The 144,179-nt window shown below is 48.5% G+C and overlaps 2 protein-coding genes and 1 pseudogene across 4 annotated transcripts; 2 read left to right on the top strand and 1 right to left on the bottom strand.

Annotated features, from left to right (window-relative positions):
- The first annotated feature begins 30,896 nt into the window (after positions 1 to 30,896).
- On the top strand, positions 30,897 to 122,846 carry egl (Egl_like_exo domain-containing protein). 3 transcript variants are annotated; one of them, XM_089553580.1, is made up of 9 exons: positions 30,897 to 31,494; positions 50,925 to 51,042; positions 53,904 to 54,113; positions 71,303 to 71,545; positions 77,673 to 77,891; positions 101,504 to 101,584; positions 106,349 to 106,468; positions 114,468 to 114,796; positions 120,507 to 122,846. In XM_089553580.1, exons 1-9 carry the CDS (start codon positions 31,073 to 31,075, stop codon positions 120,973 to 120,975), a joined length of 2,211 nt encoding a protein of 736 aa, XP_089409706.1. In that variant the 5' UTR covers positions 30,897 to 31,072; the 3' UTR covers positions 120,976 to 122,846. The 3 variants fall into 3 exon arrangements, with proteins under 3 accessions (XP_089409706.1, XP_089409708.1, XP_089409707.1); XM_089553582.1 differs by lacking the exon at positions 77,673 to 77,891; XM_089553581.1 differs by lacking the exon at positions 106,349 to 106,468.
- On the top strand, positions 32,790 to 34,504 carry LOC149337863 (uncharacterized; annotated as a pseudogene).
- On the bottom strand, positions 79,447 to 91,636 carry LOC149337862 (uncharacterized). The gene is made up of 5 exons (XM_089553655.1): positions 91,633 to 91,636; positions 82,399 to 83,333; positions 81,966 to 82,116; positions 81,239 to 81,439; positions 79,447 to 79,586 (listed from the first exon to the last, which is right to left on the bottom strand). Exons 1-5 carry the CDS (start codon positions 91,634 to 91,636, stop codon positions 79,447 to 79,449), a joined length of 1,431 nt encoding a protein of 476 aa, XP_089409781.1.
- Positions 122,847 to 144,179: the final 21,333 nt, after the last annotated feature.

Here is a 144,179-nt window from a genome sequence, read left to right as displayed (position 1 = left end):
GCCCGATTCCTGCAAGTCAAACAGCCGAAGAACTAAACCGTGCATTCACTTCTGTTTTCACGCAAGAACCTGCTAACAATTTACCAGATTTTCCCCATTACGATCACACTGTTATGCCTGAGATCACTTTTAATCCTCCCGGTATTGTGAAAATCATTGACTCATTAAGGCTTTCATCTTCTGCAGGTGTCGATGGCATTAACACCAAGGTACTAAAACATACGAAAAACACTGTCAGTGTGATTTTATGCCATATTTTCCAGCAATCATTGTCATCAGGAGTGGTGCCGGAAGACTGGAAAGTAGGCAAGGTTGTTCCAGTCCCGAAAAAAGGTCCTCCATCTTTATGTTCTAGTTATCGTCCCATTTCACTAACTAGCGTTTGTTCGAAACTAATGGAGCATGTGCTTTACTCTCACATAGTAAAATTCCTGATATCTGTCACTTTTTTTCATCCTAATCAGCATGGGTTTCGCAAAGGGCTATCATGTGATACTCAACTAGCTTTATTCATTAACGACATAAGCTTTAATCTCGATTTAAACATTCCGGTGGACGCTCTCTTTTTGGATTTTGAAAAGGCATTCGATAAGGTTCCCCATCAAAGACTTCTACTTAAACTTTCAAGCTTACACATTAACCCTCTTGTATTAGATTGGATACGCAATTTTCTCACTAACCGGAAACAATTTGTGTATGCTAATAAACTTTCGTCATCTTGCTCCCCGGTCCTTTCCGGTGTCCCCCAAGGCACTGTGCTTGGGCCTTTGCTTTTTCTAATCTATATTAACGACCTGCCTAATAATATCACTTCTCATATCCGCCTATTTGCAGACGACTGTGTAATCTACCGCCCCATCCATAACACCTCTGACTCTCGCTTACTTCAAGACGACCTTAAACGTGTTGAAGCCTGGTGCAACACTTGGTTAATGTCCTTAAACACTAATAAAACGTCATTGCTTTCTTTCCATCGGCGCCAAAACTATCAACCGTTCAAGTATGAAATAAGTGCATCTGAAATAGCATCTGCTCAATCGTATAAATATCTCGGCATCACATTTTCTAACAAACTTAATTGGTCAGCGCACATAACAAACATAACAAACGAAGCCAATCGCACTCTTGGCTTCCTCCGTAGGAACTTGCGACTCGCTTCTGCTTCAATTAAAACATTAACATACCTCACATTTGTCCGGCCGAAGTTAGAGTACGCATGCTCAGTCTGGGACCCTCATCAATCTAACCTTTCAAACACCCTCGAATCAGTTCATAATCGCGCAGCTAGATTTATTTTTTCGGACTACTCGTATCACACCAGCGTCACTGCACTTAAATCTGAGGCTAATCTTACTAATCTCGAGTCCAGACGTTGCATCTTTCGGCTCTGCCTCTTTCATAAATTTTATCACAGCCAACTTGATGTTTCAGCTATCCTGCCAGCTCATCGCTTATCAAGCCGTACCAACCATCCCAAAACAGTCTACCCTCCCCCAGCACAGACTACAGCTCATCTTCGCTCATTCTTCGTGCAAACTGCTCGAGACTGGAACGGCCTGCCATTCGACTCCGTGCACCACTCCGATCCACTGCACTTCAAGGCTGCCATCCAATCTTCCATTAGTGACACATTCAGCCCATCCCTCATGTAATACCCCATTCCTGGGGCATTTGAGGTATTGATAATAAATAAATAAATAAACAAATGTAGAAGTTTCTTTCTTTTGTTTTATTTTTGTCACGAATTTTCTATTTCTTTAGTCATTCTTTAGTTTTTATTGCAGTCATTCTCTTGTTGACATTTCATGCAATATTCTATGCTATTCAGAACTGCCTTCATAGTAGATTTGTTTCATACATGCCTGTATTTATATTCCTAATAACTGTACTAAGTCGCTTACCTTCGGTGATCTTTCATTAGTCTTCCTTTTTCTTTTTCTCTTTTTTTCTGACAGCTGTGTACAACTAACTTAGAACAATTTTCTCTTGCTGTATGCCATGCTGCCATGTAGAAAAGGGCCGTGGGCATAGTCAAGCCCATAAAGAGGCTTTTTGTTCACGACCCTCTGCATTTTTGCGATGCTGAAATAAAGATTTGATTTGATTTGATTTGATTTGAAATGCTAAGTCTGGCAATACTCAAGGAGAGAAGGCAATGCACTCACCAAAACCGGAGCCAGGACACCACGCAGACGATCTCACCGCTGCCAACCAGTTGCTGCGACCCGGGTAGCATGGCCGGACCAGAGATGGGACGAGGAGGGTGGGAGACTGGGTTAAGAGGGAGGCAACGAAAACTTTATACACTTATTTACATTATTTAGAATGAGCGACTGAGAATGACTCTCAGTTGAAGGGAACTTCTTCGTCGACCGGTGTCGACTGGAGCTAGCAGGCTTTTTTCGGCCCCACTCACAGCCGAGTTAAATAGGGTCCGGATTCCCCAGATCCCTGGCTGGGGAATAAAGTTCGAAGAGCACTGTCCACTCGGGGGAGCCGAAGTGGACGCCGGTGTTACCACCCACGGCAGGGGCGGTGCGGGCTGTTCCGCTCTCTCGCAGCTCGGTCAATGGGAAGGAGAGATGCTGACTAATCCAACTCGGCTGGAAAGGAATCTCCCGCAGTCTGCCAGCAGGTGAATGAACGTGCTTCCCCGCCGGATGTCCAGAACACGAGTCGGGGACACAGCCGCCTTCAATTAACAGCCAGCGTGACTGTGCGTAGCACCCCTCGGTCCTTCGACTGGCACCGCCACGTCGCCTCCGCTTCCGCTGTGGTTGCCGCTGTCAAATTTGCGCCCTTAAGCCCCCTTCGTTTCTTCGGCCTTCGCTACTGCTGCCGTGGTCACCTCCGCTCAAGGTAGTCCGCTGCACTAATCCACTTAGGCTCGGAGGGGGGACATCACAAGCACCCCACTGCACCACTGCCGTCGCGAGGTTGTCGGCCTCGTCGACTGTTCACGGTTGCTGCTGGATCGGGCCCACGTGGCCAGAAGTACGGTCATGACAGCGGGAAAAAGCATACCAAGCCCCGTGTACAGCGCCAGTCAAGAGTGGTGTATGAAATTCCACTGTCATGTGAAAAAGCCTGTCAGCCATTCTGGCAGATGTGTGAATGATCGATTGAGGGAGCATGGAAGAAATTTTGAGAATGATGAAGATGTTAACCTGGTAAAACACTGCAGGTCTTACCAGGATTGTTCGCCGCATTTTGACGGTGCAAGGATTGTAGGCAAAAGCAAAAATGCGCACGTGAACTACTGGAAGCTTACCATATAAAGAAAAAGGGCGACTTTTGCGTAAGCGATACTTCTATTCATTAGTACAAAGCAGAATGTGACCTTTTCTCTGCCACACGATAAGATGTGTCTGACGGGTGATAATGTTTTTTGTTGATGATGGCACGTGTACTTCCTGCGCGCCCATTCGCGGCGGAACCTTTATATTTCCCATTGCCGGCGAAATAAAATCAGTTGTGAGTTTAAGAGCGTACGTTGTTGGGCTAGTCGGTCAATCATGGTGAATACAAGGGGGGGTACTGCGCACAAAAAGACAAGGACAAGAAGATAACACAACAAGCGCAGACTCGCGACTAACTTTATTTGAAAACACGATACTCCTTTTATAGTTTCAAACTGTCACATCACACACATGCGGAAACCAAAAACCTTTCTTCATTCTGATACAGTTTGATAGACGGGTCACTTACGCAATCTTTATCCTTCAGTTTGATACAGAACGCCTCCGCCAACTCACGCGCCACCTGATCACGGCTCCTCCTCAAAACTTTTGTATCTGTCAGCAAAGGCAGGCAAGGGTTATTGCGCGTAGCATCCGGGCATGCGCCACAATGCAGGGGTAAATTCGACCCTGTCCCTGATTTCATGGAAAGCTGGTGCTCTCTTAAGCGCTCATTCAGACATCGGCCTGTCTGGCCGATGTATACCCTGCCACAGGTGAGGGGAATCTGGTATACCACACCCGTCTGGCACCTGACAAATCGAGTGGCATGACGCTTCTCGCAGTCCGCTTTCCTCTTCCCTCCGGACATGACCTGAGGGCACAATGAGGCCAACTTGCATGGGGCGGTAAAAACTACCGGCACGCCGTAGCTTTTCGCCACGTTCTTCAAGTTGTGGGAAATTCTGTGAATATACGGTAGAACCGCTGGCCTCATTTCCTTAGAACGGCCACTATCCCGGCACGTCCTATCTTTCAGTTTGCGCAGAAGCTTCTCTGCCACTGCAACAATGATTGAAGCAGGAAAACCAGCCTTCGTCATCCTAATTACCTGATTATTGAGGCTCTCGTGCACCAGGTGAGCGCAAGACTTAGACAAGGCGCCCTGCAGGCAATACGTTCCGATAGCCCGTTTGACTGTCTTGGAATGTGCTGACCTGAACGGCAACAGGTCTTTCCGTGCACGTGGTAAGTACATCCAGCAAACGTGATCTGGTGTTAAAGTCAGGTTAATATCTAAAAACTGTAGCTTGTCATGTTCCGGTAACTCGTGAGTAAAGGTTAGACCCTTCCCATGTCGTCTAAAAATCGATAAAAATTCTTCCACAATCACAGTGTGCGTCGCGCCAGGTCGATCTTTAAGAAACACTAAATAGTCATCAACGTACCTAAATATTTTCAGAGTTGTCTCATCGTCAAAATAGCGCACCAGATCACAGTCAATGCTGGACAAGAAGATGTCAGCCAGTACAGGTGCCACACAGGAACCAATGCAAATTCCTTTGCGCTGAACAAGGACCTGATCGTTAAAAGATACAAAGGTAGAACCAAGATAAAACTCAAGTAAGGACATAAAATTGTTTAGCGTTATACCGCAGGCATTCTGAAACGCTATTACACCCCTATTTTCAATACAAGACCTGACGGCGCAAAACAGGGCATCGTGGGGTATCGAAAAGAACAGGTTTTCAACGTCAATTGAAAAGGCGTAGCCTACAGGCGGAGCATCCTGTAGGTAGGCGACTATATCATCCGAGTTCCTAGTCAAGAATGGGTCTTCCACTACCACCAATTTCAGACACTTTTGAATAAACACACTTACTTCACGCTGCCAAGTACCTTTTTCACTTACTATGCACCTAAAGGGCTTGTCAACCTTATGTGTTTTTACAGTGAAAAACAGTTCTAAGCTATCGCGCTTGGAGTTAATAACTGCTCTCGACAGTTTATCTAAAGCAAGGTCCTTGCACAGCACAGAAGCTTGGGTCTTTACCTTTGACGGTTTCATCTTCTTCCGAACAAAGTTCTTCTCGACTGCTTGAGCAGCTTTTTCACCAAACATCCCCGAAGTCAGGACGACGAAGCCTCCCTCTTTATCAGCTTGCAGAAGGGCCAAGCCGTTGTCTTTGAAGAAAGAGACAACTTCTTTTACTGATGTCTTGAGGCTTGAAGTGCTCCCACACGCAGACCTCCGAGGCTTAGCAGCAGTCCGTAGAAGGCTGTCAACACCGTCTAGTAGGCACCGCTCCTGGTCCTCATCAGATGCCTTCCGCGCCAGCTGCCGGTTCAATGAAAGCAGCTCGTGCGCAGGAACACTAGGCTCAATGCTAAACTTCGGTCCTTTTTTCAGCACCTCAACAATTCCACTCGGTAACTCGGCATCGGCCAGTACTGACACGGAACCACCGTTATCCTTGGATCTTGGCCTATCTTTGGGAAGACGTAGTAGGAGACATTTCCACCAGAAATCCACTGCCTGGGCTGTCTGACGTCGTAAGGCCCGTAGCCTTACTTCTCCTACCCATTCGGGGTTTGTTTGGAACGCGAGCAGACGCAACCAGTCGTAAAGGAGTCTGATCTGACGCCAAAGTTCAGATCTTAGAATTTTGCACACGCGTCTAACATGTCCCGCAGACGGCACCATGTACCCGAACAGAGCGATGAATTCCGAAGGCACAAGACCTCTCTTCAGACAGAAACCTAAAAACCTTGTGCGGCAGGTCGCAGCTACAATGGCGCTAATCACAGTTGAAACATGACAGTTTGAAGGAGAAACACAAAAGAAAGGGCCCACGGTAGAAGAAACATAGTTTAAGAGCGTACGTTGTTGGGCTAGTCGGTCAATCATGGTGAATACAAGGGGGGGTACTGCGCACAAAAAGACAAGGACAAGAAGATAACACAACAAGCGCAGACTCGCGACTAACTTTATTTGAAAACACGATACTCCTTTTATAGTTTCAAACTGTCACATCACACACATGCGGAAACCAAAAACCTTTCTTCATTCTGATACAGTTTGATAGACGGGTCACTTACGCAATCTTTATCCTTCAGTTTGATACAGAACGCCTCCGCCAACTCACGCGCCACCTGATCACGGCTTTGTTTCTCTCAGGTTTCTGTCTGAAGAGAGGTCTTGTGCCTTCGGAATTCATCGCTCTGTTCGGGTACATGGTGCCGTCTGCGGGACATGTTAGACGCGTGTGCAAAATTCTAAGATCTGAACTTTGGCGTCAGATCAGACTCCTTTACGACTGGTTGCGTCTGCTCGCGTTCCAAACAAACCCCGAATGGGTAGGAGAAGTAAGGCTACGGGCCTTACGACGTCAGACAGCCCAGGCAGTGGATTTCTGGTGGAAATGTCTCCTACTACGTCTTCCCAAAGATAGGCCAAGATCCAAGGATAACGGTGGTTCCGTGTCAGTACTGGCCGATGCCGAGTTACCGAGTGGAATTGTTGAGGTGCTGAAAAAAGGACCGAAGTTTAGCATTGAGCCTAGTGTTCCTGCGCACGAGCTGCTTTCATTGAACCGGCAGCTGGCGCGGAAGGCATCTGATGAGGACCAGGAGCGGTGCCTACTAGACGGTGTTGACAGCCTTCTACGGACTGCTGCTAAGCCTCGGAGGTCTGCGTGTGGGAGCACTTCAAGCCTCAAGACATCAGTAAAAGAAGTTGTCTCTTTCTTCAAAGACAACGGCTTGGCCCTTCTGCAAGCTGATAAAGAGGGAGGCTTCGTCGTCCTGACTTCGGGGATGTTTGGTGAAAAAGCTGCTCAAGCAGTCGAGAAGAACTTTGTTCGGAAGAAGATGAAACCGTCAAAGGTAAAGACCCAAGCTTCTGTGCTGTGCAAGGACCTTGCTTTAGATAAACTGTCGAGAGCAGTTATTAACTCCAAGCGCGATAGCTTAGAACTGTTTTTCACTGTAAAAACACATAAGGTTGACAAGCCCTTTAGGTGCATAGTAAGTGAAAAAGGTACTTGGCAGCGTGAAGTAAGTGTGTTTATTCAAAAGTGTCTGAAATTGGTGGTAGTGGAAGACCCATTCTTGACTAGGAACTCGGATGATATAGTCGCCTACCTACAGGATGCTCCGCCTGTAGGCTACGCCTTTTCAATTGACGTTGAAAACCTGTTCTTTTCGATACCCCACGATGCCCTGTTTTGCGCCGTCAGGTCTTGTATTGAAAATAGGGGTGTAATAGCGTTTCAGAATGCCTGCGGTATAACGCTAAACAATTTTATGTCCTTACTTGAGTTTTATCTTGGTTCTACCTTTGTATCTTTTAACGATCAGGTCCTTGTTCAGCGCAAAGGAATTTGCATTGGTTCCTGTGTGGCACCTGTACTGGCTGACATCTTCTTGTCCAGCATTGACTGTGATCTGGTGCGCTATTTTGACGATGAGACAACTCTGAAAATATTTAGGTACGTTGATGACTATTTAGTGTTTCTTAAAGATCGACCTGGCGCGACGCACACTGTGATTGTGGAAGAATTTTTATCGATTTTTAGACGACATGGGAAGGGTCTAACCTTTACTCACGAGTTACCGGAACATGACAAGCTACAGTTTTTAGATATTAACCTGACTTTAACACCAGATCACGTTTGCTGGATGTACTTACCACGTGCACGGAAAGACCTGTTGCCGTTCAGGTCAGCACATTCCAAGACAGTCAAACGGGCTATCGGAACGTATTGCCTGCAGGGCGCCTTGTCTAAGTCTTGCGCTCACCTGGTGCACGAGAGCCTCAATAATCAGGTAATTAGGATGACGAAGGCTGGTTTTCCTGCTTCAATCATTGTTGCAGTGGCAGAGAAGCTTCTGCGCAAACTGAAAGATAGGACGTGCCGGGATAGTGGCCGTTCTAAGGAAATGAGGCCAGCGGTTCTACCGTATATTCACAGAATTTCCCACAACTTGAAGAACGTGGCGAAAAGCTACGGCGTGCCGGTAGTTTTTACCGCCCCATGCAAGTTGGCCTCATTGTGCCCTCAGGTCATGTCCGGAGGGAAGAGGAAAGCGGACTGCGAGAAGCGTCATGCCACTCGATTTGTCAGGTGCCAGACGGGTGTGGTATACCAGATTCCCCTCACCTGTGGCAGGGTATACATCGGCCAGACAGGCCGATGTCTGAATGAGCGCTTAAGAGAGCACCAGCTTTCCATGAAATCAGGGACAGGGTCGAATTTACCCCTGCATTGTGGCGCATGCCCGGATGCTACGCGCAATAACCCTTGCCTGCCTTTGCTGACAGATACAAAAGTTTTGAGGAGGAGCCGTGATCAGGTGGCGCGTGAGTTGGCGGAGGCGTTCTGTATCAAACTGAAGGATAAAGATTGCGTAAGTGACCCGTCTATCAAACTGTATCAGAATGAAGAAAGGTTTTTGGTTTCCGCATGTGTGTGATGTGACAGTTTGAAACTATAAAAGGAGTATCGTGTTTTCAAATAAAGTTAGTCGCGAGTCTGCGCTTGTTGTGTTATCTTCTTGTCCTTGTCTTTTTGTGCGCAGTACCCCCCCTTGTATTCACCATGATTGACCGACTAGCCCAACAACGTACGCTCTTAAACTATGTTTCTTCTACCGTGGGCCCTTTCTTTTGTGTTTCTCCTTCAAACTGTCATGTTTCAACTGTGATTAGCGCCATTGTAGCTGCGACCTGCCGCACAAGGTTTTTAGGTTTCTGTCTGAAGAGAGGTCTTGTGCCTTCGGAATTCATCGCTCTGTTCGGGTACATGGTGCCGTCTGCGGGACATGTTAGACGCGTGTGCAAAATTCTAAGATCTGAACTTTGGCGTCAGATCAGACTCCTTTACGACTGGTTGCGTCTGCTCGCGTTCCAAACAAACCCCGAATGGGTAGGAGAAGTAAGGCTACGGGCCTTACGACGTCAGACAGCCCAGGCAGTGGATTTCTGGTGGAAATGTCTCCTACTACGTCTTCCCAAAGATAGGCCAAGATCCAAGGATAACGGTGGTTCCGTGTCAGTACTGGCCGATGCCGAGTTACCGAGTGGAATTGTTGAGGTGCTGAAAAAAGGACCGAAGTTTAGCATTGAGCCTAGTGTTCCTGCGCACGAGCTGCTTTCATTGAACCGGCAGCTGGCGCGGAAGGCATCTGATGAGGACCAGGAGCGGTGCCTACTAGACGGTGTTGACAGCCTTCTACGGACTGCTGCTAAGCCTCGGAGGTCTGCGTGTGGGAGCACTTCAAGCCTCAAGACATCAGTAAAAGAAGTTGTCTCTTTCTTCAAAGACAACGGCTTGGCCCTTCTGCAAGCTGATAAAGAGGGAGGCTTCGTCGTCCTGACTTCGGGGATGTTTGGTGAAAAAGCTGCTCAAGCAGTCGAGAAGAACTTTGTTCGGAAGAAGATGAAACCGTCAAAGGTAAAGACCCAAGCTTCTGTGCTGTGCAAGGACCTTGCTTTAGATAAACTGTCGAGAGCAGTTATTAACTCCAAGCGCGATAGCTTAGAACTGTTTTTCACTGTAAAAACACATAAGGTTGACAAGCCCTTTAGGTGCATAGTAAGTGAAAAAGGTACTTGGCAGCGTGAAGTAAGTGTGTTTATTCAAAAGTGTCTGAAATTGGTGGTAGTGGAAGACCCATTCTTGACTAGGAACTCGGATGATATAGTCGCCTACCTACAGGATGCTCCGCCTGTAGGCTACGCCTTTTCAATTGACGTTGAAAACCTGTTCTTTTCGATACCCCACGATGCCCTGTTTTGCGCCGTCAGGTCTTGTATTGAAAATAGGGGTGTAATAGCGTTTCAGAATGCCTGCGGTATAACGCTAAACAATTTTATGTCCTTACTTGAGTTTTATCTTGGTTCTACCTTTGTATCTTTTAACGATCAGGTCCTTGTTCAGCGCAAAGGAATTTGCATTGGTTCCTGTGTGGCACCTGTACTGGCTGACATCTTCTTGTCCAGCATTGACTGTGATCTGGTGCGCTATTTTGACGATGAGACAACTCTGAAAATATTTAGGTACGTTGATGACTATTTAGTGTTTCTTAAAGATCGACCTGGCGCGACGCACACTGTGATTGTGGAAGAATTTTTATCGATTTTTAGACGACATGGGAAGGGTCTAACCTTTACTCACGAGTTACCGGAACATGACAAGCTACAGTTTTTAGATATTAACCTGACTTTAACACCAGATCACGTTTGCTGGATGTACTTACCACGTGCACGGAAAGACCTGTTGCCGTTCAGGTCAGCACATTCCAAGACAGTCAAACGGGCTATCGGAACGTATTGCCTGCAGGGCGCCTTGTCTAAGTCTTGCGCTCACCTGGTGCACGAGAGCCTCAATAATCAGGTAATTAGGATGACGAAGGCTGGTTTTCCTGCTTCAATCATTGTTGCAGTGGCAGAGAAGCTTCTGCGCAAACTGAAAGATAGGACGTGCCGGGATAGTGGCCGTTCTAAGGAAATGAGGCCAGCGGTTCTACCGTATATTCACAGAATTTCCCACAACTTGAAGAACGTGGCGAAAAGCTACGGCGTGCCGGTAGTTTTTACCGCCCCATGCAAGTTGGCCTCATTGTGCCCTCAGGTCATGTCCGGAGGGAAGAGGAAAGCGGACTGCGAGAAGCGTCATGCCACTCGATTTGTCAGGTGCCAGACGGGTGTGGTATACCAGATTCCCCTCACCTGTGGCAGGGTATACATCGGCCAGACAGGCCGATGTCTGAATGAGCGCTTAAGAGAGCACCAGCTTTCCATGAAATCAGGGACAGGGTCGAATTTACCCCTGCATTGTGGCGCATGCCCGGATGCTACGCGCAATAACCCTTGCCTGCCTTTGCTGACAGATACAAAAGTTTTGAGGAGGAGCCGTGATCAGGTGGCGCGTGAGTTGGCGGAGGCGTTCTGTATCAAACTGAAGGATAAAGATTGCGTAAGTGACCCGTCTATCAAACTGTATCAGAATGAAGAAAGGTTTTTGGTTTCCGCATGTGTGTGATGTGACAGTTTGAAACTATAAAAGGAGTATCGTGTTTTCAAATAAAGTTAGTCGCGAGTCTGCGCTTGTTGTGTTATCTTCTTGTCCTTGTCTTTTTGTGCGCAGTACCCCCCCTTGTATTCACCAGTTGTGAGTGCAGCGTTTGTGTGTGTCGTAGGTGTTTTCTTCCATTGTGCTCGTCTTTTTAACGCTGCAGTAGTGTGGTTGCTCAACATACAGCATGGTCGCTGTGTCGCTAGTCACTTACAACATCTCTTCTTCAGGGTGCAACACGTCTTGTATGGCACTGTTTGTGTGATAAGATCACAACACGCTTTGCCTCATGGCATTTGGTTGCCTCTGTGTGCTTGCTTTCGACTGCTTCTTTCACATTCTGCTTGTAGTTTTACAGCAGTGGACTATTTTTCCTGAAAAAAAAAGTCACGTAATTGTTTCATGGTCATTTTCCCAGATGAAAATGCAAGGCCTGGCCAGCATTTTGACATATGTACCAGCTAAACGTGTCCCCTCTACGGCTGCGCCAGTTGAAATCCTCTCTTAAGATCTCATAGAGGGGAATTGCTGTTGAAGATGATTGTTGTAGGATTCTTGACGTCTAGCAGATTAGAATTGCTCAATCACATTGCAAGAGGACACTTCTGGAGAGGTTAACTTTTTATAACAATTAAAAGCACAAAGGAAGATACAAGCAAGGAGAAAAGATATTTACACTTGACTGGCTCGTACTTCTACGTGACGAAACCAGCCCTCGGTCCTGCCGAAGCAGCGGGTTTTAAATCCTATGTCCCCGCCCTCGGTGAGAGAATAACCAATCAGGTACTCATTGTGGGTTTTTTGCGCAAAAGACACGACACAAAGAAACGAGGTAGACAGGACAAGCGCTTACTAACAACTCAGGTGTTTATTGACATAACATTTGCTTAAATACAGCAGCTGCTCTTATCAAACACGAAAAGGGAAAGAAGAGACTTCGCATACATATATCAGATCAGCACAGATCCCACCATCGCACGAGTGAATGCATGTTTCGAGCTCTAATTCTGCGCAAGATAACTGATTTCTTTTTTTGAGAGCAAAATTGAAGGTTTGCTGACACACGAGTTACCCGATTTTCCTATCTCATTGGCCTCAATTATCTCTCTTCCGTCTTCGTGTTTGATAAGAGCAGCTGCTGTATTTAAGCAAATGTTATGTCAATAAACACCTGAGTTGTTAGTAAGCGCTTGTCCTGTCTTTCGTGTTTGATAAGAGCAGCTGCTGTATTTAAGCAAATGTTATGTCAATAAACACCTGAGTTGTTAGTAAGCGCTTGTCCTGTCTACCTCGTTTCTTTGTGTCGTGTCTTTTGCGCAAAAAACCCACAATGCTTAGGCACCAACTAGCCTGCAAAAACATACTCGCAATCAGGTACTGTACAAGCATCCACCCAATAACTTATTGGGGAAAGGAAAATACTACCAATGAATGATTGGGGAAAGAAGGTAGCCCCTCGCGACACCGTACACATATCGTATGTACACTTTCCACCATCACGATTTTGCTTTCCTGCTGCGAGCTTTGCAAGCACTCACTTTCCCAACGTCCGGTCGACCCAAGTTCTAGGAAAGCCACTTCAACTCATCTGTTAAGCATCGTCGCTCCTCATGCCTGCATCTAGCGTGACAATATGTCAAAGCACGCCGCTGCAGACATGGCACAAAAGCCCACGCACTGTGATGCGGCCTAACGACTCCGTCCATGAGGTGACTTTGACGTCTCCTGTGATCCCCCGCCATTCGGCGCCCCCTCTTCTCCCGCCGGGTTGACTGACCCCTTTCTGTGCGGTTGTGCGGAGGGCCCAAGAAAAAGGACGTAATGGGCATTCCCATAAAGCGACCGGATGCAGCAAACAAAATACGGCACCGCGAACTTCACTCCTCCCAACCAAGAACGTCACACGGACACTTGTTGTCAGTGGGGCATTGAAGTTCAGCCATGGTGTCCAACAACAAAAGTACATACGCACGTACGTACACGTACGTCGGCTGTCCGGTCAGTCCACACACATGCACACGTGCGCCGGCTGTCCAGTCAGTACACCAGCACGCACACATGCGCGCACACAGCGGTCATTTCAACCCGCACACACAAAGCCGGAAACCAATCTGCACATTCCAGAATCCACCATGTCAGATCTGGGCCCCAAAATTGGCCAATTGGCTCCCAACCTCCTGCATCCCGAAATGGCTGTCGCAGGGTTTACCAACCCCAGTATTACCTCCAAACAAGTACATGCAACCACTATCGGTTACTCTGTGCTGCGGTCGCTAGCAGAGCAACAAAACAATTGCTCATGCCTGACAATTACAGCTCTTCCTCGCATTCTAGGCGAGAGCGTGCATCGCACATTTGCTTAGGGAAGCCTTGATATGCACAATCTCCAAAGCAAATGACCAGAGCATCAACCGCGCACTCGTGGACGCTGAGCGGATGAGAACGGTGAGTGGGTTGTGGTCTGTTGCGACCCTCACTTTCACCTCGAATAGCAACGTATCTAGTTTTCCCGGGGCCCACACGATTGCATAAGCTTCTCTTTCAATTGCTCACAAAAAAAAAAAAACGATAAGCACAAGTTTCCTCTTTGTGGTCAGGGATTAACATTTCAGCCGCGCCCTTCGGGTCGCGTTCGCCTAACTTTCCCTTCAGCTGCGGAAGCGTGACGAATGCAGTCGCCCCTCGCGTTAGTCACTCCCTGACCCCTGCCTCCGCTTCTGTGCTCCGTCCAGACACTGTGAAGGCCTCGGAAGCGCGTGCAGTGCCGAATCGTACTACACAATGGACTGTGAGCAAGACGATTGCCCGTCCCCCATTCACATTTTGAGCTGCCCCACCGCGGTGGCTCAGTGGCTATGGTGCTCGGCTGCTGGCCCGAAAGACGCGGGTTCGATCCCGGCCGCGGCGGTTGAATTTCTTTGGAGGAGAAATTCTAGGCCCGTGTACTGTACGAATTAAGGCGGAAACTTGGGCTAGTTGGAAAGCATTTGGATTCATATTTGCTAGCGCTTAGTGAACACACGGGACAAGAACACAAATACACAGGACAGACGCTAGTCTTCAACTGCCGTTTATTCGAAAAACAATCAATACATAACATCTCAAAACAGCTGAACTCACACATGCGCAGCAGCCACGCCACGCCTCACGAACATCATTTCTTTTTTGGACAGATTAACAGACGCCGTGCTGACGCATTTGGAACCTTCACTATCAATGCACACAGCTTCAAAAATTTCACGTTCCGCTTGTGTTTTCATTGTACCTAGAATGATTGTTTCTGGAAAGATTGGTGTGCAAGGTGCAGGGTCAGGGTCGCCAGGGTACCGTTCGATAAAACAGCGTTTGCAGTGCGCAGCGAGATTCCCCCCCGCCGATATGGATTCCGTTGCCAAGCGGTGCTCTCTCAGTCATTCATTTATGCATCTTCCTGATTGCCCAATATACGCCTTGCCACAAGTGAGCGGGATTTTGTAGACAACACCGACTTTGCATGGAACGAACTTCTTTTAGTGGTTCGTAGTGCACAGTGGCTTTCTGACCTCGCCGTTCACGAGCGGGCACAAGCGCACAGGTTTCTTCGGGGCAGTCAATACAAGATCGACGCCACACTTCTTCGCCACCTTTTTTAGGCGGTGCGACATATTGTGCACATACGGCATAGCCACAAGTTGAGTGCGTCGTTGGGTTTCCGGATGAAACTCTTACATCTGTTGCAGAAAAGCTGCTGAAGGAAGTGAGATCTGGGAGGCAACAAAACCGTGAAGATCCCCAGACAACCTGTTTACCCTCTACGCCTTTAGTGTGACTGGACCATATCAGTGTAGGTGCTGCCATTCCTCTGTTCAGCAAAGGCGACTGCTGGCTACTTCTATTTGCAAACTAGGCAACACTAATGTGCATGTACACCACTGTCAAACGTTTATGAAAGACAGGTCTGTCCCGAAAAAATTCTTATCTTTGTAGTCGAGCCATATTCGTCATTATGTAATGTTGCACTAGGTAATGATTCGCAGTTAGGCTGCATAATGAATTCTAGGATGCATGAAGGTCAGTGATGAAAATAAATTATTTTGCCAATACTGGCTTCCACAAACTTTTCACTGTGTGTGTAAAAGACACCTCACTCCTTTTAGGCAATTTGCAACACCTAAAGAGGCACAGCAACTTGTCTCGCTCCCCAAAATGTAGGGGCACACTTAAGCTCAGCATTCATGGGTGTGACACGACAGTGTTTATGGCTCCCTGTAGTGGTTTCTCTTCACACACAGTCGCTGTTTGTACCTTTGTACCTCAGCAAAGTCAATGTGCCTACACGGCCTAGTTGGTAGCGTGCCTGGCTGGCTATCGAGGGGTCATGCGTATCAAAGCAGACAGAAATTAACTTTTTGTACGTCAAATCTATTACTTTATAAAGTGAAGTAGTTTCAGACATGTGCTGTCGTTTGATTCAGATTACAAATCCTCTTTTCAGTGGGCCTCTTCGATTATCCGCCTCTGGCAGTCCCCGGACTGCTTGCGGGCTGACCAAGCGCGGCGCCAGGCGTTCGGTTTTCTCGGGCTGCTCCGCGCACTTCCGGTGGCCGCCCGGAACGCGTTCGTTTTTCTCTGGCTGGGCGGTTGGCAGCCCGACTCGCCAGGACGATTTTGTGCTGGCAGCGCTCGGGCAGATAGCAGACGACGGAGAGGTGTATGGTAGCGGGAAGCTCGCGCGGCCATTTTTATGAGGACTAGAAGGACCGCGGTTCTTCATGCGATGTTTTGCGCGACGCAGGCTCTTTGTTTCGACTAGGCCACGGTGCATATCGACTGTGTCGCCTGCAATGGCCCCTTTTGCGGTAGTTCTCGCTGTTTATTGATATGTTTTGCGTGCGTATGCGCGATGATATTTCGATCGTCTCACCACCTCGCAAGCACAATTGCTCGCTTCATATTACGACCGCATACTTCTGATTCACATAATATTTCGGCTCTTAAATTCGTGCGGCCGGCTAATATTGCGATGGTGTTCGAGGCCTTTCACGAGAGCAGCCGCCGATTCCAGTTCCAGCATGAAGCTTGAAGGCCACCGGGATTTTAGACAGCCTTTACACCACTATTTCACATGCTAGCGCGAAAGAACTTGGCATGCTTTACCTTCAGGTGTCATACATTCGACCCCTCTAAGCTCATCGTTTTCTGAAACCTATGCAGTTGCCCTTGAAATGTCAATTTTGGCTATAGTTATGTAACATGTTACATTTGTTCCATTAAAGTGCTGATGCATGCAATCATCTGCTTCCCCGAGCTTCCATTGCCAACGAGTAAAGCTAGCTCAAGGAAGCATGCCTTTTCTAGGCACATAACTTTCATCCTTATAAGCATCTGATGTCACATCGTTCGGCAAACTCCATACATTTCAAGATGAAGTCCTTTCCAATATCCCTCCTATTAACCATGTCCTCCTGCTTTAGATGCGGCCACCTGCATTCTTCCTAATCTCGTCTGCCCACCTGACTCTCTGCAACGCCTGTCTTGCCTCAGAATCCGTTCCTTTAGTATAGTGGATCATCAGTTATCCCTACTCTACATTACTCGCCATGCACATTTCCTTGATTTTAGCTAGCATTCACTTAACTCCTACTTGCTCACTAAGCCATTAGGATCTCTTCAAACCCTTTACTGTTACCCTGTCATTTTACTTTCCGTGCTGCACTGCACTGTCCTTAATTCAAATTCCATCCCCTTTATCACTGCCAGAGTGATAACCAAAAGTTCTTCGGTACTCATCTCAATAAAAGTGCGACTCCCTGTTCCACTTTATTATTCTATACATATCAACACGTCACGAGAGGTACATTTATGAATGTGTCATGTGTCAGAGCATGCTTAAGAAAATTAAACGTTTTCTCTGACTTTCAGCCTCAGTGTATTGTCTTTCTTTTCCTACAGTAAACATGAACAAGAATAAGGTGGATGGTCTCCACCACAGTCCACACAATATTTTAGGTGGAAGGGATCTAGGCTAAAGGGTGCTGTTGATGCACCCTTTACCAAATTGCCAGAACTGCCTCTGTTCACATAAACTGGGCTCTAGGGGTGGATTTATGCCGGGATGCGGAGGAAACTCTTTCGCAAGCAAGAAATTTTAGATAGGCAAACAAAACTGAACCGTATTTTTTAGACAATAAAGGCCCCATAAATACATGGTCCAAATGGGATTCTCCCCCCAAACCACCTCCTCCAAGAGTGACCCATAAGTCTGCCCCTGCTTGGCCCATGCCCATATTCATATCTAATGCCATAGAGGTGCAGAGCGCTTTTCATTTCAGATGCAATTTTTGTTTTAGGAAGAGGTGTGTAACTAAATTCAGAAGTCAGCATTTTATTTTTGTCACATCATATGATTATTTTTTACACAGCGATTACAAAATGGTATTGTGAACTTAGACATTTTCTTTTTTTAGACATCAACACTTTTTCAGCATAAAAATCTGCTCCGTGTTCATCGACTAGTGGGTTGTTGATAATTCCCTAAGGTACTGAGTTTCCACAGATCTGGGCTGAGCCCGACAAGAAAAGATCGCTTCTGCAGCCAAATTGTTCTTGCTTTAAATTTTCCAGTACGCTGTATTGGGCGAGTTGGATGAAGTTCATATTTAAGACCAGTGCAAAACAGACAAAGGACCAACGAAAGAGGAGATGACACGGGCACTGACAAGTGAAGGTATAATGGAAAACTAAGGAAATAAATTAGGTGAAAACGTGCGAAACTTAAACTAAACAATAAACAGGAAAGCATCAAGGATTACACTGGAGAGGAAAGGCACTTATCAAGGAATGCTGTTTTGTTTCTCTGCAAAGCAACAGGCGGTTCTGCCACACACGTCTGAGTTCTTAGCGATGCAATATCCTTTGAAAATTTCCCTGCCTATCTGGTAACTTCCCTTGCATGCTACTGACATATTATGCAAGTCCGGCAGGCAAGGATGATCTTCATGTTCTTTGCATTCGTAGCAGTGCAGCACGAGCCCATAAAAAGAGGGGATTTTTTCTTGTCAAGGGAATTTTCGTGTCCTTTCAATCTGACGTTTATGCCCACCTAGCTGTTCAACCATAGTGTATCTTTCCGCATGACAAAGGAATCCTACACACCCCTTTTTTGAAACTAATAAACGACACAGTGCTCCTTTGAAAGTCCTTTCTGGAAGAGGCCAGTCCCAGCTTCTTATTCATTGCAGCACACACTTTCGAAACTTTATGAGCGGAGAACATCGCCTGTACATTGTGTCACGCTCCGATCTTTTTTGGACGATGAGAGACATATCGTGCAGATACGAGTTGGACACGACCTTCTTTCGTGTCTCTTCCTGGGGCCCCTGAGGAGAAGGTGTGGCCTTTTTCTTCAGCTTTCCCAACAGCCTTTCCGCCAACTGAGCAAGGTTATCTTAAATTTGGCACTGTAGGCATACTTGAGTGACTATAAAAACTGTAAAATAAGTCATTTAAGCATAGTATTTTTGGCTGTGAAAGTGCCTTAGAGCTCAGATGCTTCAGGCGTTTTCTTTGGCCTGCTCTTTCATTTCAAGGGATAATGAAGAGGAGGAAATTAAGTGTTCCCACGTAGTTTTGTGCTCCACCTATGGCAGCGGTCACCTTCGTACATAACAATTAAACGCAAATGTGTGTTAATGTCTCCCTACTCTCCTATGGAGGGATTGTACATTAACTTCTTCAGACACAAGACTAGCTTGAGCTCCCTAGAAATTGGAAAAAAAATTAAACTGTAAATTGTGTCACTTACGTACATCCATCAGATTAGGGATGCCATATCATGGGTCCAGATTAATTTTGACCACCTGGGGCTCCGTAGGGTGCACGTGCCATGCACAGCAAATGAGGATTTCTGAATTTCTCCTCGACTGAAGTCCTACCGGCATGGCCAGGCGCCCCGGTAAGGCCGCTGATCATGACCCACTGCAGCGGTTCAAATCGGAATTGAGAGGATGCAACAGCAGCAGAAGAAACAATTTTGCAGATAGGACTCAAGAAAGAAAAACTTGCAAAGACACAGCTAGGGAAATATAGTACATAGCTTTTCCTACAAAGCTACCTTCACCCAGTCCACGCATTTTACGTCAGCACATGCACCCTCATATGTGCAACCAAGATATGCAATGCACCATTTCCAACTGCAGTACCCACTTTGTCAGACAAGAAATAATGACCTAATGGTTGTGAGCATAGACGAAAAAGGGTAGGGTTTTAACATGGTTAACCGGAACAGACATGCGAAACCATGTGTTTAGCCTGATTGGCTCATGGTTTTGCTTTGCTGGGTCGTCAGCAAGTCTGGCAAGGATATTAGACTAGCTTAGGCTCTGATCGAGGCTAAGGTGATCCGATCCATTTGCGCCTGGAAGCTGATGAAGACGACAATGTGCTGACTCAAGGCATGATCGGCTGTGGCGATAGCATAGTGCTCTAGAGCACTGGCCAGCGAAGCTGACCTGTCCGCGCCGCTGCAGGTTCGAATTCCAGTCACGGCAATATTTATTTTATTATTTATTTCCCACACAACGAACTTAATGTGGTATCGCTGTTGCTAGGCAAAGGCCGAAAGATCGGTTTACAAGATTCATGGTCGGGGTTGGTGAGCGCATGAGGATGTGCAAAGGCTGAGTCAGAGGGTGCGTTCGTTTGAAAAACAAAAGTTGAACATAAAGACATCTTTTCCAGGCCGCACTGCTGGGGAGCTTATTTACAAAAACATGTGCAGATATGCATTTCACTTTATGTGACAGTAACTAATGAAAGCCTGACAAATGGTCTGGCTCCAGAACACTTCAGGTCTTTCATATTTGAAGGCGTCACACAATCTTCACAACCTCCCAAAAAAAAAACAATTTTGAGGGGCGGGCACAGGGAACTTTGCTTTCAATAGCTTGAAGCATCACAGTGGCATCGAGCGCAGTGCGCCATCGAAGCCCTGTATGTAGTTAGAAACTGCACTCCATGAAATTGCTATGCACGCCAAATCTTCTGAGATCCTGCATGAAAATTCTTTCATCCCTGTGGAACAGTGGAGAGCTGAGTTAGTTGAGACATCTTGTCTTTTGAATCAGATGGGCACAGCTGGTGTGGTGCCCAGCCAGAGTACACAAACACATGCACAGTGCACGCACTAGTCACTGCCTACACAGAATGCATGCACATGCATGAACTCGCTTATGTACAACTGGAACAGAAATGACAGCAGCACATCGTAAGCTTGGTGGCCATTTCAGTGACTGCTGCCACATGACACCCCCAACCAGTGTTTTTAGAGGTGCTCCTAGTGTCGTCGGCACACAGCACCCACCACCCAGCAAGGTGCTTCTCGATGGTCTCCACTGGGGCTCGGATATTACGTTTGCTGCTGTGATCGCGATTCTGTTCCTCTAGCTGGGTGGGAAATGGAGACCCAAACGCCTGTACAATTTGTGATCCGTGGTGGACTTCTATAGAAAGGCCTTGGCAGCAGAGAGCCAAGTGTTCCGCAGTTTTGTCTGCTTGCCCACACATTCAGCATAGCGTGCTCTTCACTGGCTGATGAAATCGGAGCCACGGAAGGTAAGGGCAGCCTGTCGGTAGCCTTGTGAAGGCCGTAACGAATTTTCAGCGAACAACTCCACTCCCAGACATGAGAACTATAAACTCTGGGCGAAGGATCTTATTTTTAAAAGGTTAATTCTTAACTGCAAGGTGAAAAACGTAGCGCAAAGAGACGAGGACACAGAAAGACGGACAACACACGGCGCTAACTTCCAACAGTGGTTTATTTCAGAAAGAAAGGTGGTTTTATAACGACATCACGACCAACACGCCGTCAAACCATGAGCTAGCAAAGCGTATCAGCCAGATATGCGAGCTCTTTCGCCATCAATGATACAGAGGGGGTACTAACACAATCATCTTTCAAAAGTGATATCCATTCCGCTTCTATGATTTCTCGTGTCAACCGGTTATTGTGCAGAAGCGGAATGGATATCACTTTTGAAAGATGATTGTGTTAGTACCCCCTCTGTATCATTGATGGCGAAAGAGCTCGCATATCTGGCTGATACGCTTTGCTAGCTCATGGTTTGACGGCGTGTTGGTCGTGATGTCGTTATAAAACCACCTTTCTTTCTGAAATAAACCACTGTTAGAAGTTAGCGCCGTGTGTTGCCCGTCTTTCTGTGTCCTCGTCTCTTTGCGCTACGTTTTTCACCTTGCAGTTATGAACCAACAAGCCCAAGCATATACCCTTCTGTTAATTCTTAATCCGCCGTGTTGGTTCCAGTCAAACAAACAACCACAGTCTTCTAGGAACTGAGCCGCGGGTTCACATTCTCGCAGTTGTTTAGCAGAAATCGCAAATCCTTGGCGGATATTCCACAGGCAGTACTAGATCGTCCGCGGCGGTCGTCATCCATGCCAGCTCAGGCTGAAATTTCCAGTCCGCGACCTGCAGCTCTCGCTCGATGCTCGAGTGGCGGCAACAGACACCCTTGGCGCAGACCTTTCTTCACTGCGATGGGGCCGATCGAGGACCCGAAGTGCACGACGACGCCTCTCAGAGACGTGGCCAGCAGAAGCTCCGGAGGCCCCACGTCCGACAGTGAGGTAAAAACATGGGTAAAAAGCAAGGCATGGGGTACGCTGTCGTACGTTTGCTCGGCACCAAGTATCTCCGTATGGGCGAACTAAATGCCGTTGAACCGACTGTCTGGACGAAATTCATTTTCTACTGTTCATGTAGTCCATGTGTAGGAACTCCGCCTCCAGCTATGGCCGCCGCCTCGCCTCAAAGTCATGCGCTTTAAAACGAGTTCAACTAAATATAAAAACAAAACCTAGCAGTTAATTGTATTGATATTTAAGCTGTAACTCAATGTTCTAAAAGTTTATGTCGATTCTATGCGCCCTTTTCTTTAAATTTGTTGTCACGCGGTTGTGACGTACTTTTGTGCGTGGCATCAGCAATTTAGAACCTAGCCCCCATTACACTCTACCCCCATGGAGGAGAGCCCCCTACCTCGCTGGTATTCTAGTTCACTATACTCGCTGGTGACACGCGTGTGTCAATTTCAATTTAATCTTCGCGCCAAATTTGTAGCCAGATAGAATAGAAGCAATATTTGGAATATTATTGTTATAAAAAAAAGTAACTGTTAGGATTTTAAATCAACTTAATAAACAGAATAAAGAGCACAAAATTATAGAACTTTTTATTTTCTTCAAGGCACAGGTATGCTGCAAATAAATGAAGAGCGTGTAGGTAGTGTGATCTTTGGAGAGTCATTTTGTCACCTTCTATCCAACAACCCAGTAGGACATTGAAGTTGTTTAAGCATGACATTGAAGCTGTTTCAGCCTGAAAGCCGTAGATCGAAATTAATTGGTGTAATCATAATAAGACAGTGTAGCTTCATTTTGTTGTGCACATTTTACTAAGTTATCACAGAAGACAACGCACTCAGAAGCTCAAAGTGACAAACTTTTGTGGCTTAAAGGGGCTGCGAAACACTGCTTGGGGGGATACCGGCTATACTTCAGGTGGGTTCTTTATGTCACACAGATGCTGACTTAAAAAGAATTGCAGGAATCGATGCACAGGAACGGGAGTTATTCAGTGAAGAAATTTCAAAATACAAGCAAACAAAACGCTGCCCTCAACTCGATTTTGGCGGGGCTTCCCACTCCTATTTCGCTCTCCCAATGACGGCACCTGGCGCAACCAATCAAAACAGCCAGCCAGAGCACGTCGCGGAAGTTTGTACTCCATGGTTGCCTGCTCTCTGTAATTCGTTCTCGCTGAGACTGGCAGCGTCGTTTCCATGCCAGAGCGCCCCTGGTGGTGTATTTTTATTTTACTTGCTTTGCAGGGCATTTATCTAAGACAAACAAGTTGTTTTTGTTGATCTAATATAAAACGCAGACAGGTGACAAAATGTGTCTATTTATTCACACAATTTGCAGTATATTTACTGTTTGTCCGATCATCAAGCTAGCGCCAGGTGATGTCATATCCGCTGCTAAAAACCCGCCACTGTGTGGCGACACCATCAGAGCCATGAAGTTGTTTTTGGGAGGACATTAAAATATTAAAAAACGGAATATACGCGGTATTACCGACGCTAATAGCACCATTATAACTCACTGTATGCAATCAACAGGCAAAACAGTTAACTAAGATTGTGTTTATGGGCCCCTTTAAGGCGCCTGGCGTGGAAACGGCCATTCGCTGCGTCTTTGTACGATCCGGCCCTGCGTTCCATAAACTCAAACATGATGTGCGATCGAGTTCACGCTTATTGTATGCATTTGCCACATTTTTCACTCCAGGCCACAAAAATGTACAAAAAAATGCAGCGGCAGCTTCAGTACGCCTTCACGGCTCTTCGTGCTTTCTTTGTCATCAGGATTGATGGCATATGCAGCCTCCGAAGTGCAGCTAGGGCATCTAGAAGGCGCTGCAGGAGTCTTATCGCCATCAATTGCCTCAACAACTGGAAGCAACGCACGGCTCCTTGGCCTAGTGAAATCTTTTCCCTGGAGGTGGCACTTTCTTTGGCGTCGCGCCGCGTGCGCACGTAAAGCTACCCCAGCCGTGCGTAAGGGTACCTCTATGCGAGCCGACGATGCTGGCGAATTAAAAAAATGGCTGATAAATGCGCCAAAATAAAAGTTGAGAGTAGCCAGGAAGAAGCCAGGGAGCCAACCTGAAAATTTCATCGCCAGACAGGTATCAAAAGTACAGGGCGGATTAAGAAAAATCGGAGCCCTGGGCTCATGCGCATGTCGGACCCCTTTCCCTCCACTGACCCCTCTGCCCCTGCTACACTACTGGAAAATATCCCATGTTTCATTGTAATTCCACCAAGTGCGATCAATGGCATTCATGCAACAATAACGCCGTAGCATTAGTTGTACACGCACAAAGCACAACGCGACTCTTGGAACGCGCGACACGTCACTCCCTCTGTGGCCGAGCGCCACGGAAGAGCCACGTGCGCCGATCGACCACTTACGGGTCGCCGTTCGATGACACCGTACACAAGCCGACAGACGGGTTTTTGTTCGCAACACTAACGCATTAAAGAAAAGCAGGCTGCGCTAGCTTCCTACAGTTGAGCTGGGTGCTCCGGCATCGACCAGGAAATAGAAGCACTCGTTAATTAGTGCCCCGAGACGGTATTATTAAAGGTTATTGAAATTAATTTGATTACACGATGAACGTTTACTGGTTGGTTGGTTGGTTTATGGGGTTTAACGTCCCAAAGCGACTAAGGCTATGAGAGACGCCGTAGTGGAGGGCTCCGGAAATTTCGACCACCTGGGGTTCTTTAACGTGCACTGACATCGCACAGTACACGGGCCTCTAGAATTTTCGCCTCCATCGAAAATCTACTGCCATCATGGGGCACATCTGAATAGCAGAATTTAAGACCTGGTTCAGTGGTGAGCATGCCCAGTGCTGAGCCGAGTACCCGGGTTCAAACCCAGCCACACGCCGGCCGCGTTTTTTTTTGGAGGCGGAACGCAAAAGGCGCCTATGTGCTGTGCGATGTCAGTGCACGTTAAAGAACCCCAGGTGGTGGAAATTATTCCTGAGCCCTCCACTACGGCACCGCTTCTTTTTCCGCCGCCGCGGTGGATCAGTGGTTATGGTGGTCGGCTGCAGACCCGAAAGATGCGGGTTCGATCCCGGCCACGGCGGTCGAATTTCTATGGAGGCGAAGCTCTAACGGCCCGTGTACTGTGCGATGTCAATGCACGTTAAAGAACACCAGGTGGTCGAAATTTTCGGAGCCCTTCACTAAGGCGTCTCGCATAGCCTGAGTTGCTTTGGGACGTTAAACCCCCATAAACCAATAAACAAACCGAACCTCTTTCCCTCCTTTCATTCACACCTTCCTCCCTCCTCTCAAGACATTGTTGAGGTGTCCACCTAGAATTGAGGCAGTTACTGGGCCTTTTATTTCCCAAAAATTAAATTTCACCTGGTAAAATGTTTTAGGGGAATCCCCCAAGGTGGAGTAAATTTGTAACAAGGGAGTAATTACTCATTGGCATCCACCCAAGCGCAGCCATACGGCTACAAAGGAAAGCTATACAGCTTTTTCAGATACTTCGTCACGAAGGAAAGCTTTCTCAGAAACTTCGTAGTTTAAGAAAAATTCGTCGTTTCTGAGAAAGCAGTATAGCTTTCCTTTGTAGCCGTATGGCTGTGCTTGGGTGGATGCCAATGAGTAATTACTCCCTTATTACAAATTTACTCCACCTTGGGGGATTCCCCTAAAACATTTGACCAACCCTGTTCCCACTTCGAGTTATTGATCAATTCGCTCTCGCCCTACCATAAGCTTGCCGGCCCGGTTAGCTCAGTTGGTAGAGCGGCTGCTCCGGTGAAGCGGTGGTTCCGGGTTTGAACCCCGGACCAGGACGAATTTTTCTTTAACTACGAAGTTTCTGAGAAAGCTATATAGCATTCCTTTGTAGCCGTATGGCTGCGCTTGGGTGGATGCCAATGAGTAATTGTTATTATAAATTTCACCTGTCCCTACAAAACCAATCCCAAGAAAAGGAATGACCAAAATAAATTGTCACGGCCGCGGCGGTCGCATTTCGCTGAAGGCGAAACGCTAGAGGCCTGTGCACTATGGGATATCAGTGCACTTTAAGCAACTCGAGGTGGTCGGAACTATCCAGAGCCTTCAACTGCGGCGTCCCGCATAGCCAGACTTGATTTGGGACGTTAAAGCCCATAAACCTAAACATAAACCCATAAATAAGTGTTTCACTTTCCTAGTGGCCGACAGAGCACAAAGCGAAACTATGGGACTTCCAAGAAGCTAGCACACCTTGATTTGTTTCTTAATTTGGTAAAGCTAAATAAGAAAAGTGGTGTTCTATAAAATAATTCTGACGACCAAATGTCATATCTGTGCGAAATTCCACCTCGAACAATCCACCCGTGTAGCTGATAGAAGCATTCTGCTGCGCGCGCTTATTTTCTCAACAGTCTGTATATGATACTCGCACAAGTAGACGCGCTTCAAATTCCGCTGCGAATTCTGGTTTCGTTTTTCGCCTACCCTGTTCTAATCATACTTGTGACACTAAAGCGCAAAGCATGTATTTTTTATATCTAGCATCGCACCGCATATTAGCGGATTTATATGTGGATTTAAAAATTAATTAATGGATTTTTAGCGGATTATGAAAGCAGTTCCAGCAGAATGCTTGGCGGGACTCCCGCCTCGCCGCTCTCTAAAAAGGGATGCTATGCCGACGCCAGGATTCTCAAACACACTTCACCTTCAGACGCCACTGGTTCGTGGGAATTGACAGAAAACCTTTCCGCAGTCCGTAAGCAAACGCATATGTCACTTCGTAAGGAAGGGGGGCCCCTCGGGGTGGCGGGGGATTCCTGTTTTTGCAGCTCCACACCCCAACTGATTCGGCTAAACGAAGTTACATCAGGTGGGGGATCATTTCCTCGTTCTGGTTTTCTCGCCCGCGGTTCCATATACTAAGCAACTTAAAATAAATGGGCCTGTGGAGACGAATCGTGGGCACCAGTCATCGTCGGGTCTCCACAAATATATTCGGTTGGACGCGCACAGCCAGGCTGAGACGGAACAGCGCTGCGCCGGCCTTGCAGTTAAGCAGTAAAGAAAATCCAGTCTGCGCGTGCTTGGCAGGCGTACTTGGACAGTCGTCGTCTTCGGCTGCTGGACCACGGTGGCACGCTACAGCCCCCCCCCCCCCCCCCCTCTAGCGATGAAGCCATGAGCGAAGTGTGAATGGCGAAAAGTGGATAGTCTTGGCGCAAATCGTACGCGGCGAGGACTGGCACTGTCGGGAGGGAATGCAGCGGCACAGTTATCGATGACGTCGGTGCCAAGATGAGCAGGTTTAAGGCGGTCAACTGAGATTGTGTCCTGCCGGCCGTTGATGAGCAGGAGAAAGTGCTTAGGAGCACGCCGGAGCACTTGGTACGGACCATCGTATGGTGGCCGTAAGGGCGGGCGTACGGCGTCGTGGCGAACAAAGACGTGAGTGCACCGCTGAAGGTCGGAGGGGACGTGGACACGACGGGAATACTGGCGTTGACGTGGTGGAACGACAGTGCTCATAGCGCTACGTAGGCGGTAGGCGTAATCTGAGACGTCAGCAGGCGTGGGTGGTGAGGGCTCGAAGAATTCGCCAGGGACACGGAGAGTAGGGCCAAACGTGAGCTCTGCTGCACAGGTAGAAGAGTCACTGCGAAGTGCAGTGCGGAGACCAAGCAGGACGAAGGGTAGGCGCTCAATCCATGGCGAAGGAAAAGCGGACGCCATAAGTGAAGCTTTCAGCTGCCGGTGAAAACGCTCAATGACACCGTTGGAAGTCGGGTGGTAAGAGGTCGTCTTGATTTGATTGACGCCGAGATAGGTTAGCAAATAAGGTGGAGTCAAATTGACGACCACGATCAGTCGTAATGGTGCAAGGGACACCGTAGCGGCTTATCCACCGTGTGATGAGTGCTCTTGCGATCGACTCCGCCGTTATGTCCAGAAGGGGCATCGCTTCAGGCCATCTCGTGAACCTGTCAATGCAGGTTAACAGGTAGCGGTGGCTCCCGCAGGGAGGAAGGGGACCGACAATGTCGACGTGCAGATGGCTGAAGCGGGCGTCCGGGGACGGGAACGTGCCAAGCGGCGTCGCAGTGTGTCGATGCACTTTGCTTTTCTGACAGCTCAGGCACGCGCGCGACCAGCGGCGAACGTCGACGTTGATGCGAGGCCAGACATAGCGAGCCGTGACAAGGCGCTGTGTTGCGCGAATGCCAGGATGGGCCAAAGAATGGAGGGCATCAAAGACGGTATGGTAAAGGCACGTAGGGGCGAGGGCGACCGGTTGATGTATCACATAGTGATGGTTCAACAGCGCAAACACACACAGACCAAGAAGGAGACAAGACAAGGTCTGTGTGTGTTTGCGCTGTTGAACCATCACTATGAATCTACACCAACTAGCCCAATCTGCAGTTCTTCTACGATGTATCACAAACGAGGGGAACGCCGCAGTCAGGGAGCAAGACGTCCTCCAACACCAGAGAGGTGCCGCGCGTGCGAAACCGTTGCAACTCGGCATCGGCTCGTTGAGCAGCAGCCATAGCCGTGAAGTCGATGACTGGCCGATGAAGTGTTGCAACGGAGGGAAAGCCGACGTCCATGATCTTATCCGCCAGCGTAGCCAGGGATTCCAGGGTCTGAGACGAAGACGCGCTCAGCATCATGCGCACCTGCGAAGGCAGGCGCTGCAGGAAGAGTTCCCGCAGTAGCGCGCTGTCGTGGGAAGTAGCCAAGTCTCCAGCCAGGGCGGTCATGCGACGCAACAGCCAGGTAGGTTTGCGATCTCCGAGCTCCTCTGAGGTAAGGAGCTGCTGCAGGCGACGCGGCTCCGTTTCAGTAGTTCTCTGGATGAGCATCGCTTTGAGATGATCGTATGGGCGATCGGCAGGCGGAGAGCGCAGAACGTCGCGAACAACCGCAGCAGTAGCAGGCGTGAGCGCACCAGTGACATGATCGAACATGGTCACCTGTGACGTGATGCGGTGCCGGCGGAACAAGGTCGCGATGGTGAGGAACCAAAGTTCCGAGTCCGATGACCAGAAGTCGGGGAGCTTGAGGGCGGAGACCGCGGACTCATGAAGTGGCAGCGTGCGAGGCGACGGAGACGGCACAGGAGTGGAGGGATCCATGGCCAGGGCTTACATGATGGAAGGTAGGCGGGGTCTCGAGCTCCGGGCAGGGGTAGGCCTAGCGAAGCGGCTGATGCAAAGCGCAGGGCAGGAGACGAGAACGCAGACGCGATGTCCGGAGTCACCAAATTTGTGGAGACGAATCGTGGGCACCAGTCATCGTCGGGTCTCCACAAATATATTCGGCTGGACGCGCTCAGCCAAGCTGAGAGGGAACAGCGCTGCGCCGGCCTTGCAGTTAATGATGATGAGCAGCCATGAAAATCCAGTCTGCGCGTGCTTGGCAGGCGTACTGGGACAGTCGTCGTCTTCGGCTGCTGGACCACGGTGGCACGCAACAGGCCCCTTCTCCTGTTGTCGGAGGTGAGGCCCTGGGATGCAGCACCCTTAGACCCCCCCTTAATCCAGCGCTGCAGAAGTAGCCAATTTGGCGCAAAGTAGCCACCAACGGCAACCCTGGCTGCACCAAAAGGAAGCGAAGCGCGATTTCTGGATTTCTACCCTCGACGATTGCGCCCATTTTTTCTCCACGATTGCGTCGGCGTCTGCTGCGGAGCCAAAAAGCGCGCGCTAACACGTGACCACGGCGCCTCAGCCAATGAGAGGCTTGATTGTTCGGCGGCGCGCTAGGAGAGGAGTGGTTGTCGGAAAGTTCAAAGCTTTTTGCTACTGGTTGGTAGCGCCCCCTATATATACACAACAGTTTTGTTGGTCTAATACAAAACCCCAAAACGTGGCAAAACGTATATTCATTTATTAACACAGTTTGCAGCATATTTACTGTTTGTCCAGTCATCAAGCTCCCGCCCGGTGATGTCAAATCCACTCCCGAAAGGTAACTGAGTAATACTTGTTGGGGGCTAGTAGGTGCATGTTTCCAGACAAGGGTTGTAGCGCCGAAACAGACAACACACAGCAAGATAGATGCGCCTGTTCCGTCTGTCTTGCTGTATGTTGTCTGTTTCGGCGCTACAACCCTTGTCTGGAACCACTCTTGAAAACCGCCACTGTGACACCATCAGCACCATGGATTTGTTTTCGCAGAACCGGAATAGACGCTGTACGGCCAATGCTAATGGCATCATTCTGTGCAACCAACAAGGAAAACAATGTACTGCGAATGTGTTTCGCGGCAGTATATAATTGTATATAAATGCATATGTATCTGGCCCGAAAGACGCGGGTTTGATCCCGGCCGCGGCGGCCGAATTTCAATGGAGGCGAAATTCTAGAGGCCCGTGTACTGTGCGATGTCAGGGCACGTTAAAGAACACCAGGTGGTCGAAATTTCCGGAGCCCTTCACTACAGCGTCCCTCCTAGCCTGAGTCGCTTTGGGACGTAAACCCCCATAAACCGTAAACCAAGCATATGTATACAGTCGGATATTTCATGTAAGCGCGGCAGCTTGAGACGTGGTGTGTTTTTTCCTCGTTCATCGATTGGTTTGGTTTTTGGGGAAAGTAAAAGGCGCAGTAAATGTCTCGGATCTCGGTGGACACCCGAACCGCGCCAAAGGGAAGGGAGGAAGGTGGGAGTGATAGTGGAGGGCTCCGGAATAATTTCGACCTGGGGATCTTTAACACGCACAGCCTTCGTAAAGCATACAGGCGCCTTTGCTTTTCGCCTCCATCGGCTGACCTTGTACATCGAAGGAAATCGTAAGCGTCGTCTGCTAGCGCGCGATTCACCGACAAAAAAAAAAAAATCCAGAGGACAAGTTCCCGTATGCAAGTTCTGGTTCTATTTCCCAGTTTTTAATGTAAAGTCAAATTACTTTATCTGCGGAATAAGATAACAAACATTCAATGCGTATATAAAACAATTTCAGGAATGAAAACTCCACCGCCACGCCATCATCATCGCCTGCAAGTGTCACGTGGGCAGGCAGGGCTTTGCAAGATGGCGACGACTTGAGTATGTGGTGCTTCGTCAGCTGATACGGACTCGCCAATTTGGACCGCTAAACGCCGAAGAGCCCCGATTCGGCCCGAAATTGAGCGGCGGCGCCCATGCGAAGGCCCGCCTCGGCGAGCTGTGGTCGCGTGTGCCTTAGCGGAAGATGGACAGCCGCGACTACGACCACACGAAAAACATGACGCTCATGTTCTTCCTGGACCGGCTGATCGACAAGGGCCAGCCGCGGACGCTGCACGACCTGTCGTGCCAGTTCGGCACCAAGGGCTTCACCAAGGAGATGCGCCAGATCGCCGGCGGCAGCCAGTCTGGGCTGCGCAAGTTCCTCCAACAGTACCCCTTCCTCTTCGCCATCGACGGGGACCAGGTGTCGGTGGCGAGCTTCGAGGGCGACGGCAGCGGCGGCGGCGGCAGCTCGCCGCAGCGCGACTACGTCCAGGAGGCCATCGACTACTTCCGCGCCAAGCTGGAGCAGTACGGCAACGCCGAGGTGCCCATCAAGTCGCTGCTCGGACACCGGTCGCAGGCGACGCCCGAGATCAGGCACGTCTCCGGGCAGCACGGCAGGTGAGTGACACACTTTCCCCCATTGTGGTTGTCCGAGGAGGGCCTTTTTTCCGTCACCGGGAGGATGGAGCCACGCGGCTCATTACGACCCGGTGCCTAATACACCCCAGCTGCTGTTGAGGCTGCCTTTGATTTGACGGTAACATCCCCGACAAAACCCTCACGATATTCTCTTGCGACCCGCATTACTATTCTGGAGGAGCCAATTTTAAATGTCACATTTTTCTGAGGGTCATTAGACAGTACAAAATTCCCACCATCCCTAACGATACCAGGCTCCTGTATCTCTGCATCACAACTCAGAATCCCTTTCATGGTCTTAACTATTTGTCGACTCTGTTCTGTAATAAGATAGATAAATTTGATGAAACAGGCAGAGAGGTCGCCCAGAAACTTCTGTGATAAGCTCTTAAATAAACAAATGGGCATGTTTCAAAGACTTGTAAAGTGCTTGCAAAACAAGAAAATGGAAGCGCACTCAGTGGAGCTGTATCAAAGGTACTGCGAGAAGCATGGAGATGTGAACCAGTTTTATTCATTAATTTACATGCCTCGCTGGATATTCTTCTGTTTTTCAGCTATCGGTCCATTTCACTGTGTGAACATACACGTTGTATAAAAGAGATGTGAAATGGTTCAGGTCTTGACGTTGATGTGGCTCTCCCTTCAATGCCTGAGGTCATTCACACGATGCGTAAGGATGCCTGTTTCACAGCCTTCATTCCACGCCACCAGACTTCTTTGATTTGGTTGAAAAGAAAACGTGGTTTATTGCATTACTGTGACAAACATCCTGTTGTGGGTCAAAAAAATTTATTCCTGCCACGTATTTTTTTGTGTTGAAATGGAGAGGAAGAAATGGCCTTGGGCAGGGCAGTATGGTCCTTATTGGTAACAGACTGGATTCTAAGGGAAGGGAAGGTCGGTTGGGTGGGTGAGCGAGCGTCACCAGGACAGGACAGGATTAATTGGAGAGACATGGGAGAGGCAGTGCAAGTATGACGAAAAGACATTACACTGCACATGTGTAGAGGTCGCCGCTGTTCATTTGTGAAGCCACTAGTTGGTGGCTCCCTCTCGGTGGTGTTTTATGTATATAAACGCCTACTGAATAAAGAGGGGCGTTTTGTTTTGTTCGAGTGTCCGCTGCGTGCCTGTCGTCCCTTCAACGGCTCCCGAGCGTCTCCTCGGGTCGCAGGCCGTTACTCGGCCACACAACATGATGTCAGAAGTGCCTCCTACCCCAAGCCTCGGTACAGTCGCCGACCGAGACCAACATCGTTGACGGCAGCGCAATGCCTAGCGAGCAGCCTAGCGAGCAGCCTAGCGAGCAGCCTAGCGAGCAGCCTAGCGTCAAATGGTTCGGCCTCAACTTGCAGCCGCCTGCACCGTTTGACTTCGCAAATCCAGGATGCTGGCAGGCGTGGCGATCCCGTTACGAGGACTACGCCACAGTTTCCGAACTCAGCCAAGCGTCAGAGGACATACGGGTACGCTCCCTTCTTTACTGTATGGGCCCAGAAGCTCGCCCGCTTCTTACGATCCAGTCTTCACTCGCTTTGCCGCCCACTTTGTTCACCCCGCGAACGAGTTGTACGAATCATCGCGCTTTCACAAGCGGATTCAGTAGCCCGAGGAAAGCATTGACAGTTATTACGCCGAGCTCTGCCGGCTTGTCATGCATTGTAACTACCCCTCAGGCGAGGTGGAAGAGCACCTAATGCGTGACCGGTTTGTCGTTGGCCTGCGTGACGGTAGACTCTCGGACACGCTGTGTCGGAACGCAAAATTGACCCTCAAGGATGCATGGACGTAGGCGCGTCAATCTGAAGACGCAGATAAAGAAAGAAGGTTGTTGCAACTCGGCAGCGAACAGTCCCGTGAGCTTCATCTCGACGCCACGAAAACCAGTAAGTCATCATTCCGTCGCCGCTTCAACGCGAAGTACCGTGCGCCGCAACGAAAAGTTGAGCGCCCAGGCGAGCCGTCTCCGTGCGATTTTTGCGGCTGCGCCCCCCATTCGCGTCACGACTGTCCAGCTCGAAGCTCCGTCTGCAACTACTGCAGGAAAAAAGGGCACTTTGCCGAAGTCTGCCGCTCGCGGAACACCAAACAGGCCAAGCTCAGCTGCATTCAACTTCTTGCTGTCGGGACTCCCGCCAAGGCAAAATTCGTTGATGTAACAGTTGATAACTATACCGCGCCATTCAAGGTCGACTCGGGAGCGGAGGTGTCCGCGGTTCCAAGCGACTTTCCCTCGTTGCCAGCACAACTCGACAAAGTGGAAACTTCGCTTACAGGCCCCGGAGGCCAACCACTATGTGTGCTTGGCTCGTATTCAGCGCATCTTCAGTGGCAAGGAAAAACTAGCATTCAGTGCCTGTACATAGTCCAGTCCCTCACCGTACCTCTTCTAGGCCTGCCGGCATTAGGAGCACTTGAAGTCGTTAGGTTTCTCGGTGAAATCGAAGCCCCTGCAACAACGCTGCACGCTGAACTCTGCCGTGGACTCGGCACACTAAAGGACAAGTGCACCATACGCCTCAGACCAGACTGTCTACCCTTCTCGTTAAGCGTGCCCCGTAGGATTCCCATACCACTTTGCAGAACCATACGAAGTGAACTGGACAAACTGGAGAAGGCCGGCGTCATACGTCGAGTAGACAAACCAACAGCCTGGTGCTCTGGGCTCGTCATTGTCCGAAAAAGTGATGGGTCCTATCGGCTTTGTGTCGACTTGACTCAGTTGAACAGAGTGGTCCTGGGAGAACGTCATATTCTTCCGACTGTCGAGCAAGTCCTTGGATTCCTGGGTGATGCTAAAGTCTTCTCGAAGCTAGATGCGACTGCAAGCTTCCATCAGGTAAAGCTCTCCCTCGAGTCCCAGGAGCTGACCACCTTCATCACCCCATTTGGCCGATACTGCTTTTGCCGGCTGCCCTTTGGCATCACCTCTGCTCCAGAGCACTTCCAGAAGCAGATGGCAAGAAGGAGTGGTGAACATGATTGAGGATGTCTTTGGCCACACCCGCCAGGAACATGACTCCAGACTGGACCAAGTGTGGTCCAGACTTAAGAAAGCTGGCATTACACTCAACCAGGAGAAGTGCCGTTTTGGTTTCTCTGGGGTACCTTTCCTTGGGGTCATAGTCTCTGCGGAAGCCATCAGGCCCGATCCAGGCAAGGTCGAGGCGGTCAGGTCTATGGAATCTCCTAAGGACATTGCTGGGGTCAGAAGACTGCTGGGAATGGTGAACCACCTGGCCAGATTCTTGCCACACATCTCAGACGCCACAACACCCATCCGTGCCCTCCTGAACAAGTCCGCTTGTTGGACTTGGCAGCAAGATGAAGAGGCAGCATTCACTAGAGTTAAGGAACTCTTGACATCAGATCGCTGCATGGCCAAGTACTATCCGGCATACGCCACAGCAGTTTCAGCAGACTCAAGTTCTTTTGGACTTGGTGCAGTCTTATTGCAGACACAGCCGTCAGGAGAGCGTCGCCCAGTTGCTTTTGCTTCAAGGTCAGTGACTGAGACTGAGCAGCGTTACAGCCAGACGGAAAAGGAAGCTTTGGCATGGGCTATCCAGCGTTTTGACGAGTTTGTTCGGGGAATGGCATTTGATGTCGAAACCGACCATCTGCCTCTTTGGCAAAATGCAGCTGGATGTGTTGCCCCCTCGAATACAGAGGCTGAGACTGAAGACAGTGCAATACCAGTTCACGATGTTACATGTGCCTGGAAAGCTCCTAGCCACGGCAGATACCCTGTCTCGCATCTCATCTCCTGGACACTGTCCAACTATTTGCAACGCAAGTAGTGTCTTGCTCATCGGAGGTCCTACCTCTAAAAGAAGTACGTCATGCACAAGATTCGGACGGCGAGTGCAAAGCTCTCATCACCTTCTGTCAGCAAGGGTGGCCACAGAAGTCCAAGATGCCTTTAAATCTCACAAAGTATGCCTCAGTGGAAAACGAACTTTCTGTCTGCGACAGTCTTCTGCTGCAGGGTACCTGTATAGTCATCCCGTCTGCACTTCGACCAGCAGTACTAAGGCTGCTGCATGAAGGACACCAAGGTATCAACAGGAGCAAGGCTCTAGCTCGTGAGTCAATTTGGTGGCCTGGCATATCGGTTGACATCACATCTCTGGTCACCAATTGTGAAAAATGTGCTTCCACTCGAGTCAACCGGGCAGAACCTTTGATTCCCACAAGTCTGCCTGGAGGTCCCTGGGAACTGCTTGGCGTGGACTTGTTTCACTTTAAGGGTCAAACATTTATCCTCGTGGTTCACTACTACTCAAGGTTCCCAGAGATAGTTGGGTTGAGGAGTACATCAGCTCAATCAGTCATAGATGTCCTCAAGAGCATCTTTGCAAGGCACGGGATCCCTCAAGAGGTCAGGTCAGACAATGGCCCACCACTTTCTTCACGGGAGTTTGCCACATTTGCAGTGGCATATGGCTTCGTCCATGTGACCAGCAGCCCACACTATGCACAGTCAAACGGCGAGGCCGAGAGAATGATTCGCACCGTGAAGGACCTGTTCCGTAAAGCAGAGGATCCTCACTTGGCCCTGCTCAGCTACCGTGATACGCCAGGCATCAGTGGCTTCAGCCCAGCTCAGCTCTTGATGGGACGGCAACCAAGGACCAGACTCCCCAAGAGGGAACAGCGCTTACGCCCCAAGTGGCCATCAAGGGAACAAGGAAGCTGCATACAAGCAGAAGCAGTCCACCAAGCTGCAAACCTGCCGCCTCTACAGACAGGCCAATGTGTGTGGGTTTGGCCTGAGCAAGTGCAAGCTAGAGTCCTGAGCCCTGCTCAAAGGCCCAGATGCTACGTGGTTGAGACAGAGCGAGGCGGCGTCACCTTGTACCCTTTGTCCCGGGAAAGGAAGAGCAGCAGAGCATTCCTCCGCAGTGTCCAGTTGCTGTCCAGGAACCACCGCCTACTTGTGCAACAGAGTCTCGAGTCGCTCGAGGACTATCTCCAGTGGACGGTGACCAAGTTGTACGAACACGTAGTGGTAGGCGTGTTGTTCTTCCGGACCGCCTAAATTTGTGCATTGTTTTCTGGCGGCTTCTTCTCTCCTTGCTCGGTATTTAAGGGGGGAGATGTAGAGGTCGCCACTGTTCATTTGTGAAGCCACTAGTTGGTGGCTCCCTCTCGGTGGTGTTTTAAGTATATAAACGCCTACGGAATAAAGAGGGGCATTTTGTTTTGTTCGAGTGTCCGCTGCGTGCCTGTCGTCTCTTCAACAGCTCCCGAGCGTCTCCTCGGGTCGCAGGCCGTTACTCGGCCACACAACAACATGCAATAATTTGAAATGAATTTTTGTTATTTTTTTCTTCGTTGAAAAAATCGGATATCAAATTTTGTGTGCTCACAGTAGTGATTCCAACATTTTTCCCAAGTTTTCCGGAAGATAAAAAAAGCTGGTAAAAATGTTTCAGTCGTAATCCTTGTCAAAAAGATAATTCTAGAAATTCTAGAGACCACAGAGGGAAGCGATTATCTCTGCTTTGTCACAGGGTCATGAGAAAAGCCTTCTCAAGTTGTGTCCAACAATAGTATTGAATGAAATTTATTCTAGGAAGCAAGGTGTTGCAGGGGAGGAGGACCCCCCTACTCCAGCACTGCCTGCTGTTCAGTGTAAGCAGCTGATGTTTTGGCTGGCGTGTTTGTTTCAACCAGCAGACACACCCTTGGGTCTCCGACCAGCGGAACCTGATGGGATGAAGCGCCGGTGTTCAGAGAGGCCCACTGAGTTCTTTTCCTTGAATGCACAACACTACTCTGGATGGTTTTGTCCGTAATAGCTCTTGCCACCCCCAGCGGACTTGTTTCTGCCGAAAAACCTCGTCTCTGCGGCTGTCCACCTGCTGGTGCTTATGTCTACGTCAATAGCGGGCTGGTGTCAAGGCTCAGCTTGCAAAACAAACATCACTCTACTTCCATTGAATGGCAACTTAACTATGCAATTGAGGGCTGAATGTGCGACAGAAAGCAGCTTTTCTCAAATTTGCAATCTTTTTTTTTTTCTCACATGGATTGCGTTTTCTGGTGACTGCAATATGCTTATCGGGTCCTCTGCCTCCTGGACAGTTCGGGGAGAAAAAGTTGGAATGACCACTGCGAGAACTTAAAATTTGAGAGAAAATTTTTAAAATCGCATCGTTTCAAACCTTCTCTCAGAGTTTTATAATGAAAATAAAATGAATTAATTGCAAATTATGTGTGAGAGTTTAATGTATTTTATTGTCAAAGAAAAAGTTTGGTAGTCGTGCATAAGATTTCAATATGTAAATATTGGTGGCATTGCTAATGTTTGTTGTAGCGGCTGAGTTGGGGCCAGCACAGGATTTAGGCAAGCGAGCACGCCAGATTGTCATCACCGAGAGGCTGGCATTTCTTTCCCCTTTTTTTGACAAGCTAGGTTTTCCAAGCTGTGCAGTGATCGGTGTGGATGGAGTGCTGCTGCCAGAGGCGTCGTGGGTGGAAACATCCCGTGTGGCTTCTTCGCGAGTAGTGCCACATGTGAAAAACGTGTCTCCTTTGGAGAGGGCTGAGTAGAGGTATGTACACTGGCAGCCTACCACTTGGGTGAGAAATTGCTGACAGGTTTTCCTGCCACATAGACAGAAGCAGATAGGCTCTCATGGTCCCCACTTGTCCGATGAATCAAATCCAAGGCTGTCCTGGTCCAGACATCTGGTGAACAGTCGTGTACTGGGAACCTTGCAAGCCGACTTGCACGGCTTCCCTTCTGAAAGAGCATCACTGTGGCCTCTTGAAGCATTCTCTCGGCTGGGTAGCAGGGTGGTATGGTGTGACGCATCATACGCCATTTGCCTGCCAAAATTCCTTAGCTTCGGTCGATGTAGATGGCCAACTGTTGTCTCTGACGATCACCTCTGGAGTGCCAAACATTGGCTCCTGGATGTCATTCGTGCAAAGGCAGACCTCTTCCTCCACGGTGAGTTCCCCCTTGACTGCACAATCCAGATGTCCATGTTGGCATAGGAGTCTAGCTGTATCCAGCCCTCCTTGGTGATCTGGTGAGGCCAGCACAGATGCTTGTTTCATGGCTGTCATTCCTCGATGACCGTGTGACCGCATAACAGAGACCATTCAGAATGGGATCTCAGAATGGAGTGAAGTCTGGGCCAACCCACGCTGCGATGAACGACGGCCAGAAAAGGGAGGACACTTTAAGGGACCCAAGTGCACCACCATATCCCCCAGTGTCAACCTGTAATTATAAGTGGTGGCCAATGTGATGGTAGCATCCTGGGAGGAAGGATGGCCGGAATTTGACCACCGGGTTCCATTGAGGCTGCTTCCTGTGAATGGCCACCTCCCGTCCGTACCGGTGGAAGTGGGTCACTATACCTGTCAGGTTGCGAATAATTCCTTTCTCACTTGCTGGATGCACAAGGAACCTCTTTCCCATATGTGGTGACAGGGGAGGGCCGGTTGTCATCGTTCTGCTGCAGAATCGGACCTCCTTCACTTTGGCTGTCTTATCGAATAGCCGTTGCAGACTCTCGGCAATTGTAGCACAGTTCTTGATAAACCGGCAGTAGGTTGAGAGTAGTTCCAAGAGAGCTTGTTAGTTGGCTAATGTGCTTCAACAATCCAGAACACTAGATGCTCCAGCCTAGGTGCAAACACTTTGCATCGTTGGTTTTCAAACCGGCTTATTGCAGTCGTTGCAGCATCACACAGCAAGTTGTCGGAAAGGTTTAGGTTCATGCAACGACACCATCCAAAGCAGCTAGCAGATTATCCATGAACTTAGAAGGATGTGGGCCAGCTGTGGTAGGACATCGTGAGGAGCATGGGACAGAGGGCGGTACTGACAACTGAACATTTATTGAAGAACAGCAGCGCTTATATGGATCAGTCGTGCGTGTAATCAGGCAAAAAATCGCAAAATGAAGATAAAACATTAGAAAACAATTCAATGGCAACCATGACAATTAGTACACTGAAGGGAAGGAACTGAGCAAGGATGACTCAACCAACCTGCTCGAAACTGAACAAAAACAACCTAGAAAGACGCAGACAGAAACGCTAATTCTTTCTGGAAAATGGACACAGAAGAGGTGCCGGCAGGCTTATCTGGCGCCAACCTCAAGATGGCAACAGCCTCGACAATGTCCCTTTCCAGCTGCCCCTTTCTTCGTCTGATAATCAGTGTGCAGTAGGATATTCATACTGAAAACTGCGCAAAAAAACGAAGACACAGAACGAGAAGGCACGACACGGGCGCAGTGTCTTCGTTTTTTTTTCGCAGTTTTCAGTATGAATTCCTACCAACTAGCCCAGTTTACCGTTCTTATTGCAGTAGGATAGGAGACTTCACAACTGGGACAGTGAACGGGGGGCAGGCAAGGTCCTCTGGGTCCACTTAAGAACGCGCATGCTCTTGCAAACTAATGTTGAGCATCTACCAGTTTGGCCTATATAAAATCGACCACAGCTGTGGGGAATCTTGTACATTGCGCGTAAGACATACTTTTTCAGGTGGCTCATGCCGCAAATTACGGGGCTTTGAGGTCTGCTTCTCCAGCAAATTGCAGAGTTGAGAAAGGCGCTGACGTGGCAACACCAACGCCACACCTGTCTCATTAAGAATAGGGGAAATGTTGTGAGGATACGGTATGACTGCATACTTATTTTGGCTAGATGTCTCATTGGCTCATTCTTGCAGTCTTGCGGAGCAGGGAATCGGCCACAGATCTTAGTGGTGGAAAGCCCACCTTTTTGAGTCGAATAGGAAAACTGGGATGGCATGATTTCAAAGGGGGGAGAACATGAAGACGCCAAGGCCCATTTGGCGAGCTCTGAATGAGATGAATCGAAGGGAAATGGAGCTTTCTTCGATCTCAGCTGGAAAGCCCAGCAAACATGGCCATGTTGATGAGAATATAACCTTAGGTCTAAAAACTGGATGTTACATCCAGAAGCTCAAGAGTGAAGTTGAGAGAACGTGCACAACTGGAAAACTGAGCCAAAAGCTCATCTGCCACCTTAGCTAGGACATTGTTAGATGAAAGTTTTAAAAAGATAAAATTTAGGTGGCGGGCTCAAATGTAAGTTGACCCATGCCTTGTTTTCTAATTTTTTTAGATATGATTTTCTTATAATTTTCTTATCAGCGAGCGCCGGTGTCAACCTTGATCACATGCTGACCGTGAAGAAGAATGGCATGGATTGTCATGAGTCTCCACTTGATGGGCGTTCAGAGCGTTCTGCTTCTGCTATGCAAGAATGTTGAGTATGCCCCCGTCTTCTGGCAGTAATTACATGTCATGCCCATCATGCTGCACATACAAGCGGCATGCTTCCCGGAACAGACTGAATTACGATTGTCAGTGTCATTTCCCCTAAGAGCGATAACTTGGAGTCAGCCTGTGGATGACCTCTGAAACGCCTTCTTGCCGAGAACCGCTGCTGCAGGTCCTGGACCCCAGTTGGTCGCAGAGCATCACTTTGAGTGGGCTGGCACTGAGCCACTGCCTGCAGCAGCAGATGCAGTGCTTGCGCCAAGATTGCGTTCCCTGGCTCCTGTGGTGTATTGTGAAATATGCTCGGATGGCAGCTGGTGTAGAATGTGTGGTGTCAGGCGAGCTCTTGTTGCCAGAGTTCAGGAGACCCCCTCCGTTTGGGTAGCATGGATGATCCCATGTGTGCGCTCACCGCTTAGGAGCAGTCACAGCCAGGATGGCCAGCCAGAGTCTTCGTCGGCTGAGTTGGGATTCATTTTGGGAACACAGCCTGACCTACACTGGGGGACCCCTGTTGGGATATTATAACCTAAGCACAGCAGGTGAAAATTTTTCTTCTGCAAAAACGGGCCGGGATAGTGCTTGTCTTGCTGATGCAAGTGGAATGATGTGAAAGAGCACATGACGTGAGTAGCTGGTCTCCAAATGGAAAGTGTGCAAGGAAAGGATGGTCCTTGAAAGGTGGCCTCCTCTCAGAATTGTGAACCTACAGAAGCGCTATGATGGCTACAAGGTGCCCACCTAGAACACTCTTTTACAACAGATTTGAGGAGATGTGCCAGAATCTGAACCTGGCATTGCGTAAAGACGAGGTCCACTATCTCCATGCTACAGTGCAATCTGTGGGTTTGTTCTTGCGCAGTTCCACAAGAAATAGAACTCCATGACAACGTGTAATACAGGAATTTCTTGCAGTTGAGGAAAAGTGCACAACTCTCACAGTTTTCTGTACAGAAGGTGCGAGAAAGACACCTGTTTGCTTTGGAAGAGGCAAGGGAATTGGGATGAAATAGTAAGGCTTCCACAGTGTGTCGAGTGTTACTGCATATGTGTAGCAGTTGGAGAAATAGTGAACGAGAACCTCGCAAACAGTATTGTTTACACAGACTTGCTAAGTGTAGTTCCAGCCCTACACTTCAGAAATGCTGCCATTCCGGTGCTTGATGACATCACACACAACAGCCATAGCTCAAGGACAACTCGGCTGGGTCATGTCGGAATTAAAGGCAACGAAAGAGCAGACTTGTGGGTTGCTCAAGCTGATGGCAAGCCGATCAAAAGTGAATGTACACCGTAAATTAAGAAAAAATGACAGTCTGCTCGGAAAAACCAAGTAAGTGACAAACTACACTTGATAATGCCAGTCTTAGGTGAGTGCAAGTCAAGTTTGCACCACCAGCATTTCATTGAAGTTATTTTATGTTGTCTCTGTATAAGCCAAACATGGCTTATACACATTCAGGTAATATTGGGGAACACGGTAGTTTTGCTGGACAGTATACAGTTGTATATAGGCTAACTTGCACACTGCACAAGCTAGGTACAGCCAGCTAAACTTGTGCACTGAAAAAGCTAAGCGTGCATTATTTTGCCTATCTTCTCTCTTATCGTCTCTGCAGCTAAGCAAGACATTGACTTCAGTGAGAATGCTACAAATGCATACCTATGCATGTGACTTTTATATATTCAGGATAGTGTGAACAGGGCTGTTGGTTCATCTTAAACACAAAAGCCGTCCACTTCAATTTGCAGCAAAGAGCTGCCAGAAACAAGAAAAGCCATCACTGCTTTTCTGTTTTTATACGGCATTCTTTGGCCTAACTTCATATTGGTCTCTTCCAAATTTCTGATGCCTGTCGGTGCCTCAGTGAATTTCTTTCCTTGGAAGCAGACTGGCAGTAAAAGAGGTATATTTTGCTGAACATGTTGATAGTCAGCAACCAATAGCACTCTAAAATTCAGCATATTAGCGATGCTCACTTTTGCTTGCTACCTTGAGAACTGGTCATAGTTATATTCAGCCATTCTACGTTTTACTGGTCAGTGAAAATAACTTTAGACATTGCATTAAGGCTGTATCAGAGAACAGATGCATGCACTATGCCTGTCACATATACTTGAACGACTTATTTTCAATGTCACTTTATTGTGCGACATCATAGATCCCATTCTGGAAATCCAATTTTACAAATTGTGCTTGAGATGTAAGTGTTGCTCGAGATAATGTGGCCATCGTACCCTGTTTCCCTGACTGTACAGGTATAGTTTCTCAGCCGAAGGGAGGACCCGTTGCCATGCAAACCCTACAAATCGGTTCTTGTATTTGGTCTACCTGTAATCCAGGCTCCCACATCTGATTGTATTTGTATTAATGAGAATGGCATGCATAGACTTTTATGCAATACAAAGGCACTACTCACCTTGTTTTGCATTCACAGCGACATTTGAAAATGCTTTGCACAGAGTATATGCCAGCTTGTTTTGTACATGGCCTTCAGCAGAGTTTCCCACACTTGTTTTCAGCGCTGCATTCTGGCTTGTGCAACTGCAATATGATCTCAGGAGGGAATGCTTGGTCATATGTTTTAGGGGAGCCCTCCAAGGTGGAGTAGATTTGTAATAAGGGTGTTTCTGTACAGCTTTCTCAGAAACTTCGTGGTTAAAGAAAAATTCGTCCTGGTCCGGGGACCTTGTATAGCCTTCCTCTGTAAGGCTGCGCTCGGGTGGACGCCAGTGAGTAATTGCTCCCTTTTTACGAGGGAGTGCTTGGAGCACACCCTGATGGTCCCTGCGCAGAACAGAGCACGTCGCAGCCACACAGTGCTATTCCTATTTTGGCTTTAATAATGGCCTCAGAAACGTTTTGTTGTTTTGTGAAATGCAGAACTTCTCTGATTACAACTTTACAATTTTACTTATTCCAACTAGTTGGAAACATCATAATCTCTCATGTGCATTGGTGTTTGTGCTTGATAGCAGTGCTTTGCTAAATTGTGAATGTTTAATGCATGCACCATTCACACACACTCATATGCGTCTTATATATGGAGTAGGTAAGCGTGTCTTTTGCAGTAACACTCAGTAGGCAGCCAAGGAGAAGGCCGTTTCATATTACGCTGACACCTACTGTGCAAATGCTTGGGAAAGGCTGCGAGAGCGATGATGTTTTTTTCTCTGTCAGCAATGGAAAAACGGTGCAGTGAGCTTTTTTGAATAACTGACTACAAATTTTAAGTATGTAATCTTAACTATTTAAAAAAATATGGTAATCCCGGTTGTAATTTCGGACAGCTGTTAGCAGCCTGTACTGCAGCCTGGCCCAGTCGAGAATTCGCAGCAAGAATCGCGTCGTATTTCTGAAATTATCGGGGCCGCATAACTTTTAACGCAAGCAGCATTCTGTTATTTTGGGGTAGAAATCAGACCGTTGTGAGAACGTAGCGTCAACGAGGAGGAGTACTCGATTGCGATGTGGCGCGTTTTTCAGTCTCTTTGGTAGAAACTGTCAAATGCGTATCACTTCCCACGACATCGCTTCAGATGATCAGACTTGCCTTCGGTGTTGCAAGATTTGTTGCGAATTGGTTCACGGCCATCAGGGTCGGCTGAACTGAGATCCATGCCATCACAGCCAACCACGATTTTACCTTCGGTGCAAATCCTGCAACAGAAGAAACGCTGTCGCAACAGATATGACCTGAATACGCCGTAATTAATACTGGTAATTTCTTCCGCAAGATATCTCGCATGTTTCGCTACAGACACATTTCTGTGTCGCCGCACGCGATTAGATGGGAGGCACTGCCGGGAGCGCCAGTCGCAATGCTCAAACTATCCGGTTCGTCCGCAAGCAGCAAAGTGATCGTACAACGCCTTTCTGCCCCACGCCCGGGCGGAGGCTGAAAACAATCGTACGACGGCCTTAACACAGTCATGAAAGGGAAAGAGTCACCTGCCTCGAATGTCCTGTTCGGCTGGTTTCTCTTCCCACTCACCAGCTGGCCCAGCAAGCTGCGCTTCTGCAGTTTCACACGCCAGGTCCACTCTCGACTTGCCCAGCTGGCGTCCACCGGCCAGGTTGTGCTTCTGGAACATCTGTTTGTAGCTGTAAGCATTGAAGACGATGACTTGCCTTGAGTTGTCTGGCGGTGGAGCATGCGCATTCATCTCGCACGTTTTCTGTGCGACGCTGATGCTCTTCAGCGCTGCGTAGGTTCGGGAAGGTGTCCTTATGGTGAAGGTGTTGTTCTGCGTGTGGATCCTGTGACCATTCATGTGTGTGCACCAGCACAAACCCTGTCAGTGACTTTCCCCGGAAGTGGCTGACCATGCCATCCTGGCGTCGTCCCATAGGGCTGACCCTGTCACGAGGAGCTGTGCAGTGTGAACAAAAGGAAGCGAGCGGGCTTCGCGCCGTGGGGGCGGCAGAAAGAGAGAAGCAAAAGGCTTAAACGAGGGAGCCGACAGGAGGAACAGGCAGAGAGGTACGATTCGAGCAAGCGGACGGGACAGAGGAAGGCAGAAGACTGGGGCAGCGCATGGACCAGGGAGCCCGGGGTCCAGCCTTCGCTCACGTTCGGCCTCCGACAGCGTGCTTCAACACCTGGCAGCTCCCCCAACGCCTGGCCGAGAACGAGAGCCGCACAGCCACGAAGAATCCCCAGCCCGGCCGCAGCAGACATCCAGCCATTCGTCAAGCCCGTGCCACACCAAGCTGACTCAGCCGCGACGTGGATGAGCCCTACTGCCTTCCAGTAAGCGGCATCCAGCCAGATTCATTAAATAAATCATATTCAAAAAGTCATTTTTGGAGTCTGTGCATTAATCTCCTCATGCCGAGTGTGGACCACGGGCCATTTTAAGAAACTGGTCCGTCATAGTCCGCAGAGTGTCATTTTTGGCCGCCACCGGTCCTGGGATCTTCTGTGCTGTACAAACAGCTGAGCCACGCCACAGTGTGTGAGCTTGACATGGTACAGAACATGGCAGCCGTGGAATGGGGCCCTTTCTCACCTTGGGCGGGGCTTCACTTTGCTTGCGTTAATGGACGTCCGTCTTCTTTGTGGCCCCTGCTGTGGCAGCCCTCTGTGTGGTTGGCGGGGAGGTATGTGGCTGCAAAGGTGTTTCTCCCGTGGCATCTTGAGTAACAACCTTCGGCTTGTGTCCGAATTTCTTTTGCAGGGAAAACATTTTGCAGCTCCCGTCAAGGTTGGTTACGGTGGTTCCTTCTACCACATAGGCTGCACCGGAGAGATTCCATGTCAGCTGGCGAGGCTTTGGCGTGAAGTGTAGTGTCCCTAAATTCAGCACATATTCGTAAAACTGACGCTGCGCAGAAGCAATCTCGCCAGCGCCCAACCTTGTGTGTGCTGCTGCCCTCTCCACCTCGCTTGCCGCTGCAGCACCAAAGGAGTGACGTCAATGTGCGTCGTCGTTTGTTCGAGAATGTTGGAGTAATTTCTACTCAATGCTGACGGAGAGGGCGTAGCCATGAGCATGCTGAGTGGTGGCCTCTCCCCTTCACTCGTGCGCCTGCAGCAGCGCAACGCAAGAAGGAACTGGAAGCTTCTCAAAGCCAGTCTCGGCGCCTGACCAATGAGTACGCGAGAAGGTGAACAAAATGGCACAGCTGATACTGTATATGCGCGCCTGCCTCGGCACAAAGAACGAATGGATGTGGAGCGCGCCTATATATGAAGGGTGTTGACCGCTGTCTCTCAGCCCGAGCGGCCGTTTAAGCTTCTGAGAAGCGCGCCCGCTCGACTCCCGGGTCAACACCACTCGCCAGCAAGGCAGCATGCGCCATCCTGCAGGTCGGCTCCGTCGTGAAGCTCTGGTCATCGGACTGTCGGAGTGCCCAGTGAAGAAATTGTGTTTTGTTTGTTTGTCTCTCTCTTGTCTGAGTGCACTTTAGGTGCAATATTTCTTTTGTATTGTAATCTCTTTCGACTGTCACTTCTATGTGCTCGTACGAGTGATTGTGAAATCCTCTGTATCATCTCATTGGTGTATAAACTTGTTTGTTTGTGAACCTTTGGCTCCGACCCATTCCACCCCCCTTGTCACTTGGTGGCTGGTCTCCGATGAGCTTGCCACGCTGAGTCGAGGGCATCTCCTTTGAGTCTGCGATCGCTACCCCCACATGCTCTAAGGGTGTCTGGAAATGCATGCATAAGTGCGCAAAGTGGTGACACCTAGCCATGGGTGGGAACGCCAGTGACGGCTGCGCCGTACCCGTGCTGCGGCTGATTGGGCCTAGCTATGTGGCACGGTCGAAAAGGCATTGTGAAATGCCCAAGATTCACTTGCCTGGGCCAAAAGTGGTGTCCGCGGGTGCCACTAGGCTTCACGGATCTTCAGGTGCCGGTTCCAGAACCATGGCGTAAAAAGAACAGATGAAAATTCGAAAAACTGCGGAGCCCATGCGACACGTGCCTGCACAGCTCCGACCTGAACGGTGTTCCCCAGTGCGAGTTAGGTGAAGTGGCCAACAGCCAGAGAGAGTGGTCAAGGCACAGCCCGTGTAAGGGGCGTGGACAAACCACTGATCCCGTGCAAGAGCGTGAACCACATGGACTATGCGAGTTCTGTGGGGTGCCTGTTCAGCAGAAGAATCTGTTTTGTCAAAAGTTGTTCGACGGGCTCCGGAAGGCGGGCGGCCGGGCCGCCGCGCACATGGAGACAGCTGGTGGTGCTGTCGGTGCAAAACACTTGGAAACAGCTGGTAGTGCTGTGAGCGCACTGGATTCGTATCTGCTGTATTCCGACGGCGTCCTGCTGAGCTATACCCCCTCCGAGAACGACACAAGCGAGGCGTTCAAGGTGGTGATACCACGAGTGTTGAGAGCAGCACTGTTACGCTACTTTCATGACTCGTGCATCGCTGGGCATGCAAGCGGCCCCAAGACTTACACCAAGTTGTGTCGCTTTGCTACCTGGCTTGGCATGAAAAGGGACGTAGCACGCTACGCCCGCTTGTGCCATGTGTGCCAAAGTGTGAACCCCCGGGGTGGACAACCGGCCGGCCTCATGCAGCCGATTAACAGCCAGACTCCCTGGCAAATCCCGGCATGTGACATCATGGGACCGTATGCCACGACACCGAGTAGGAACAAGTTCTTGCTGGGGGTCACGGATCACTTCAGCAAGTGGGTTGAACTTTTCCCCTTAGAAAGCTGACGGCACGAGTGATCATGGAGAAGCTGATGGAACCAGTATTCACCAGGTTCCGTTTTCCAGAGCAGCTGATAACAGACAATGTGTCCTCCTTCACTGTGAAGGTGTTCGTAGATTTGTGCACTGCACTCGGCATTAAGCACTAGAAAACCTGTCATGCTCAGTCGAACCCCACGAACGAGTTCATTTGTTTTACAGGCACTGCCAACCTTATGCAAGTCCTGTGGTCATGTCTCTTCTCTTCCCTGTTTTTCACGCAAGTATAGCTGATTTAAAGCACTATGAACCTGCTCGCCCAAATGAAGGCACTTACTGATCTAAATTTTTACGCATTGCTTGAGTTCATTTTTTGATACAGCTCAGCCACCTTTTCATTCCTCAGAAAAAAGGCTTGCCCAGCCAAGGTTGGTTGCTGAGGAGGTTACCCGACCATCTTGAAAACTTTTATTGGCAGCCATTCCTTCTTTCGTCTCTCATCACTATGCAGTAATAATGATTTTTCACATTGCTATAAAATTCGGCAGGAAACTTGTACCTTGAGCTTGGCCTTAGTTGTAGTCATGCTGGTAAAGGACATGCCACAGTGGCTAGGGCTACTGAGCCGGAGTACACACGTTTCAATGGAGGCCAAGCACATAAAAGGCGGCCGTGCGATGTCAGTGCGCACCAAAAAGACGTGCTCTGTCTCTCTTCCTTCTTTAACTTTTCCCGTACGTGTCCACCAAGACTGCCCCATCTACTTTCCCCAAAAGAAAAGAAAACCACGGAGTGTGGCATCGATAGAAATGAACAGCCCTAAGGACAGTGCGGCTGTATTCTGGGTCAACAAGAAAAGAGAAAATGTAGGTATATTTCTTCATGCGAAGCTTTTTTTTTGCAACAACAGCTCGGTTTCGGGGTTTATTGGTAAACCCTAGTGGTAAATTGAGGCGTCATGTCAGGGTAGTCAATGGTGGTGGGCTCCCATTGCTGCATTGTCAGCTGGGAAGAATTGCAGGGGTCTTCTGGTGTTGACGTCTGGGCCCTGTGAACTCCCTCCTGGGTGCACACACTTAGAGAACACAAATAGAGAGTGTTTCCTTTTAGGCTAGTAATTCTTGTTTCACTTCTGTTGGATAAACATTGAGAGGACATAGTAGTAGCACTAAAACAGGGACAGGGGTAGATGAAGACAACACAGGCGCTAGTTTTTTAGCGCTACTACTGTGTCCTCTCAATCCAAACACCAACTAGCCCTGCTTAGTGCCTTAAATGCATAAACATGCCTGTATTCATGCTAATTTGAGCCCTGTGCTATGAGCAATTTCTGAGGAAAGGGCACAGATGTGTAAACATAAAAATAAAAATAGAATAAAATTGGGAACGCCTTTTCTTTTGCAACTTTTAGGCTTCTCTGTAACTACTACCTCTGGGCATTTTTTGCACAAAGTTTCATTAATGTAGCTTTGATTATGCCATTGATACAGCGTATTAAGGCAGCTAGTCTCCTTACGAAAAAAATACGCCATAAAAACGACCAAGCTACTTCCCGTGTGTGAGGGTAAATATCTAGGCGTTCTTTTTACTCCCTTACCTTGGCACCATCATATTGGACACGTCACAGCCAAAGCATGTTGGACACTGGGCTTCCTGTGTCGTAACACTAAACGTTTTCCAGCTGAAATTAAACAACTATAGTATCAGGTCTGTACTTGGCCATGGCTGTCAGATCCTTGGCTCAAAGCTGACATTCAGCGGGTAGAAAAGGTACAAATTTTGCGGGTACGGTATATTTTTGGCAAATACGGCTGTTCAGTGTATCAGGGACTAAGCAAAGCCTTGACTGGAACTTTTAGAAAAGTGCAGCAAGGCTCTAAGGTTGAAGATTTTTCACAATGTTTTTCACTCCCAGACTGGAATACAACGAGGCACCTAGTTTCTTCCTCTCAATTGCGCCTCCTCAGGACAAGACCATGTCAGCAAGGTTTGAGAAATTAGGTGCAAGACTGAAAAGTATTAAGTGTCATTCCCCCGCCCCCCAAACAGTTTCGCAATATCGGCACCACTCTGGGTAATGGCAACTTTTTGTTCTTGTTGTTTTCTAGCAGTGCCATTTGTATAAAATGTATGTGTAGTAACTAGGCCTTGGGATGTATGCGTTGTTGGTTAGTCTTTGTTTCTATCATTACCACCTTTTCATGATTCATTGTGTATTTTAGATAGATGCAGATAGAGGGGGGTAAGGCAGGGATGTTAACCAGAAAGGATTCCGGTTGGCTACCCTGCACAGGGGAAGGGAATGGGGATTAAAGAGGGAAGAGAGAAGGAACGGGAAACACAGTCGCAATCCGTCAATCAAGGCAGTCTCTCTCAGAAAAGAAAACAGTGCCTTGTAAGCCCTGATGGCAGTCGACTGTTGTGGCCACGGACGGAGGATCTTGGCCTCTGTGAAAGGGCGAGGATCAAGGCGGTCCAGAGCACAACGCAGCTTATGTCTTCCGGTCTCAAAGACAGGGCACAAGGTGTGAATGATTGTCTCTTCACAGACACAGTCTAGACAAGAAGGGCTGTCGGCCATCGCAATCCGGAAAGCAAAATGATTTGTGAAGGCAACGCGGAGCCATAGACGACACAGTAATGTTGCTTCATGACGCGCTTCATCACATGGAAGACTGAGGCGCAGTCCAGGGTCCAATGCCCTGAGGTGACGGTTGCAAAACTCTCCCGTGTTCCACGCTGAAAGTGTGAGCTCCAGCCTCAAGGAACGAAGCCCACACGCTGCGTCAGCTCTCGTTGCAGGGATATTGACAGGGATTCCGTCACTGTGGGCAGAACAGGCAGCTTTGTCGGCCTGGTGATTGCCATGAGTACCGCAGTGGCCCTGCTGTATCTTACTGTTTTCACACAGAGTGGCCCCCTGCACGTACAAATAGTGTTCCTTCCTCCGTGTGAGCGTTGCCCTGTGGTGTGCAGGGAGTTCCGGGACTTCCTGGCCAAGCACTCGGATGTGTTTGTGGTGAAGGAGGAGCATGTGGTGCTGCGCAGTGTCCTCCAGAACGCCGCCCAGGGGGACGGCCAGGCCGTGGTCAAGGTGGGTGGGTGTGCCTTTCTCTGGGCGACAGGGCATCTGGTTAGCTGTCTGATGGCTGTGCCTCGAAAAGACACCAGACAGGCTGATGCCATGGGATGCCTAACTTGCTCTTGGAGCAAAATGGTGGTTTGAGCTAGTTGGTACATCTTTAAAATTTCACCAGCGCTGCGACTAGGAACAAGAACAGAGAAGGAAGACAAGGACAAGCGCTACTAACAACTGAAAGTTTATTTGAAAAAAATACAGATTATATGCACACAACTGACAACCCAAAGCGCCTGCGCTTCCCGCAAAAAGCACGCAAAAGAAAGTTAAGAATCTAGATACAAAATTTCACATTCATGTAAGTTTACAGATGGTGTGCTAACGCACGTGTCGCTGTCCTTGTGAATGTGATAGGCTTCACACAACTCCCTAGTCAGCTGATCTGGATGTCTGAATTTAATCTTTGCCCTGTTAAGCAGTGGAAAGCATGCTTTTTTATTAGACACACCGGGTTTGTTCAGATGACAATCTCTGTAATGAAGGGACAGATTTGATGTTCCTAGTCGTGAAATTTCAAACTTGCTCTTGTGTCCTGGTGCATTGTGGGGATCCCCATGTTTCTTCTGGCAGTCAACCATTTGTGTACAGCCAGCTGGTTTGAATTACAGTGCAGTAGGCTTTGATTTGATTGTGAACTTTAACCGTGAGTGTACACTGTTCAGTTCGTGTAGGAATGATGACACACCAGTAGAAGAGTGAAGCTTTGCAATCCTTTAATGTGTTACTAGAAAAGCTGGCGTGGTGTGTGTGTCAACTCACAGATGGTACTGAAAATGCCAGAAAAATAAGGTGATGTCATCAGGCATGACAGCAAGCAAAGCCTCGGAGCCTTCGTCTATATCCACTGGCCGCCCTGCATGTGCTGACACATTCGTAGCAAAATCTGTCGTTTCTCGTACAGCGTTCCGAGTGGGGCATTGCTCATTGCGTATAGTAGCTTAGTCAGGTTGGAGGATAGAGATGCAAACCAACAACATCCCCAGGCTTTCGTATCAAATTTGCGCTAGTGCTGGCATTTGGGGCGGTTCATTCCCAGACGGCAATCCCAAGTGTCTCTGCCTTTCCTCTAGTGCTTGAGTTTGTGGTGGAACTGCCCGCCTTGCGTTGCATCTGTTTGTTAGGCTTAGAATGGCACCAATCAGCCAAACTGTAGCAATCAAAGGGCCTGCCATGCATTTTTCCCAGGAGAGCTTCCAGCATGTCTCTTTGGGGGCTGTCGTGGAGCTGCAGTTGACGCAACCCACTGTGGGGTGGACCTTGGGAAGATTGTGCATGGGAGACGGTAGTAAAGCTGCTCGTTGTTGTCTGGTGGCACAAGTTTAAATAGGCCCCCGCAAGTGGTTCCTGCAGTTTTGCTTACAGTAAGGTGATTTCCACAGACTGAGTATTAAGGCGGAAGCCTTTAATGTCTCATCGTTGTAAGCAGCAGTTGTCGACAGAAAATGTCACGCTTTTCAATTGGTGGAAACGGTCGTGACGTCCACAGTGCGCGAATTTCAAACGGGGCCAATTGTACTTTGGCTAGTAACCATGCAACCAATTGAAGGGATCGTATAGTGATGCTCCAATTAAGTGGGACTGAGCTTACTTAATTGCCTAATTACCCAATTAGCCTAATTAGCTTTACTAGTCAGGCCATATAAATAAATAAAACCGATTAAGAAATTGGTCGAGCTCAGGAATCGAACCCCGGTCTTCGGCGTGAGAGACGAGCACGCTATCCACTCCGCCATGCCAGCTCGATGGTTTGGAATGAACAAAGGCGCGTCTAGTGAATAGGGTGTCTTCACTCACTCTCATCCTCCTCCATTCCCTTCCCGCGAGGTTTAGGTGTCCACCAATGAGAGACAGATACATTTCCTTTCCTCAAAAACCAATTTACTGATGAGCGAGGCGGACTCCTTGGCAGCGTTGCAAGACGCTGTCGCGTTCCACTCTTAGGGGCATCAGTGACCACTCTTTAGGTCAAAAAAGTGCCCCCCTGAATTTTGTGAGACAGTCACTGCGTAATTTCCTTTCCTCAAATACAATTTTCATTTTCTTCATTACGGCTCCTCTTTATCTTCTTTCACTCCCACTTCCTCCCTTCCTCTACGGTGCAGTTCAGGTGTCCACTGAGATGACAGAGAATTACTGCGCCATTTCCTTTCCTCAAAAAGCGTTGCGTTCAAAGGGCAAGGCATCGCACTGAACGGGTGGTGTTCCGTTGACTCCCTGGCAGCGCTACGACGTGCTGTCGCGTTCCACTCCTAAAGGCGAAGCTTAAGCGTCATTAATTAGCAGTTAATTAGTATTCAGGCATTAATCAGTAATTAGCCATTAATTAGTGATTTGTCATCACTTAGTAATTAGTAGTCAATTATATGTGACGCCACCGGTGCCACAGAAACAGCGAAGGTGGTGCGGAAAACGCTTCCGCCTCTACCCACTTTAGACAGTCAAAGTGCCCCCTGAATTTTTTGGGAGGATGGCATTCCGTTTGTGAGAGGGTCTCGCATGGCTTGTTTAACAGCCACAGAGCAGTGAGTGCCCTGGCACAAGAAGCTAGCAGGTTCATCTCCATTTGGGAGGGTTGGCGTTTCCTGGGCTAACATGTATGTGAGAAAAGCAGCAAGGGGGGGGGGCAGTGAGGATCCCATCCACAGGGGGGGGGGGGGGCCAACAGCCAGTTTGCACACAGTGAAAGGGGGCAGTTCCTTCTGGCCTCCTCTCTGCTGCTGCCCAAGACTTGGAGGGTGTCTGCCACTTTGTCCTTGGGTCTCAAAAACAGCAGTCAATCACCAACGGTCTCAGAGGGTGATGGTGCTGGGTGTCAGGTGGCGGAGGAGGCCCCCCTGGACGCGGGACTGCGTGACCAGCTGACGTCCATCTTCGAGGGCTTCCTGCGGTCGCGGGGCGGCTCGGCCAGCCTGGAGGCCCTGCACGGCCACCTGACCTCGCGCTTCAGCCGGGACACCTACGCTCGCATGGTGCAGAGCCCCCAGGACCTGTCCGCCTTCCTGCGCATGAACACTCACCGCTTCCAGGTGAGCACCACCCCTGGGTGGGGAAAGGTTTTTCCTGTTGGTGCTGCAGTAAAACTTCGTTGATACGTTCCCAGTTCATACGATTTCCTGGTTCGTACACATGGACATTAGAAATGTCCCACTGGGTTGCACTGCATTTTTCCCGGTTAATACGTTCCCGGAAAAACACAATTTCCTGGCTGCTGCGTTTCAAATTTCGACAGTTTGTGGTCACGCAATATGTTTATTAACCAACCACACATGCACAAACATACAAGTGCCTCAGTGCAATGAGGCAAAGCACCACCACCACCACCACCAAGAGCAAGAAAATGAAGGTGCGCTAGCATTCGTGACGGCCGTTTTTGCGAGGACGCGATGTGAAGAGGAGAAACGCTCGAGTTTCTCCTCCATGGTGCATAAGGAGGAGAAAGTTTTCCGGGTCTGGGAAATGCCACTTAAAAAGCAAAGAGACTTGGACAGTCAGCTGGCGCGTTGGCTTTCCACAGTACTTGGGTGCAAATGGGCAACGCATGCAAAAATGAAGAGACTTTGGTTACTTTCGTCATTGCTGACAACGCAGCGAATCCATTGCGAATTTCCTTCCGCGCTGGAGACAGCATGAATGGGCACTGAACTCAGCGAGCAGTGGAACAGGATCTGGTCCGCTCTTGTGCCAAGAAATGCGAATCAACATTTTTGTAAAGTGAAGTTGTCAATAAATTTTTTTTTTTTTTACCTCATTCAGCAGCTACATTTCTCAAAATTGGATGGGTTGGATCATGCGTTTTCCTGGACAATATGTTTTCCCCCCCGCAATTAGGAGAAAATATGTCGATAAGGTTTTACTGTTATTGCTTGCATTACTGGGTTAATGTGATGGAAGGGTGCGTAGGAAAAAAAAAGATTGCATGGTTTTGTCGTTCATTTCCCTTGCCCCACTCCTGTTGAGTATTTAAATAGAAAGTGGTCCCCTTTACAGTGGAATCTCGCTGATGAGAATCTCTTGCCTGCACATCACCCGGCATTGGTGTTGTACAAAGGGGTGGTGCATGGGAGAGGCATGTAGTGCACCGATCAATTTGCAGCCACTCATGGGCGCAGTGCCGGGGACACTGTACGCAATGTGTCATGCAGTCAGAGTAGTGTTTTGCTGCTGCGCTCTCATGTACAAAATGAATGGGAAAGTGCTCGCCTTTGACACATCTGGGCCGGTGATGCGTTCCCCTGTAGGCCTGCCTCTCTGACGCCAATGTATGGCATGCAAGTACAGTAATCCCTCGTTATAACAAAGTCAGCGGGACGGCGAAAAAATTCGTTATAAGTGATGATTCGATATAAGCGACCGCTCGAAAAAGCTAAAACAGTCAAGATTTAATTGCGCCACAACTACGAGGAAGCTGGCGGATGACGCCGCGCGGCGTCCGCCAGCTGTGGCAGTTGCTAGACAACAGCTCAAGGTCGGTCTCTGTGCCTCCTTGGAGCACTGCCACAGCGCAATCACAAGCTCATGGCCAATGTAGCTTTCGCTACAAAATTTGCTCGTAGCACATTTGTTACCAGCAACTCAGCATTGGTCAGCGACCCTCAAAGATGACACAGTTTTCAAATTTCTTATACCAGAGTTTATTGTCTATATTAAGAACAAGCTTTAGCTCATTTTTGTGATCCAGGCTGATCGACAGGCTGGCAGGTTCGGCTTACTTCACGTTCGCACAAGAAAATACAAAGCAGCCATGCTACCATAAAGTCCGCCTCCTAGATTCAAGCAACGACAGCATGCCTGTGCAAGAGTGGAGCTTTCGACAACGACTCCGCCTGCAGGAACGCCAGGTGACAAACTGTGTGCTGCTCCCTGACTGCCCTGGTCGTCGCTAAGCCTAGCCCGTTTCGCATCGATGCCGCAGCTGTTAGCGCTTCGAGACTGGACAGCATTCAAAGGCGCTTCACTCGGCACCCCTTTATTGTCAACTAGTCTCATAATAAAAGATACGTAAGATTTCCGCGACGCCTTCAGCAACGGAGCTAGCAGACGGCAGGGGAACCGCATCAGGCAGGAGCAGCACCAAAGCGGCTATTGGATGAAATTTGCTTGGATCGCAATCACCTCTACCAGCGACTCGGTATTGGCCAACGATCCTCAGAAATGATGCATTTTTTACATTAATCTATCCCAGTGCTTGCTATGAACTTGAACGAACAATACTATCGCGTTTTCAGACGCCTGCGGCTGGCATCTAGGCTGGCAGGCCACGGCCGGTCTCGACGCGCGCGAGCGAGCGCACCGAGACCGGCCTTGGGAACGCGCCTACGTCATCATGACGCTGCTGCTCTCCGCGCTCGCATTGGCTCCCACTTCCCGTCGTTGCGTTTGCCGTTAGCAGCTCGTCGTTGACATCTAGCAGGTTGGACGCAGGCGGCGAGCTGCGATCGGACGCTGCGGCGCCGTTCGCAACTTCGCGCCGAGGTGAATCGCGCTCGTTTTTCGCACACGTGTCCCTGCCGTAACAACAAAATTCAGTAACCCTACCATGCATTTAGACCGTTTGTCTAGTCGAATGGCGCGAATCGAGCATGACCGGCCACTTTTCCACTTCCAAGACACCGCGGTTTTCTGGCATCGCAAGGCGCGAGGAAAACTTTATTTTCGTGTGGATTCTGTCACGGGGAACACCAAGAATGCAGACACGTACAAGCGCAAAAAAACACGGACAGAGAGGAAGAGACTTGGACAACACGAGCGCTTACTTTCAACTGAAGGTTTATTGATACACACCTTGCTGCATGACGTCACACTGATATCCCTGCCGACATCACGTGGCTGCTCCCAAAAACATTATTTCCTTTTTAGTCAGTGAGACAGATGGTGCGCTGACGCAGGATGGACCGGCTTTTCTAATCAGATCTGCCTCTATTATCTCTCTCACATCCTGACAACTATGTTTGGCCACAATCTTGCATGCGCTGAAGACAGGTTTGCATGGTTTCTTATTCTTGTCAGCACAGTCATGATAATGTTCAGAAAGATTACCATCTCTGTAATTGCCTACCTTCCTCCTGTGTTCCAGTAATCTTTCATTCAGACATCGGCCAGTTTTACTGATGTACCTAGAGCCACACGATAGAGGAATTTCATAAACCACACCAGGAACACATGCTACAAAAGGATCCCGGTGCTTGATACCGCATGGTTCTTTAGGCTTTGGAAAAGGGTTAGTCAACTTGACTAATTTTTCCAACTTCTCAGGCGCCGAGAACACTACTCTGACGTCACTGCGTTTCGCAATCTTCTTTAGGCGATGCGAGGTGTTGTGCAAATAGGGGATGACTACCGTTCTGTTTCCGTTTGCTTCGATCTGGTTCTTGTCTTTTCTCTTTACTGTTTTCAACATTCCTTCAGATACGGATACAATGAGGCTTGTCGGATACCCAGCTGACTGAAGACGCGTCACTTGCTTTTGGAAACCATGACTCAGTGAAGGGCAACACGACTTTTTCAGTGTATTATTGAGGCATTGCTTAGCGATTTCTCTCTTAACAAGTTTTGTATGAGATGAATGAAACGGTAAGAGGGGTTTGTTAGCTCTTGGATGGTACTTCCAACACGTAGATTTGTCAGTGAGAATTAGTTTCAAATCTAAAAACTGTAAAATACCATCTCGTGGAATTTCATGCGTCAGTACTAAAGGATTAAAACACTCACCAAAAAGGACTAAAAGCTGATTGACAGTGGTCGAAAAATCACTGCACCCTTGTAATAAAATTTAAAAATCATCGACGTATCTAAAAACAGTCACATAGTTAAAAACCTTCAGGCGGTCAGAAACGACTCTGTCACAATGAGCTAAGACAAGTATTTGCAAGTATAGCAAGTATTTGACTACTTGTCGCTACGAAAATCCGTCGCAGCAATCGCAGACTGGGGTACGGATATTAACCAAGGCACAGTGCGAATTAACAGGAAAAAAGAGCCCCGACTCCATAATTATATATACTTCACAACTGTCCTATTTTGGAGGTAGAGAGTTATGAACCCTCAGGTACAAACTTACTTGTTCCTCTCATATCGATGACATCTGCTCATAAAAGTTAAGAAAATTATGGAAAAGAAAACTTAAAAACTCTTCCATCAGCGCCAGAATCACTGCATGCAAGGCTTGCGGGATCCACACCAAGCAGGTGATGCCACATGGCTGAATAATAACTGCCGTCCCATATCTCTTCATGCTGCAAACTTCTTGAACATATCGTAGCCAATTACTACATTGAAACATTTCTTGTTGACAACAACAAATTATTGGCTTTCCAGCATGGTTTTCGCAAAGGCTTTTCTACGGTCACCCAACTCACATCCGTAATTCACAATTTCGCTCGGGTTCTTGACAATTCTGGCCAAATAGATGTCATATTTCTAAATTTTAAGAGTTCTTTTGATTTAGTTCTACAAAGTAAACTTAGCCATAAACTTGAAACTCTTGGTCTTCCTTCTTTTATTTAACTGGGTTGTGGCTTATTTATCTTATTTATTTATTGTATAAATAAATGGTGCCTTTAATGGGAGATGAAACTAAGCGCTGAGGAGACAGTATTTATGCGGACCACTAATAAAAGAAACAGTCATTCCTTTTCATACAATCTTCCCACCTGGCACCTTTCAGAAGTCAAAGAATACATGTACCTAGGAATAGCACTAATAAGTAATCTTAGTTGAAATAAACATATTGAAACGGTATGCTCTTGTTCGTTTTGCAATCTCTGTTAAAACAAGTTAAAACAAGATTAGACCAAAACTTGAGTATGCATGCACTGTTTGGTATCCTCACACAAAGACCAACATCAATGCCCTTGAACGAATTCAGCGCAAAGCTGTTTGGTTTATATTGACACATGCATTCGAAGAAGAGACAGAAGTAGCGCATGCGCTAGAAGAGGAAGAAGTTAGTGGCTCTCTCGCGCGCGCTCGAACCACTAGGGGACCGCCGCAGGTTTTTCGTCTCTGCGCGGGTGTTCTTTTTGGCGTTGCACGCTACAATATTTTCTAAATATCGCACCACTGTCTCACCATCTGCTCCATTGCTTCAGCCTAATATGCAGCCCCTTGAAGCGTGGCGCCGAATACTAAGTAGAGCAGTACGTTGGGCCAGTTGGTGTAGGTCTTGTGTTATTCTGCGCAAAGTTTTCTTGAATGTGTCGAATAGTTAAGATATCTCTTACTATTGAAAAATAACAAACTGTCAATGGCTGCCGATTTGCATCTCCAACTGATGACATCCAGGTCAACGAGGAACAGGCACACTGAATTGTTAAAACCTTACTTTGCCAGAACTAACATAATGAAACATTCTTTTTTTCCCCGCGCCATTACCGAGTGGAAGCGGCTACCACCACCATCAGTGGTTGATGTTGATGGCTTAAAACAGGTTGTTCATTGAATTGTTTTGTTTTATGACTTGTACTTTTTGTTTTGTGCTTATTTTGCCCCTCCTGCCAGGGCCCTTCACGTGGCCTGCAGTATGCTCTAAATAAAATAAATGACTGGAATGCAGTGTGTTTTAGGTATAGAAAATATAGGAGGACAGATTCTCCAAGTGCACTAATCGTAAAGAGTAATTTACAGCCCTCGGCAATGAGAAGAAAAGTTGGCCATCTGCTCTTGCTTCACGGTTACATCTCTGGAAACCTGTAGGCACATCTTCCTGATTGTATTAGACTGGCATGCACTAGAAGGACTTAACATGTACACGAGCATTCATAAGCCCCAATTTTGGCAAGAACCAATGGTTTTAAGTGCAGCTTTTTCCCAAATGGAATTGTCTTGCTTTGGATTTATGCACATCCAAGCATTTTGTGAAGATGTTGGATCGTCCTAGTCTTGTTTGATTTATTCTGGTGTATGGTGACTTGTGGCTGGTGGTTTTTGTGGCTCTTGTATTTTATTGCAATGCCCCTCCTGCTTGGTCTACGGCTCGCAGTATATTCAAATAAATAAATGTTCAAAGAAAATGCTGATTTCATGGATAGTGCCATTGGGTCTGGGGAATTGCTTATTAAAGAAATGTAAAGCACGAAATGACTGCCAGCTCCCCGATTCTCCTGTCTGGCATCCTCCATTGTGGGACCAAAATAGAAGGCAGGAAGCCTTGAATGGTTGTAAAAATTGCCGGTTGGGAAGTGGAAGACCAGGATGCCACCACAGTCCGTGCTGTGTGATGGGGATCCTCGGCTGTGGCCCCTGCTTTATGGTATTTCCCATGCCCCACTTGGTCAGCAGGCGAGTGAGGGAGGCCTCTCCTCCCTCCCCGCATTCTGGCCAGGCTGTGAGGGGTGTGCTGCGCAAGTTGCCATTCCAGACGCTGCGCCAACAAAAGTTGCACCCATGGTGGAGCCAGCAAAGCTGACAGAGGACACACACACTGGGCCTCTTCGATTATGGGCCGCCTGTGGGCTGCCAGAGTGCGACGCCAGGTGCGCACTTCCGCTGGCTGCCCAGAACGTTTTTCTCTGGCTGGGCAGTTTCGGGCAGCCAGACTCGCCAGGACGATTTTGTGCTGGCAGCACTCAGGCACCTAGCAGACAAGTGTGGTGACAGGAAGCTCGCACGGCCATTTTTATGTGCACAAGAAGGACCACGGTTCTTCATGCGATGTTCTCCGCGATGCAGGCACTTGTTTCGACTAGGCCATGGTGCATATCACCCACAATGGAACCTTTTGCAGTAGTTCTCGCTGTTTATTGATATGTTTTGCGTGCGTATGCACCATCATATTGTCACATAGCAGTTGGTACAGGTAGCGGCACGTCCAGATGGCAGAACGCCAACACCGAGATGATGCCAGCGCACGCCGAGACGGCCAGGATGGAACGTCCAGTTTCGTCTTCTTCAGCAGCGAACAGCGTGGCGCACGACCTGCGTGCCAAACAGCCACCGAGCGGCTATTGTTGCTGACACGGCATTACCCTCCCTCTCGGAAAGAGCATCGGCCCGATGCTTTAACAAGAAAATAGGGAGAAAGAAACAAAAAAAAAAACAGTAACGCACAGCACTTAGTCACTGAATGTCTCGCGAAAAATAGGGCTTCATCCGCACTACATGAACAATCTCTGGTCTCTGCTGACAGCGAGTAGTCCGGGAAGCCCCATCCGGGAGAACTTCATAGGTTACGTCGCTTAGCTGACAGAGAACTCGGTAGGGGCCGAAATACTGCTTGAGCAGTTTTTCGGAAAGACCACGGCGTCGAATGGGGGTCCATACCCACATTTTGTCGTCCGGGGCGAACGTCATCAGTCTGTGGCGGCGGTTGTAACGTCAGGTGTCACGGTCTTGTTGGTTCAGGATGCGCACTCTTGCAAGCTGTCGAGCTTCTTCTGCGCGAAGCGTGAACTCCTCGGCTCCAACGTCGGGGTCGCGGCCATCATGGGGCAGCATTGCTTCCAACATTGTCGACACTTCGCGGCCGTACAATAGATAGAAGGGCGTCCTCCGCGTGGTTTCCGGTTGAGCTGTGTTATACACAAAAGTAATATATTGCAGGATATCGTCCCAAGATCGATGCTCAACGTCAACATACATGGACAGCATGTCGACGAGAGTTTTGTTGAGGCGCTCGGTCAGGCCATTCGTCTGGGGATGGTAGGCGGTTGTTTTCCTGTGAGTAGTGCCACTCAGCCGCATGAGGGATTCCAAGAGTTAAAGCGGTGCCTCTATCCGTGATAATTAGTGCTGGAGCGCCATGCCGGAGGACGATGCGTTCCACGAAAAATTTCGCAGCCTCGGCTGCTGTGCCACGCTGGAGGGCCTTGGTTTCAGCGTAGCGCGTAAGGTAATCAGTGGCGACGATAATCCACCGGTTTCCCGAAGATGAAGTTGGAAAAGGGCCGAGAAGGTCCATGCCAACTTGCTCAAACGGGAGTCTGGACACTTGAACGGGATGTAAAAGTCCAGCTGGCTTGACAGGGGATGTTTTTCGTCGTTGACAATTATGGCACGTGCGCACATAGTGTTGTACAGTCGCCGCAAGCTTAGGCCAGTAATAGCTCTTTTTGATCCGAGCCAGAGTGCGGGCGTAGCCGAGGTGACCTGCGGTGGGCTCGTCATGACACGCCTGCAAGATTTCTTCACGGAGATTCGCTGGAACGACGAGGAGGTAGTCGCTTCCGGTTGGAGAAAAGTTGGCTTTGTACAGCACGTTGTTGCGCAGACAAAAGGAGGACTGGGTTCTTGCGAAGGGCTGGGGAACCTCCGTGGTACGTGCTTCCAGGAAGTCGATGAGAGGTTTCAGCGCCGGGTCCTCACGTTGCTGACCAGAAATAGTCGCTGAGTCTGCGGCTGCAATGAGAGGAAAGTCCGGTTCGTCGTCGTCGCGCGCAGCCTCGACTGGATATCTGGACAAGCAGTCGGCATCATTGTGCTGGCGCCCTGATTTATACACGATGGACATGTCAAACTCCTGAAGGCGTAAGCTGCAACGCGCAAGGCGGCCAGAGGGATCCCGTAAGTTCGTCAACCAGCAGAGAGAGTGGTGGTCGGTTACAACTTGAAAATGCCGGCCGTACAGGTAAGGTCGAAATATTGTCACAGCCCATACCACGGCAAGGCATTCTTTTTTGGTCGTGGAATAATTAGATTCAGCACGAGACAGAGTGCGGCTGGCGTGTGCTATTACGCGCTCAGCGCCGTCCTGCCACTGGACGAGTACAGCACCGAGACCCATGTTGCTGGCATCTGTGTGGATGAGAGTCTCCGCACGAGAATCTAAATGACCAAGGACAGGCGTGGTTTGCAAGCGTCGCCGTAATTCATCAAATGCCTGCTGCTGCTGTTCTGTCCACGCGAATGGGACGTCATCTCTTGTAAGATGCAGCAACGGTGCAGCAAGTCGGGAAAAGTTGGCAATGAACCGCCGGTAATACGCGCAAAGGCCCAAAAAATGCCGGACCGTTTTCTTGTCCGAAGGAGTGGGAAAGTTGGCGACGGCAGCCGTTTTAGCAGGATCCGGCCGGACTCCACGATGGCTGACGACATGGCCCAGGAAAAGGAGCTCCTCATAACCAAAGTGGCATTTCTCGGGCTTCAATGTCAGGCCGGCAGATCTTATAGCCTGTAGCACGGTCAAGAGGCGCTGGAGGTGTTCTTCGAACCTTGGCGAAAATACGACAACGTCGTCCAGGTATACCAAGCACGTCTGCCATTTCAGGCCCGACAAAACAGCGTCCATCATTCTCTGAAATGTTGCCGGAGCTGAACACAAACCGAAAGGAAGGACCTTGAACTCATAAAGGCCATCCAGCGTCACGAACGCTGTCTTCTCGCGATCCCGCTCGTCAACTACGATCTGCCAGTAACCACTTTTTAAGTCCAGCGAAGAGAAGTAGCGCGCATGCCGCAGCCGGTCAAGACAGTCGTCAATGCGTGGTAACGGGTAGATGTCTTTCTTGGTAACCTGGTTACGCTTCCAGTAGTCAATGCAAAATCGCAGACTACCATCCTTCTTCTTAACCAAAACCACAGGCGAAGCCCACGGGCTCCTCGACGGCTGAATAACACCATCCTGCAGCATCTCTTTGATTTGTTCAGCTATGACTTCACGCTCCCGCAGTGAGACACGGTATGGGTTTTGTCGAATTGGTCGGGTACTGTAGTCCATAATGATGCGGTGCTTAGCGAGAGGCGTCTGTTTGACTGCCGACGTAGACGAGAAACAGTCTTGGAACTGATGCAGGAGGCCGACTAGGCTCTCCCTATCGGCGGGGCGTAAGCCTGGGTTCACGTCGAGGATCAACTGAGGTGTGCAAGAATTGGACGTTTCGCTCTGAAGGGCAAGGCAGTCGTTAATTTCGGCGATGCCCTCGAAGTATGCGACCGCAGTGCCCTTGGCGATGTGTTGCCGTTCGATCCCGAAATTCGTTAGAAGGACATCTGCCAGGCCGTTCCGTAGCGTAACGATACCTCTTGCGATGCAGACCCCATGAGAGAGCACAAGCGCCGTGTTCTGTTCGGCTACGCCGTCAGCACTGCACCGGTCGTCACAAATGACGGTAACGAGGGCACAGGATCGCGGAGGCACGGTCACATCGGCGTCGATTATGCACAGGGCCACTCTGCGTGGTTCGGTGTCGGCTAAAATCGTTCCAGGGGTCGAAAATGTTACCAGACGATCAGGAAGGTTTATGATGGCACCATGCTCACGCAAGAAGACCATTCCGAGGATCAGGTCTTTGCAGCAGTGCGGCAGAACAACAAAAGTGCCAACAAAAGCAGAATTGGCAATGGTGACTCGAGCAGTGCATCTTCCGACAGGCGTCATGAGGTGACCGCCAGCAGTACGAATTTGAGGTCCATCCCAGGCTGTCTTTACCTTGCTGAGGCGATCCGCGAGGTGCTTGCTTATTATCGAAATGAGTCACTGAGTGCCCGTCAACGTGAATGCGTAGGTCGGCGCTCACTGCATCGGTGTCAGGGAAGCTCGGGGTCACAGAATCGGGCTGTGGCGGCATCGGGATCTCGGCATCGCGCTCCGGCAGCGTTCGGGGGTCTTCGTTATATCCGCTGTCAGCAACCTTCCCCCCTGAGGTCGCCGCTTTCAGTTTCCCCGGCGCGGGCTTGGAGACTGGCCCCGCAGTCCATCTGAGAAAGCCTGGCGGCTGGGCGACGTGATGCGGGCGGGAGACGAAGATCGGGGTCGGCGGGTAGAGGTGGTGTCATGGGCAGAAAGGTACTCCTCTATTTCGTGGGGTCGCTCACCGAAACGGGGACAGGGAGCGTCACGTGGGAAACCCCGGAGGCCGATTTCACGGCAGGGGCAACGGCGATACAGGTGGCCGGCTTTCCCGCAATGGTAACAGAGCGGCTGCTGGTCAGAAGTGCGCCAAACAGCCGCCTTCCGGGCCGGTGGACGCATGGCAGGTCCTCGCTGAGGCCGCTGGTAGAATGACGGTGGCAGAGCGGTTGGCGGCGGCGGGTGGTACGGCAAGCGTTGCACAGGTGGCAACTCGGAGCGGAGAGCTGCAGCATAGCTCATGGGGCGTGGCTCCGGCATGACTGGAGGAGGCGGTGAAAATGCTTGCCGAATCTCGCCGCGCACAACCTCGGTAACAGCCGCAGCCGTCGGATCAGACGAGGCAAGGGTCAGTTTCTGCAGCTCTTCACGGACCACCGCGCGTATGAGCTCACGCAGCAACGCATTGTCGCTGGACACGCTCAAAGAAGCCGCACTGGCGCTTGGCTCACCGCACAAGGAGTCATTTCGGCGGCAGCGCTGATGCAAGGCCCGCTCAATGGCGGTCGCCTCTTTGATGAAGTCGGCTACCGTCTGCAGGGGATTCCGGACCAAACCAGCGAAGAGTTGGTCCTTCACACTTCGCATCAGGTGGCGGAGCTTCGTGGATTCCGCCATATCTGGGTCAGCGCGCCGACAAAGACGGGTCACGACCTCGGCGAACATGGCAACGCTCTCATTAGGCTTTTGGACGCGAGCGTCCAGAAGGTGCCGCGCACGATCCCGGCGGTCCGTGCTGGCAAAGGTGTCCCGGACCTGCTGGCGGGAGGTATCCCAGCTTTGGAGATCGGCCTCCCTGTTCTCGAACCAAATCTTGGCTCCGTCTTCGAGGGCGAAATACACGTTCCGCAGCTTCTGCGCTGGGCTCCGTTGGTTGAAATCGGCAATCCGCTCAAACTGGTCAAGCCAGTCTTCAACGTCTTCGAAAGTGACGCCATGGAAGCTGGCTGGCACGCAGGGTTGCTGGAGCGTCAAGTGTGAAGCGCTAGCCTGCGCCATGGTGGTATGCTCACCAGTTCGATGAGTGCGTGCCTCTTTTGGGAGGAGACCAAACTCTGGGACCAGTCCCAGGAGGCGGTGGCTGCTGCGGTGAACGGGCGTGCAGACAAGCGGTAGCTGGTCGGGACTCGATGAGCGGCTGTCTGAAGAGGTGTTGGACATGGGACGTCGAGCCCGCAACCTCCACCAGTGTCACATAGCAGTTGATACAGGTAGCGCCGCGTCCAGACGGCAGAGGAGCACCAACACCGAGATGATGCCAGCGCACACTAAGACGGCCAGGATGGAACGTCCAGTTTCGTCTTCTTCAGCAGCGAACAGCGTGGCGCACAAGCTGCGTGCCGAACAGCCGCCAAGCGGCTATTGTTGTAGACGCGGCAATATTTCGATCGTCTCACCACCTCGCAAGCACGATTTGCTCGCTTCATATTACGATCTCATACTTCTGATGCACCAAATATTTCGGCGGTTAATTCCGTGCGCCTGGCTGATATTGCGATGATGTTCGAGGACTTTCACGAGAGCAGCCACAGATTCCGGTTCCATAGTACGCGTTCGGACGAGCGCATATACAGTTGAACCCCTCAATAACGAAAGCCCTCAAGAATGAAATTCTCGCGGCAACGAAAAATTCTGGTGCCCCCGGCGAACTCCCATAGGGTTCAATGCATTTGTCCCCTCTCAACAGCGAAGGGTTTTTAAAAAGCAGTCCCGCATTAACGAAAGTTTGAGGTAGTGATCTGCAACATTTTTTCGGCATATCAGCCAGTCGGGAACATAGAATGGGTAAAACTGCAGCAGCACACTCATCCCACAAGTCGGGCCCATTCATTTCACCTGCCAACAAGCACCGGCGCAGCCATTTTTGTTTACTTTCGGTTGGTTCGGTAATGATGATGATCGCAAAGCAATTTCTTTTTTTTTGCCCGCTGAAAGCGGCTTTTTGCTAGCCCGTCTGTTGGCGACTACGCACGCACGTGACGTTTCACGTGACTACACCGCCGGCCAACCGGGGAAGAGCAAGCAACCCCTTTTTTTTTTTCTTTTCTCTAGTGCGCCGACCACGCTATCTCGCCGATCTCGCCGTCCGCCTTGTAGCCTTGTGCAAGCCGAATTCGTCCGTACAGTGTTTTTTGTTGTTTTTCGACTGTCGCTGCAGGAAAAGGCTGAAATCATCGCCGAAGCTGAAAAAGGCAGAAAGAAGACGGGCATTGCGGAGGAGTTCAGTATCCCGTGCAGCTCAGTTTCTACGATTCTGAAATCAAAGAATGTCATCATGGCGGCACTCCAGAACGGCGCACGCGCTCTGAACAAGACTTTGGCAACGCCGGTCTACGAAGACGTGGACAAAGCCGTATTTCAGTGGTTCCTGAACAAGAGAGCGAACAAGGTGCCTTTGTCTGGAAGCCTTCTGCAGCAAAAGGCGATTGACTTCGCGTGCATTCTGGGGCATGACAACTTTAAGGCGAACGCCGGATGGCTAAGTCGATTTAAAGCGCGGCACTGCATCGTCGCCAAAGTGTTGTCAGGGGAGTGTGCGCGCGTCGACGCTGAAGCAGCATCGTCCTGGATGCAGGAAAGTTACGCAAGTAAGCTCGCGTGATGTGCTTGATGCTTTCGATGTTATCCGGACTTTTCTCGGCGACCACGACGAAGCTATGCATAGCTTATCAAGCTGCGAAGCCAGAGTCGTCAAGCTCCTGCACAGCAATGTTAAGCAGAGCAAAATAAGCGACTTTTTGCATTACATTTTGGTTCTGGAAGGTAATGGGTGGGCTTATTTGTCCATTTTCGCGACAGCGAAATTCTCACGACAACGAAAAGGTTTTCCTTCCCCAGCGGTTTCGTTATTGCGGGGTTCGACTGTATATGCACGTGCCAAACGTGTTTTGCGAGGAGTTCATTCAGCGCAATATGGGAGCGTATGGTCTCCATTGCGTTTGGCGCAGTGCAACAGTAGATATGCTTTGAAATACGCTTGACTGAAACATGTCCTTTATTAAAAGCCCTCACGAGCACATTGCTTGAGGCATGTCTGCGGGCATATATGTTGTCGCCACACACACAGTTGTCGCTATTACGGCAGCCGACCAAGTGCTGATTCTGTCGTTGCCAACTATTGTGCAGCTTGATGCTCAGGCCTTCTGCCACATATGCTCAAAATGTCTAAGAAGTACCGTAGGTATGCATCTCCTCACATTTGGCTCATTAACAAAAAAAAAATAGAAAAAGAAGTTCTTAGCACTGATCATCATGCAAGCACACGTGGAACTTGAGGCGCCTACACGCAGGGCTTTATTGTAGCGCCTTCCACTCCAGTGCAAGTTCTCTGCTATAAAGCTGTATTATTATTAGAGATACGATACGCAGCTAAATTTATACAGTACGCCTGCTTGTTCTTGGTGAACATTCAACAAGCTGATATGCGCTTTTATCGAGATTATGCGTGCATTCTTTGCCCGCAGCAAAAGCCAGCAGGCGACAGGCTAGAGTTGAACGAAACGTATTCCGATTCTTTTCTGCTTACAGCTTACAGGAAGCAGGCTACAACCGTAGAAATTACGACCACAGCAGAGTCAATCACCAAGCAGAGTTGAGTGTCGGCGGTCATACCAGTGATATGTACTTACTGCGTAGTAAACAAACAGGCCATAATCCGAGAGTATGGTGTGTCGTTTGATAAACAACGCACGGGCAGTTTTTCTGTCCTATGTGGTGTCGACTGAAACACCTTCGATTGCGATTGCTCATCGCATGCTTTTGAGGATTTCTTTACACAGCGCACTGTGCACCGAAGGCACACGCCTGCGTTGTCGTCACCTATGTGTACGAGTGCTAGCTTGATCAGCTGCATGTTCTGCAGTCTGCGACACGCAGCTCTCAATAACTGCAAGTCGTTGTTTTTGATACCAAGCAGCCTATTTCTACCGTACGCGTGCGTAGCAATGAGACGCAGCAGAACGCGAAGCTAGAGAGTGCATCTGCCCTCCGTGATCCGTGACTTGCTTGCCCCCGAGATTGCCGGCAGGCTGGTTCCGGTGGCTGCCAGCCCACTTTTCCTGTCAGAGGCGAACTTACGGGCAGCCAGCGGGCTGCCCGAGCGCAGTAAATCGAAGAGGCCCATGAGGGACTTACAACCAATTTATTCCAAAGAATAAACAAGGCGAAAGAAAAGCTTCACCGTGATAAAAAACTGGTACTGCTTTTCGGTGATTAAGACTGAAAGGTCTCTTATACCCCTGCCACACGGCGAATTTAATGTCATTCCCATCGAATGACATTCGTTCAAAACGACATTAGTTTGCTGCCACACGAGAAAATCTAATGTCATTCGGTGAAAACGACATTAGGTATCGAATGAGTTCCCTGAACACATTCGCCTGCGACGTCCGAGCTAATGTGTTCCCTCGACACCAGAGACTTGGTGAGAATATACACCGAAAAACACGATTACAAAAACGTCACAAGCACTGTAATATTTCCGCGTCCCTACGATTGTGCTGTCGTTCATTTATGTATATAAAAATGCCAAATAGAATTGGAAAAAAATAAAACTCACTCTCGCTACCAGCCTTGCGTGGTTAACATTCACAACATGGCGACGCCCAGCTCGCCCGCTTCGGACCGAATACTGCGTCGCCGCTGCATTTTTCGACGCGATAGCTTGCTCTAAACGGTTGTATTCGCTTTTATTTTGTGCATTCTCAACCCTCCGTAACAATATAGGTTTGAAATATCAGTCGCTTTTGAGATAAATTTCAGAATTTCTTGATGCTAGGCTTAATAATGTACGGCGTACACTGTCGTCATAGCAACGACCCCGAGCGAAGTATTTCTCCAACTTTGCACTAGAATCTACATTTTCATTTCATCCAATTGATTTACATTAAAAAAAAACAAAGCCTTCGAATGCATTCATTACTGCCGTTAATAAACGAGAAAAACGTTTTTCCGGCACTCAGTTCAGGAGGTTTGACTTGCTATCGTCTAGATGGCGCCACAGTGTGTTATGCTTCTCGCGCGCTACGCTAGTCACACCCAACCACCGTGCTCCCTACTAAAACTGTTGTGAGGACGGGCGGCAGTGCGCGCAAGGTGCGCCCGTAGCATGCGCAAAGCTTTTGCGGACGCACAGCTAATACTGTCTAATTTCACCATAGAGAGCCTTTCACAATATGACGTCCGCCATTTGCCTGCCGCCGCTGGCTGAGGTTTGGCTTGGCTTGGACTTGTGGTGGATAGCAGTGATCAACACGTTATTGAAATCAACGTTTTTAGATCCCTCGCACAGCGCGCCTATCTATATATGTTGATTAAAATGAGGATGAAGATTTTAGAATCGGTTGCCATTAGCAAAGCAATACTTTTTGCAACGTATTGAAGCATACATCGAAATTTTTGTATGCTGTACTCACTGTACTCTCTTTCCATCGCAATCGCCATCATTTGCAAATGACATTAGTTTTTGCCGTGTAGCAGCGCGCAGAAAAAATGACATTAAGTCGAACAAATGTCATTCGATGAGAATGACATTAAATTTGCCGTGTGGCAGGGGTATTACACGTTTGCTTATTTTTCCTGATTATAAATGCTTCCAGCAGCTCATGCTTGCGTCTTGATTTCCCCTGACTGGCCAGGTGAAACCGAGGGGAGCAGTCCTTGATATGCAAGGCTAAATTGCTTGCCATACCCATCAGTTTCACTGGTTCCACCATCTGTGCATTATGAACTAACTAGCCCAGCAATTTACTCCATTCAACAGAAGTTACCTTTGAGGGTTTTTTTTACGGTTGATGTTGACAGAGCTGTGACAGTGGGAAATTCTTTCCGGTGTGCTGGTGTTTGGCGCCGCTGCTGGAAGGTGATCACCCAACGCTACATGAAATCCTTTGTGCTACCAATGTCATCACCATCATCGTCAGCCTGACCCACTGCAGGGCCTCTCCCATGTCTCCCCAATTTCCCTGTCCTTCTTTGCCAGCTGCAGCCACCGTATGTCCACAAACTTCTTAACCTCATTTGCCCACCTAACTTTCCACTGCCCCCTGCTATGCTTTCCGTCTCTTAGAATCCACTTCATTACCCTTAAGAATCGCATTACAAGCCCTGCCCAGGCCCACTTCTTCCTCTTGATTTCAACTAGGGTATCATTAACCCTCGTTTGTTCCCTCACCCACCCCGCCCTCTTCCGATCTCTCAACGTTACAGCCATCATTTTTCTTTCCATAGCTCGCTGTGTTGTCCTCAACTTAAGCTGAACCCTCTTTGTTTGCCTCAATGTTTCTGCTTCATAGGTGCACCTAGCTGTCAGATACAGGTGCTGTTTTTAGGGATGTCATAAGAGTGGGATTCTGAACAGATTCGACTGTTGGTTTTTGTCGGCCCTTGGGTTGTGTGTGGGACTGTGTGGGACTGTGTGTTTTCCTTGTGCTGCAGGTGCAGGCGAACGTGGTGACCCTGCTGGAGCGTCCGCAGCAGCAGGCGGAGGTGGCCACCACGCCAGCAGTGCGGCCGGCGGCCGGGGGAGGGAGCAGCATCCAGCAGCGGCTCAAGTCGCACATCCTCAAGGCGGTGGCCGACAACTCGGCCATGGACCACCGGATGGCCAGCGTCAGCTCCGCCCGGGAGCAGGACCAGGCCCTGGGGGACATGCTGCGGGGCGTCCGCATCATCACCAAGGTCTCTCTCTCTTCTTCCCCCTGTGCCCTTCCACAGCGTGCACTCACGGGTAGGCTCTTAGTGGCAGGTGCGAGCCAAGATGGAAATAGTTTTAATACCAGATATAGCATTCTTCAGGTGAAACAACTGTTTAAACAAAAACTATCTCTGGAAGTGCTGCGCCAGTGCCGTGCAGATGTACCGAAATTTCAAGAAAACTGTCAAGCTAGACAGTCCCCATATGAACTAAGAGCGAAATAGTTAGGGCCAGATCACGTACCAACTATGGCTTACAGGGGTCATCGTCGGAAATACCACAACTCTTGAACAAGTACCCTGACATAGTAAACTTAATAAGTTCTGTTGTGTCTCCTGTTCAGTTCAAAAAGCAAGTTCAAGCAATATTTTTATCTGAGCAGCAGGTGCATCGGTTAAACTGCTGAGCCAACTCTTGGTGCTATTAGCAATACTTTGATTTGAGCTAGTTGGTTGTAGCATGACATGTTTACGCAAAAGGCGTACTGGCGCTAAAAAACGAACACAACACACACAACAGGACAGGACTGTGGTTCTTAAGTGGTTTTTTCTGTGAATAAACTAGTTGGAAGTTGGCGCCAGTCCTGTCCTGTTGTGTGTGTTGTCTTCGTTTTTTAGCGCCAGTACGCCTTTTGCGTAAACATGTCTTGGTGCTATTAATCTGTATACCATCGTGCACTATAGGTCATATTCCATCACTTACGTACACTGGATTGCATTTCACGTTATCAGTTTTTGTTTGGTAAAACATTTTTCTTTACTGACGATCCTAATGCAGTGCGTAAGAAATCATTTTGTATTATCACAGTTCTGTCTACAGAGAGATTAGAGCGTAACCTAAGACGTTGTGTATCTTCCTGTATTCAGTATTGATGTGCTATCCTTGGGTCTGCGTGTGATGCGTAATCCTGTGTACACTTGTGCTGCCTGTGCTGTCAGGGGGACATAGCCTAGTCAGGCCCCATCCGGGCCTTTTGCTATTGCCTCCTGAGCCACTTTGTAGTCAGTTGTCTCAAATAAGAAAGAAAGAAAGAAAGAAAAGAATACGGGCTAGGGTGATGAGGGAAGGCATGCACGTAACGCACTTGGGTCTCTTGGGTTAGACGCTAACGATTCAAGCACAATGACGGCGTCAAGTCAAATTTTATTTTTCAGCATCTCGCATCTACTGACATCTTTGATGTTGAAGGGGAGGGCAAGCAAAAACTTGAACAAGGGCTTGAGAAGGCCTGCATCCTGTTGAAACGGATGCTTGGGCAAGCTGGTATTACATTTTCCTGGTGCAACTGAGCTTTGTATTGCTTGGGCCGTGGAAATACACAGGCGGGCCACCAAAGAGCAAAAAAAAAAAAAACAGCGCACACAATCATTCATGACACTAGATGCTCTTTTACGTTGTTATGCACGATGTTGTGTTCTTTGAGGCGTATGTTTGCCAGACGAGCAGATGCCTAAACAAACTCCTCAAAGAGCACAAAAACAACGTGCATAACACTATGAAAGGGCATCTAGATAGGCATTGCAGAGATTGTGACTGCAAGAATTCCCAGCCGGACTTCAAGAGAACCAAGGTGATTGTAAGCACAAAAAAACGGCTTATGTGTGAAACCACTGGAGAGGAACAAATCACCCGGTCAGCAGAAACATGCGTCAGCAGCCCCTCTTTGGCAATTTTCATCTAAAGAATGACACTTTTTAGCCACATGCAAGTGACGTAGCAATTCGCTCCTTCAGTGTCATGAATGTTCAAAACTTCAACAGTGCTGTGACGAGGAACAAAGACAGAACTTTGTTCCTCGTCGCAGCGCTGTTGAAGTTTTGAAGATGTACCAACTAGCTCAAACCACGATTTTGCTCCAGTTCATGAATGATCGTGGGTGTTGTTTGTTTTTGCTGTTTGGTGGCCCGCCTGTGTATTTCTTTGGCCCAAGCAGTACAAATTTCAGTTTCAAGTCAGCGCCCGCCTGTGTGTCTTTCTTCAGTCCTCGCCCAAGTTCACGCTGTTCTTCAGTTCAGAGCTGCAAGTTGCACGGAGCTAATAAGTTGCACATATATATATATATATATATATATGTGTGTGTATGTATTTCAACAAAAGGGTTGTTGATGCCTCGTCACTCGGGCTGCTGCGGCTGCTCAAAGCAGTTTTTTTTGCACCACAACAGCAGGAATCTGGAGCGTGTGTGAGACAAGCCAATGCAGGGCCCACGTGATGGACTCTTTTCTGCTTGGTGTCGCATTGCCCGTGTCATTTTCACACTCGTGTAGTGCATTCACGAGGAAGATCAGAGCCACGTGGTGCATTCTCACACGTGGGCTTTGCTGGAACCGAGCATCGCGGACATTGGGCCTAGCCAAAACTCAGTGCCACAGCTGTAAGTGCATCTCATTCATACCAGGTCAGTGAATGGGCACAACTGCAGAGACACCTGGGCAGCCTGTTCGGTTTGTGTGGTGCCTCAGGGGAACTGATGCCAGAAGAAAGCACTGGCCGACATAGCGTGTTTGGTAAGGGAAAGTGGACACTGCAGATGTGCAGGGTGCTCTTCAGTTAAAAGGTGTATGCCATATTGCGCCCAGGTGGGCTTCAGTTCACAATACAGTAAAAGCTCGTTAATTCGACACTGGTGGGACCGCCAAAAATTGTCCAATTATCCAAATGTCGAAATATTGAATGAACAACAAAAAAACAATGTTTGCCCCAACAGGATGTACTTTTATTTGGCAAAGAAATCTGTTACCGTCGTCTGCTTTTTCGAGCGAATTTGAGTGACTACGATAGCTCTTAACAGCTGCCAGGTGCTCTGCGGCACACGCACCGTCAGGGATTTGTTCACAGAAGTCCTCCCGCACGGACAAGGCTTCTGCGGCTTCTTTCACCGTGCACTTCGGCATTTGGGACAACTGCTCACAATCGTCGTTGTCAGCGGCTGTCACTTCAGTTATTTCATCCTCGGTCAGCTGACAGGACACAAAGGCGAGGCGCGCAGGCACTGCGCGCTACCCGCTCGAAAGCAGAACGGGGAGGAGGTGGAGCGAGCGCGGCTTCAGCTGCTTATCTGTTTCTTCAGCCAGTGTCTGCTTCAGTGGACACGGTTGTTGCTGCGACGCGCGTCTTATCTTTTCTTTTTATCTTTCCTCTGATCTTTTAACTCTCCTCTATCTGCACGGGGCAGCGATGGTGGCTTGACTGAGCCAGCAGGCAGGCCCATGCAATTTCCATTCGCCCTTCTCTCAGTCGCAACAAAACAGCAGCAACAAGCAGCGCAGTAAACACGCTGACAAAGCGCGCAATTACCAAAAAAGGCGCCGCCTTATGGTTAAATAACCGCGATCGTAGCAGCAAGAACACATGGAAACGAGGACACACGCCAAAACGAGACTTGGTTACGCGGACGACACCAACACGACTGCTGCGACACAAGAAAGCACAATGAAAGACGCCAGCCGCTTCGGCCGCTGCTAACCTCGCCCTCTCTCTCTCGCTGCTGATGACGATGACCATACGGATGGCCTGCCAGCCGTACAGTAGCGCCGCTCGTGGCAGTGTTTTTTTTTTTGCTCTCGGCGCACCGGCTTGGCGGGCTGCGGAGTGAAGTCGAATTAACTGACGCACGGCAAAATTTGTTCGAATTAACGAGGGTTTCACCCCATATACTCCCATGTAGGGACCTCACGTGCACGTCGAATTGTCTGGTCTTCCGAATTAACGGGGGTCGAATTAACGAGCTTTCACTGTATATATACATCTAGAAATACACGTGCTAGTAAGTAATGGAGAGTGCAGTTTTTTTGAAATGGTCAGGGTGCTCACAGTCATCAGTAAAGTGTGCCACAGCACATGGTTTGTTCGGGTGAAAGGTATCTGCCATTGTTCCATGGGTTGTAGGCATAGTCCTTTGAGATGAAGGAGACCAGCACACAGGGGTTGAGAGTGCGTGAAATATGGGCCCAGTGTGTGCAGCAGCTTTCTTTGAAATTGTAATTTAGATGGGGGGCTCACTCATAGGCCACTGCACCCCGTGAGGGAGCAGCGGTAGTGTCCCAGACTAAGTAGCAGTGCAGAAAAAAAAGAGACTGTGGCAAAGCAGTAATGTGATGTTTTGCGGTACGAGAAAGCACAGGCGTGATCCAATAATTTGGTGCAAGTCATGTTCTCCTGAAAACCAACACCCGAGCTTTTGACAATAGAGGTGACTGAAATTACAATTATATTGGCTTGTTTCTGGGGCAGCAGAGGGGAATTCATCATCAGCACTGCACTTCGCTCCAATGTGCGGACATCGCTAGAGCGTTATTTGCTTTAGGTGCCAGAGCAGATAAATGAGGTCCTGGGAAAAATAAAGTTGTGTCATTGGTGTAAATCTTCGTTAATGTTTATTAGCCCATTTACATAAATTTTGAACAATAACGAGCCGAGAATACTTCCTTGAGGAATACCACTCCAGAGACACGGGACGTGGGGTCTGTAACATGTACAGTCTTTGTCAAAAGTTTAGAGCCCAAGGGGTTCACTTCCAAGCTTTATACTGGGACTCCAGGAGCATTCATGGAAGTTCTACCTATTGCAGGAGGCAGTACCAGAAATCTTCTCATGTCCAGGAAATTTGGAGCGCTAGAGATCCCTTAAGAACGACACAGTGTGGCTCAAAAGAAAACCCCCTGGGCTCCAAACTTTTGACAAAGGCTGTACTTGCTGTGTTCAGTTGTTTAAGTAACTTTGCAAAAGCATCAAAAATATACCTCGAAAACCTTAATGTTCAAGTTTGGTTGCAAAAGTACAGTGATTAATTCTATCAAAAGCCTTCGAGAAGTTACGCATATTCTTCTCGCGCAAGCAATTATAAAATTATTTCCTTTTGTTCTAGTAGTGCACTCTCAGTTGAACGGCGCTTTGTGGATCCAAAATGCAGGGGCGCTATTTTTAGTCCAGGAAATGGTTCATTCTGTCATGCGACAGTTTTTGAACCCCTTTAGAAAGAATTGATATCGGTCTCTAGTTGGAACATATTGTCCTTTAAAAATCACTGAAACTTTTGCCATTCGCAGGCGTCGTGGGATAAGATTAGCTTTACCATATGTCCCAGTAAAGGTGCTAAATTGTCAGTGGCATGGCTCAGGTCATAAGCATGTGTTTTCTTTTATTTCAAGAACAGTTGCCAGAAGCAAACATGCACTTTCATGTGTTCTGTTGTTCAATTATATTATGTATTTGGAATTATGGTTGCCACAAAGGCAGAGAGTTAACAGAAGCTTTGCCACCAATCAGTGTGTTGTTGTTGACAGTCAGCTGGATGGGAGGATCACTGTGGCATGCCTGGTGGTTAGAACAGCATTTAGCAGCTTCCCCTCAAGGTCAGATCATTTGGTTGTGTCATTGTTTAAGAGGTTTTGCAATTACTTCTGTATGTTTCTTAAAAGATTTCGGTAAGTTTCTGGTCTTTATGAAGTGCTGAAAGAGTGTATTTTTCCCCCGAATGGCCCTCAAGCATATGGAAAGGAGCAGTTGTGGTCAGCTTTGACTTTTTGTAGAAGTAATTCATCTTTGGAGCACAGTCAGTGTTAGGCAAGCACCAGTGAACCAACTAGCCTCATTGAACTGGGACACACTAATGTCAACTGATGCGGATGTATCACACCTGAGCACCAGACAAGGGATAAGTGTATCCTTGGAGTCTGTGGTTGGTCAGCTGAATGCGAGTTGCATGCGCAGTGGCTGTTGACAGGCGATGGCAAAAGATGAGATGACCACCACCCATACAGAGAGGGGAAGAAAGTATCCACACTGGGCTTCTTATTGTCAGGTAGTATTTCCAGTGTTATTTCAGGCAGAGCAGTGACCACACCAGCATCAGCATTACTCATAGTGATGGCTCAACAGCGCAGACACACACACACAGACCAAGACACACACAACTTGCAGCTGAACTTGCAGCTGATTTGTAAGTTCAGCGCAGCGTGTGTGTGTTCCATCACTGTGAATGTACACCAACTAGCCCCCATCAGCATGACACCTGTCCTTGTGCACTTGCTTGCAACACACTGCCTAGGCGCGCGACAAGTGCCTAGGACAGCAGGGTATCAGTGGCCCCCCCTGACAACAATGGTGCAGGTGAAGGAGTGTGAGTCGGTGGTGTCGCGGCTGGCCGCCCAGCAGCAGCTGCTGGCCCTGGATGCGGAGGGGGTCAACCTGGGTCCCCAGGGGCCCCTCACCCTGCTCCAGCTGGCCACCTCCGCCGGGGAGGTGTTCCTCTTCGACGTCCAGTCCACCCCGCAGCTCTTCACCGAGGGACGCCTGCGGCAGCTGCTCGAGGCCGAGCACATCACCAAGGTCCTCCTCTCCTCTCACTTCACTACACCTCCAAGACCCTCGAGGGGCGAAGGGGGGCGGGTGCATGTATACGTTGATGAGCAAGTACAGCGAAACACGACTGGTGACATTGTTGGAAAAGTTGGATGATGGCTGCGATGTGGTTGGGTAGGTCGTTCCAGTCTGCTGCAGTAGTACGGGCACGAGGTCAGGAAAAGGATGACAAGGTATGCAGGCTGGAGGGAGGGTGCGCGGCCCAGTGAACTATGGAAAGATTTATGCAACAAGCAAAGGCTGGCAATGCTAAGTGATGAGGCCTATAAGTCGGATTTGGCTTTCAACGCTGATACACTGATGTCGTAAGTATACAACAAACGCATGAATCTGGCTGCTCTGTTTTGGACTGGTTCGAGTGCATGTATATGGTAAGCTTGGTGCGGGTCCCGAATAGGTGAGGCATATTCTAATTTTGGCCTGTCAAGGGATTTGTATACTTTACATGTTGAGGGGCTTGGCGGAGATGAAGTCTGAAAAACCCTAGCAGATAATGCTGTGTAGTTGCTTTGGAGGGAAAGATGCATGAAATTCACATTTTCACTACCCTACACAGCGCATTCGGGAAGTGGTGCATTTATTGCAGCATTCTTTTGGGACACAGCGTTGGCGGACAACGGACGAGAATGAAGACGCACAGAAGACACACTATGCAGCGCACTGTGTGTCTTCTGTGTGCCTCCATTCTCGTCCGCCAGCGCTGTGTCCCAAAAGAATGCTCTACCAACTCGCCCAGCATCACACCTTGATTGGAGCAGCGAGAAATGTTCTTCAGAATAACAGCCTGAGGGGTGCCTGATGAAATGAACGGCAGCACAACAAGGACACTCACAAGAGAGGGGACACCACATGCGCACAACTGTCTATTACACGGAAAGGTGGCATATTTAAGCACACAGCTCAAACATGACACTCATCGCATTATCACTCTGCACCCAACACGGATAACATCAACATCAGGATAACAGACAACAAACCTTTCACCTCTGCAGATAAACTAACAGATTCTGATAAAAGATTAGGAGGAGGCCATCTCTTAGCAAAAGCAGAGTGAGACAATCGTAGCAACCACCGAAGCAAAAGCAGTCAGAAACCAGAAAGTAAAAAGTAAAAAACAAATTACAGTCATAGCAAGAGCAGAGTCAAACATATGAAGCAAAAGCAGTCAGGAACCCGAAAAAAACAACAAAAAGACAAAACCAAGAACAAAATTAACAGCCCACCTAAACAATCAACAGGGAGCCGGTAGAAATGCAGGGCTGAAAAGTCGCACAGTACATGACGCCATAAAAAACTATCAAGAAAGGACACTTCATTTCTGTTGTGTATCAGTCTGACGCCAGGCTGGAACTGAACAAACGTTTATTGATACAGTGCCTTTTTATAGGCCGATGGACATGTGATCTGCCGACGACTGCTTGTGTGGCTGATAAGCGATACATGAAAATGCAGTTTTTAAAACATGCGCTATCAGTACACCACACTCCTTTCTCCTAAGATTATTTGCACAATCCAAAACTGACTAGCTAGACATCAATGCCATAGCGTAGGGCAGGTCGTCAAACACGCGTCGATCTTCGCGGCTCGACCGGTACTTGGGTGGCTTGGCCTGGACTCGCCCCAGGGGTTGCTTCTGGGCTAGCAGACAGCGGCTGTGGCTGCCTAGCGGTAGGAGGAAGCCTGACGTGGTAGTCCTCACTTGTGGCTGGGTCCACTTCGAGCCGCGTCCAGGCGCTCCTCAATTGGTTGCGGTGCCTGTGATGACGCTCGCCGTTGTTTAGCTGTACGACACCGGACCTCTGACTGCCACAACCCTGGCAGCCTTCTACCTTGGACCTGGACAAAAGCTTTTAGCGCAGACCGCGTCACCGATACGAAACCTCTTAGTCTCCTGTCATTGGAACTCAGGCGCGTGTTGCCGGTCCGGATGGAGTCTGTCCAACACTGACCTCAGTCTTCGTCCGAACATTAACTCTGCTGGCGATTTTCCCGTGACCGAATGTGGCGTCGTGTTAAACAGAAACCGGGAAATCTTGCACTGCGTCGAACCTTCCTGCTGCTTCTTCAATGCTCCTTTAACTTCTCTTACCATCCTCTCCGCCCTACCATTGCTGGCTGGATGATAAGGTGCGGTGAAAATAGCACGCACGCCATTACACTTCAAAAACATTTGCAAGTCTGTGCTAGTGAAAGCTGTGCCGTTACCTGAAACGATAACGTCTGGTACACCCTGTGTCGCAAACATCTTCCTTAAGCTGTTGACGACAGCCGTAGCTTTCATGGATGGCATGATTTCGACTTCAGCCCAATTGCTGTGCGCGTCTACCACGACTAAGAAAACTTCTCCTTTCACTGGGCCAGCGAAATCAATGTGCAGTCGACTCCAAGGCTGATCTGGCTTGATCCAAAAATGCACTGGAGCCTAGGGATCACTTTGCCGGTTACTCTGGCATGGATGACAGTGCCGAGCAAACTCCTCAATTTCGTGGTCCATCTTCGGCCACCACATGAGCCCTCTAGCTGATGCTTTCATGGCACTCATCCCTGGATGATTTGCATGCAGGAGCTGCAGCACATTCTCTCTTGCTGCGGTTGGAATTATGACGCGATTCCCCCACAGTATGCAATCACGATGCAATGACAACTCCGACCGTCTCACCTCATAAGGCGCAAACTTGCTGTCCACTTGTGTTGACGGCCAGCCGCTGAGTAGCCATTCCTTTACCCGGGATAGAACCGAGTCCTTTTTGATCAGCGCAGCAATGTCCGCCGCTTGCAGCGGTGCGCAGTCGACCGCTTCCAACAAGAGCACGTCCCCAGGCGGTCTTGGCTCGTCCTCGTCTCCCGGGGCTGGTAGACGACTGAGTGCATCGGCGCTGGAGTTGTCTTGGCCTCGTCTGTACTCAAGGTGGTAGTTATACGCAGACAACAGTAGAATCCAACGAAGCATTCGGGGCGACACAACTTCGGGCACTCGCTTGTCCGTGTTAAACAGGCCGAGTAACGGCTTGTGGTCTGTTATCACTGTAAATTCTCGCCCAGCTAGGTACTGGCGGAACTTTTTTACACCAAAGACCACAGCCAAACACTCTCTATCAATCTGAGCATAGTTGCGTTCACTGACACCAAGAGTGCGAGAAGCATAAGCTATGGGCTGCTCCTTCCCGTCATCCGCACGATGGGCTAACACTGCCCCCACCCCCACAGGCGATGCGTCGCAGCACAAAATTAAAGACACTTGCAATCGTAGGGCACAAGTACGGAGTCTGAGCTGAGTAAATTTTTCAGTCTCTCAAACGCCCGCTGATGCTCACCTGTCCACTTCCATTCGTGGTCACGGTCGAGCAGTCGACAAAGCGGTTCGGCCGCTTCCGTCCTGCCCTTGAGGAAACTGCTGTAGAAATTCAGCAATCCCAAAGAGGCTTGCAGCTCCTTTTTGCTTGCGGGCGCAGGCGCTTGCTGGATGGTGCCCGTCTTGCTTCGGCTGGGGTGTACTCCTGAGTCATCAATCCTAGCTGTGTCCCAAGAATTCGATGCTCGTCTGGTTAAATTCGCACTTGTCCTTGTTTACTCGTAGCTGTGCCTTCTGCAGACGCGATAGCACAGTCTCTAATCTCTCGGCGTGCTCTTCGGCATTACATCCAGAAATTAATATGTCATCCAGATAAGCTTTCACTCCGGGAATGCCCGCTAACAGCGTGTCGATGACTCGTTGAAAAACCCAAGGTGCGACCGAAATGCCAAACGGCAGCCGCTTAACCTTGTACAGTCCCTTTATCGTGTTAACTGTGAGCACCTCAGCCGTCTCATCGTCTAGCATAAGCTGCTGATAAGCTTGGGCTAGATCCAACTTGGTAAAAAACTTGCTTGAACTTAGAGCTGTCAGCATTTCAGCTGTAGTGGGCAAGGGGTATCCACTGCTCTTAATAGCTTTGTTTACGGTACTGCGATAGTCGCCGCAAAGACGTAAAGTTCCATCTTTTTTTCTTACCACTACCAGTGGTGTTGCCCAGTTGGAGTAGCTGACGGGCTCCCACACACCTCGTTGCATTAAGCGGTCCACTTCGTTGGCCACGTCGTCCTTGAGGGCCAGTGGAACTGGTCGACTTTTGAGGAACACCGGTTGGGCGTCATCTTTCAGTTCGATGTGAACTGACGGTCCGTTGAAGCCAGGAAGGTCCCTGCGAAACACCTGGGGAAATCGCGAAGGCATGTCCTCCACGTTTACTTGCTGTATTCCCCGCAAGCCAATACCTAACGGGTTAAACCAGTTTCGCCCAATCAGGCTGTTGCCTTGCTTCTGTACTACGAGCAAAGGCAGCTTTGCCTTCCTGCCTTTGAATTCCACCAAGACAGTTGCTTGACCCAACACGGGCAACGCCTCCTTCGACCAGGTTACGATAGTTGTTCCAGAATGTTGCCGTGGTATTTTACCGTGATTCCCTTCAATAACCCTGAACGTATCTTCACTCACAATTGAGCACGATGCGCCAGAATCTACCTCCATCGGAACTTCTTGCCCTTCAAGCTCTACTTGAACCATGACCTTCTGTTCTTGCTCAGTTACTTCGATCAGGGAAAACAACGCACTCATTTCGTACACGCCCTTTCTCTTATCTCCTTTCTTCTTTTGCTCATACGCTGTCTTCCGAGCAGTTCTACTATCGTCTTTCGACCGACAAGCCTTAGCTATATGTCCAACCCTTTTGCAGTGGAAGCATGTCGCCTTTCTAAAACGGCACAAATGCGGAGCGTGCTTACCGTTGCACCGGTAACAGGTGGACCCCTCCGCTGGGGTGTCTTGCTTCGCACGGGTTGCTTGTACCATTTCCTGGCAGTCCGTCTTGTATCGACCGTGCTTGCGTATATCTCGCTGTTGCTTAGCGGTTGCTTCTGCAGTTGTGGCCAAGTCATACGCAACCTTAAACGTAAGGCTGTGTTCTGCGAGAAGTCGCTGCTGAACCCCTTCGTTCCGGAGTCCGCATACGAAACGATCCCGCATCATGACGTCCAACGGGAGCTGGGTGCTGCCAGAACCGCAGTCTTCGGCTAGCTTCCGAAGCGCCGTGACGTAGTCCGCAACCGATTCCTCGGCAGCCTGGTTTCGCCTGTAGAACAAAAACCTTGCATACAGCTCCGAAGGCTTTGGATGCAGGTGCTTGCGAACGGCAGTCGTGATTTCTTCGTAGGTTGCTGCTGTCGGTCTTTCTGGCTTCACCACAGTTACGATGAGCCCGTACACTTCCTCGCCGCAGCTGCTCAACAGGACTGCTCTTTTCTGCTCTTCTTTCGTTATCTGGTTCGCTTCGCAGAACATTTCCAGGCGCTCGACGTATTCGTCCCATGACGCGTTCGTGCCGAGACAATACTCGCCGATCCTGCCGACAGCCGTCGCTGCCTCGTCGCCAACTGTTGTGTATCAGTCGGACGCCAGGCTGGAACTGAACAAACGTTTATTGATGCAGTGCCTTTTTATAGGCCAATGGACATGTGATCTGCCAACGAGTGCTTGCGTGTCTGATAAGCAATACATGAAAATGCAGTTTTTAAAACATGCGCATGCACTATCAGTACACCACAATTTCTACGGAAGGATACCAAAGAGTCGCTAACACAAGTACTGCCCTTCTTTTTGATCATGAAAGCCTAAAAAATTTCACGTGTTACCTCATCACAACTCCTGCCCAGAATCCTTATTCCCTTAAAGGGAGACTGAAGCACTTTTTCTGAAAATCGGGCTGGCAGCGGCATCCTATAGTTCTTCATGCTGTATACTGGAATATCGCATCCAAATAAGGCAAAAACAAGCGCGAATTGCCTTTTTTAGCCGAAATATGCGGCCTGTGCCGCGGGGCACGCCGCGCGGCGCGCCGCCGCCCGTGATTGGTCAAGAGAGGTCGTGACGTCACTTTGAGGACTGGAGAAGCTGCCGATGCGGATCCGGCGCTGCGTTGAGGGCAGATCGCAGCTTTCCGTGTCGTTGTAAAAGCGAATACGGCGACTATATTTTTTACTGACTACCGAAGAAAAGGATACTACAGTTTGCTCATTCCACGTATCGCCTGAAACCAAAAAAGACACAAGCAAAAAATTCTATGCCTAGCACAAGCATACGCCAGCGTCAAAGACGCGATGCAGACCATGCGTAAAAGGTTCCAGCACAACCTCGGCTCGTATTCTCGGAAAGGAAGGGGTGCGAACAATACTCAAGTCAATTACCACTACCGGACGCCTCCTGGCTCGCCCGGAAGAGCGTCAGCCTAAAGAAAAGGCCCAAAGCACTGTGTACAAAAAATCCTGTTCTCAGTACCCGGCGTTGCAGGTTGGGGCAAAAAAGTATTTCAAGGAAACGATGAAGGAGCACAAAGTTGGTGTCAAAATTAGCGAAGCGCAGTGGCCAAGCACTGCGAGGCATGTGACCACAAGATAGTGACGCAATCATGGTGCGCTGGAAACCAAGCCAAATACGCGCACAAATACGCTTCACTCCTGGCGCGTTCAGCAGATGCCAGAAAATATTAATCGCTGCCTCGGAAACGTTCGCCCTTCCTAGATTTGCAGTTTAGGTTCAGTGAAGTAGTTGCCAACTATATGTGTGTTTAAAAGCCAAGCTAGCTGCAACTCGCCCGCTGCCACAACTTGATGAAGAAACCGAGTAAGGTTGCGGTGTTTTTATTTTTTTGCAAAAACTCGGTTGGCATTCATTTCTCTCATAAATTTGCATCCGAAATCAACGTCGAACGCTTTCATTTTAATTGCTTAGCTAGGATTAAACGAGATGCCGCATATGAAGAGCTTCGATGCTTGCTTGCTTTGCTTTATTGTGCTTTGCTCTGTTTGCTTGCTTGCTTGCTTGGACACGTCGAACCGAGTATAAAATCACTAACCGAGCCTTGCTGAGCATATCGCAGGTGGTCTGGCCGCACCTAAGCTGAGGAGAGCGACACATGCTTAAGCCTCTATAAGGTTTCTTCAGGGGCTAAGTGAGCATGTTTCTACTTTTAGAAGAGGCGCTTCTTCGGAATGGTGACACGCTTCTTATGCGCGAGGAAATCGATGTAACTGTGTCATGGTTCAGCCGCGCCTTTTCGACAGAAATCTCCAGAGATCACACTAGGACAAGCTCTGCCTGTAGCCGCTCTTACGAAAGTGTTTCGAGCAGAGTAAGCTTGCTTTAGTCGGCTTGAATTCTTCTTCACAGCAGCGAGCGGTTGCGCTGCGAGCTTGTGATCTTGCGGAAAACAGAGGAAGACGACACAGTGGCGGCCGTAGTTGTTCGTGGACACGAACGCAGAGTAGTACCTGTTGAATCTGATTCTCAAGGTCGGCTGACACGCTTTGTACGTCACAACGCACGCAGTACGAGAAACAAGGCGCGCTGAAAGCGCGCTCGGGTGCGCCGAAGCATCTCCGGCTCCTCAACATGACGTCACGCTGGCCGACATGGACGAGGTTTCCCTCTCCGCTGTTCCCCTCGCCTGCGCTCGCGCGTGGCGCGGGAAATTTAAACATCGCGTTTTTAATTGGTGATTGCGCCACTGTTTTAGCCAAAATCGAAAAAATAATTTCACAGACGTCATCAGCAATGACACTACTTCAAAACCCTAGAAGGTTATCTGATTCGAAAACCGCCTCAGTATCCCTTTAAGGGGGACACGGCTCTTTGCGGCCGAAAATTGGTCAAAAAATCGCATTTTCAATCTTTTCATTTTCGCGATCCTTAGGTGATTGCGCAGCTATCTACAAATTTTCGTTGAAAAATACCGCCTAATTCATGAGTTATCGCGTTCCAAAGACGTGAAACCGCGCGCGCGGCCCTTTAAATTGAGGTCTAATCGCACCGAACTTTGACTGCCCGCAGTTCGAAAAATACGCGCTCCGCCGGCGCCATTTTGGTTTCGTTTGAAAGGTCTCGATTCAGGCTATTTCCATACTCCGGTTGGCAACTATGAGCAAGCCCAAGCAGCGGCATACAAAGAAACAAAATTGAGCAAAACGCGCTCTGCTATTGGTTCTCAAAATCACGTGACCAAAATGGCGACTTTTGGTTGGTTGACGGCGTCGACCGTTTGCAGCCCGGCGCCATTTTGTGTGGGTCGGGCAGTCCCACTGTCACGGCGAAGTGAGGTTTGTGGGGCGCTAAGTGCGAAATATTTCAATTTACGCAAGTCTTAGTCTAAAATCACTAAAAGATATTGATCCGAAGCGCGCTGGGAACGCTGTATCGTTGCATCCTTGTGTCTACATTCAGCAGCCACGCTCCAGGACGGTCCGATAACGCCGTAACCGGCGATGCTTAGCCTGACAGCGAGGATTGAACACTCATCCTGAGGGAGCGAAGGGTATAGATACGAAGCGCGTTGTGTACGCTGCATCGTCGCATCCCATTATCTATAATCAGCCATGCGGCACCGACCCGTTATCTACAATCAGCGAAGCGCCGACGCTTCGTGATGACCTGATAACGCCGCCGACGCTGCTTATAGCGCGACGGCGAGAAGTGATCAGGGCGATTCCTGCCGCGTACAGACAGCGTAATCATGACTGTGCAGATGAAAAAGCGATACCTAAGCAGCTTCCGTTGACAGCCAGCAACAGCGGGCGCGATAGATCGAGATCTCCGATAAACCTGATGACGCGGCGCCAGCGGCGGCCGCGAAACGGCGTCCCTCAAAGCGCGGAATGGGAAACCTTGACGAAATAAATTTGTTTCTCAATGTTTTGTGGGGCAAGATGAGCAAAGAGCACGTATGTATCGTTTGTTAGGGGCTGACTGCAATCACAGCGCCGTTGTGAGGTAGAATCGCGCGCTGCAGCTTGGGGGAGGTCACAGTGCAAAGGCACTCCTCCAAACAATGCCATCTATTCGCCGGCAATTTGCTTGTTGCAACCGCAGTTATGTCGACGGGAAATGGTGCTTTTATATCAGAAACCAGCCAGAACTCACTTCAGTGATTTCTAGTTACCCTTAGTGCCACAAAAATATGCCAAAAACGTTTTTTTCGATTTCTCAAAACTGAAATTTTGGCATGCACAGAATTTTGGAGGAGCGATATCTCCAATTCTATATTAGCTATTACTACAATTCTTTTTGTGCTAGAAAGATAAATGCACAGGTTGTGCAATAAGGCTAAATTTAAACTACTGCTTCCTCAGGAAAATTTTGGAAATAAATCGTTTGTCTCAGTAGTCAAAATGAGCTTTTTCTCTGTAATGTTTGACCAGCTGTAACTTTCGTCCAAGTCGTCCTAGAATGCTCATTTATGCCTTATTGCACTCCTTGGTGATTCTAGATCATTTATAAATAGTAATCTTCTCCACAAGGTCTTATGTTAATTAACCAAACTTCCTCCAAACAAAAGACATATTTTTCATGATAAATACAAAACTTACTGCTGCAGGGGGAAACTGTTTGCAGTTTTAGAATCAGCACATTAAAATGTACAAACAGTGAAAATTTGGTGTAAATCTGTCCATAAATAAAAAAAAATAGTTCTAAGAGGGGTGTCCCCCCTACACTGGCTCACACTTGCAGTCTTTACAATGTACGGGCATATTTGACCCGCCTCCGTTTTCTAACGATTTCTCATGCTCCCGTGCCCTGTCGTTAATACAGCAACGTCAGTGGGATTTCGTACACCACTCTGACGGCACAGAAAACAGGATGCCTGCCGTGCCTCTTATCGCACAGGGCTTTCTTCTTCTGGCTGATCCGCGAGCATAAACCGCTCAGCTTTTTGGGTGCGGAGGAAACGACAGGATTGTCGTACCGGCCAGCAACCTTCTTCAAGCTGTGCGCCACACGGTGTATGTGAGGGACCACTTGCGGTCGCCTTGATCCCGGCTTAGCATGGGATTTTTTCTTCTTGCCTTTCATTTTTTGAAGGAGGGTCTCCGCTACGCTGCAAACAACAGAACACGGGAAGCCAGGCATTTGAAGCCTTTCGATCTGATTGTTGAAGCTAGCCTCAGCCATGTGAGCCCAGGACTTAAGCAATGCGGACTCAAGGCAAAGTGAAGCGATCGCCTTTTTGACTGTCTTGGAGTGCGCCGATCCGTATGGAAGCAGTTCCTTTTTTGCTCATGGGGGGGAATACATCCAGCACACTCGCCCTTCTAAAAGCTTCATATTAATATCTAAAAACTGCAAGCTGTTGTGTGGAAGTTCGTGAGTAAAAGCCAGCCTTTTTCCCTGTTGTCTGGAAACGGACAAGATTTTTTCCACTTTGCTGGGGAGCGTCAATGCAGAGTTACTACTTGTTAGTATCAGCAAGAAGTCGTCCGCGTATCTGAAAATTCGCAGGACTGGGCCAGTGTCAAGGGAAGATGCTAAAGCAGGGCCAATAGTTGATAGAAATATATTGCACAATGCAGGGCCAACACAGGAACCGATGCAAGTGCCTCTTCTCTGCAAGAATATATCTCTGTGTCAAAGACCTTAGGTAGAATTCAAGTACCGATAAAAAATTGTCAATACTTAGTCCAGCTGAGTTCTGAAGTGCAATGGCCCCATTCAATACACTCCCGTACAGATTTGAAAAGTTCACTATGCGGAACTGCATAGAATAAATCTCCCACATCCACAGAAAACAAGTATCCAATAGAAGACTGGTCTTTTAAAAAGGCTGCCACCTCTGCAGAATTCTTGGTGGCGAAGGGATCGTCCATTTCCAGTCCTTTGAAATGCTTCAGGAGAAATTTGCTCACCTTTTGCTGCCAAGAATCCCGCTCACTGACAATAGATTTGAAAGGCATGTCTGGCTTATGGGTTTTCACCGTAAAAAACCCCTTCAAGAGCCCCTTTCTTGTAGTCACTGATTCCCTTGGGAAGCCTGGAGAGATGCAGCTGATTGCACAACTAGATGGCTTTCATTTTCACTCTACGGGCACTCTTCTTCACCTGAACAGAGTTCTTCAATATGGCCTGCGTCACTTTTTCTTTGAATAGACAAGCCGGAACCACCGCAAAACCGCCTTCTTTTGAAGGAGTCTTAGGCCTTGAAGAACGACACGACGTGTTGTGCGTGCTCCTTTGCGTAAAGGGCCTTCTTCCGGCATGTCCTCAGTCAGCACTCAGAGAAGTCTCCTTCTTGAATACTTTGGCATTTAAGTCGCAGTGCCCGTATGCAGTGGTGTTCAGTTTTGTGTAGGGACAGAGAGGGACATGTTCTGCATGGCAAGCTCTGTTGTGCAGTCAAACACCTGCTGTGCGAAACTGAGAACCAACTCATGAGTTCAGTGCAAAAGTAGCAGTAAACTTAACAAACATACTGAGATGGAATAAAATGTACTTCTACGATAGCCCTCAAGAGAAAAGTATACAACAGCTGTATCTTACCGGTACCCGCCTATGGGGAAGAAACGTGGAGGCAAATGAAGAGGGTTCATTCAGCTTAAGTTAAGGGCAACGCAGCGAGCCATGGAAAGGAAAATGGTTGGTGTAACGTTAAGAGATCGGAAGCAGTTGGGTGAGGGAACAAACGCGGGTTAATGACATCCTAGGCGAAGTAAAGGGGCAGAAGTGGGCCTGGGCAGGGCATGTAATGCGAAGGCAAGACAACCGCTGGTCCTTATTAAGGGTAACGGAGTGGATATTCCAAGGGAAGGCAAGCGTAGCAGGGGGCGGCAGAAAGTTAGGTGGGCGGATGAGGTTGGCCGCAATTGGCGAGGGACAGGGTTAACTGGAGAGACATGGGAGAGGCCCTGCAGTGGGCGTGGTCAGGCTGATGATGATGATGAAGATGATAGCCACTTACTGCGCACAGATTATTTCTGTGTTTCTTCATCTTCCTTGCGAGAGAACGCATTTTTCAGTGTTATCAATGGACTCCGAGCAGGTGAGGCCTTCTACTGAGGTGTGGTAGCAACGAACCATGCTGAGTGCACGGAACACGTTGAAGCACAAGTCCTCATCACAGTTCACACCAGGGGTAAGCTGGTTGTCCGCGACTTCAGCAGTCATATCTTTCTCCACAAGCTCTCCGTTTGGGCTCAACGTTGTCATCCAGGGGGTCCATCATAGATAGCACCCGGCAATTTGCACAACTGGCTCCACAAATCATCAAGACCACGAAGGCTGCGTCGAGCTCACCCGAAAAAGAATTTTCTCCGTCTTCATCGGGAAAGCAGCGGCCAGAATGTCGAGTAGTTCTGCATAGTTTCATTTTTGACATCATTTCACGGCCCACTTGGCATAGACAGGGCGCTTGAGGCCCATTTCACAGGTTGCCAACTGGGTTTGATCCCGACCCCGGCGGGTGAATTTCAATAGAGGCAAAATTCTAGAGGCCCGTGTACTGTGTGATGCCAGTGCACGTTAAAAAACCCCAGGTGGTCGAAATTTCCGTAGCCCTTCACTGCGGTGTCCCTCACAGACTGAGTCGCTTTGGGACTTTAAACCGCCCATAAACCAAACCAAACATGCTGCAAATTGGTTAGGTCGGCAGCTGGATAGGGCCTAGCCGCAGGCAGCCTGTGTACGATTTCCATCGGGTTGGGATTGCAGTGAAATGGGCAGCATGTGAAACAGGGGTTGGTCTGCAGCAGCAGGGCTGAATCGGACCACTGGTGCCAGCATCTGGGAGCAAAGTGGCCGGTTGGTGGCGATCCGCTGGAAGCACGTGTGCTGGTGGCACAAGCAGACCGGGGAGTGGCCAGCACAGTGCCGACTGAGCTCTGCTACAGAACAAGCGGGGTATTTGTAGACCTAATTTTGTTTCTCATGATGCAGGGGAAGTCAGAGCGTCATACAACATGTGCAGTCTTCTACTACCAGCAGAAAAGAACCAAAAAACAAACAAGAAGCCGAAACAAACAAACAGAATCAGTGGAGCACGAACCGCGAGAAAGCACGTGTGTGAACACAGCTAAGCAATAAATGAGAACATTTCGATGGAGGTGGAATGCAAAAACGTGTGTGCGTTGAAAAAAATTGGCAATGGTTTGACTCTTCTAAACATAGAGTTTCTTACTACTACCTAGAGGGAAAGCTGGCGGCGCTGCACTTCAGCCACCATGGACGCTCAAAGCATCATGGGGCGGTGAGCTACTTGTTGCGGAACAGTCGTAGTTTTTCGGGAACACAGAGTGGCAGTACTAAGGCGTTTCATTCCGAAAACGTAGTTCGTGTGTGCGCAGACGACTTTCGCGCGATCGCAGTGTGCAAAAGCCATAGTAGTGAAAACGCGACGACACACGACGCCAATAAAAGGTTTTACTCTTCCGAAATGCCATTAAAAAACCTCTTAAAGTATCTAAACAACAACATTTTTTTGGAAAACATATTTACTTTTAAAAGTGCGCCTGTTAATTACGAAATATTAGTTTTTTTTTGTGTTCATCACTTGGCCAATAGGAAAGCTAGTCATCTCTTATTTTAGGCAAACTTTGCACTTAAATGCTTTTCTGCTCGGTTGTTGCAATCATTAGACAAGATATTGAATGTTAGGACGTTTGTAGCTAACAAACAGCTTTATTTTTTTATTATTTTTTGGCCAAAAGTTGCAGTTCCGCAACAAGTAGCTCACCGCCTTATGATGCTTTGAGCGCCCATGGTGGCTGAGGTGGTCACGTGGGGTCTCCATGCAAACTCCCATAGACGGCTTGCCAGCTTTCCCTCTAGGTAATAGTAAGAAACTCTATGCTTCTAAACCTAGTTAGAGCGAAAGCCCTTGGCTGTGCTGGTTTACGCTGGCAGCCCCACTCTCACCCATGGCGGAACTGCGTGCAGCGTTGCCTCGAGTCATCACATGACCACATGTGGCGAAGCGGTGAGTCATGTGGTCTTACATCACAGCCACACCTCCTGCTCAAGGTCAAAGGGCAACGCCCAATGACCTTGGTGAAACATGGCGTAGTGGAGCTCTCACTCGAAAACCTCAGCTGGTGTCAATCTGGAGTCCTCCTCCACTACAGCATCCATCACATAGCCCCTGTGTCTACTCGACATGTTGAACCCGACGTATTGCTATTGTTACCAAATGAAGGATGGATAAATTAGTGCCACTTCTTTTTTTTAGAATCCGAATATTTTTTGTTGCACGCGACGGAAAAAACCAAGGAAAAGCGGGCTCTCGGCAGCGGTGGAGATAGAAGAAAGAAATTAAATTTCAATTGCACAAAGGGGCAATGCATGCGCTCTGTGATGGCGATTATGCAGAGAAATATGCTACTGCAATGAAATGTAACTGCGATGAAATGATTTCGTTGCACCAGTTCGCTGAATTGTTGTGCTTGTGAAAGAATTGATGCCAGTCGCTAGCATGCGGCTTCTTCACGTTGCTCTCAGACCGCTTGAGTTCTGGTGGCCTCTGTCTACTTCTCACTGTCATACCTCCGGTTCTAGACGAGAGGCTTGTTGGCGTTTTCTTTTTTGTAGGATGCATGGCCGACGGCATACGTTGAGCATTCACAAGAATCCGCCTATGGGGGGGACGGGTGAAGGTTGTTGAAAATGCATTCTTAGCTGTGGGTGCCCGGATGTGTCCACACACAGTGCGGTCATTTTTGGGAAAGGAGGTTATACTGCTAACGCTGCAAGAACAACAACTAAAAGAGCATGCATAATAAAGAGTGAGCTCGTTGAATGACCTCGGTTCTGCATGTTCATCCATCGTGTGGGTTTTCCACACGTTAAGCAGTCCCACGAACATGAAGAGTTTGCACGGAATTCCGGAGTCTTTCATCGCAGACCAAAATGTTATAGTGAAGTGCATGATCTCAATGTCTTTTTTAAGAGACTGCTAAAGTACGTCCCAAGAAAATTCATAACATTATTACTGAATGATTTCTCATTGCTCACACAGGTAGCAATTCACTGACGACAGCACAAACATCTCCTTGGCACGAAGGTACGGCCCAATGCGTAAGGTGCATGTTTAAAGTGTGAAAAAGTTTTTTGCGGCCGACTGAAGCTACAGTCGAGCCCACTTATACCGAAACTGGCGGTCGTTATATCCGATGTTCCCGGTGAGTGGACTCTCCGTACAACAGCCAAAAATACTAAGGCCACTAAAGGTGGCCTTTGTTTCTTTTATAACTGCGCACCTGCTTGTGCAAAGCAGAGCCTCCTTGCAGGCCATCCAGCTATCAAATTTAGGGCACAACTAATCATGGATGAAGCAGCTGGTGGCAGGTTGGCCACATAAACAATTTGTGATGGGACAGCGCAAAACACCGGGACAAGAGACAAGCACTGTAGCACTGTGTTAAAACTGATTTTTATTTCAAAGAAACACTGCTTCTTATGCCTTCTTCACACCCTCAAAAACACATGCGTCACAACCATATCATTTGAGTGTCGTAAAACGACAACCTAAGACAAATAATCAGAGAGATTTGTATTCACATTTCTTTTATAACCCCCGATTTTTTTAAATAAAAATCAGTTCCGTCACAAACCAGCCTGCCCAAGCTGCTGTCCTGGCACATAAATAAGACAAGCAAGGCTTTCAAAATCCTCACATTGCTGCTGTTAGTTGATACTACCCTGGTCAGCAGCTTCGGTTTTGACGATGCCCCTTTCTCACCGCGCTTCTTCCACCTGGGATGCTTTGCCCAGCCGGCGAACACGCAGCCAATGATTGCCCTCGTAGGCCATCGACGCAGGCTTGGCTGGCGGTTACTTACTCGCTCAATAGAAAGTTCTAGCATACTGTTACCATGTTTACGTTACCGTTTACGGCGCCGCACTTTCCGGTTAGCACTGCAGTGCCGCCTTTCATTGCATTTTTGGGTCGACGTATTCTTTCCCGGGCGGTGTCGTGAAGGTTGAGAGGCGCTCTCTCATCTCCGCACTTACTTGAAGCACAATGTCTTCAATTCCGGGGGTAGCTTACGGCGCCTCCTCCTTCGCTATAACCGAGAGATGTGGCCAGATTTTTTTTCTTGTATTTGCGACAAATTGCCATGGCTCATATGCGTATTTTGATGGTAGTGCCGTGCCCGTTCGTAATAAGCAAGCGTTCTTTATGTCTGCATCCATTACAAGTAGGCTCGACTACATCCGCTGAATTCACTGGCATCAAAAAGGCTGCAGATGCATAACTGATCACAACCTTGGCCATCTGCCTTGTGGAGAGGTCGTACAGGTACTCCGAGGAAAACGAATAGTGCGAGAACCCAATGTATCAGCATAAAGTTCTCTCTCGACCATGTCCAGAAAAGACAGACGAGCACTTGGGCACCCATTAAGCACAGCGGCCGGGAAGAGGCTGTTTTGTAGTTCTGAAAATAAATGCCCTGAAAGAAGTTGGTGGAAAAATGGTGCACGACAGATTCACCACTTTCTATCAAGGGTCCAAAAAAATCTGCAGATGCACAGGCTCCCTCTGATAGTGCCCCAAAAAGAGTTTCAAAAATTCTATGTACTGCAAGTATACCTTCTTCCAAGCTGAATGCTGCATTTGCAAGAACATTGCAATGCAACATCGCAACAAAGGTGTTGCCAATTTGTGCCCATGCAGAAACGAAGCGTTCTCAACCCGTCCAAGCGTGTTTTTTATCATACTGTTTTTATCAGAACAAAAGAGGTCGACGTCATCATAATAAGCCAAAGTCGTAATTTATCAGTGCGCTAGCCTGAAACCACGATTAGCTGTGTTTTTGAAGGGGTTCGAGGTATGTAACGTGAGTCACACAGGCGATGTCGAAGAGGTGATTTAAATAAAACATGCTTGGTAAGCTCTGGATGTTAGTTGGGTGGGGGATGGGCGGTGGAGAGGTTCTTTGGCTTCTTAGCTTGATAAGCTATGCATAGCTTCGTCGTCATTGTGGTCGCCAAGGAATCACGCAAGCTTACTTGCCTTCCTTGTGCTTGGTTTTCGCCATCCTCACTCTCCTCATTGTGCGCACTGTCGATAATAGCGCCGTCGCTGAATTCCTCGTGCACGATCAAGTCAGCAAGCATACACAGAGTCATCCAGTTCAACAGCGTCATTGCATCAACACTGCGAAGTGTGTTTCATGCTTGGGTTGGTGGCTGCAGATCGCCACCGCTTGCTCGCTTCCGATGATGCCTGAAGCAGTTCTGGACAAGGGTGGCCGAAGTAGCCGTCCACGCCCCATCTCCAGCGCAGATCGGTTTCGAGCGGTCGCTTCAGTTCGATGTTTGACAACATCCGCCGGATGAGTCTCCTTTTGTGCGCAGACTTGACACTCTTAAAGACCCCTTAGTCAAGTGGTTGGATGTGCAGTTGGGAGGAAAGAAATCAGGCTGGTGTTCGTCACCATGTGGTGGCCACTGCAGTTGTCCAAAAAAAAAAAATTCACACGGATCTGCCCTGCTTCCGCATCAAGGGCTTCCAGCCAGCTGGAGAATATTGTGCGCATCATCCAAGCTTTCTGGTTAGCAGTGTAGTCGATCGGAAGCCTTTGGATACTTTTAAAGGAATACCGAAGCAAAATCTTAAAATTGAACGCTGGAAATAGATTCTCGGAATGTGATTACATCGAAATCTGGTCGTCACTGTGCGTATCTTTCAGCAGATGGTTTTGATGTTTCATGAGCGTGCGCGCCCAGCCCTCCCGGCCGGCACGAGGTGAAGGGCGTGACGTCATGACACCCTCGTCGCGTCACTCGAAGCGCGATGTCGCACTGCAGTTTGGGTAGACCAAGCAAAAAAGGCGCGTTCACACTGGGACATTTGGTGGTGAGAGCAAGCGGAGTCCGCCACCGCAGCAGAGATTCCGCCGGAATATCCAGCGGAAAGCCCGATCGGTCAAGGACCAATTTGTGCTGCCAGGAACCTGGTTTGCTTACTAGCAGGAACCTGTTTTGGTTATGATGACTCTGAAGGGACAATCATAATTGCTTGTCTTAGCAGAAAACATGAACTGTAGGCTGTTATTTTTGGAGCTTATTATACCCTGTCATAATTGGCTCAGGTTGAGCGTTTCGCACAATTTTTTTGCTTTTTGTTTCAAAGCCGCTTTGAAACGCACCTGAAACACATCTTTGATAGCTTCGAGGGTTTTTATCCTGAGCGGGCCCTTATCACACACAACAAGACCACCTTTTTATCCTCCGGGATCTAAGACACATAAGGATGATTGTCCCTTCACAGTCGTCGCTACCAAAACAGGTTCCAATATACTGTAGCGCAGCAAAAGACGAGGACACAAGAGACGAGAGACGAACACCACAAGCGCTAACTTCCAACAGATTTTCTTCTCCTGAAGCATCACATTTATAACGCCAGAAAACGGTAATCACATGTGCGAACAGTATCAATTCCTCAGAAAAACAAGCTCTTTATCTGAGAGAAGAATGGAAGGTGTGCTTACACACGAGCATCCTGACCTATTTATCTTTTCAGCTTCGATGATTTCGCGCGTTACTCTTTCTCTGCTTTTTCCTATTACGACACTTTTATCAAATAAAGGCTTACAGGTTTTTGACTTGCATGCGAGAATGTGGTCAACCAGCGATCCGCCTTGCCCGTTTCTGACGTTGCGAGCGTGTTCCATTAGGCGCTCGTTCAGACATCTCCCCGTCTGGCCGATATAGTGTTTCCCGCATGACAAGGGTATCTTATACACAACACCTTCATCGCACGTGACGTAGGGCTTCTGGTGCCTAGTTGCGCATCCGCGCGCTTTGTTGGTGTTAGTTTTTCCCAGTTTGCACAGCGTTGCAAGTTTTTTCGGCGCCGAGAACACGACGGTTGCATTCGCTCGTTGACCAATTCTTTGACAAAACAGGTTCCTGGCAGAAAGTGGTTTCACGATTACTTCAGGAAAAGCTAAAGATTCTTCCAATTGATGGCCCGTTCCAAGTAAAGAATACGGATGAAGTCGTAGAATTTCGAGAAGCCCAGAGTAACATTAACGTGCAAACTTGTTCTGTGGACATAAAAGTCCTTTTCTATCCTCTTCCCCAGAAGGAATTACTTTTATGTGTTGAGGATGGGATTGACCTGTATGGTTCGGTGGGTTTCCAAAACACTGTTGGGCTGAATACTGAATGGACCTTTTTGCAAACTCCACCGCGCCAGCAAGCGGCCGCGCAAAGCACTCTGGGAAAATGGAGCGCCGCGTCTTTTCGTCTGTCTCCCCGACTGCACCTGACCACCGGAAAGCCTTTCTCTGTCTACTCGTTGCCATCGCTGTTTCTTGGTCTCCCTGTTGTGTCTGCTGTTCCATTGCATCGCATGACACAGTTGGATGTTGCGTTCTGCGGCCATAGATCACCAGCCGAGCACCAGTAGACGCAAAGACAGGCGTTCGCCCAATGCATGTATACAGCCCTCGCTTTCACCACCAGTGGTGGTGGTGAAAAACTTTATTTATGAAGGCCTAAAAAAACAAAAATGAAAATTATGCAGCAGCATTGTGGGTGGCCTTGAGGCTGCCGTTGCCTAGTCGCGACGTCCTCTGCCGAGGTTGGAGATTTGCATGTGCCCATCGCTCCACGTCGCGCTGCTGCTCAGCTGCCCGAAATGGGTGTGCCCTTTTCGTTTGGGGCGTGTTCCCAGGTTGTGTGTCTTTCTTTGCTGCTGCTGTTGACAACTCACCAGACAGCTTGGTCTTGCACTGATTGTTCCAGGTCGTGTTGTTTCCACTTCAGCAGCAACTGGATGTGCGTGCAACGTTGCTGCCATTTGTTTGGAATGCCTTTTCGAACGCGAATAAGTGTCCGCGCGAGAGGAGAGCGAAGTTGCTTCGCCGCCAATGCTTCAGCGTGTGTTGTGATGGTGCGTAACATCACGTTCATATGCATATTATATACGATGAAAGGGGAAAGTTAAGCAAGCATTAGCAGCAGACAACCTTTCCAAGCGATAGCGATGAAATGTTCATGTCCTTTCTCGCATTGTTACTACAGCCGGGCACGCAGCACGTTTGACCGCCACCGCAATTCTCCTTTGCAGACATGTCGAATGTATAAAAAGTCACCACAGAATTGCAGAAAGACTAACAGATAACCACCACAGCAGTGCGCTGCAACATTTTGCTAAGAGACACCAACAACGCGCACAAGAAGACGCACAACGCCTGAACATGGCGGCACAACACAGCAGCACTCTTGACAGCAGCCGATGCGGGCGGCAATCACTTCTTTCTCCAATCATGCTTTGCGCGGATCCGCTGCAATTTGTGCAGCACTGCAATTTGTGGAAAGGTCCATTGTTCTTAGAATTACCTACGTTCTACCTTGGTTCCACTCTCATAATATGGAATGAAAAAGTATACTTACAAAAACAAGGCATATGCATTGGCTCATGCCGGGCACCCGTTCTCAACGACACCTTTTTAGGTCTACTTGACAACTGGCTGAAAAATTGCCTGGGAGAATCAGAGCCATAAAAGTTTTCAGATACGTAGATTCAACTCTCTTTGAGAGTAGCAAGGCTTCTTTTCAGGCATGCACTGTGGAGTATTCTGGCCACTACAGTTGACTCGGGAGTTGCCAGGGATCACATTCTTAGATTTGACCATCACATGTATGAAAGAAAAGATCCACACACCCAAGGGTGCTTTCTTCCATTCAGCTCAGGAACTGGTAAAACAGTCAGTACTAGTCAACTTGCGTCCGACTAATGTGTTGAAGAAATCCTGTCCGCACACCACGGAAAGCAGCTTCATTCAACAAACTCGCAGGTTGAGGTAAGCCGGCTGCCGCTCTCAGTGGCAGTGTGCAAAAACATGAAAAGAGATATAGTGAAGAAAACTGTGGCTGACACAGCGGTGAGAGTACAGGAACAAACTCTGGGGTCGCAGACCTGCACAGCATATCCCATAACTTGGAATGGATAGGCCAGAAAGTTGACGTGAAAGTCGTCATCAGAGCAAAGCTGTCCAAGCTTTGCAGAATTATGCAGAGGTGTCAGGAGCATGTGGGATAAAACAGCAGACTTTGTTTGCCCCGCCGCGGCGGCTCAGTGGTTACGGCACTCGGCTGCTGACCCGAAAGACATGGGTTCGATTTCGGCCGCCGCTGCCGAATTTCGATGGAGGCGAAATTCTAGAGACCCGGCCATGTGCTGTGCGATGTCAGTGCACGTTAAAGAACCCCAGGTGGTCGAAATTTCCGGAGCCCTCCACTACGGCATCCGTCATAGCCCGAGTCACTTTGGGACGTAAAACCCCAATAAACCAAACCAAACCGAACTAGACTTCGTTTGTACCATGCAGCACAAGTGTGGTGTCTGAAAACCCGTTAAGCAGCGCAAAAGAAATATACGCGAAGGAAGCCTTGCTGTGCTCTGCAGCGGATGCGTGCCCTGGTTTGAAAAAACAACAAAGATAACAGGTAGAAGCAATCATCAAATCACCAGAGAGGTTCTGGAGGCCAATGTCATTGTCTTTAAACAGAAAAAGGGCATCTTGAAACTTGGGAAAAAACCCACCTGGGCGCAAATGATTTCACGACACAAAAAGAGACGAGGAGACAACGGACAGGCGCCTGTCCGTTGTCTCCTCGTCGCTTTTTTGTGTCGTGAAATCATTTGCGCCCAGGTGGGTTTTTTCCCAAGTTTCAAGATGAAAAACCAACTAGCCCGTCAAGATGCCTTACTGAGTCAGAAAAAGGGCATGTGTGTCAGGACGTTGTGTTATTTACAGTGCTTTTCAGGTTTATTTCAGTACCTTTTTTTTTTTTCTTGAAGTGGCATGACACATGTTGGTAATGTTGTTTTATGCACAAGTGCTCATATTTTTTTTTGTTTTACTTCCTGACAATGTAGCCCCATGTGCAGCGCAACCTGGCTTTACATTGTTCAGACGCGTTTTCTCGCAATTTGTGCTTCTCTGATTCTGTTTTTGTTTTTTGGTTCTTTTGTGTGACGTTCTAACTTCCACTGCATCACACGAAAAAAAGTTACGTCCATAAATACAGTTGCCAACCTATTTTTCGGACTTGGCAGGACCCGAAAAATCCGTCAGCTTGAAGAAAATTGACTTTTCTGTGAAAAACAGGCTTTTGAAATTGTGAAAATCGGCGCTCCCCATGTTCTGCCTACAAGCGATAAAACTAGCCTCTCTGTGAGTAGAAAGCATTACATTGGACAAACCGGGAGGTGTGTTGATGACACCACAGCGATAGCAGAGAAGTCTGGCACAATCCACTGCAGAGATTGCGAATCGTACAAAAAGAACAAAGACCAGCTGGCATCCTGGAAGCCTGGGCCATCCGTGATTTGGGAGAGCATTGCGTTAGCAAGCCTATTGAAAAAAGTGGTCTAGTACCTGCGTGGTGATGTAAGCAGAAGACAATTAGTATCTTTGGAAGCAATGCCTCATCTTCAGGATAAATATCCAACAAATTCTTCAGTTGTCAGCGCAGCATCGTCTGTATGTCGACGTCCTTGTTTTTTTTTTTGCTGCTCAGTTTTACCATCTAGGCTTACCTCAGACATGGAGTGAAATAAAAATTTCCCTGCCATGAATGTGACACTGGGAAAGTTCTGTGTGCCATATTTACTCGTACAATTTGAGCACCCCAAACTTTTTATTGGGATTTTTGAAGAAGAAGAAATATTTTTCTCACTCTCTGCTGTGCCAGGCCTGTGCAGTGGGGAAAACTGAGCAGACCAACAGTGGAGTCGTTTGCTGGTCAGCCCTATCTGCTCCCCCTGCTGGCTGCACGCTTCATTACCTGAACTTGTATTTTTCCCAGGTGGCGAGTGTGCGTGCAGCCAGTGTAGTGCTGCGTACATTATTATGACCTTTGTGGCAGAAAATGTTTGCGCAATGTGCACGCACCCCCCTCTTTGAAGAAGCCTCGTTTGTGTGGCAGAAAAGTGCGCCCAATTGCGTGTGCAGCGTGGTGGTTGGCAGTGCGATGGTGCAGTGGAGCTCTTGCAGCTGGGAGCAGCAGAGATGCACTCGTTTGCCTTCTTCTAGCTTTGTTACGGGTGGTTGTCAGGGAGGGAAATTGGTCAGGAGAGTGGCGATGTCATCAGCACAGTGTATTGGATCACCATGCGGGAATGTACTGCTTCCAAAACTGTGGAGCTCCTTCTTCTCCTCTTTGTTACGGCCTGCACATTGGAATGCATCTCCCACTGTCTGGTGGTACACACTCCCGAAACACTGGCTCTGTACACTCTCTCTTTTGGGGCCAAAGGGGTGTGTGGGCAGTCCCTGCGGAGGAGGCCTCCTGTGCACAGTGGCCCTCCACAGTGGGGTGGTGGTCGTGTCCTGTCTGCTGAAAAGACCGGTCTTGCACCCCACACTTCTCCCATTGTGCAGCAGAAAGTCAGCACACACCTCAGGGTGCTGCCCTCCCACCTTGGGGATTGGCTGGGAGAGTGTTGAGTGTGGCCTTTTTTGTGGGCCACCACCAGTGGTGTTCCAGGAAAATCAGTACTCGCTTTGAACTAAACAAGGTAGCCATGTGGGCTAGTTGGTGTACATCAGACATAACTTCACCAGCGAAAGGACGAGACACGAGGGGAAGAAGAACACAGGACAACACTGGTGTCTCGTCCCCTCGTGTCTCATCCTTTCGCTGGTGAAGTTATGTCTGCTTGGAACTAAGCAGCTGCTCTCGTATTCACATGTGGCCACTGTCGGGGAGCATCTCCTCCTCGCCGACAGCGGCAGGTGAGTGACAGGAGTCTCTCTGTGTGTGTGTGCAGGTGATGCACGACTGCCGGAACGACAGCGCAGCCCTCTTCTTCCAGTTTGGCATCAAGCTGCAGAACGTGTTCGACACCCAGGTAGGGGCCACACCCTGTCTCCGACCAGAGAAGCTGGGAAAAGGGAGGCCGCACTTGATTCACCAGTCTGCCCTTACTTGAATATTGTCACTTGACCCTCACAAAAGAAGACATGCTGCAGTAATTTATTACTGGGTGCAAACGTATCCGCTTACCGTACCTACGCGTGTAAGGGCTGCACCATTTCCCCCAAGAAACTATTGTAAAAGAAAGATAAGGACTGCACCCAAACTTTGCATGACCCACGCAGGAATAGGCTTCAAAATGCGTGCGCCGGGGCCTCCGCAGTCAGCTCCGGCTGCGAGCAGTGGTGTGCACATGTGCACGGGAGCTTCCTGGTGCCATCGATGGGTGGTGCTGAGACCGCAGGTCATCATCATCATTGTCAACATTTTTCTCCGCCACGAGCTCCCGCTATCCATATTGGCATCACTATCACCAGCTCCAGTTTTGTGTGGCTGTCAAAGGCATGCAAGTTTCAGTAGCATGTTAGTGTGTTAGTTCTTGTGTGCTGCTGCCAAGCGTTGCAATTCTAGCTCAGTGGGCAAGCACCTTAATGGGTACCTGGCGCAGATTTTGCTCTCAAACACGGCGAGCGTTCGGTGGGCAGAAAATTTGACGTGGCCAAGAAGTGTGTCCGACAATGGTGCCTCCAAACAGAAGCTGCAAAAAGCGCGCTTTCCGAGGCAGGCTGTGCAATTTCCCTAACTGGAAGAAGAGGTGCTCTGCTATGTGTGGTACACTGTAGCTATGTGGGGAACAACGGCTGCGCATTGACAGCAGTGGACGTGCTGTGCGACTTCTTGTGGGAGGAGCGTGCACCAGAGCACAGCACCAGCTCAGAGTTGCAACTCCGCGAGTGACGATCAACATAGAATAAATGCCGCTCATTCCTTGATTGGTGTGTTTTTACTTATCATTTTTTTTTGCACATCACATGTATGGGCCACGCCCCAAAAATTGGCCCTCAAATCGGGAAAAAAAGTGTGGCATTTATACGGTTGTTTTGTGTCTGGTTGCTAAGCACAGTTGGTGCCAACCACTGTAGGGCAGCAGAGCATGTTGGCAAGCTTTGTTGCACCGCTGCAGAAGAGTGCATTTAGCCCCGCATAGCATCAGGAAGTGGTGAAACATGTTCATGAATGGAGTTCCAAGGTAGGCCAAGTACAGGGGAGGCCACTTTTAGCGTGGAACCGGTTATGATGTTTTTTCTGGCCACCAGTGTTCCTACCATGGAACTAGAAGAAAAAATTTCAGCAAGCACTTTGGCTCCCTAAAGTGCTGCAAGGCGAAAGCGTTTCCTGGCGCACCGGTTTTTTTTTTTAATTTTTCATATTTTGTTTTAATTTTTTTTTTTGTTTCTTTTCTTTCTTTTTTTGTTTCTTTCCTTATTTTATTTTTTGATTTCTTTTATTTCAGTCATGAAACCCATGCGTTCACTAGATGAGCCTCTATTCGTGCTCAAACCCTGAGGCTTCATGGCGTCGTCTCCACTTCAAGTGCCAAAGGCCCTGGTTAGATTCACAGCCTCGGCACAGTTTTCTTCTCGAGTAGTGACGCCGAAACGCGGACACACTTGCCAGCATTCCCTGCTAACGACAGTGTGAGGCATTGATACTGGCTGTGGCCTGCTGTGCTCCCTATTTATCAGTGTCTCGAGGGCATGGTCTCCTCTTTGTGTCGCCTTCGCGTACAATCATTCCAGGGAGCTAGGAACATGTCACCATTGCATTACCCCATCTGGACCACGCTGCTGGTGTTCACACCGAAGAGGCCCACATAGTGAGGATTCAGAGTCAACAATGCCAGGATGCTTATAACCTGCGACGCCCTAGTGCTTGGTACACAAGTAGAGGCTGTGTGTGACTAGGGCTGAGCAAAAAACTGCTCTGACGATATCTCTGCCGAGTGATAAGGCCAATCGGGGACCAAGAGGTCGTCCCTGATGGAGTCCTGTCGATCTGTGCTCCCGACACCACACCTCCCCTTCTTTGTGTGCGCAGAACTACTCGCCTCTGTGCCATTTTGTATTCAGGCGCAGTGCTTATTTTAGACGTGGGCTTCGTCTTCAAAGCGAGGAAGCTGGTTGCCTCGCAAGCTCTGTCCTTGTTCCATGACAGTATTTATTTATTTATTTATTTATTTATGACAATATCTTCAGGGCCCCAGTGGGGCATTACAAAAGGGAGTGGATAAAAAAGTAGAGACAATGCAGTAAAATGAAAACAAAAAGTAAATGCAAAATGTAATGTAGTACAGCAAAGAAAGAAAAAAACGTAAGCTTGAACAAAATACAGATCACATTAGGTAACAAAGCAGCCTAGTCAAACAGATAGTCTTCCACGGCATTTTTAAATAAACAGGTGTCAGAAATGTCGGCAACCAAGGTGGGCAGGTGGTTCCAATCGCTCGCCATCTTGGGTATAAACGAGTTGAAGTATGCATTGCTTTGGCAGTATGGAATGCGCACCTTGTGGCGATGATCCAGATAGAAGATCCCGTTTTAGCTGATGATTGTGGCAGTAAATCTTGTGAAAAGTTAGCATTCGCGCGAGTTTTCTACAAAGGGACAGGCTAGGAAGGTTCAAAGTTGCAGTTAACACTAGCAGTGCGGGAAAAGTTGGACACAATAAATCGGGCGCTACGATTCTGTACTGACTCTAACTGATTAGTAAGAGTTTCGAGTCCCACACAGAGCACGCATATTCTAATTTCAATCTAACTGAGATTTTATAGAGTAGCAGCTTTAAAGAAGATGGAGCCATGGAAAAATTACGACGCAAGTAGCCAAGCATGCGGTTAGCATTGTTAGCAATATAATCGACATGTGCCTGCCATGAAAGGTTAGCAGTTATATGAACCTCTAAGTATTTATATGTGGTAACTTGCTCAAGGAGAGAACCCAGTGAGATGAAACACCTAGCTGCTGGGAAAAAAACAAGGAAGGGAGGAGGAGACAGGAAAAGTGTGGGAAAGAGTTGCGAGTGGTGAAAAATTGTGAGTTTGATCGAAAAAGCGCAGCTTCAAAGCTGATGGAGCAGATTTTAGTCTTGCACATACTCCCAGCACGATCACTTTCTTATGTAATATCGTTATTCTACGTTTTATGTGATTGGTTATCCATGGGCTGCGCTCTTGTGTCTTTTTGTGCTGTGTGGGGATAAAACGTTCAGTACGAAATTTCATATATAGTAAACGGACTCAGACCAGCAAAAATCTTTACTCTATCAGGATCTTTACTATATGAGTTGTTAATGATGGCATGGCTCTGAGGATACTCTCTGGTAATTAATTGGCTAACAAGGTGCTGGTTTATAAAGGAAACACTCGCAAATACCTTCCATCCTGCTCTTATGGTTCCTTTATATGGTAATTATTTTCACTTATCACATCTCATGTCATCATGTTTTTGATTTTGTTTACTTCTTGTGGAAGTACCGCATTTGCATACATACAATGCGAATACGAATATAATGCGAGTTTATATCGATTCGGCACTGATATTCTTGGACCTGTACACAGACCTGTACACAGGTCTTCGCACCTGTACACAGGATCAAGTATATATGTTTCTTTCCTTGAACCTGTTGTACCTGCGAAAATTTTGTGAAATAATTTTAGGCGCATGAATGTCCATCTTTCCTGTTAGAGTGGCCATCCGAGATCGAGTCTAATGCTTGAGTTTTGGGTGAAGTTGTAGTTCAAGGAGACAAATCGTTCTGTGTGCTTTTGGATGCGCTCTGACTTGGGAGTAGAGCATCCATATTCTAGGGCGGTGCATACGTTGGAAAAGCAAAGTGTTTCTTTTAACTTGGGAGGTGCTTGCTTAAAATTTCATTTCAGGAAGTTAAGGACATGGTCAGCGTTAGCTGCTGTGTACAGTCTAACCTGGTTATAACCAACACGGATACAGCGAATTATCGGATATAACGCAGTGAACGAAAAGTTTGGTTGGTCATGCTTTATTTCTATGAGAGTTCTATCTGTATAACGGAATGAAGAATTCAAAATTTGACACTGTATTGGTTATAACGAAGCATTTTTTGTATTCACAGTGCGTAAACAAGTAGAAAAAATTTTTTTTTTTTTTCCTGACTGTTTTTTCCGTGTCTCTTATTACCAGCTTCAACTGTAATGCATTTCTGCCTCATCAACCCCACTCGTCGTGTGTACCTTTCTTTTGAATTTTTTTCTTTTGGTGAGCGCCGCATTGCAGTGGTGCCACAAGTCCAGGGAGCATTGTCGTGTGTTGTTTGCTGCTTTTCCTGCATGGTTGTCAGTTTTACTGTGAACATGTCTCGCCAGTGTTGGGGCTCAAGGGGAAGGTGTGATTGTTCTGGGGCAGAGAGAGAGAATGGGACGAGCAGATTTGGTTCCCCTGTGTGGCGTCCCCATGCTTGCTTCAACCATTTCTTTCGCTGACCTCATTGTGGGACCGATTGCACTCAGTGGGAGGAAGAAAGCCAAGCCAGGTCGTCGACACACTCTCAGTTCCTGTTCTGGCATCACCATCAGCCTGACTACACCCGCTGCAGGCCTCTGCCATGTCTCTCTCCAATTAAGCCTGTCCTGCGCCAGTTGCGGCCACCCTATCCCCGCAGACTTCTTAATCTCATCCGCCCACCCAACTCTCTGCCGCCCCCTGCTACGCTTGCCTTCCCTTGGAATATCCACTCCCTTGAGGAGGACCATCCTGCCCTCTTGGGCACTGCGTGCCCTCCTGATGCTATGGAACGAGGACCCTCACCCTTCTCCTTGGTGCAGGCGGCGCATGCCACCCTGCAGCAGCAGGACCTGGGCAAGCCCGTGCACAAGGTGAAGAATGTCTCCCTGGGCACCCTGTGCGCCCTCTACGGGGGACCCACCAACCCACGCCGGGACCAGGTGGGTGCTCTCTCCTGCTGGCTGAGCTCTGATAAAGCAGCACTGGTGTCACTCCTGCCCCGTCACACCTCAGCTGACTCTGCAGCATGCAACTCCAGTTCTGAGTGTGGCCACCATGCCTGGTCGTTTAGACATGTCCGCCTGGTACAGCCTTCCTGACACATGTCACTGACACTAGGAGAACTCTAGTTTGGGCTGGTTGGTTCATGATTCAGGAGGAAAAAGAGAGACAAGGGATCCTGTCGTGTTTGTCTCTCTTTTTTGTCCACGTTTTTTTTTTTTTTTCCCTCCTGAATTTCTGAATTACTAACACTACAAATCCTGCCACATTTCAAGATATGAGTGCCACCATAATCGCCTAATATCGTATAAACGCTTGTAAGGGCCACACCCTCTTTTCCTGAAGAAAATATTTTTAAAAAAAAGATCTGCGTAAGGGCCGCACCCAAACTTACCACGACCCATGCGGGGTAGCCTTCGAAATGTGCACGCCTCCGTCATCAGCTTCGACGGCAAGCAGTGGCGGGCTTAATCACAGAGACACCACACACGCACACAGGGGTTTCAAGGTGGTGCCCACGGCTCATCGTCGTCGTCAGCCTTTCCCCCTCTGCGAGCTCCGGCTATCCACATTGGCATCAGTATCACCAGCTCCAGCTTTGTGTGGCTGTCAAAGGAGTGGTGGCTAGCGTGCTAGTTTGCAAGCGTTCGGCGAGCAGGAGATTCAACAGGGCTGAGAAGCATGTCCGACCATAGTGCAGCCAAAAGGATGCTTTGAGGAACACAAGCTGTAAAAAAGCGCACTTTCCGAGGCAAGCCGTGCAAGTTCCCCAAACTGGAACAGGAGCTGCTCTGCTGTGTGACGGAAGTGCAGAGCAATGGCTGTGCGTTGGCAGTGGACAGGCTGCACAACTTCTTGTGGGATGAGCGTGTACCAGACCACAGCACCAGAGCCTGGTTGGAAGACTCCGCAAGTGACAGTTGAATATAGAATAAATCCCTAATTGCTGGGTTTTACTCTAAAAAAAAATTCTTTTCCACACACCACGTATATGGGCCAAGCCCCAAAAATTCACAGCGGTAGTATGGTAGAACGAACTATTCGGACGCTCACCACCATGCTGGCTATGTACGCCGCTGCAGATCGTAAGGACTGGGATGGCGTCCTCCCGTTCATTACTCATGCATGCAACTCAGCGCAACATGAGACAACTGGCCACAGCCCCTGCTCCCTGCTTGCTCGCCTGGCTGTGGTCCCGGCACCATGCTGCCATTTTTCATTCATGGTGAACCTTCTCTTGCGACCACACTCTGCAGAGCTGGAGAAGCTCGCCAGCTTGCCCGCATCTACGCCAGTGCATTCTAAGAACCTCTAGGTCGCAAGACACCAACAAGTTTTTAATGTTCTTGGTGACATTGTGTGGTTCTGGACAGCTGTACGCAAGCGTGTTCTTTGTCAGAAACTGCTCTCCCCCTACACTGGACCGTTTGCTGTGTTGGAGCGACCTGAACTAAGTTATAGCCTGCCTAACTGCAAGTGGCCGACACTCACGCCAGTCTCAGGTGGTGCATGCCTCAAGCGGTTTCATCCCAGAGGCTCTATTTAACTCGCCCGACAGGCTTTGTCTGCGAGGAGGGAAATGTCACGCACCTTCACGGAACATCGACGGAAGAAGAAGATCAACAGTTGGACGGATCGCCAGAGAGAAAAAAAAAATAGAAAGGGCAGAAGGACGCCTGTAGGCTTCGTTGCAGTCCTGCTTCCCTCTGTAAATAAACTGCCGTGCGTACTAAGCATGTAACAATATTATTCTTTGCCTCATCAGAAGTTGCTTCAATGAGTGGCTGATTGCATTGATCTGTGTGGGAAGGTAGCATTCCAAAATGCAACAGGCATATCTATAAATAATTGTCTAGAAATGCTGACCTCTTACCTTGCCTCCAGGTGGGTCACTTGGAAGGATGCGGATTATCGGCAAAGGCAGGGGTTCTTGCATCACACCAGCCCTAAGTACAAAGTAGTGGGCATAAAGGTGTTCCGATTCGTGGATCATTTTTTTAGTGCTTTTTAACCATCATGAATGTAATGTACTGTACAAGAGCTACTTGCCATTTTTAGTAGGGGTGTGCCAATATTTGAAATATTCGAATATTGAATTGAATATGAGAGTATCGAACGGAGTATGAGAGTATTCTCGTATTCAATTCGTTAAATGAATCAAATAGTGGAAACTGAATATTATTCGAAACTGTTCGAATATCTTCGCAAATTTTTGAATCATTTTCAAATACTTTTTGAATAACTGGCACGAAAGAACGCCTAGGCTACCTCTGACTATTCTCTCGAATGCAGCGTCAGCTCCGAGCTTGCTGCCGCAATCAACCTACGTGAGAAGCAGCGATCACTGTTTTATGGAGCCTACAGGCTTCAGTGTGGCCCCGACACGGTCCATTGGTATGGAAACATTCATAATGCCGACCTTAAAGATTGAACATATCTCCAATCGCGGACACAACTTCTCATAGTCGTGTCATAGCTCACATGTCTCTAATGTGCCGAGAAGAGGCACTACATTCCCTGAAAATTTGATTCACTTTCATCATCAATAGTTGCAGTTAAGCTTAATGTGCGAGCGGCGCATAACATGAGAGTTGCATGAATGTTGTCAGCTCGTACTCGTACATCTCTCCACTATATATCTCCGGTCGCCTAGCGCCAGCTAGAGGGGAACACACGAGCTAAGTGAGAAAGAACGAAAGCAATGAAAGTCACTGAGACGGTGAGGAGATGGCGTGCTCATCGATAACTGGTTCGAACAGCCGACAGCAGGGGAAGCGCCTCGGGTTACGCAGACACAAGTTGGATGGAAGCGTTGCTCAGCCATTCGTTATCTCTGATACATTGCACCATGCAACCGAGTTCACTAAATAAACTCGTTGAAACGTAATTGTTGTAGATAAAATCAACCAGCAACTGACAATGTGTGTAGAGATCACGCCCTAGAGGAGGTGAGCGTTTCACCTTTTCCCGTCACATCTATTACTCCACGAGTTATAGCACCCTACCGCAGCGCTGCGGCTACCGCTCCACTGCTCCTGCCTGCACGCCACAAGTGAAACGGAACTGTATGGGTCTGTTTCCACGTGCTGCTTTCTGGGCGACGATCGAGCCCGCTGCTCCGACGCCTCTTGCTGGCTCGTCATGAATGAAGGTGAAACAGCGACTGCGACATGCCCAAAGAAACGCAGGGGTGTCTGGGCTTTTTACGAACGTGTAGAGGCAGTCTCGTCCAAGCGAGACTTCTGCGGAGCGGTTCTCAAAACACCAGCTAACACAATGACGCCTTTGATCAGCGTTCTACATCAAAGACAAGACAAGTGCTACTTCGTTTTTCAAGCCACAGCTGAGCCCTCAGAGCCCCCGCACCAAGGCACTTGCAGAGAAAATTGCTTCTTTCATTGTAAGTGGCCTGCATAGCTGCTCTATTGTCAATACCTGATGTGGAACACGGTGCCCGAATACAAGGCCCCCTGTCGCACGACATTCTCGAGGACCATCGTGCCTGAAAGGTACAACGCTGTCAAACGCTCTGTCCGTGAGAAGCTGCGCAGCATCATCAGCACGGATGTCAGCTCCGTTGCCATCACAACTGACAGCTGGATGTCTGTGACTTGCCACGTGTTGAGTGACGACTTGGTGCCTCACAGCTTTGTTCTTGCGTGCCGTGTGCAAACCATACTGCAGAGAACCTGCATTGTTTACTCATGGATGTTTTGAAAGAGTGGGACACACCTTCCTTGCTGTGTAGTGAGTGACAATGCTCGGAACTTTGTGTCCACGATTGGGCCAACGCCCTGGGTGCAGCACGTTGCTTGTTTCGCGCACACTCTGCAAGTTTGTGTTCAGGACGCGAAGGAAGAAAGCAGTGGATTTGCAAGCGTGTGTGCAAAAGCACGGGCTATCACTGGGCTCCACAGACGAAGCAGCAGCGCAAGAAGGGGCACTGGAGGGGATACAAGATGTGCTCACAAGGTGGCATAGTGAATAGGCCCTGCCAGCCCACTTGCAGAAGCTGTGGCAGTAGAAATAGATTCTGTTGACAACCTGAGCACTCTGGAATGGCGTCAGTGCTGCAACCGGCTGAAGAAGCCAGTCCCACCCTACATGGTCTCTTGTTATTCCCCTTGCTCACGGCGTTCATCTAAAGAGGCCAGGGGATCTGTGAAAGCAAGATTCCAAGGATGTCTGCGGCAAGAAAAGGGCGGTCCCTCTTGTAGTATTCCGTACTTCAGGAACAGGAAGAAGAGTCACGGCTCAGCTCACAAGAAACTTCCGCACAGGGGCAGAGCAGTCATCTGTTTGGGGATACCTTGGTATCATCAAAACACAAAGAAAACCCTTGTTCTTTGATGCAAGAAATGTCCGACTATCTTCAGTCCCCAGTGCTGCCTCGTGATAGCAGTCCATTTCTTGCAACCATGGCCAGAATGTACCTTGCCATTCCAGCTACTCAGGTGGAAAGCGAGAGACTCTTCTCAACTTGCTCGAACAGAGTAACTTGTAATAAGGGGAGTAATTACTCATTGACATCCACCCGAGCGCAGCCATACGGCTACAAAGGAAAGCTGTACAGCTTTCTCAGAAACTTCGCAGTTAAAGAAAGATTCGTCCTGGTCCGGGGTTCACACCCAGGACCACCGCTTCACCGGAGCAGTCGCTCTACCAACTGAGCTAACCGGGACGGCAAGCTTATGGTAGGGCGAGAGTGAATTGGTCAATAACTCCAAGTGTTGGTCAAATGTTTAGGGGAATCCCCCAAGGTGGAGTAGATAAGGGGAGTAATTACTCACTGACGTCCACCCAAGCGCAGCCGTGCGGAAGCTTTCCTTTGTAGCTGTATGGCTGCGCTTGGGTGGACGTCAGTGAGTAATTACTCCCCTTATCTACTCCACCTTGGGGGATTCCCCTAAACATTTGACCAGCACAGTAACTTGTCGGTGGCGATCACTTTCATCGGACAGTGTGGAACGCACCTTGTTTTCTTCCATGACAACTCAGTGCGGTCGAAGCCTCCATAACATTTCCCAACAGACAATTCTACAGTGCAGAACCATTTGTTGGCGAATATCCCTAGTTACATTGTGAGGCCCAAGACTGCCTTTTTGTTTTGTTCCCATAGTTAGAACATAGAGAAAGGGTAACGCACGAAATCATTGAAGCTGAAATGATGAATAGGTCAGGATGCACACCTTCCATTCTCCTCTCAGATAAAGAGCTCGCTTTTCTAAGGAATTGATTCTGTTGGCACATGTGATTCCTGTTTTCTGGCGTATAAATGTGATGCTCCAGGGGAATAAAATGTGTTGGAAGTGAGCGCTCGTGGTGTTCGTCGATCGTCTCTTGTGTCCTTGTCTTTTGCTGCGCTACAGTGTATTGGTTCAAATTAAAGCCTGCCTGTTGTAGTGGCTAAATGGCGATGCAATAGAATTGAAAAGTTACCAGGGCTAGAAAAATGCCTATTTTGCAGTCATTTCAAGCACCACCCCGGTTGATACAGCAGTTCTTTTTTTTTTTTTTTTTTCAGAATACTTCTTGGTAGATTTCAGCAATGAAACTTGGGCCCACCTTTGTACATACTGTGTGATGTCAGTGCATGTTAAGGAACCCCAGGGGGTCAGTATTTGTGGAACCCCTCATAGCCTGAGTTGGGGCCTATAAACCAAACTGAAACTTGGGCACGGTGTGGAAAGCTGTCATATGAGCGGATAGTTTTATGTTTAGAAAGTTGGATTTTTGTCCACTTTTTGCGATTAGAGAGTGCCCCAGTCAAGTGCACCTTGCTGTGATCATCACCCTGGGAGAAGACGCTTGTTGTGGAAGGTAGCAGCGCTTACCCCCTTTTGTTTTCACTGTGGATTTGTAAGGGGGTTAAATAAAATAAAATTGGTAAATTGGTTTCTGAGGAAAGGATATGGTGCAGGGGCGCGATTACGAGTCGCTCAAAATCATCTCAATCGGAAAGTGTCTCAAAAAGTGTCTCATTTGCCCCGGTCGTGACCAGTGGCCATATTGTTTTTTTGCGTCACCGGCCGACGTCATAAAACGGGCAGAAGTGTTGACGTTGCTTACCTAATTATGCGAGCCGATTGAGACGATTTTTTGCGACAGGAACGATTGGTTTCAAAGCGCTTGAGACAGAAAATGGCGGTTGTTTACATGGCCGGTGGCTGCGCGAGCAACGGTGTAAGAGGGTGCATGAAGACGGTTTTGACGTGCCGGACGAGTTGTTTCGACGTTTTGACATAGGAAGGAGCACAATGGCTGTGCGACGAACTCGCCGTTGAACTTGGAGGTGTGCGGGTGAGTGCACGGTCAGTGGAGCGGCAAGCGCGCCTTCGCCGCCGGTGGGTTTCAAGACACCATAGGAAATGAAGTAAACGTCGGCGTAGCCCAACCGACTGTGACCAAGTGTTTGCGGTGAGTTGCGGAGACCACTGTCAAAGTTAAGTCGCAGAAGGTGCGCGCTTTCCGACGAGACCCCCAAGACAAGGCAGCGGTGAAGGAGGACTTCCTTCGCATAAACTTTCGCCACCGCAGTATCCCCGGCGGCGTCATCCGAGCATCATCCGAACGTAACGGCAACAACACCAACACGAATGTCAAGTGTTTAACCCGAAGCGGGCGGCATGTGTTGGTTACGAGGCGTCGTGAGTGATTGTTGGCGCAGTGACCGGGCGCGTGCCGGCCTTAATTCCCGCAGTGAGATTGCAAGCTCCCAGCAGCTGCACCGGTCTGCTCCCGTGTGTCGGCAGTTGCTGCATTGTGATTATTCATGGTCGCCGGGTATTTTCGGAACAAAAATAAATATAATCACGCATCGCCCTTGGAGCACATTTGCCATCGATAGCAGGCTAGGTGAGTTCACACTGGCGAGTCGCGGAGGTCGCGCGACAGGCTTAAATCGATTTGTTGCGCTTCCTCCCCGCTTTACATGTGCTTTGCAAACCGTAACTAATTGACCGAAATCAGCCGCCTAGAATACTAGCGCGACGTTTGCAACTCGCCAGTGTGAACTTGCCTTGAAGCTGCCTTCGCCAGTTTTTGAGCCAAGCGCTCCTTGCAAATTGATCTCGGCAGGCTCGTAGCAATCACTGCCTTTAAACAGGTTTTTCCGCGCACTTAAGACGTCTGCGCAGTACTTTGATTCTACGTAATGTGTAAAAAAAGAGGACAGCCGTCATATCAGCTGATTTTTTTTTCTGGCTGCCATGTTTACGATGGGTAAATATGTGGGTGGAGGGATAAGGCTGAATGTAGCTGAATTCTTTGAATCAGGCGGCACCTCACGCCACCTAGCCGACGCTTTTCCAGCGTCAGTGCGCCCTCGTGGCAGCAAAAGTGACTGAAGAGCAAACTTAATTGCAGAACTGAAGACGCTTCTTGTTTTGCTTAATGTTGTTAGGTTTGAAACATAGTTTGTTGGGAAAATAAAACATTGTTCATTTTATTAACGGCTTGTTTACAGCAAAACGTTTGCATACGGTCCCCTATTGCGCAACTAAATGCTTCCTGGGTGGAGCCCTGCTACTAGCCGCTAAAGCCCCTAGCTAGGGACTTCACTGGCCACCGCTGATTGGTTGACTCCGCGTTGGCATCTTGCGGTGTCGTCATTTTGACGTCAGAGTCTCAAAATTTAGACAAAAACTCGTAATCGCGCCCCAGTATCTGTCTGACATAGGGAAGGGAGGAAGGTAGGAGTGAATTAGAGACAGAGAGGTGCCGTAGTGGAGGTCTCCGGAATAATTTCGACCACGTGGGGGATCTTCAACGTGCACTGACATCGCACAGCACACGGGCGCCTCCATCGGAACGCGGTTGGATTCGAACCCGGGTACTCCGGCTCGGTAGACGAGCGCCTTTTTTATTGTGTGGCGTAGAGGGGTGATTTTTGGGGAGTGCTGATGGAATGGAAAGGTGTGCTGTGCCTGGTGTGAGCAGGTGAAGAGCCTCTACCGGCGGGACCAGAAGCTGTGGAGCCGTCGTCCCCTGAGCGAGGACATGGTGTTCCACGCGGCCTTCGATGTGTTCTGCCTGCTGCCCGGGGTGTATGCGTCCCTGCGGGGGTCCCTGCGGCCGGAGTCTGAGCCCCTGCTGTGGGCCCTGTGCGAGGAGCAGGCCCTGGCCCACGTCAGCCCCGACGAGGTGAAGCAGCGCAAGAAGCAGCGCAAGCTGGACCACGAGGTGGACGACCTGCGCCGGCGGCTGGACGCCGCACGCCACTCGGCCCGCCAGGTGGTGCTCAGCAACCGCGAGATCCGCCTGCTCAGGTACTGCCAGGGTTAATATACTGAGGACAGTGCCCTGGATAAACAGCGCTGTCTGTGTCGTCCGTTTCCTTGTCTCTTGTGCCTGTCGTCGTTCGTGCTGTTTATTCAAGACGCTTTTATCTTTGCAAGAGCAGTTTGAGAGGCCTTCATTGCTTACTGATCTCTGGCTGTTGTGCTGCCACCCAGGAGCTTCTTCCCAACAGAAGTGTGCAGCTTGTTGCAGCACCAGCCGATTGGCAGGATTGGCATGTGGGGCTTCCACTGCACACAGCCACACTTGTTGCACAGCAGTCAAGTTGCAAAGCAGAAACGTTTTCAGATGGTGGGAGTGGAGGGATGTGCCCAACACCAGGGTTCACTTGGTAAAATGTCTGTCCAGCGTTACTTTATGAAACAAATTCCATTGCGCAGTGATTATGATAAAAAGTGGGGCAAACAGTGCGCAAGATGGCACTGGTGAGGAGTTGGAGGCATGCTTCTTCCCTCCTCAGGTTCGCTTCGGGAGCAGAGATGGCGCTGGTTGGCGACCGTGCTGACTGCAGAGCCTGCACGTGGGCACAAACTGCGGGTGGCACAGTTTGCCTCATTCGAGGACATTGTATGGCCTGCTGGAAAGCATCATTTGATCCCACAACTGCAAAGTGATGCTCCTGGGGGTGTTGAGTAACAGCGGCTGCCAATCACTGTCGCCATCCAAGTCGAGCAAGCAGACGAGCCACGTGCGCTTGGGCACTGCTCCCTTGTCAGACGCCTCCTTTGTGGACTACGTTGATGCCCCAGACGAGCAGCACATCACTTCCCAAGTTAAAAGCGCTGCCAGTGTCGATGACAAGCAAGACGACCAAGTCATGGCTGGACTTGATGCTGTTCTTCAGTTTTCGAGCGGGAGGCCTTCTGACACAGTCGTTCTTCAGAGCAAAAAGTGCTTGCCTTCAGAGGAAACAAGGCAGCCAGGGAGATCTTCAGTGCCCTGCTGCTTCCTGCTTTCATTACTTCCAACTGCGTCAGCTCCAACCAACGAGGTTTTGCTGCAGTCCTTTTTTCACACTTGACTGCAGCAGTAGTGCAGGGCCACTCGCGCCCATACCCCGCCTGCAGTTTGGAAGCCGTTCTTCACACAGTAGTTAACGTGCCCTCGTCAATGTTTTGCATCTAGCTGACCCATTCTGCATCAGTCTTAATATATATCACGCCTTCCCTTCTGCACAGCGGTTTGCCCCCTGCACAGAGGGGGGGGGGGGGGGTTCCTCCATAGATAACACCCCACAAATACGAGGTTTGAAAAGTAATGAGGCAGATTTTTCTGTAGCCATTAATATTTTTCTTTTTACCCACCAAGGTTGTACCCTTCAAAACAGTTCACCACTGCATATATACACAGTGTTGTTTCCAGTATTTGAAGTAGGAGTTCCAGAAGGAATACATTTCAGCTCGTCCAGAGAGTTGACGCCCTTTCAAGGAAGTAAAAAGAAGTCGCTGAGCAATGGGCTCCCGTGCTTGCACTTCATGGGTGAATTAAAAGAGTGGCTGCAGCACCTGCAGCTCTGCTCATTCCACGGAACACCGCACATTCTGCGATGAGAGAATTGGTCTGCTTCCACGGGGCCTGTGGACGCCAGTAGGCCAGCTGTGGGGTGCCTAGTGTGCCGACACGAGGTGGGGGAAGTTCTTTTGTGACGCCACTGGCGAAATCCTGGTTTGTGGCCCCTGTCGTGGTGGTGCACAGACTGTCCCTAACGCAGGCTCCGTTTGGTGGTGTCTTTGGGTTTGGGAGAAGGAAAACAAGCGGGTTTAATGCCACTTCTATGAAACTCATTCACACACTGAAGACAGGAGAGCAAAGAATCAGGCCAGTGTTAAGTCGGGTCCATCACGACTTTATTAAAAGCCTGGACATGGCCGAGCCACTCTGCAAAGCATGCACACACGCACTGGTGTCAGTCCTGCACACCACCACACAGACTTGACGCACAACACGAAGATCCAGGACACAACAGTTCCCATTGTGTTGGATTGGCACCTGGGGGTATTCAAGGACGGTGCTGAGTGCAAAAGGACGACGCAGTGGGCCCCCCTGTCGAGAAAGGCTCATCCAGTGGCCAGGGAGGTCTGCAGTGGAGACGCAGCCCTAAGCCACGAAAGGAAGAAAATGACAAGCGGCTATCCGCGTTCCTTCATTTGGAACACGCAAAGGGCTCCATCGAGGAAGCCAGGGGAGACGAAAATGCTAACGCACCGAAACTGAAACGAGCCCCTATCCCGTATGTATCGGGGATCAGCGAGGCGCTGGCACAGAGGTTGCACAAGCACGGCGTCCATGTGGCACATGTCCCAGGATAAGACATGAGCTTGTAAAGACCTCGTGCCAAGTTTCCTGGAGTGGTTTGCCGACTGTTCATCAGTTTGCTTAGGCAAAACGAAAGATTTCACGACACACCTGAAAGAACATCAGTACGAAGAGGAAAAGTGACAGTGAACGCAATCACAGAGCATGCACAGGAGACTGGGAAGAAGCAGATGTAGGGACAACATAAAAAAATGTATCAGCTCGCCGAAATCTTGAGTCATCCAGACTTTGCCTGACACAATAAATCTATGCAAAATGTCTAAGAAGGTTACTAACCGCTACAAAAAGCCTGGGACGTCCAGCCGGTTGCTCATTGTGAACAAGAGAGCCGTAGCGCTCCTGAAACGCCTTTTCTGTTTGACCGTGGTCAGTGACCAGTGAATCTCATCAAGCACAGCACGAGCTAGGGGTTGACACCATTTGTATCCAGGCAACATTAACTGTTAACGTAAGAAGTTGGGGTAGTTGGTACGCATTCAGGGTTAACGATCTCTAAAGAACGAGGCGCTCGTTCACCATGAATAGACTAAGCTCACAAAGGCTGCTTGCTGTGGGATGACCGTGTGGTGATTCCCGAGAAGCTATGTCCCAGGATCCTTGAAGCCTTGCATGCTGTACGTCCAGGTATTGTTCAGATGAAGGCACTTGCTCACCTATGGTGGCAGGGAATTTATACGGCTATTGAGGACTGGGTGTCAGAGATGCCCAGAGAGATGTCCATCCATGGGAGCCAACCTGAACACCATGGTGTCGCCTACATATAGATTTCGCTAGGACTTGCATTCAAAGTCGCTGGAGGACATTCCAGCGTCACCAGTGTCCAAGATTTTAATACAGTTGTGATGAACCCATCATAACAGGAGCCAATCAAAGTTGCACAGCACTGTAGCAGGTGGAGTCACTCGTTGCAAGTCCACTTCTCATTCCTGGAGTACAGCAACATTGGTGCAAGTGGCTCTATGTGACCAAAACACGTATGGTCCTTGTGATGCCTTGTGGGCCTGGACTGGGGCGCGCTCTCTCCTGTGGGGCTGGCTCCTGGCGGAAATGAGTGATCCCTTGATGGCTCCATCCCTTTGTCCCCCCGAACGGGCAGCCTTGGTTCTGTCCATTATGGGGTCACTCCACGTCCAGCCAGCCGAGCTTCCATGCTGGCTACACGCAGGCGTTTACTCGTACACGACGCATTTCCCCAACCAGTGGCACACAGTCGCAGCCACAGCAGGTTCGGACGAAATAGGCAACAGCAGAGCACGCTAGGGAATAGTTTATTGTCCTAACGTGAGGCAAAGCACACTGCGGAAGAATGTTCTATCTGATAAAATAAAAGTTCAGCAGCTCACCAAGTCGTTGTCCAACAGCTCACCAAGTTTATTACTCACTTTATCGGAAGCTTTGGAATAATCAAGAAAAATACAATGTGCCGTTGAGCAGTTGTCAAGAATGACATTTAGCTTATGAGTAAAGAAAGCAAGCTGAGTTTTGCAAGAATACACTTTTCCGAAAACCATGCTGGGAGCTGGAAAAAAAAAGAATTTCACTCGAGGTAGTTGGTTAGATATGAGTGAAGGATATGTTCTTGTATTTTGCACGGGATGCTGGTTAGTGAAATAGGGCAGTAATTAAGTGGAGAATGGTTGTTGCCAGATTTAAAGAGTACAATCACCTTTCTGACTTTCTAGTAAAGGGGAGGTATCCTGTTTAAAGTGATTGCTGAAATATTTTGTTAATATAATAGATGAATATACAAGGGTGCCTCACAAGAGTTTCACCTTAATTTGGTGACAACCGTAACAAGGTACCCATGTGGGCTTGTTGGTGTACATCAGACATAACTTCACCAGCGAAAGAACGAGACACGAGGAGAAGAACAACACAGGACAACGCTGGACTAACAACTGAAGTTTACTCGAGAAACGGCCAACCTAGGTCACCAGAAGACGCATGTGTATCAGACACACCAAACAAAACAAACAAATACATAAGTGGCAGATCACCGAGGAGTGGATACATGCTCCAACACTGGCAAACAACAAAATACAGATAATATGCCTATCAATCTTGCACGCGCACACTTCTGCTTAGGAAATTAACTTCCTTGCTAGTGAGATGCAAGGACGGTGCACTGATGCATGTGTCACTGCCTTGCAGCCTAATATGGTAGGCCTCAAGGATTTCCCTCTCCTCCCTGTTTTTCCCTTTTCCGATAACAGAAATGATGTTAAAACCTAACAAGTTCGTTGCTTGTTCGACTCGCGTCGTTTACAAGATACCCCTGTCATGTGGTAGAGTGTACACGGGCCAAACTGGCAGATGTGTGAATGACCAAGCACGCGAACATAATAATTCTCTGAAAAATTCGTCAGATCGAAATACTCTCCCACGTCACTGCAGGAGTTGTAGAGAATGTGTTTCAGGTTTTAACAACATTTCTGTTATCGGAAAAGGGAAAAAAGAGGGAGGAGAGGGAAATCCTTGAGGCCTACCATATTAGGCTGCAAGGCAGTGACACATGCATCAGTGCACCGTCCTTGCATCTCACTAGCAAGGAAGTTAATTTCCTAAGCAGAAGTGTGCGCGTGCAAGATTGATAGGCATATTATCTGTATTTTGTTGTTTGCCAGTGTTGGAGCATGTATCCACTCCTCGGTGATCTGCCACTTATGTATCTGTTTGTTTTGTTTGGTGTGTCTGATATGCATGCATCTTCTGGTGACCTAGGTTGGCCGTTTCTCGATTAAACTTGAGTTGTTAGTCCAGCGTTGTCCTGTGTTGTTCTTCTCCTCGTGTCTCGTTCTTTTGCTGGTGAAGTTATGTCTGGTGACAACCAGAAGCAGAGGAGAGTCAGAGTGATTTGATTACAGTTTCAACACCACAGGGCTCAATTCTAATGGAGCACATATCGTGGTAGTCATAACAGGGTGCCATGGGGAGCGAGACATTGGAGGCTGCAGAAGAGTTTTTGGTAAACGCTTCGTTAAGCACGTGGACGATCTGATCACGCGGTATATAATTTCCTGAGTGGTCCACAAGGGTTGTGGTAGCGTCATCTGTTTGGGTAACTATGCGCCAGAATTTCTTTGTGTTATTTTTTAACATTGATGGAAGCGTATAGCATAAGAAGTTCTCACTCGCATTCTTTAGCACTCACACATGGTGGGCTGACGGTTGTAAAGGAAGTGGCACACACACGTGGCAACACAAGCTGTGGCAGACTTGGGTGCCCCATAGTCTTTTTGACATTCGATTCTTGGCCTTCGTTCAGTCAGTGTTGCTTCTGTGGTGCATCCTTTGCAGCAGACCAGGAGTGGCCAGCTCGGCAGACAGTCCACATTGTCCAGAGTGTGCTCTCCTCCCGTGCAGGTACATGAACCTGACGGAGGAGGAGTGTGCCCGCATCGATGGCAACCCCAAGGTGGCACGCAAGCTGGACCGCCTGCGCAACCGAGGCACGGGTGGTGGCACGGCGGCAGACATGGGGGCGGCGGCCGCTGACGAGGACGACGAAGAGGAGGAGGAGGCCTCCGACTCCGAGTCCGAGTCCACCGACTCGGACCTGCCTCGATCCGGCGACTGGAGCTGCGATTCCCTGGGTGGCGTGGGGGCAGTGTCTCCGAGCCACTCGTCGGAGGGCAAGGCGCCCACCCCAGTGACGGCCAATGGGCACGTGTCGGAGAACAGCTGCTGCTGCTACTGCTGCTGTGGTGGGGGGGGGGACTGTCGGAGGGAGGGTGTGGAGGCAGCCTGCCAGACACTCTCCACGGGTGACATTGTCATCACCAAGGTGTTTTTCGAAGAGCAGGAGCACGGGGGCAAAGTGATCATGCAGTGAGGCCTTCTTCTGTTACGCTCAACTCGGAAACCTGCGAGGCCTGGCGCCAAACCGGGGCTGGCCCACTCTTCTTCTTAGGTGGGAGGATAGGCTTGAAACGATGGAGATGCCCAACCAAGAGCCAACACTGCCTTGCGTCTGGGGCCTATTTTAGTATCCACTGCTGCTGGCGCAATGGGGGAGAGTATGCAAGCTGTGTTACGAGCTTCTGTTCACACGATGTGTGGTGCCCATCTTTTTTGCTCCTCTGCTGCACCGGCTTGTGTGTTCCTCAAAGCCAGCTTTGCACAAAGCAGTGTGGACAAGCATTTCATTTCTGCATATGCAGTCTCAGCTGGGGTGTTTTAACTTAATCCAGACCTTTACGATGCACTAGGTTGGGAAAACCAGTGATTGTAGATGGGGCCCTTTTTTGGGGAGAAATGACCAAGTGTCATTTTATTTTGGTAGGCATTTTGCCGCGGCATTGCAGCTTAGCATACTTGTGTGGTCTCTGCTGATTGAAGCACCTCAATTATACAACTTTCAGCAGACCGCACGAAACGTGTGCACAATTCAGGCGTCGTATAATCAGAAATCATACAGAATGGGCACATAGCAAATGCACCCACCCCTATTTATTTTCTCAAGCTCCTCCTCTGTTCTTGTCGAGAGAATCGGGAGGCATGCATGCACTCACTGTGTGATGCTCCAGGCTGCTGAGATTTGTTTTGGAGACGTGCTGCAACGCGTGGTGCAAGCAAGCCAGTCTCTCTGTCTAGACGTCTAAAACCGGTGTCGCTCCGTAATTGTTCCTGTATCGGGTATTTGCATCATAAAAATGTAATTGCAACGTTCCCTTGTGCTAATGTGAAACCAACCAGTGGCTCCCAGCAGTGCTTGGTGTTGCTAGTCCTAACGTACTGCGCACTGAAGCCTGAAGGCGGTTCCAAACATGGTGGTTACGACAGTAGCTCCATGCCTGTATGAAAGTGCACTTGATTTCTGTGGCGCCCTGATGGGAGGCATCGTTATGTGCACTTCTCTGGTTTGGAATCCCCTAAAGTGTCCTGGCAGCACTCTCTGTTCCAGATGAAATGGGGTGTGGACACTCGCCTCTGTGGCCAATGAAATGCACGAGATGATCTGCATGACGCTGCACGCACCACCTGTGCACAGTGATTAACCTTGTGCTGCTACAAGCACCATCGGCACTTGCGCTTTCCTGGCCTGGGCACAAAAACAGGTGCTGTCCAAGCGTGGGGTCTGCCCACCTGGCATCACTGTGGAATAACTGCACAGCTCTAGTCAGGTGCATTCTGTCAGCCTTGTTTAGATGGTGCCAATAAAGATCTGAGCTCAGCTGGTGGACTCAGCAAAGCCCCTGCTGGGTTACCATCTAGCTGGGCATTCCTTTTTTGACTGCTGGCAGTAAGCGCCAGTTAAATGCCCCGTTTAACTCGCAGCTTGAGCAGGCTGGCCAGCATACGGTGCGGTCTTTCAGGTCCACACACACCAGTGCCTTAGGTGCCCACCTGCTCTGCGTGGCAGTGGCTGGTCTGTCCAGTGGAGAGAGCACTTTTCTATTTTAGCATGCTGTAGGGATGCGTTTTATGTGGTTTGCATGTGGTTCAGTTCACCCGGCTGGCTCTCTATTGTAGTGTGCTGCAAGAGCAACTCCAGATTTGGGCCAGAGATTATTATTTACAAGGTGGTCAGGCCCTGTTTGTTCATAGTTTCATTTTGTTCACTCCTGCCGGTGCACCTTGCAGGAAGTGAGGCAATTTTTAATGCTGTTGCTGTGCACGAATTCTGAGCACACCTCAACAACATGTAATGTATGTAGGATGTGCTGCCACTGGCGATTTAATAAAACATCATTTTGCTTAGCATCTCTTCGTGTGCACTTGCTGCCACCTGGCGCTAAAAAGACAGGACGGGCGCTGACTTACAACTGAAGTTTATTGCGTGAAACGAGGCAATAGAACAGAGGAGAGGAGATAGAAAACCCTTGAAATAAATTTACGGTGCACTTGCTATGCGGCAGGTGAACCGTCACCAACTCGCCCAAGCTAATGTGCGAGTAAGGCTCTGCAACGAAAGCGCATACATTGATTGGTTTTTATCTTCAAACAGTCACCATAGAAGCTTGATTGCACTAACATCTGGATCACTAGCTAAATTTCTCCTGAGCATGCTCTGTGACTGTTATAGCGTCATTAGGCTTTTACTGTTGACATCCGGTGACATTGAACTCAACCCAGGCCCTAGCTCTGACTCTGACGGTCATCTTAGCAACAAACTACTGAAAAAGATTCTGAAAGAACAAGCAAAAACAAACAAAACTTTGCAGGAGTTAGTTACAAACCTAAAACATGTCGAGAGAACGATTGATAATATGAGGTTGAGAATTGAAACAATTGAAAACGACTTAGGTAGGTTGAAGAAATGCGAAGAAAGACTTGATGAAAGTGAAAAACTATACAGAAGTACGAACAAACACATTCACAGTATAGCAGCAGGAATAGATGACTTGGAAAACCGAAGTCGAAGCAACAACTTAGTGATTTACGGTGTGACCGAGAAACCGGAGAAAGACGCTAAATCACTTGAGGAACACGTTAAGCAAGAAATCTTCAGAGACAAGCTGGGCATGGAAGTGAAATCGGCCGAAAGAATTTGCAGGATAGGTAATCCTAAAGGCAAAACACCACGTCCAGTCATAGTTCGGTTCTTCAATTCCGCAGAGAAAACAGATATTATGTCAAGCTGTTTCCATCCATATCTGAATGGAAATCCATTTCCATATCTGAAGATTTTTCAAAAAGGGTACGAGACTTACGCACTAAGCTATGGCGCTCATCGGAGCGAGAGAGGGCGGCTGGGGCGAAGGTGTCGCTTTCCTTTGATAAGCTAAAGGTCAATGGCAAGGTTTTCATTTGGGATGAAACACAACATACCAGGGTCGAAATAACAAGAAGGGCCGATGATGCAAGGCACACCCAGCCTAACTCAACTCCAGGAGCAGCAAGCTCAAACAGCAGTCATATCTGACCGGCCAAAACCAAAACGCTAAGAACCCTGTCATTCAATGCTAGAAGTATACTAGTAAACAAGTTAGGTCACCTCGAGCAGCTAATTCTGGGACACCATCCTCGCATCATAATTATAACAGAAACATCATCATTCATCATCATTTATTAGACCCTTAAAGGCCCCTGGGAGGGGGTATTACATAAGGGGGGGGAGTAGTACATTCATCATGACTCACATTGGTGGGGAAAAAAAGAATTAAAAAAAAGAAGAACAAACAAGAAAACACACACACAACAAAAGCATAAAGAGAAATAAAGTCACGAAAGGGAAATGAAACCATTTATACAGCAAGATAACACATCAGACGTTCTTTAAACCTTTCTGGAGCGCTTTCAATGACAACCGATTCTGGAAGCCGATTCCAGTCTTGAATAGCGGCTGGCAAAAAAGATTTGTTAAAGGCATTAGTTGATCCGTGTAAACGTTGGATGCTCATGGAGTTGGATAAACGGGATGACGTGCGCACAGGAGGGACTAGAAGGGACTCGCGTAGGTTAGGAAAATTGTGATATAATTTGTGCAATAAACATAAGCGAGAAACTTTGCGTCTAAGGGCTAGTGGGCTGATAGCGATGGATGACTTGATAGCGGTAATGCTGTGGTGAAAATCGTAATCTGAAGTAATGAAGCATGCCGCACGATTCTGAATGGATTCAATGGTGTTAATTAAGTAAGCCTGGTGAGGAGACCAAATTGCTGATGCGTACTCAAGTTTAGTGCGAATGAAAGTCTCGTATGCTAGTTTACGGATTGATTGTGGAGACAGTGAAAGTGACCTTCTAAAAAAACCCAGTGTTTTTGATGTATCAGCAACGAGTTGAGTGATGTGTTTTTCCCACGTCAGTTTGCTGCTGATTGTGACACCTAAGTACTTATATGATTCAACCTGTGAAAGGATAGTTGATTGAAGAGAATAAGGATACGTAATATTGGAATGCTTGCGTGAAACTTGCATAAATTTGCATTTAGTGATGTTCAGCTCCATCAACCATTCGGAACACCAATTATCTATTTTTTGTAGGTCATTTTGTAGGATAAGCTGGTCGTCGTGAGAGGAAATGCGACGATATAACACACAGTCGTCAGCGAAAAGACGAATGGACGAAGATATGCCGGATGGGAGATCATTGATAAATATGAGAAAGAGCAGGGGCCCAAGCACAGAACCCTGCGGCACGCCTGAAATCACTTCATGAGTTGCTGAATGATAACCGCCGATGACGGTATATTGAAACCGGTTAGTGAGGAAACAGTTAATCCATGATAGTGTGAGGGGATCAATATTGAGGCAAGAAAGTTTTGACATAAGACGTCGGTGCGGGACGCGATCGAACGCTTTTGAAAAGTCTAGAAATATGACATCGGTTTGAAATAATGATTCCAAATGCAAATGAAGGTCAGTAGTGAATTCAAAAAGTTGTGTCTCGCATGAAAGACCGGGGCGGAAGCCATGCTGCTTAGAAAAGAAAAATGAGTTATTGTGAAGGTGGCTGGCGACTTGAGAGTATATAATGTGTTCCATGAGCTTACATGCAATGCACGTTAATGAAATTGGGCGATAGTTGGACGGATTTGAGCGGTTTCCTGATTTGAATACTGGCACTACCTTGCTTAGTTTCCAGTCTTCCGGAAGCGAGCTGTCGGTTAATGACTGGGTGAATATGATTTGCAAGATCAGGCTAGAAATTTTAGTGGACTTCAGAATCTTCGCGGGGAGGTTGTCAGGGCTGGGGCTGGTAGAGAACCTAAGGCTGTCAATAAGTTTCTCGATTCCTTCTGCAGAAATATGAATGGGCGGCATCTGGTTGAGGTGTGAGCGAGGTAAGACCGGCGTGCTCTGAGCAGGTTCATGAGTGAAAATGGATGAGAAGTATGAATTCATTACATTGGAACGCTGCTCTACCGGTACCAGAGAACCGTCTTCGTTAAGCAAGGAAATGTTATGGTTTTTACTACGCGGAGGAGTAAGAACGTTCCAAAACTTTGCGGGGTTGGTACGGAGGATGCTCAGTAGGTCTAGATGATAAAACCTTTTCTTAGAACTTTTTAAAAGCTTATTGTAATCCCTCAGAGCAGTAAAATATTTTTCCCATTTAAGAGCAGAATTTGATATTTTGGCAGCGCGGAAAAGGCGTTTTTTATTTTGCGATAGTTTTTTCAAAGGATTGGAAAACCAAGGTTTGCATGCGTCACCACGAATGGAAACGAGTGGTACATAGGTATGAATTAGAGATAAAAGTGTGTGTTTGAAAGCCATCCAGTTTTCGTTTACTGATCGACTGTTAGCAGATTCGCGAAAGGAAAGGTAGAACAGTTCCAACTCTTCGTTGATGCGGGTGAAATCAGCACTTTTAAAGTCGCGTATGTGTTTAATGGATGGTTGACGAACAGGTGCTTGAATGGATAGGTTGAATAACAGCATTTTATGATCACTCAGACCATCGACACACGACATAGAATCTATTAATTCTGCATCCGTGGCAAAAACTAGATCAAGTGTGTTGAAATAACGAGTAGGTGAACTGACTGTTTGAATAAAGTTAAACAGAAGTATTAGATCAAGAAACGCTTTAGACAGACGGGAGGATCCAGTTAAGTTGGCCCAGTTAATATCGGGAAAATTGAAATCGCCGCAAAGTATACAATTAGCGCGGGGAAAGCGACAATTCAATTCGAGCAGGATTGAATGCAATTCGTTAGTAAAGGAAATGTCACAATCAGGCGCGCGATAACAAGCAATCAGTATGTATGTGGTTCCAAAAAATGAAAAGTTAACACACAGGATTTCTTGACGGCAGCTAATATCAATAGTGAAGGAAGACGTGCAGGACTTAATGAAGACGAGAACGCCGCCACCCCTTCGACCGAGCCTATCGCGCCTGTGAATGGTGAATGCTGTAATGTTATCAAGTAGTTCGTCGTTCCGAATGTCAGCAGTCAACCAAGTCTCTGTCAATACCGCGATATCGGTGCTGTTATCGTCTAGAATAGCTTCTATAGATTCCTTCTTGGGCATGAAACTACGTACGTTGGCAAGCAAGGTAGGCATGGCTCGACATTCAAAAACTGTCGCAGGTGTTACAAGTGGCTGCCATGGCGGCAAGAACGGGCGCCGGTACGTTCGCGATGACTGCTATGCTTTAACTTCTTGCACCGTGTCAGATTCATCATCGTAAAAGTACTGTTTGCTGCCAATAATAAGTTTGTCGAAGCGCATCTTGAAGGTTGAGTTGCTCTGCTGGCCGTACGCGAAGAGTTTCCCTCGAGCTAATCTAACACGTGCAGAATAATCTTCGCGAACTTTATACTCCGAATCTTTCAGCTTAGGGCCAGCAGAGAGGATTTCGGACTTCTTTTTAAAGTTGGCCAGTTTTACAATAATGGGGCAGCTTCTAGACTCACGGAACTGTCCCATTCTGTGGGCGCGTTCAATTTCAGCACTTTCGAGAGTTATGGCCAGCTGCTCAGAACAAAATTTGATAATGGATGACTCAGATTCTGCCCAAGTTTCACTCTTTATGTCGGGAATGCCAAAAAAGATCAAGTTAGAGCGCCGGAGACGATTTTCAGAGTCGTCGCATTTCTTCGTGAGCGCCCTAATATCTGACGATATCTTCCCAATAGTAGGGTTAGTGTCCGGACTTGTTTTGTGTTCCTGGGATTTGTAGGCCTCTACGAATTTTTCAAGTGCGTCAACACGGACAGAAAGACCACTGACCAGGTTGTCTATTTTGGTTTGCGCAGATCGGATTGTTGCAACTTCGGCAAGTATTGCATTTTGGGTGAGTTCAATACGTACTATTGCTGCTGATATGGTTTCAAGAGATGCGGTGGGATCACCGGTGGGACCGGGGTTCAATTCAATGTCACCAGACAAGGCTAGATGCAAAAAAGTGAGATATGCGCTGAAGCAATATGAACAAAGCGATTCACAAAGCAATCGGCGACAGGAATACAGAGCATCAGGGGGGCACGACACCGCAAACAAGAAAGGGTTACTCGAGCGAATGCAAGGTTGCGGTAGGTAACTGACCTGCAGTAGAAAGGGTGACTTCATGCCCACATTCATGGCGGTGGCGTGCCCCGACTGGCTCGTGAGCGATGGTGCTATATGAAGACGGGGCGGATCCCCAGAGCTGATAGTTCCGAGTGGTTGCCAGATGAAGAGGCGCTCCGAAGCAGAAATTGGCGGATACGATGTTCCCTTGCTGTTCGTCGTAAATGGCTCGGAAGGGCGGCAGCCCGGCTCGTCGAAGTCCAAAGCCAGGGACGAAGTAGTGCAGCAGGAGTCGAGAAGCACAGGGCCGATGGACCACAGTAGGAGAGCCTGCAGTAGAAAGGGTGACTTCATGCCCACATTCATGGCGGTGGCGTGCCCCGACTGGCTCGTGAGCGATGGTGCTATATGAAGACGGGGCGGATCCCCAGAGCTGATAGTTCCGAGTGGTTGCCAGATGAAGAGGCGCTCCGAAGCAGAAATTGGCGGATACGATGTTCCCTTGCTGTTCGTCGTAAATGGCTCGGAAGGGCGGCAGCCCGGCTCGTCGAAGTCCAAAGCCAGGGACGAAGTAGTGCAGCAGGAGTCGAGAAGCACAGGGCCGATGGACCACAGTAGGAGAGCCTGCAGTAGAAAGGGTGACTTCATGCCCACATTCATGGCGGTGGCGTGCCCCCTTGGTTACAAGCAGGGGTACGTGATTCGGAAGTTGTCCCATCAACATATAAATTGCTACGTAAAGATAGGGGTTCGCGAGGGGGTGGTGTAGCTATAGCTATTAAAAACAACGTAAAATATTCAATCCTGAAGGGTATTGATGACCACGAAAGTGTGTGGTGCAAAATAACATATTCTGGTAAATGTATATTACTGGGAGGCGTGTATCGACCCCCAAACGCCCCGCCAGATTATCTTGAAAAAATGAACGATTATCTGTCCCAGCACACTAACTCAAGATCTAAGTTGATTTTATCGGGGGACTTTAACTTGCCAGGGATAAGAATTAAAAGCCGCTTGTAAATGTTAGAAGTGATGCTCAGAAGCATTGACACCAAGTATGAGTCTTCGGAACTGAGCCGGCAATTTATTATGAATTTTTAAAAATCGTGTTTTTTAAAATTCGCGGGCCGCTTGGTGTCTTCGTAGGGAGCAATTCTGAAACCAAAATCGGGAAAACAGACGTCACTAGTCCCATGACGTCGGCAGGCCACCACACGCTGTCATTCGCTAGAGCCGCGGCAGCTTCGACGTCACGGGCACACTTCCGGTAACTGTGAAAATCGTCTGCTCGAGCTGCCACGCGACCCCCTCGGGCAAGCGCGAGCGAGGGCATTGCCTTCGCGCATATGGTTTTAATTTACCTCTGCCGCCTCTTTCTGTCGCGAGTTCGGGAGCCAACTCGCAGTGCCTTTTTCGACCGCCCAAGATGAATACGCCTTGCTGTGTCGTCGGCTGCAAACCCAGTGACTGGCGAGCTGTTGAACTCATGGCATGTTATTCCTATCAAACTACGTCGTCTCGTACCTTGAGGAAAACAAAATTATTTCACCCTTTCAACACGGTTTCATAAGAGGCTTAACTACCATGCAGCTCGTGACCACTCTTCATGAATTTGCTTCATCACTAGATAAGGGCGAACAGATTGACGCAATTTTCATGGATTTTAGTAAAGCGTTCGACCGCGTTTGTCACAGCCCAGCAAACCACAAACCTCCCATAGATGTCCAGATTAAGTCTGAACGTCTATGTACCAAACCAAAATCTCTCAGACGTCTTATCTACCAACCTTTTTTCGTGGAAAAGCTGCAGACGTACCCACGACATCATATCTGCCTTAACCTAGACTTCTCGTAGATATTACTTGTCACGTCCTGGGTATGTAAGCGAGATATATAATTTAAGAATTCCATATTTTTCAATCGTTCGATATTTCGTGTTGCCTTACTGCATTTAAAGTTTGAAATCGCTGTTGACTACAAATTGGAGGCATGACCACCCACGAAACACAAAACGTCTTACAAACGTCTCGGAACAGCTATAAATGACTACAAACGTGTTGCGCTGCGTTCAAACGTCTCATAGATGTCGACAAGCAGAAGTTTCCTCTGCGACGTCTCTTAAACATCTGCAGTCAGATGTTTGCTGTGAAACTTCTGTGAAACATCTGAAGTCAGATGTTTTCTAGACTTGTTTCTAACACGTGGAACTTGAGACCACGTCAATGAGATGCGCCTAGCAATCAGCAGGGAGTTGCCGCCGTGGATTAAACATGCTGTAAATCACGGCACATAAATTAGATGGCTCTCCTGCTTGACGTTTCGAAGAGCAGGCGCGCCGGTCCACAGACCGCTCTTTGTATTCGAACACTGAAAGCGCGTTTTCTCCTACGGAGCCCGAATCACGTTGCACATCGAGTGCAGCTAAGCCGCCACTCGTAAGGCTGGATTTAGGTAACATATAATGGCCCTGAAAGCCGACGGTAGTTACGCAAGCGAAAAAATTTGCTTCATGTTGCGAACGCCTCGGTTACCCCTCGGCTAGCTGGCGGCAGCACGCGGATTGACAGGCGCAGCGTACGCTGCCTACGCCGCCTTCCCATATGCCTTCCCGCCGCCTTCGCCGAGCTCGCTCGCACGCTTGTCACCCGCGCGCTATCGTGTCGGCAGATCTTGGAGGCAATAATCTTTCTTGAGTCACGCCGCAGCTTGCTGCTTGGTGTCGCTCCGCACGGTGGCGATGCAGGCTAGTTTGCCACAGTGGTTTTAACCATTTCAAGCAGAAATAAATCTTAGTGCAAGCTGCAAGTGCTTAGTTTTACATGAAAGTATTAGATTCAGTTTGTTTTTTTTTGGTTCTTTGATGGTTTGTTTAGTTTTACGTTTAGAAATTTAGTACTTCATTTGGCGTTGCAGAGGCTAGCGATAGCTACGCGCGCAAAGTGGATGCTGCGTACGTTTCGCTGCGCACTTTTTTCCGCGCTGGTTGGCACTTGACGCCGCTGCAGTTTCCCCTTTTTCTGCGGTATCGTTTACTACCAGTTTTGCACTGAGATGTGAGCCTCGTTTTCCGCAAAAGTAAGTAACCTTCCATTTCTTTTCTGTGGTGAAAGTGTCGGCCTTGCTTTAGCTAAGCCTCTAACGCGCCTGATTGAACGGTCGGCTAGTGTGTCACTCCTTTGGTTTACAAATCACAAAACAGTATCAGCCAGTGCTTTACATACCAAAGTGCTATTTGAGCTTTTGTTAAGTGGATACAGCTAGGCTATGCGAGTTACTTTCTTTACCAAGGCGGTGACAATATGAACGTGACAAAGCTTCAAACCAACCAGCTTTGTTTAAGCGTACGTTGATAAGGCGCGAATTTTTTCCTAGACAAAGTCTGTGCTCTATTGCATTCTGGCAGGGTTTTATTCTTGCCAAGGACTCTCATCTGGCCACCTGTGTGCTCCAATTCTCCTTGCTGTGATTGCCGTCAGTGAAACTCCCGTTAAAAAGGCTTTGGTTATCTTCACTAAGGTATTTGTTTGGGCTAGTCGGTACATTGTTAAAACTGAAGGCATAAGGCACGAAGGACCTGTCCTGTCCTTCGTGCGCTGTGCCTTCAGTTTTTGGTTATCTTAACTGCGTCAAGCTTTTATTTCATTACGATTGAGAGCCCCAGCACAAAGGTAGTTTACTCAGTGGTGCTGCTCTGTATGTGTGCCGGCTGTTTGACAGTGCAGTTAAGTACTACGGCCACGCTTTGCAGGCGTGGCAGCTTTTATTTTTTGGGAAACCATTGCGCCATGCACAGCTGGCGTTGTCGCTGCTTCACTGTGTGCATTTCGTTTTGGGTACAGGCTGTTCAACAGTGGTTTTCAGAGGATCTCCTTGCCTGCTCAACTTCTCAAGTTTTGATAAGCATGCTTTGCAGCTGACACCTTTTCTTTCACTTCATGATTTCTTGTATAGGTCTAGACTGTTTGCTAATGTTCATTCCACAAGCCCCATTATGTGTTTGTCCTTTAGGACCCCAACTGTTGGCCGGAGGAGCAAGGACCTGGTCTAGTTTCACGCAAATTAATCGCAGCACCTTGTACTTGGTTGTTCAGAAGACTTGGCCTGGAGATTGTTTCAGTTCTGAGGTGGGAATCTGGACAAATGCTTCTTGTGCAGTGGTGTAAGTAATCTCTTGCCCGCTGTTTGAGCTTCATCGTACAGATTAGAAAGGGCTTGTTTGGCAATGCAGTGTTAGGAGCCTTATACACACGCACTTTTATTTGTCTTATCTTTCAGATGTGCACCTGTACACCACGGGGTTAACCCGAGCATCCGCAGGGACATCCCCGCAGGGGGATGATGGTGAACAATGCGTCACCACGGACCCGAGCATCCGCGCTTAGCCGTGCGTGGCATCGCCGTGTCCGGGGAAAAGGGGATCCTGGTGGTTGAGCTGATGCCGAGCGTTTGGACCCTTAAGGCCCCTCGGCGGAGGCAACACACCACTTTGGCCCCAGCTTCCTGTAGACGGCACCTCCGGCCTGACCCGACCGGGGGAAATCGGCAGTCGCCTTTTCCTGTTCTCCTCTCCATCTTTCACTTTCCTATCTCCTTTCTTACAACTCTCCTGTATCCTCCTCCCTTCTTGGTTTTTTCCTCTTTTTCCTGGCGGCGAGGGTTAACCGTGTGTGACCAACTACCCTGTGTTGAGTCATATTAGGTTATAGTTAAGGTGTACAGCTGGCGTGGGCAGGACTTTCTTTCAAGTTCCTGTCGCGTCCCCTTGTTGGACTCCATGGTGGGTGGCTGGCACCATGACCGAAAAACATCAATTTTTTATGGCTCCCCCCCTTTCCAAACCTGATCGCTCTCTTAAAAGAGTGCGGAACGAAGCAGAGAACTTTTTTTCCAAAAAGAAACCAACATTTGCCAAATTCCATGTCATCCACAGTGAAGTTCAAGATAAACAGGCCAGAATTCTATCCCCCTTCATCGTATCGAAGTGCTTAACAGAAGCTTTGGGCCCCGGCTACAAAGTATCCAAAATGACCAGTGGCGATTTATTGCTGGAACTCCGAGAAAATGTCCAAACCACCAAACTCTGTAACATAGTGTCTATTGGGGACACACCTGTCTCCATCACTGCACACCGATCCCTCAACACTGTCCGTGGCGTCATCTCAGAAAATGATTTTCTACACCTTACCGAGAAAGAAATGCTGGAAGGGCTTTCCGAGCAAAATGTCATTGATGTATATCGAATCAAGATCCGCAAGGACAACAAAGAAATAGATACCAAACACCTAGTCCTGACTTTTAACACATGCACATTGCCCGAAACCATCGACGTTGGATACCTCAAAGTAAATGTAAGACACTACATCCCTAACCCCCGAAGGTGCTTTAATTGTCAACGGTTTGGCCACGGATCGCAGAGTTGCCGCGGCCACAAAACTTGCGCGAAATGCGCGTCGAAGGAACACCATTCTGAGGAATGCGACGCAGCTCTACGCTGCGCTAATTGTGAAGGAGAACATGCTGCGTACTCCAGGGCGTGTCCGTCCTGGAAGAAGGAAAAGGAAATCATCACCATTAAGACCAAGGAAAACATTTCATTCAAAGAAGCCAGAAGGCGTTTTGCACTGACAAATACATTCTCTTTCACAGCCAAACCAAACTATGCTGACGTGGCGCGCAGGGGCGGTGCACCACGCAGCACTCCGGCATCTGCCGCGGCCACTCCCACCGCGCCTGTGGTAGTGCCATCAACGCCCCAGGCAGAGACAGCCAAGGCTGCTCTGCCAACTCCAAGCCAGGGAGTGCCGGCCCATGGGCCAGCATCCCGCAGGACTTCCCCCCGTCGGGGGAGGCCTGACACCAACACATCCGCGGCTTCGCGGTCCTCCAGCACCTCTGGTGAGGTGATGGATACAACTACCACTCCGCCCGCTTTACGGCGGCGGACCGGCTCTCACGAGCGAAGAAAAGATAAAACCCCGGTAACGGGCCCAGAACAGTAAATTCCTTCAGTTCCATTCACACCCAAAAAAACAAACATGATATTTGCGATTCAATGGAACTGTAGAGGAATGTTAAGGAACTACAGTGATATAACACATATTCTAGGGTCCGTGATGCCTCTAGCTCTATGTCTCCAGGAGACCAATCTTGGTCCACAACATTCAAATATCTTAAAGCATTATACAACTTTTAGGCGTGATCGCGAACATGCAAGTAGACTCTCGGGAGGCGTCGCAATCATCATCCAAAGCGGCGTCCCGGCTCAAGAAATCAAACTGAAAACAAAACTTGAGGCGGTTGCGGTTAGCGTCATCAGCTACAAAACCATAACAATATGTTCTGTATATCTTCCCCCACACATCACATTAACATGCCAAGATCTAGAAGGCCTGATCGATGAACTGCCGGAGCCATTTCTGGTAGTTGGCGATTTTAACGCTCACTCTCCGTTTTGGGGAAGCGAACGCTGTGACTCTAGAGGCCAAACAATCGAAGATTTTATACTTTCGAATAATGTCTGTCTTTTAAATACGGGAAAAGCCACATATTGCTGCCCAAGCTCAGCAAAAATGAGCTCTCTCGATTTAGCCTTCGCATCACCATTACTTTTTAACGATTTTAAATGGGATGTTTTAAATGACCCCATGGGCAGCGATCACTTACCTACCGTCATCAGGCTCTCATCATCCACTCCAATCATCCCCACAAGGCCACGGCGCTGGAAAATTCAGCTTGCCGACTGGTCACTCTTTACAAAAAGTGCCACTCTGGAAAAGGAATTTTGTGACGACCTTAGCACAGATGAAATTAATCAGAAGTTTACTGAATGCATAATATCGGCCGCAACACTCGCTATACCACAAACAACAGGACTTGCACAAAAGAAACACAAAGTATGGTGGACAAAAGAATGCACATTAGCAAAAAAACAACAAAACAAAGCCTGGAGCGCTCTGCGTTGATATCCCACTGCAGAGAACTTACTTACCTTTAAGAAGGCAAAAGCCAGAGCGCGGTATGTCCGAAGAAATGCAGAAAAAACCTCTTGGCAGAAATATGTCTCCTCAATAAACAGCTCAACAACATCAAAGAAAATGTGGGAAAAAGTGCGTAAATTTACTGGTGACCATACCCCTTTCACACTTCCTCTCTTGACAGCACCCGGGACACAAACATCTTTAGAAGAACAGGCCAACATACTGGGCGAGCATTTTGCTGAGATCTCAAGCTCATCCAACTACACAAGCACATTTCAAAAACACAAAGCAATAGCTGAAAAACAAAAATTTCCATCTGGAGCAGGTGTTCATGAGGATTACAACCAGCCTCTCACACTACAAGAAATAAATAAGGTATTATCTTCTGGAAAAAAGACAGCACCAGGACCAGACAACGTGCATTACGCTATGCTTGCACATCTCTCCGAGGCTGCTGTAGAGGCACTGTTAAAATTTTTTAATAAAATCTGGATAACTGGAAATATACCTGACGAGTGGAAAAAAGCAGTCATAATACCCTTTCTCAAACCCGGAAAACCACCAACAAGTCCTAGCAGTTACAGACCAATAGCCCTCACCAGCTGCATTGCTAAATCTTTCGAAAGTGTAATAAACATTAGACTGACCTTCGTACTTGAATCTCGGCAACTACTAGATAAACACCAATGTGGGTTTAAGAAAACATGCTCCACCACAGATCACCTTGTCCGCCTAGAAAACACCATCCGGGAGGCGTTCATCCACAAGCAGCACTGTATTGGGGTCTTCTTCGACCTGGAGAAGGCCTACGATACTACGTGGAAGTTCGGCATCCTCCGTGACCTAGCAGAGCTAGGTATCCGCGGCAGGATGTTGAACTGCTTGAACGACTTCCTGGCTAACCGCACATTCCGAGTCCGCCTAGGAGCAACTCTCTCCATGACTTTCACCCAAGAGAATGGCGTACCCCAGGGGTGCATTCTAAGCACGACACTCTTCATAATAAAAATGAATTCCTTAGCTAAAGAAATACCCAAGTCCATAATGTATTCAGTTTATGTAGATGACCTACAAATAGCATGCACGTCCTCCAGCATATCAACCTGTGAGAGACAAATACAAATCACACTAAATAAACTAGGTTCTTGGGCAGACAAAAATGGATTTAAATTTTCCCCTCAAAAAACAGTAGCTGTTCTTTTCTCATTGCGACGAGGCCTACAGGTCGATCCCGATCTATACCTGAATCACACTGCGCTACCAATTAAACAAGAACACAAATTTTTAGGCCTAACTTTCGACAAGAAAGTCACATTTCTACCACACATTAACAACCTTAAAAAGAAAGCTTCTCAAGCCCTCAATGTCTTAAAAGTGCTCTCACGGAAGCGGTGGGGGTCCGATAGAGCAAGCCTTTTACAAATATATCGCTCTCTGGTGCGCTCAAAGCTGGACTACGGGTGCATAGTATATGGTTCGGCAAGAGCATTCTACTTGAAAAGATTAGACCCCATTCATAATCTTGGTTTGCGACTATCATCTGGAGCATACAGAACATCACCAGTAGTTAGCCTTTACGTTGAAACTAATGAAGCCTCTCTTGAGGATCGAAGAATCGCCCTTACATGCTCATATGTCTTAAAAATCCGTTCCCTTCCGAAACATCTCTGCCATCCAATTGTCACCAAGTGCCCATCTAAAAGATTATTCATACACAAACCACATTCTATCAGGCCATTACTACTGCGCTTTGAAGATAAATGCGAAGAGCTAACAGTACTAGATGCCCTACCGAATATTGCACAAAGGAATGAATATTTACCACCATGGTACAGCCTGCCTTCAGTATGCGACCTCACAATGACACATTTAGATAAAAAGCAAACGCCAAATGAGTACATATTACAGGAATTCTTTGCACTACAAGAAAAGTATGACACCTGCATTCAATTTTATACCGATGGCTCAAAAACAGAAAGTCACGTTGGAAGCGCAGTAATCCAAGAAAATACTAAACAGATAATGCGACTACCAGAATGCGCATCAGTTTTTACTGCTGAGAGTTATGCCATCTTTGTAGCTGTAGAAAAAATAGTAACAGAGAACATCAAAAATAGCATCATTTACACCGATTCCCTGAGTATGCTTAAAGCACTGCACTCCAGAAATGCAGCTGAACCTATAACAGGAAACATCCTACACAACATAGTTAAAATCACAAAACAAAAGCACAACATTAAATTCTGCTGGGTTCCTAGCCATGTTGGAATTGTAGGTAATGAGAAAGCAGATGTATGTGCTGCACAAGCCCGGAATGGCCAAATAAAGCAAGTGAACATACCGCACAGGGATTGTTTAAAGTTTATCTACAGTAAACTCAGAAATAAGTGGCAGGCAGAATGGGAAGAGCACGCAAACAACAAATTACATTCTGTTAAGCCCATTTTAGGGGAATGGCAATCGTGTAGGCATCAAGAACGTTTTACCGAAGTTATTTTATGTCGGCTCCGCATTGGACACACCCACCTCACGCACAACTTTCTGCTAACCAAACAAAACAAACCTCTCTGTGACATGTGTGGTGCTGAACTCACAGTGAACCACATTTTAATTTCATGTATAAAGCTAGAAGAGCTAAGAAAGAAATATTTTACAACATTTTACAGGGAAACCATCCCATTACACCCCATGTTACTTTTAGGTGATCGAGCACTGGTTGACATCTCATGTATTTTTAGGTTTCTCAAGGAAGCAAGCATTTTAAACAAACTCTAAGTATAGAAAGCTTCACCTTTAACAAAAACTCTAACCTTGTGTTTGGCGCATCATAGCCTCAGTTGCTTTTGCGCCATTAAAATCAATATAACTAACTAAGATGTGCCCCTGTGTGGCTGTCAAGGTTAGGTCCAAGATTTAACGCATCTCTTGTGTATACTGAAGTGATGCAGGTATTACCAGGACAGCAGCATCTCTTCTATGGTTTCGTGCGACGGTGCAAGATGTCAACCATCAACCACTTTTGATTCAGCCACTTCTTTCAGGTAAGAGAAAGCCTGTTTGTGAGATGCAGCTTAGGAGGTTCTGTGAGTACAGTGTGCATCACAGTAAGGCAGTGCACTTGCTATTGACTGCTTGGCTTTCAGTGTCCATGCACGCTGTTTGAATTTTGCTTCTCTTAAAGGCCTCCACAGTGGTTGACTTCTTGAGTTTATGGTGAGCCGTAGCACTCTGCTGAAATGCCGCTTGCAATGACATCATATGCTTATATGTTTTTGGTTAGCTTATTTTATTGCCTGTGCTGTCACTCCTTGCCATTTCCTGGTCTTATTTGCTTCCGACTCCTCATTGGCCATTCTACATGCACCTGACTGACTGTGCTTTTGGTTACTCTAATATTTTTCACTTCTGCAGGCTGCTGAACAGAGCTGGATTTGACTTCCCCTTGTATACCGTCTAGTTGGCATCCTCCTTGCAAGAAAAGCGATGTTTGGAACACCTAGCGATCTCTTCATTGCCGTCCACATCACAGCAACTTGATCGTCAACGCATCCGTTGTGAACAAGGCCTGGGGCCGAATGAATTTTTGATTTAACAATTGGTTGCTGCTCGACCCTTTCCCGCCATCCAAGTGCTTACCGTTGTAATGTCAGCCAAACCAGTGAAGCTACCTCCTCCATGGCTTCTAACATTAATTTCCTGGTCCCTTTCTTTTTTTGTATGGGTGTATGCACTGGATTCAATAAAGAGAAATGCAGTGACTGAAAAGTGCTCATTTTTCGGGTCTTTGCAAATCAGCTTTGAGTTCATTTTTGAGTGTATACCAGAAAAATGAACTATAACATTTTTAAAGCTTTAGAGGGTTTAAAGGCAGCACTAAAAATCAGTCTTGAAATGCGTAAGATATTACAGGCACCCATTTCGGAAAAAAAAGGAACGTCTCAAAAATTCTAAAAAAGTTCTACCTCAGAAGTTTTCTAGCCGTATACAAGCGTAGCGTTAGCAGAGCTAATAGAGGGCTAGTAGACGTCGAAGTCTAAAAAACTGCTTAGATGAAACTTCTTTTAGATGTCAAGCTTTTTCTTACGAGACTTTTTTTAGACGTCTATTAGCACTTTTCGTGTTTCGTGGGCAGCGCTGCCTGTGTTTTTGTGTTTTTTCGTGCTCGCTTCACGGCAACATTATCCTACCTAGAAAGAAGAAAAATACGGGAAGTAGTAAAGACAAATCTGAATGCACACGCATCAGGTTTCTGACTCAACTGTACGCAGTTGGTTTGAAATGCCAGTCACTTTGGTCAGGATTCGCATTGTTATTTCATTACTATTCTTACATTCAATTTATACCTTGTGCTACAGCCTGCAAGCTATCTGAACCACACTGAAAAGTGAGGACACACTAAAAACATTTTTGTTATTTAGCAGCCAGGACTATATAATAACCATTTTTCTGATTAAGCATGTTTTATTCAACTATTTAAAGTACAAAAATTGGTTCAGTTCAATTTTTGGGAGTTATTTTTGCTCAAAAATGTCTTAAATCTGCTAATCGCGCTAGCAATGATAACTAACTATTGGAATGTTGAACTGAGGAAAGCTTAGGCATTTGTGTGGCTGAATGTGTGACCTCATATTTCCCGAGAATAAACTTCTTGAGTCCCGCTTTTTATCATCATGTCAACACTGTAATCATGTCCAGTGCAGTCCAAAAATTTCTCCAGTCAACCCTGTGCCAGTGGCGGCCCCCTATGCCAGCAAACTTCCGAACCTCATCTGCCCACCAGCCCTGATCCTCTCTGCTGTGCTTGCATTCTCTCTGAATCCAGCCCGTTACCCTAACGATAATTGGTTATCTTGCCTTCATGCTACATGCGCTGCCCATATGCCTGTTCTGTGCCGCGGACAGGCGGCGGCGGGGAAAGCGTGGTGAATTGTCTACGCCGCCATCGCGTAGTAGTTCGTATCGTATTTTATGAATAATAGCGCAAACTGCGCATGGCGATTGCAGCTGTGAAAAAAGTAATATGCTACAATTTAAAAATTATTAACTTATTTTTCGTGCCACAGCAAGCCTGCTACTAAGTACAAAAAGAGACGATACAAAATATGTGACAGTTTCGCACATCCGCACGAGGCTAGGTTCAGTCATGGCGGCAGTGGTAGAGCGCAGCGCGTGTGCGATTTCAATCGTGTTCCGTGGGAACATTTGTGTTTGAAGAACCTCGACACAGAATTAATTATTCCCTTATTATTGCTGGCGAGATTGTTCAACCGTTCTTTCCTTGATGGAGCTGAAGGAAGACAGTTTGCTTGCTTTTACTACTCGGTGAAGTGGACCCGTCAGTACGAATTAGGACTACAAGTCGTTTTCACCGGCTGGGATCGTGACCTTTCTTGGTGCGTACTCAGTCTCAGTTTACTCATTGAAGTGTATTTTATGCTATTTTTGCGTTCGTAATGAAAAAATTCTAACGCATTTATCGGCACGTTATATTTTTACGCTCACTCGTTTGGCTGTTTTGCCAAACTCGCTGTGTATTGAAACAAAGGCTGGTGATGTATGCAACTGGCCTCTACTACCGAAATGTGGGCATGCGTTCGGATGGTGTGCCGAAGTGCGTGTGCAAGCACACTCCGCTCAGCACGACTGCCTTTTAGTGCTGCAAGGGCAACCTTTCACGCTTCATAGACTTGCGTAGGTAAAAGTGGCATAAATTACTGGGTTTGTTTGTTGTGGTTGCTGTGCCATTCTCTTGTCACCTGTAAAAGTGAACAATTATGCTTTCTTTTGCAGCAACCCTGGCCTATTGGGCTCGGCTGAAGAGTATTGATGCCACCGCAGCTGTTAACCTGACGATTATGCTCAACGAGAACATTCAGTGAAAGCGCCGAGCGCAATAAAATACTGACGCACTAGGGAGTCATCTGCAGTGTTTTGGGCTCCCATGATGGCCATGTACTCGCTTACTCAACTGTATTTGAGCTAGCTGGAGTGCTTGGACGTCCCGACGACTCCATAGAGAAGTCTGTGGCTGGGCTGCAGTAGGTCTCATTCCATCTGGAATTGTAACAGGTGTCAGCTGCATCTCGTATTGCAGCTGGTTCTAGTCTGGAAATATGTCTCTTAAAACAGTAGGACTGGAACCAGTTAGAAATTTTCACCTGGATATTGATCTATGTATAGTCATATTCTCTTTATATAGACGTCTAGGCTACGTAGACTGGGCGTACTTACATGTTCACAAATATCTGATAAATGTAGAGCGTGATGTCTGCAGTACGTACCTACAACGTGAACTGGACCCCAATTTTCATGTTGTAGGTACGTAGATTTTTCGTAAACGGTACTAATATGGATGTCTAATGGAGGTGTCTAATGTCCAGCGTAAATATCTTGCTGATGTCTATGGTACGTTTTATGGTTTACTGGGAGTAAACTGATATTTAAGCTTCGAAACATTGGCCTCCCCGATAACCTTGTTAATTGGATTCGTTCTTATCTTTCCAACCGACAGCAGTTTGTTCAGGTAAAGGGCTGCTCCTCTCACATTCTACCGGTGTCCTCTGGAGTGCCCCAGGGTAGCGTCCTTGGCCCGGTTCTCTTTCTCATCTACATCAATGACACCGTTTCGGCCATTGACACTGCAGCTATAAGTATTAGGTTATTCGCAGATGACTGCATTCTTTTTAAGTCTATTAATAGTAACCAGGATCAAGCACGCTTACAGATAAACCTTAATGCAGTTGCAGATTGGTGCGCGGAATGGTTAATGGAAGTAAATACTGATAAAACTGTTCTCCTACGGGTCACGAAAAAGAATCCCTTCCAGTTTACATACACACTGAACCACGAAAACCTACCGCAAGTTGACAACTACAAGTACCTCGGCGTAACATTAAATAAGCACTGTTACAGTTTCGTTTTCATGTTTGTGTTGTGGTGCCACCCGGTGCCGACGGTTTAGAACTTGCGAGGCAGCAAGGCAATAAAAAGGACACAGCTCTAGGAGCAGTTGTTCGTTGCGCAGTGGAGCGCGTGCATCATCGTCCGTTTCTTCGAGCCTAGCCGTTGACGGCGACCGCCGAGCCGGTCCGCCTCTCGGCATTGCTCGGTCCACCAACTCGTTACAAGTGGCGACGAGGAGAAAAATTCAAGTTCAAGTTCGTCTTTCCTCAGCCCCTTCTGCGCACGTGAGTTCTTCGTTGTTCTGACGAGTTCAACGCGCAAGAATTCCGTCATGCCAATGTTCGGCAACCTCGAAGCGTTCGACGGAGGAGGGGGAGATGCGTGGCCTTAATTGCTACGTTGATCGCCTTAAAGCTTTTTTCATCGCGAATGACATCGCAGAAGCAAAACAGAAGTCAGTCTTCTTTAGTTGTTGTGGACAGAAAACGTATGCTCTCTTGCGGGATCTCGTGAAGCCCGCCCAACCGCAAGACAAAACCTTGCAAGAAATTCTTTGTTCTTGGTGACCATTACTGCCCCAAGCCATCTGCTGTCGCGCAGCGTTTTAGGTTCAACACGCGTGTTCGCGCGGAGGGCGAGTCAGTCAGTAACTTTGTGGCGTCGCTCAAAAGCCTCTCTGAACATTGCAACTTCGGAACTGAGCTTAGCAACATGTTGAGGGACCGCATCGTGTGCGGCATCAACGACACAGCCGTGCAGACGAGGCTGCTCGAGAGACGCTGTACAAACTGCACTTGCCATGGAAGCTGCGAAGAAAGATGCCGGCGAGATAGCGAGCTCAAGCCGAAGCGCGCTTCCCACTTATCAAGTCGCGGCATCAAAGGGACGTGTCACATGCTACCGCTGTGGTGACGAACACCTCGCGTCCGTGTGCAAGCACATCAGTAGTTCGTGCAATTACTGCAGGAAGCAGGGACACATTGCTCGAGTGTGCAACTCGAAGAAAAAGCACGCTTCATCACGGAAGGGAAAATTCACAAAGCCAAATGCGTCCGCGCCTTCGGCTCGCAAAACTTCGTGTGGAACTCATCCAGTCAACACTGAGACAACGACGTTTCTGCCGACGTGTTTGACATGTGGCCAGTCGACACCGTCGCGCCGTCACCACCCTTCACCGTAACAGTCAGCGTTTGCGGTAAACCGCTCTGTATGGAGCTGGACACCGGTGCGAGCGTTTCTGTCATGGAAAAAAATCGTCTTCAGGAGCTGCTACCGTCAGTACCTGTCATGCCATCTGATGTACTCCTGCGAAGCTACTCGGGTGAGCTCACACATGCAAGTTCAAGGTAGAGCGGATGTCACAGTGCAGTTTCGTGACAGAAAAGCAGTGCTACCTTTATTCCTGACTGGGGAACGTTCACCTACACTTCTGGGCCGGAACTGGATTCGAGCACTGGGCATTGAGATTGCTCGCGTGGAAGCAGACGTTCATGCTGTTTCTGATGTTGAGGACCTTCTTCAAGCGTTTCCTGAGGTGTTTGAACAGAGCCTGGGAACTTTCAAGGGTCCAGAAGCCACAATCCATGTTCCACAAGATGCTGTACCAAAGTTTTTCAAGCCATGGCCACTGCCCTTTGCCCTGAAGGATGGGGTGTCACAAGAGCTTCAGCGCCTACAGAGGGAAGGCATCCTGGAGCCAGTCACTTCTTCAGCTTGGGCTGCACCAATTGTTCCAGTGGCCAAGAAGGATGGACGTGTCAGGATTTGCGGAGATTTCAAGATTACCATTAACTCAGTAGCTGTGATGGAAAAGTATCCAATTCCAAGAATTGAGGACCTGTGGGCCATGCTGTCAGGAGGTGAAAAGTTCACGAAGCTGGATTTGAGGGACGCCTACCAGCAAATAGTTCTTGACAAAGAATCTAGAAAGTATGTCACAATCTCCACACACATGGGATTATTCCAGTATACACGTCTTCCTTTTGGCGTGTCATCAGCACCAGCCTTGTTCCAAAGGGAGATGGAGAACCTTTTCCGAGGGCTGCCACATGTTGCTGTATATTTCGATGACATCCTTGTCACTGGCTCGAATGACTCGGAGCATCTTCGCAACCTCAGTGCTGTCCTATCTAGACTTCGTGATGTTGGACTTAAGTTGAAGTTCGACAAGTGTCATTTTTTCGTCCGACAAGTTGAATACCTCGGGCACATCATAAGCAAACAAGGCCTGTCTCCAAGTTTGAGCAAGGTATC

This window comes from Amblyomma mixtum, chromosome 7 (assembly GCF_055824585.1).
Source record: "Amblyomma mixtum isolate Tamu chromosome 7, ASM5582458v1, whole genome shotgun sequence".
In the NCBI taxonomy this organism is placed as follows: Eukaryota; Metazoa; Arthropoda; class Arachnida; order Ixodida; family Ixodidae; genus Amblyomma; species Amblyomma mixtum.
This window is presented reverse-complemented; position numbering and strand designations above follow the sequence as displayed.

What these genes read in the sequence shown, in the direction of transcription:
- egl (XM_089553580.1), top strand. Translation starts at nt 31,073, where the DNA reads ATGGACAGCCGCGACTACGACCACACGAAAAACATGACGCTCATGTTC. An exon ending in TGAACACTCACCGCTTCCAG is followed by an intron (nt 54,114 to 71,302) that starts GTGAGCACCACC and finishes CTTGTGCTGCAG; the next exon opens with GTGCAGGCGAACGTGGTGAC. An exon ending in AGAACGTGTTCGACACCCAG is followed by an intron (nt 101,585 to 106,348) that starts GTAGGGGCCACA and finishes TCCTTGGTGCAG; the next exon opens with GCGGCGCATGCCACCCTGCA.
- LOC149337862 (XM_089553655.1), bottom strand. An exon ending in CTGGCGCATCGTGCTCAATT is followed by an intron (nt 82,117 to 82,398) that starts GTGAGTGAAGAT and finishes CGATTTCCCCAG; the next exon opens with GTGTTTCGCAGGGACCTTCC. An exon ending in GGACCGCTTAATGCAACGAG is followed by an intron (nt 81,440 to 81,965) that starts GTGTGTGGGAGC and finishes CTTGGGACACAG; the next exon opens with CTAGGATTGATGACTCAGGA.